We start from the raw sequence: 129843 nt of genomic DNA, 5'->3' as shown, positions 1-129843 counted from the left end.
GGCATCCCAACCCTCTATACCCACCTTGCCTCAGTGGTTACTGCCAGTCATCTAGCCCCCTTTCTCTGGGGCAGCCTGCAGTCCACAATGTCCACTCATCATTAGCAAAGGGGTTGGACCTACTGCCTTTCTAACCCTAGTACCATCCCTGGCCCTTAAGAAGGCCTCAGCCTGGGGACTTGCCAGGCCAGAGCTCCCCAGCTCTGCCTGCCCCGCCCCAGCCCTGCTCTGTGTAAGGTACCTTGTGCTCTGCTCCCAGGCAGCCCTGCAGTGAGACTCCTGCCTGCCTAGCTCCCAGCCCTTTGATCAGGGCCAGTTGTGGCCTAATTGGGTGTGGCCCCAGCTGCGGCTGCCTCCCCAGTCAGCCGACCTCAGCTGCTTTTCACCTTTTACCTCCTTTTATTCCAGGAATAGGATAACTGCCCTGTCCCTGTTCTTTTATTAGTTGTCCCCCGCAATTAGTGGGTTTCTGAGTCCCTGTGGAACGTCCCCTTAGGCTGGGGGGGGGGGGGGGGAGGATCCGTTAGCATGCCCGCCCCATTTCCCGGAATCCCAATAGATACACAAGTTACAGAGAATGCACCACTGACTCTAGTTTAAATCTGCAACTGACCCGTGCCCCAGGCTGCAGAGGAAGGAAGGAAAAAAATCCCCTTGCTCTCTGTCAATCTGACTTGGGGGGAAATCCCTTCCCCACCCCAGATATGGTGGTCAGTTGGATACCGAGCATTTTGGCAAGACCCAACAGCCAGACACGTGGCAAAGAACTCTCTACAGCTCAGAGCCCTCCCTGTCTACTGCCCCATCACCAGCCATGGGGCACATTTCTCAAAGGCGGATCCAGCCCATCACTGGGCTCTGGTCCCATTTGCAGCTAGTTTGGGCCAAATGGGCTGGAGGGAAGGAGAAAGCCCCTCCCCCACGGTCAGGGATCCCTCCAGCACAGGGGCCTCTTGTGCCTCCTCCCCAGCAGCTACAGGCACAAGGCGTGTTCCTGAGAGGGCTGGGAATGGGGTGGGGGTGGTGAGGGCGGGTGGAAGAGGGAGCAGGTGGACAAGGGACAGAGCGACATGGGCAGTGTAAAGCTGGGCCTCTGACACTCTGCACGCTGGGCAAGACACACGGGGGCCATTGTCACAGGGATGTCGCTCTGGCTGGTTCAGAATTTCCTCAGCCTGTGCCAAGGTCTGCACCAGCCCCTGCAGCCACTGAACAGCAGAGTCACAAATGGCCCCTCCCCACTCTCCTTTTCCCGGTACAGGGGAGAATTGAACCCTTTGAGCCAATCCTCCCCCACCTCAATTTCCACCTTGATAAAATAATTTTACTATCATTTCCATTTCTGCCTATGGAGGACGAGGTACCGTCATGCTGCTCTCTGTAGAGACGCTGAGTAAACAGACCCAACAGTTCACAATTAGAGCCAGGATTTCACAAACTCTGAACATCCAGTTAGTGTCAAAGGGACCCAAGTGGGTAAAGTTACTTTTATGCCAAAGTCTTTGCAGGCTCTGGGTCTAGGTTAGGACAAAAGGCAGCAAGTGAATGAGACAAACCAACTGGAGTCTGAAGGGAGGGAGGGGATGAGGAGGGAAAAGTAAATCTCTTACAGATTGTGTGTCCTGGGATAGTTGTGAGGCTGCTGGCTCCATTGCTGAGAGATGCCTGATTGAGAGGGGAAAATAGATTTCAGACCTTTTTATATTAAATACCTGAGTGTGTCTCTGGGCCTCTCTGTCTGTTTCTCTGTCATAATTATGAAACAGTTTCCGAGAGGGGATGCTCTTATGAATATGAAAGTCTGAAATCTCACCTCTCTTCTCCTTTCTCCTCCAAGACACTCTGCCGTCTGAACTGGAGAGAAAAAGGGGAGAATCATTTGGAGCACACAGACAGGGTGAGTCTGCAGGTGAAGATTGCCTTTAAATTATGAGAAAATTCCAGAGAAAACGTCTTCATGAGATTGTAGCTAAAGTTACCAACCAAACTGACAGCGACCATGACACACACAGCCCTAAAAATAACACATTAAACGGTAAGGAGATCCAGGGGCCCATGTCTCCCCCCACAACACACACACACTTTTAAAGGTGGGATGACCAGGACACTTTTCAGCATGGGCATAGTTTGGGGGAAGAAGGCCACGTTGCCCCCCCCCACACTGCAAGCCTTGGCAGGGGTGGAGCATGGCAGGCAGTGTCTGTGCTTTGGGCAGGGCAGCTGAGGAGCTCCTCTCTGTGTAGTGCAGCCCCTGCCCACAGCACCAATCTCTCCCTGGTGGTGGCTTCTCTCAATGGCCCCACCCCTGCTCCTCATTCCCTGAGGCCCTGGCCAGGCCAGAAGCCAGAACCAGGCTGCCATCCAGGGACTGCACTGGGAAGCCCTGGATCCTCCACCTGCCCAGGGTGGTGCATGGGCTGGGGACATGGGCTGGGAGTGGGGACATGGGCTGGGGACTGCTGCCAAAGGCCCATGGACCCATGTCCAGGGCAGGTGGAGTATCAGGGGCTCTCCACAGTGGGCAAGTCTCCCAGCCTGGCCAGGGGGCAGGGCCTCAGTCAGGGCCATGGAGGGGGCGGGGACACAAAAACAGTCCTGACACCAACCTTCATGCTGAGTTCATGCCCATTCTGATGAACAGAAACACTCTTAACTGAGTCACACGCGAACAGAGCTCCCTGCCACATCCCTCAGCTTCACCCCGGTGCAGAGGGTCCCCCATCGCTCTTCTCCCACATCCTGCCTTTCCTCTGGGCAGGGCTGGGCTCTCCCATTGGAGCCGCTCCCTGCTTCCTGGATTGGGGAGATGCTCTCCCTGTGAGACTGTCAGCTCCTCCTTTCTCTCTAGGCTGGAGATGGTGCTACCACACCCAGTGCCACCTCCTACTCTCTGGTCTTAAGTGGCTGTTCCCCATTACTGCACCTTCCTCTCTGTTCCCTGGCCTGGGAGTGGAGGCTGCATTAGGGGAGGGAGCTTCCCTCTGGGGTATAAAGCTGGTACCTGCCACTTCTGCTCCCTCAATAAAAACTTCTGACACCTTCCTGGCTGTGTCTGTGCTGCTGGGGATGGGGCAACACCAGCAGCGGGATGTGGGAGCTGAAGCCTGTGATAAATGAGAAACTAATAAAGTGGAACCCGTTACAAAGACTGAGGAGCTGCAGTGACATCTGTGCTCAGTCTCAGGGCTGGTCTACACTGGGGAGAGGGGGTTGATCTGAGATCACGTAGCTGAAGTTGCGTGAATAGCGTAGCTGAAGTCAAATTATCTTACATTGATTTACATCTCATCCTCATGGCGTGGGATCGACGTCCGCGGCTCCCCCTGTCGACTGCGCTACCACCGTTCATGCTGGTGGAGTTCCGGAGTCAACAGGAGCACTTTCGGGGATCGATATATTGTGTCTCAATCGATCGCTACCCGCCTATACGGCAGGTAGTCTAGACGTACCCTCAGGTGTCCAGGACAGAGGCAGTTCCCTGGGATCTGGGACTGTCCCAGCCTGAATGGGGCTGCTGGGGAGTGTGAGAAATGGCCCCAGACTCCCCCAGGGCTGAGCTCTGCCCCTAACGCTCTGATTCTCTCTCCAGGGAATGTGACTCTGGATCCAGACACGGCTCATCCCAACCTCGTCCTGTCTGAGGATCGGAAACGTGTGAGAGGGGGCGACACACGGCAGCGGCTGCCCTACACCCCTGAGAGATTTGACACTGCGCTGTGTGTGCTGGGCTGTGAGGGATTCACCTCGGGGAGACATTGCTGGGAGGTGGAGGTGGGGGGTCGGAGAGACTGGGCTGTGGGGGTGGCCAGCGAGTCTGTGGGGAGGAAGGGAAAGATCAGCCTTAGCCCTGAGGGGGGGATCTGGGCTGTGGAGCGGCACTGGCTGGGTCAGTTCCAGGCTCTCACCTACTGTGTGACCCCCCTGCCCCTGAGCCGGGCCTCCAGCAGGATCCGGGTTTGTCTGGACTGTGACCGGGGGCAGGTGACATTTATCGATGCTGGTGACGAGGCCCCGATCTTCACTTTCCCGCCAGACTCCGACTTTGGGGGGAGAATCCGACCCTGGTTCTTTGTGGGGCCAGGATCCCGGCTCTGCCTGTGTCCCTGAGACATGCAGCAGAGGGGGGAACTGGAAATCAGCCTCTCTAGCCACACACCTCCACAGTCTCTATGATCCTGAAGGACTTGGAGGACTCCTATCTACCCAGCGTCTGGCTCCTCATCTCTATGGCCCCTGGAAGCACCTCCCCCGCCCTCTCTGCAGCCTCAGGGATGGGGGAGGAGGGGGAAGACCCCTGGGGCTACATGAGGGGCCCTGAGGGGCAGAGGTGGGGGCTTGGCAGGGGGTGGCACTAACAGCCGGGCACGGGACAGGCGGAGGTGGGGGTGGCAGGGACACAGCATGAATCAATCAATCAGGGTTTGGGGGTTGGGGAGAAGCAGCAGCAGCAGGGAGCGTTTTGTACAGATCTGTGTCCTTAGATTTCACTGGGGGCTCCCAGCCCTGGATCAGCACGAGGGGGGAAGGGATAAGATCAGGGAAAGAAGAGAGCGGCCGAGGGGGATGATCTGTGACAGGGAGGAGAGACACAGGGAAATAAACAGGGATGGGAAGTGAGGCTAGAACAATGATGAATAGAAAAGGACAGTATGGAAGGAAAGGGAACATGAGCGGGACGGGGAGATTTATTACCTGTTACTGAAAGTGAGACTGTAACTCATTAATTCCCTATATTAATTCCTGGCCATTGGTGCAATTTTAGTGCCATAAAGAAAACTGTTCTCAGTAGCTGGGGATCTCCTGGCCATGCTGTGGTTATTAAAGCTCCTTCTTAGCTCCTTTTACTTTGCTACTTTCCAGCAACTTACTGTAAATAAAACATTACAAACAATAATTCTTGTTTGTTCCACTTTAATGTCCCAGCTGCAAGGAATATTGTGCCTCTGGGAAGAGAGTTTGGATTTTACTGTCTGATGTGTCACTAACCAGCCTGTGCTCTGCCTCTGTCCTGTGCACACCCATGTCAATCAGCTGTGCTCTGCAGAGAGGTGACTGTTTGCACAGAGTGCAATCCATGAAGGGACTCAGGTGTTGCAATGCTGAGAATCACAGTGAGTAATTTTTAGGCAGTGAGAAAATCACAGGGACAGCAGCACTGTGACCCTCAGAGCTGAGTCAGGGGTCTAAACTCCCTAGACAATGCCAGGGCGACACAGGCACCTTACAATGTGATTCACAAAAGCCACCTCAGTAGGCGGGCAGCCATGTCAGCTAGCCAATGGGAGATGCCGACAAGGGGGGAAGGGGTGTCCTAAGTCACACCCCTCTCACAGTTAGGTGCCTATATCTGGGCTGCAGAGGGGTGTGTCTCTCTGCTTAGCAACCCACAAACAGGAACCCACCGTCTGATGTCTGGGGCCTCCAGTTGCAGCAGCTGCCAATGCCTGGTAGTGATGGTGGCAGCAGCTGGGAGTCCCAGGATCTTTGAAATCGCCCCAGCAGGCTGCAGGGCTCCTAGGCGCACATGCTGGATGGGTGCAGTGGCACATTAGGGGAAGGAAAAGCACTGGACCTTGGCAGGAGCCGCACTGAGCAGGGGTGGGGAGAAGAAGCCCTGGACTTTGGTAGCTGGGTGGGGGGTTGGGCAGAGTGAGTAGGAGAAGTCCTGGACTCCAGCAGGAACCTTGCAGGGTGGGGTGGGGGGCAGAAGCTCTGACAGCTGAGTCCCTCTCTCTCCCATGCCCTCTGTGTGGAGCTGGCTCTCACTCTCCGGCTGTGGAGAAATTCAGCCCAAACTACTCACCTTGGTATCTCCAGTTCCCCCCTCACCACACAGCCATGAAGGGATTCAGCCTCGGAGGCAGGGTCAGCATTAGCCCCACGTGGCAGGTTGGATCTAGGGTACACAGAGGTGTTGGTGTCAGTAGGCCTAAGTAAACCAAAGTTCTTCCATGCTGTGAACTTTAACCAGCCTAAGATGCTAACAAACAGCAAGCAAAATGTGTAACTGTCAGCTGTCTCAGCTTGCAGCTGCAGGACAGTTTGAAACAGCAAAAAGCGGCAGGGAGGGGGGGGGGGAGGAAAATCTGCATGCGTCTGTGCTGTGAAGGCCATAGATAAATATGCGAATGGGAACTTTTCTAACACGCTGAAATGTAATGTTTAAAGTAACTGCTGTTGGGAAGGGAGGGGTGAGGGGGAATGTAACCGTCCGGTGTTGGGGCCGTGCCCTCTCAGGGGCCGTCGGGAGCCAGGCCGCCTCACTACACGGCCCAAATCAGTCCCCGGGTTCTGAAGGTCTTGGGGTTCTGCCCCTCAAGCAGGGGCTGAACAGAAGGCACACGGTCACTGCAATGATTCCCAGCCCTCAGTCAGGGCGGGGCAGCAGACACTAGGTCTAGGCTCAGATCCTTCCCGCAGGCTGAGCGCCCATACAGTCAATAAGCCACGGCCCTCATTCCGGGCGGGGCAACAAACCAGTTCTAAGCTCCGGTCTTGGCAGCCGGAGCTGAGCCGTTACAAAGTCAGTAAGCCCCAAGCCCTAGCAAGCCCCAAGCCCAAGCCCCAAGCCCAGCACACAAGAGTCCAGGGAGCTCAGATCCCCCTGCAGGCCGAGCAGTAACAAAGTTAACAAGCTAAGCCCAGGCCCTCAATCAGGGCGGGGCACCAACCACAGCAGTTCTAGGCTCAGCTCCTTACAGCAGGAGCTGAGCAATAATAAGAGTTCAGGGCTCCAGTCCTTGCCTCAGGAGCTGAACCACAGCAATAAGTCAGGAAGCCCAGGCCCTTAGTCAGGGCGGGGCAGTACACAATAGTTCAAGACTCAGGTCCTTATAGCAGGAGCTGAGCTGCAGCAATAGTCTCAGAAAGCCCAGGTAAGTGCAGGCTTCTCTGCCTGAGCGCTGGTTGGAGGGGGAGTCTGCCACCCGTGAGTGGGGTGGCAGGGGGGACACAGGCCCACCCACTCCACTGTGTCCCAGCCTGGGGCCCTAGCAGCGGCATGGATCCGCTGCAGTCAGTGGGGATCCTGGCCGCAACACACTGACATGGGCACGTCAGTGCCCTCAGCCGGACAGGGTTCGGCTACCCCCGGGCTACACTCCATCTCCCCCTCCTCAGGTACCTGCTCGTCGCTGGGCTCGGCAGCGGGGTCCCACACCATGGGTTCCTCGGCGTGCTGAAGGCGGTCTAGGTCGGGCTGCTCCTCCGGACTCGGGTCAGGGGGCCGCTCGGGCCGCTCCTCGGGGTACCGGGCTCGGGGCAGGCTTGGCCAGTCCACCTCGGGGTACCTGGCTCGAGGGAGGCTCGGTCGGTCCGCGTCAGGATACCTGGCTCGAGGGAGGCTTGGTCCGTCCACGTCCGGGTACCTGGCTTGGGGCAGGCTCGGTCCAGCAGGATCCCGGTCAGGAGCGTCTGTCCTCTCCGGCTGCTGGGCTCCAACTGAGTGCTGAGGCCGGGCTTTTATACTTCCTGTCCCGCCCCTTGACTTCCGGGGGGCGGGAACAGGTGGCAGTGGCTCCGCCCACTGGGGGGGTTGTTCCGGTTCCTCTCTCTCAGGGGCCGTCGGGAGCCAGGCCGCCTCACTACAGGGAAAAACCAAACAAAAGGCTTACACAAACAAGGGGGGTATAAATGCTGGGACCCCGCCTGCGCACGGGTGTGCAGGATTTGAGATGGCTTTTTCTCCCTGGCACCTTTTTTGAGCTCAAATAAACTTGGTTTGCTTCTCCACCCCCCTGGTGTGTTAATTAGTGCGACGCACACCGGGCAACGAACCCTGCTGTTGCTCCGCCTCGGGCCCTTTGAGCCGGCAACAGAGGTGAAGTGACTTTCCCAAGACTAAGCAGTGAGTCAGTGGCAGAGCAGAGAACCAACACAGCACACCTGAGCCCCAGGCCTGTGCCTGAACCACTAGGCCACCCTTCCTACCTGAGGGGGAACCTCCTCTGCGGGCACTAGACAGAGCCCCCAGGAGGTGGGGAGCAGAGAGAGATGAGAAAAAGGACACGGGTGGGAAGCAAGAAGGGGAAACATCAGGAAGGGGAGCAAGGACTTAGGAAAGAAACAAGAGGGAGGGAAAGGGGCAGGGAGTGGAGAAAAGAGGAAGGGAGCGGGGGAAAGACTCACCACAGCTTGTGAGTCCCATCCACCTTCTTCCCACAGCCAACAGTGGCCCTCAGCTCCCAAGCAGGTGCTAAGCCGGGGTGAGGCACAGAGTGAACACAGTGTCTTTACACAGGGGTGTCAGTGAAGGCAGCTTGTAGCTGAGTGTAATGATTTTAATACACTGTAATTCATGGGCATGTAATGCTGTAGTTCATTACCATTTTAATAATGACATTGCATGATACCAGTGATAGACACACATTCAATAACTAGAATATGAAGGAAGTTTGTGTATAAATATGCTGGAAATTGCCATTTCGGACGAGGCGACTGAGCCAAACACACACACCTCACCCTTCAAGCAGGAGGGGCAGAAAGGAGTTGGCAGTGGGCAGGAGGCGCTCAGGGGAGGGGATCTAGGGGGCAGAGCGGGGGAGGAAGAGGTGGAGTGGGGGCTTGGCCTTTGGGAAGGGGGTAGAGTCGAGAGGGGGCACCCACTGGCAAAACCAAAAATCAGCACCTATGGCGTGTGGCAGTGATGAGCTGCCAAAATCTTAACAACCGGTTCCCTATAAAAAGTTCTGATTTAAGGGGGGGGGGAGTAGGGGAGAGGCCAGGGCGGGGGAGACATACTCGTGGGGCCGGGCGCTCCTGCAGGGCCTGGGGCAAACTGCCCCAGTTGTCCCCCCCGCAGGCCTAGAGCTTTCAGCCCCCTCCCCCCTTACCTTGCTGGCAGCTCAAAGCAGCAGGACGACTCAGGAGCTCAGCTGAGCTGCCCAACTGCTGGCCATGCTGCAGCTCTGGAGGGAGACATCCTCATGGGACCATGGGCCCCACTTGCTCCCTCCCCTCTGGCCAGCCCTGGAGCTTGCAGCAGGACATCCCCCCACCTTGCCGGGCCTCTCAAAAAGTGGCAGCAAGACGACTCCGGAGCTCAGCTGAGCTGGTGCCAGCGGCTGGCCACGCTGCAGCTGGGGGGAAGCAGGGGAAGGGCCGGGGGAGCCTCAGCCTCCCCAGCTGGGAATCCTGGGAGCAACAGGATGGTCTGGCCCTCAGACCGGAGTTCTTTGCTCACCCCCTGGCCCTTTAACAACCGGTTCTCCACGGAGGTCTAATTTTAGCAACCGGTTTTTTGAGAACCTGTGGGATCTGGCGCCAGTCTTTTTCCTTCCTGTAACCCTGTACCAAAGCACTGAATCTGCTCCGCTCTGCAATGCTGAGTGAAGACCCAGTACCTGAGACAGCCACAGGAGAAAAGTGTTTGAACGATGCCTGCAAATCTCAAGCCCTAAGGAGACCAGCAAAAGATCAGCTCTTCCCTCTGCTGAGCTGCAACGTCTATTAACCATGTTGTTAAACTGCTGCAACGCTGGACCTGGGTAACTAGCTGCATCCGCAGCAGCATCTCCCCCACCACAGCTGAATTCCCTCTCCTTGTCCCTGGTGGTGACCTCCCAGACTGCCCCAGGCCTCCTCAGTCTGTCCCCACATCCCCTCCTGCGCCGGCGGCGGGGTGAGCTGAAGTTGCAGGGGATGGGGAACAGCCGGGGACTAGCCGGGAGTTCAGGGGCCGGGCAGGAGGGTCTCGTGGGCCACCATAGTGGGTGCCCACCCTGCCCCGCCCCAAAGAGCCAGAGGGACCTGCGGGGATGAGGTGGGGAGTCCCGGCAGTGCTTACCTGGAGCGGCTCCCGGGAAGAATCTGGCAGGTCCCTCTGGCTCCTAGGCAGAGGTGTAGCGAGCGCCCTCCGTACCCTCCGACCGGAGGGGGCCCCGCAAGGAAGGGGGCCCCTAAAAGTGGCAAAAAAATGTAAGGTATAACTAGGTAAGTGACATTTATTGACGCTATTGCACAATCCATGTCGGTTTTACTGACAAAACCATGAAGTCATTATGATACATCATAATGCTATTGGCTACATCAGTTGTCTGTCAGTCAGTTTCGAATTTTAGTTGGACCCATTCAAAGAATGTGTATTTGCATTCATAATGGCGGTCGGCGGATAAATGTTATTAATTTAGTTGTTTAGTTTTTTATTGTTTCCAATGCAGAAGCGTGCTTTGTGATGTCTAAGAGAACATATAAGAGCGGAGCTAGTAAACGAAAGGCAGCAAAAGATGCCGAGAAGGAACTTGAGAAAATTCCAAAGTTGTCAACGTATTTTGCGCTGCAATCCAATGTACGGGTACAGGCACATGAAACGGACAGCGCTAGCAGTGACGAATCGTATCCAGAAGTATCCAGAAGTGCTTCAAGTGAGGTCGAAGGTGAAGCCAGTTGTTCTACCAAACAAACTGTGACAGATATTCCAGCTGCTGCCGGGAAAGAAGTATCTGAATCTGAACCACTGACTGATGATCCAGGAGATTGGCCGTCTATAATATCGGACAGGCAAGTGTGTGACATTGTTGCACATGGCCCACCGCAGCAGAATGAAAGTTACCAATTTCCATTTAACGAGGAAAGACGGAGGTTCACAAATACTCATTTCTATCGAACCATGGCAAATGGCGAGAAAATAAGACGTTCATGGTTAATGTACTCAGTTCAGAAAGATGCCATTTTTTGTTTTTGTTGTAAATTATTTGGCACTGGCGACATACCTCTACGTCGTGGAACATCTGCTTGGAAAGCACTGTCAAAAAGACTTCAGCAGCATGAAACAGGCAAAGGTCATCAAGACTGTATGGTGAAATGGTTTGACCTTCGGTCAGGCATAGTAAACCGGACATCTATTGACCAACTCGAATTGCAGGCTTTTCTGAAAGAAAGAGATTTCTGGAGAAATGTTGTCAAACGCATGGTTAATGTCGTTATTTTCTTGTCCGAAAGAAACTTGGCATTTCGAGGAAGGAAGTAATGAAAAGCTCGGCGATCCTTCGAATGGCAACTTTTTGGGACTGTTTGAATTGCTTGCAAAGTATGATACTGTCCTCAGCGAACTTTTACAGAGGATTAAGAAGGCAGAGACACATGTTCAGTACCTCAGTCCACAGATCCAAAACGAGCTGATTCAACTTGTTGCCAGTAACATTCAAGAGGCCAACATAGCGCAGCTTAAAAAAGCAAAATATTATTCAGTTATTTTGGACTGTACTCCCGACGTGTCACATGAAGAACAGATGTCTGTGGTGTTACGCTTTGTTGAATGCAACGATGAAGATGGTGTCAATATTCGTGAAGCGTTTGTTGGTTTTCTTAATGTTCATGGTACAACTGGTGAGGGCTTATTGGAAGCGTTTCTTGAAAAGGCAAACAACTTAGGAATAGATATTGCTGACATGAGAGGCCAAGCTTATGATAATGGTGCAAATATGAGAGGAAAGAATAAAGGAGTTCAAGCCCGCATGGTAGAAATAAATGACCGTGCCTTGTATGTATCATGTGGAGCTCACACTTGGAATCTTGTGATCTCAGATGCGGCAAAGACATCGAAATATGCCATTGACTTTTTCGGTCTGATTAACAGAATATACGTTATCTTTTCTTCTTCACCTTCACGTTGGGATATACGTCAAGAACATATGCCAATATCTGTTAAAGGGTTATCGGACACTCGTTGGGAGTTGAGAATTGATGCTGTGAAGCCATTGCGTTATCACCTTGAAGAATTGTGCAATGCTTTGTCATCTTTGCGAGAATATGCGCTCGAAAAGAAAGATGGCAATACAGCAACAGAAGCAGGTGCGCTTTTAGACCATGTTACTACATGGCCTTTTGTTCTGACTGTGTACACGTGGTACGATATACTATTTCACGTCAATAAAACCAGCAAATTAATTCAGTCACCAGATGTGTCAATTGACGTACTGCAGGCAGAAGTCGGTGCTACAATGAAGTTTTTGGAAGACTATCGAAATACAGGATATAACTCTGTGGTCACAAATGCACGTGAAATAGCAGAGCATATGGGTATTGAGCAGGTGTTTCCAGAAACCAGGGTGCGACGTAAGAAGAGAATGTTTGATTACGAATGTGCTGATGATTCGAGTCGTCTTTCTGCCGAAGAAAAATTCAAATCGCAGTTCTTTCTTGTTCTCACTGATCAGGCCATATCTTCTGTTTCGTCGCGATTTGACCAACTCGTGGAGTGGTATAAGTTGTTTGGATTTCTGTACAACGCTAACAGCCTGAAGCAGTGTCACAGAGAAAATGAACTGGAGAATCACAGCAAAAATTTTGAAAGAAAAATGGGAGACATTGATGCCAACGAACTCATAATGGAATTGAATCGTTTTATTTATGTCATTGAGAAAGAGAGAGGATTTGTCACGGCAAACAATTTTTTAACGGACATATACAAGAACAGCCTTCAGGAGATATATCCGAATCTTTGCATTTGCATCAGAATTCTTCTGACCACACCACTTACTGTCGCCGGTGCTGAAAGGAGCTTCAGCAGAATGAAACTGATCAAGAATATCCTGCGCTCAACCATGACAGATGACAGGCTTTCTGCGCTTGCAGTTATCTCAATCGAAAACAAGATTGCCAGATCTCTGGACTATGACGCATTGATTAAACAATTTGCGGAGAACAAGGCTCGAAAGAAGCGCTTTGCGTAAATACGGAATACATGTACACTGTAGGCCTATGTATACATAATATGAACCCTGTATATTGTATAAAATAAATACCGCATTCCAGTTTCTGCATTGTAAGGGGCCCCAGACATATGTTCGCAGGGGGCCACGTTCTTTGTTGCTACGGCCCTGCCTGGGGGACAGGAGCTTGGTCTCCCCGCAGTCCCTGGTCTCTCTGCCTGGACTGACAAATGGAGAAAATGGGGGCAGGCCTTGCCGGGTGAGGTTGTGTTACAGGGGCACCTGCCCCACTAGGGCCCAGGCTGAGATCCCAGCACATTTCACAGGCCCCTGAGCTGCCATCAGATGGACTTTCAGCCTCGGTCCGTGTGGTGGTGGGGAGGCACTGGGTTACTGCCCTGGGGGAGCTGCTGGGGGAGGGAGGAGATTTACCTGCTCACAGACAATTTTAACAGTTTTAAAGCTTCAACTTTTTAAATCTCAGTGTCAAGTGTCATTAAATAGTTCTGGTCTGACCAAAATATTGTCTGATTCCCCCATAATTTCCCACAACCGTGAAAATTTTAATTGGAATGAAATGCTTAAAACCCAGATTGTTGTGCAGCTGTGAAAGTTTAAATCAATATATATAAAAATGGCTTAAAATAAACATTATCTGTCAAAATTAGATATTATAAACAAAATTCTGCCCAGCCTGACTATCACTCCTGACACACAGCTCCTGCTACTGCTCCTCACAGGGGGCTGCCTCAGTGACCTTCCACACCCCCACAGGGGCTGATTGCAGGACCGGAGCCCTAGTGGTACCTTTATTCAGTAAAGCCTCCAGGGGTGAAATTGGCTGGGTTCTTCCTGCTCTGCAAACAGCCTGAGTCATTTTCAGGCAAGGAAACACCCCTTTGCTGCTGCAGGCGGGGCAGAGTGTGAGTTCAGGAAATTGAAACTAACCCTGATCCACTGCCCAGAGGGAGCCATGGCTGCAGAGAACCCCGTGGAAAGTCTCCAGGGGGAAGCGACATGTCCCATCTGTCTGGAGTATTTCACAGAACCTGTCAGTCTGGAGTATGGGCACAATTTCTGCCGAGCCTGCATCAGCCAGTGCTGGGAGGGATCCGCTACAGCCGCCTCCTGCCCTCAGTGCAGAGAAACTGTGCCGCAGAGAAACCTCAGGCCCAACAGGCAGCTGGCAAATGTTGTAGAACTCGTCAAGCAGTTGAGTTTACAGGCAGCAAAGGGAGCAGGAGGGGACGGGGTGTGTGAGAGACACCAGGAGGCTCTGAAACTGTTCTGTGAAGAGAATCAAACCCCCATCTGTGTGATCTGCAGAGAGTCCCGGGCTCACCGCGCTCACACGGTGGTCCCCATCGAGGAGGCTGCCCAGGAGTACAAGGTAGGGAACTGCTGTCACATTTAATGGGTTAACTTTTGGGTTTTAATGACAGGCTAATTTCACTGAGAGTTCCCTGTCATGGGTGTGACTTGTCATTCAGTTCTGTAAAGTCTTCATTGTGCGGGATATGCTGTAACAAAATTAATGTCCTGGCAATGTGGCAACAGAGGCAAAATATCAAATCTTGAAAGCAGGATCCGCACCCCCGAGAAGCGCTGCTCACTCCATACCCCCCTCTCTCCATTGCTCTCCCCCACCCTCACTCAGGTTCACTGGTCTGTGGCAGGAGGTTGGGATTCAGGTGGGGGTGTGGGCTCTGGGCTGGGGCCGAGGGGTTTGCAGTCTGGGAGGGGGCTCTGGGCTGAGCCTGGGGCAGGGGGTTGGGGTGCAGGAGAGGGCTCCAGGCTGGGGCAGAGGGTTGGGGTGCAGGTGAGGGCACAGGGTGCTGGCTCTGGGAGGAGGGTCAGGGCTAGGACAGGGTATTAGGGTGCAGGAGGGAGTGTGGGAAGCTGGCTCCAGCTGGGCAGCACTGACTTACCTCAGGCAGCTCCTGGTCAGTAGTGCAGTGGGGCTAAGGGCGGCCCTCTGTTCTTCGCAGAGTTCCCAACCCTGCGCCACTCCTGGAAGGGGCCAATGTGCCCCTGTGGCCCCTGGAGGGGAGCATGTGGCTACACACGCTGCCCCTCTCTGCAGGAGCCACTCCCACAGCTCCCATTGGCCACAGTTCCCCATTTCTGGCCAATGGGAGCTGTGGGGGTGGCGCTTGCAGGCAGGAGCCCCGTGAAGAGAACCCTGCCATTACCCCAGGCTGTGGGGGCAAGCTGGCCCCTTCTGGGAGTGCCGCACAGCTGCCAGAGATTGCGATCGACTAGGAGAATCTCCAGGATCAACTAGTTGATCGCTATCGACTGGTAGCTGACCACTGGTCTAGCTAGACAAAAGGTGGAAAGGGAAACTGAGGCACAAAGCGGGGCAGCGAGTTACCCATAGTCACCGAGCATGTCAGTGACAGAGCTTAGCATAGAACCCAAATCTCCCCAGACCCAGTCCAAGACCCGAACCACTTTACCATGCTGACATCTTAGCATCAGCCCCACCCAGTGATGAAGTGTCTCCGTTAGGAGGGAGAGACACCTTGATAAAGGCCCCAGGCCCACCAGGGAGAGGAGGTTTCTCACTGGGATTCTGAACTCCAGTGTTTCTCCACGAGGGGTTAAACTCAGATGCTGCCGGCCTGCACTAGAGGAGATCACTGGGCTGAACGCTGTGTGGGACCCCGAGCACCTTCAGTCCGCACACAAAAGGGCTCCAGACAGCTCAGGTCCATGCCAAATACCGCTGGGATTACACTGGGTTGTAGCAAAACCAATCCCAGGCTGGAGCTGACCGGTGCCAGTCTGACCTGCTCTGTTGTGTACGTGGGCAAGGACCAGCCAGAGTGGTTCAATTAGTCCCACCAGGCAGCCTTTTGAAATCTCCCAGAATGCACTGCTTCCGGGATCTTTACCAGGCAATGGGACCGTGGGGTACCTGCCCAGGGGCCATTGCCATGGAGACAGGGCCGGCTCTAGGTTTTTTGCCGCCCCAAGCAAAAAAATTTTTGGCTGCCCCCCCGCCCCCAGACATGAGCCCCCCCCCGCCCACCAGTGCCCCCCACTCATACCCCCTGTTGCCCCAGCACTGGGCTCCCCCCAAAATGTGGGATCCGCTACCAGCACACTGCAGCTGAGCCCTGGCCCAGCTGCGACTCTGTCCCCATGCGGGTGGAGCTGCTGGGCAGCACGGAGCGGGAGTACTTCCAGGTGGTGGCGCAGCTACGGGGTGGCGCAAAGAGCACGGCCCCCTCCCTGGGCTTCGCAGCACTGCTGGTGGCCAAGGTGGATCAGTTCGCGCTCACCGCCCTCACCCCCGACATGCTGGCGGCCAAGGACCTGGAGAGCCCCCTGGACCTGCTGCTCTTCAGCCTCACGGTGCCCTGGCCCAGCCCCAGCAGGAGGGAAGGCAAGGATCTCCGGCTGTGGGGCTACCTGCTCAGCACCGACGAACCCAGCTGGCCGCTCACCTCCTCACACACTCCAGGAGCCCCTCGCCGCCATCGCAGCCCGGGCTCGGCTCCAGGAGACCCCGTTTCCCTCCCTCCCCGGCTCCTCACACACACTGGGTAGGTCCTAAATGTATTTCATGATGAAGTAGAAAGATCTCCAAAAATATCATGTCCAAGAATAATCTAGAGATCATGCAACCACAAAACCACTTCAAGCCAGGGGGTGCTGCATCCCCAGTACCCCTCGTTCCAGCACTTAAAACTTATTTTTACAGGCTCTGTATCTGACTGAAAATAGTTCTTAGACCAAGAGCCCTGGGCAGTGTTTGAAACCCAAATATTGGAGCCTCAGGACATTGAAAGTGAAATGAATTAAAACTGTAGAACTGATTATTTTTTCAGTGTGTACACTTAGATAAATGGAGAGAGTAAAGCACAGCCAGCCTGCAAGAGCCGTGCTGCAGAACAGAAAACCTGGAATTGTTCCCTGCTAGGAAGAAACAAGCAGGAGCTGCCACCGCTACAGATATTGCTTAAATTACACTAAACTTTCCAAATTTTTCCAACTCTCTAATTCTGTAGTGAAATGGCCACACTGGGCACTGCCATTATTCTACCATTTAGTCCCCCTTGTCTGTGGGAGCCTTTCCTTTGCCAGCAATGGGTTTTGGGTCAGGTCCATCGGCTGTGACTCAGAAACACCAATTCCCCTGGGAATGTCTGGATGTTACCAAATCTCCCCACAGTGGGGCTACATTTTTCTTGTCTAGGACCTTTTCCCCAGATACCTTTTGGGGAGCTGCCCCCACTTAGCCTTTTGCAGCTTTCTGCTGTATCTTCTCTTCCAGCTGGTAAATATTCATATCTCCTGTTGTACTCACTGTTTAACAGTTGTGAGGGTGGCAGAGGCTCACAAAGTTGAGTGCAATCAGTGAATTTCACGGAGGTGATGTTTACTCTCTCAAATCCTTACAGCAACACACCATTGTTTGTATTCATTAGAACTATTTGTATAAACCCTTCAGGGAACATAAACCTAAGCCAATCTGAACAATTTGTATGATTTGGCTGCTAAAATTTGTTATCGATCTATATGCTGCTACCATCCATCATTTATACTCTAGATAGATAATGATTCTTTTTACGGATATAGACTGTAGTGTTAATAAAAACAAAGTTTAAATAAATAGATTGGGCTACTTTTGGGCTATGTTTGAAGTGACTGTGGATTATTGATGCAGTAAAAAATAGCCCTGGGAATCATAGTTAAAGCTGCCCCTTCCACTCCCCCCACCCGCCAAATCTGAAATGGCGCCCCTGGCCCCAGCTCTTGAAATCATATGAATACATGAGACTCTCATTTAAAAATAAGTTTCTTGCCAGAAAAGCTTCACACTTTGAAGAGTTACTTTCTCTTGGTTGAGTAGAAAAACTTGAGAATATGATGAGAGTGAAACCTCGTCACTCAGAAACAAAAAAGTTTTAGAAAAGATCTCATGATTCCTTCCGCCAGTCTCATGAATGTTGAACACTTGGTGCTGTCAGTACTGCATGGCCATTGATCAGTTTATGTTTCCAGGCCTGGTATCTTCAGGTAAGACTCTAAGCTTCAGATCCTCCAAGGATGTAGACTGCTGTCAATGGGAGTTAGGAGCGTACAGACGTTGGAGGATCTGGGCCTAATGCTCTAAATATAAAAATGAACATTATCCTTTATCTTTTTAGCTCATCCCCCACTGAGGGAGCTGGGAACACACAAACCAATGAAAAAATATTTCAACGGATAAGTGAAAATTACAGATATGCAAAGTAAGAACAAGGCTGCTTTAGAACTTATTCAAGTTTGATTTAAGGAGAGAGACTTTGTCTATTTTGAGAGGTGATCTTAGCCATCTGTGTTTTAATGGTTATAAAGCTTTAACATTTTGAATCTCAATGTGTACTGTCATTAAATAATTGTGGTCTGACCCACTATTGTCGTATCCCCCCCCCCCCCCTAATTTCCCACAACTGTAAAAATGTAAGTTGATAAAAATTGGAAAGAAATGCTGAAACCCAGATTGTTGTGCAACTGAAACTTTATCTCAAGACATATGGAAAAAGTGCTTAAAAAGGAACATCAACATTTTCCAACAAAATTGATAGAAAGAATTCTGCCAAGTCTGAATATCCCTCCTTAATCACACAGGCCCTCACCCGGCAAACTCATTATGCCAGGGGATGCCCAATGTGAGTGGTGCCCAAGTGAAGCCCCACTGACCCCTCACACCAGCACAGGGGGCTGGTTGCAGGAGCAGAGCCATTCTTCACCAAAGCCTCCAGGCCTCTAATGTTACCAGTGGGCTGGTTCCTGCTCTGCAAACAGCCTGAGTCACTTCCAGGGAGGAAAACCCCCAATTACTGCTGCAGGTGGTGGGGCATATTCCTGATCTCCAGAAAGTGAAACTTACCCTGTTCCACTGCCCAGAGGGAGCCATGGCTGCACAGAACCCCATGGAAAGTCTCCAGGAGGAAGCGACATGTCCCGTCTGTCTGGAGTATTTCACAGAACCTGCCACTCTGGAGTGTGGGCACAATTTCTGCTGAGCCTGCATCAACCAGTGCTGGGAGGGATCCGCTACAGCCGCCTCCTGCCCTCAGTGCAGAGAAACTGTGAACAGAGAAACCTCAGGCCCAACAGGCAGCTGGCAAACATGGTAGAAATCACCAAGAGACTGAGTTTACAGGCAGCAAAGGGGTTGGGAGCAGGCAGGGTGTGTGGGGAACACCAGGAGACTCTGGAACTGTCTGTGAAGAGGATCAAACCCCCATCTGTGTGGTGTGTGACAGATCCCGGGCTCACGGCGCTCACACAGTGGTTCCCATAGAGGAAGCTGCCCAGGAGTGCAAGGTAGGGAATTGCTGTCAAGTTTAATGGGTAATAACTTAGCTTTGGATTTTAATTACAGGCTGATTTCACTGAAAGTTCCCTCTCATAGATGTAACTGCAGCATTCAGCTCTCTAAAGTCTTCACTGTTTGGGAGATGTTATAACAAAATAAATATTCTGGCAGTGTGGCAACGAAGGCAAAAAACGAAGTCTTCAAAGATATCTGATGTGGGAAACTTACCGGAGACGCTGAATGCTTTTCAAACCCAGCTTCCACTGGTGAAATAAGGGAACATTTTTTCTGAATGGAAGCTGTTAACACCAGTGACATTTAAATCACATGAACTGAGGACCAGTCGTGAGAGTGCTGCCTTCAGATTGCAGGAGAGGAAGCTACAAGTTGAGGTTTGTACTGGTTTGTTTTATAGAATTTATTATTACTTCTATTTGTATCACAACACCCTTTACAGACCACACATGAGATCTGAGCACTGCACAAAACCCAGCCAGGGGCAATCCCTGCCCTGAGCAGGTTACAGTCTAACTGGCGGGGGGGGGGGGGGGAAACTGAGGCACAGTTACTTGCCCAGGACAGATGGGACTGGAATCCCAAACTCCCCAGACCCACTCCACTGTGCCAAGCATTACGCCATGCTGCCACCTCAACATCAACCTCCCTGAAGAAGTGTGTCCGTTAGGAGGGAGAGATGCCTTGGTAAAGGTCCCAGGCCCAGCAAGGAGAGGACGTTTCCCACTGTGATTCTGATCTCCTGTGCTGCTCCACGAGGGGTTAAACTCAGCTGCCGCCAGCCTGCACTAGAGGAGATCACTGGGCTAAACGCTGTGTGGGACCCGAGCACCTTGAGTCCGCACACAACAGGGCTCTAGACAGCTCAGGTCCATGCCAAGACTAGATTGTAGCCAGGCTGGAGTTGACTGGCGCCGGTCTGACCTGTTCTGTTGTGTCCCACCAGGCAGCCTTTGAAATCTCCCAGCTAGAGAGCTGCAGAACCATGTAGCCTCCACAGCTGCAGGTGGAGTCAGTGGAGCTGCAGGTGCCCAACCCCTCTGAGAACCAGGCCCCAGGTGCCTAAAGGTTGGCACCCAAAATCTAGACCCTAAATTAAAGGGCATTTGTTAAAGCTGGATCCAGTCCATCACTGAGCTCTGGTCCTGTATGCAGCTCGTCTGGGCACATGGGCTGCAGGGAAGGATAAAGCCCATCCCCCACGGTGAGGGATCCCTCCAGCACAGGGGCCTCTTGTGCCTCCTCCCCAGCAGCTGCAGGCACAAGGCATATTCCTGAGAGGGCTGGGAATGGGGTGGGGGTGGTGAGAGTGGGTGGAAGAGGGAGGGGGGTGGACGAGGGACAGAGGGACGTAGGCAGTGTAAAGCCTTGCCTGGCTTTACTTACTATTTTTGTAATTCTAGATGATTATTTCCATAGGCAGGGTTTTAAGAGATGAGGGGGCGGGGGGGGGGGGCATTCTGTCTGGTCCCTCTCTGGCTCCAAGAGAAAACGTGAACAAAGAGCACAAACAAAGCCTTCCCCACCTCCCCACAGATTTGAAAGTATCCATAATCTAAGCATTTAGTGGGGGTCTCTTTCTTGTGTGGATTGCCTGATCTTTAGTAGGGCTGATCTGTTTCTGAAACCTTTCTGAGAGTCTTGTGGTCTCCCTATGGTATGGATTGCTTGATGTTTAACAAGGTGAGACTTCTGTATGAACAGTCTAATGGTATGAACAGTGGATTGCCTGATGTGCCATAAAATTTGATCTTTGTGTAAAACTTTCCCCATAGTCCAAACATTTATGGGATTTCTCTCCTGTGTGGATTATCTGATGTTTAGCAAGGTCTGACCTCCGCATGAAACTTCTCCCACAGATTAAGCACTTATGGGGTCTCTCTCTTGTGTGGATTGCCTGATGTCTAACATTCTAAGTAAAGCAACTCCATATTCTAACTGAAACTCTGTTTAATGTTAGGGCGGGGGGTTACCTTAAAAGTGTGACAGGACCCAGCTCCTGGACCACCTGGCCAGTGGACTAGGACGAGCAACTGAGGCTGGTAATTATATTCCATCTGTAGAACTGTGTGTGTCATGCCGCAACCACACTCACACTTCAAAGCGCTGCTGCGGGAGCGCTTTGGAGTTTCGAGTGTAGCCAAGCCTTTAGCTAGGAATAGAAGCTGAATTACTTATCTTTTACTCCTGTTAAGAATTCTCTGTAAACGTGGCATATTACCTTCTCCCTCAAACGGCACACAGGGGACAGGGCAGAAATGGGCAGGATTGTAGCCTTGATGGAAGGGGTGGAGCTGGGGGCAGAGACAGGAGTCAAGCCCCATTCTGCATAATGGAAGGCTCCCCACTGTGTGAGGTATTAGACTGAGAGCTCTTTTCTCTCTTCCCCCTCTAGGACATCAGAGGCACCAAGAACAGGCACGTGGCTCCTTCTCACCCCCCCCCCCCACACTTCTTGAGCCTGGGCAGGGGCTGGGCACCAGGTGAAGCCACGTCTCCCCAGGGCACCTCAGCACAGTGTGCGGCGCAGGGGTCCCATTTCCGCTACTTTCACTTTGTTCAAATTAACCTTGAGGTTCTCAGCCCATGAACAAAACAGTGGATTCACCCATCCCGTGGGAAAGATTATAAGAACATAAGAACGGCCACACTGGGTCAGACCAAAGGTCCATGTAGCCCAGTGTCCTGTCTGCTGACAATGGCCAGTGCCAGGTGCCCCAGAGGCAATGAACAGAACAGGCAATGGTCAAATGAACGGAACAGGTAATCGTCAATTATGAACTTGTTGTTCCATCCTGGGGGGACTGGCTGCCTGTAGACACTGGGGATGTAACATGGGCCTTTCACTGCCAGCTCTCTGCTTACCATAGGTGCAGACTTATTTTTCCCTCAGAGTGCTCCAACCCCGAGCCCCACCCTCTCTCCACCGCTTCCTACCCCTGATCCAACCCTTCCCCAGAAGACCCCCCGCCCCCCGAGGCTTGCTGCTCTCTGCCTTCACACAAGCACTTTCCCCAGCTACCAAACAGCTGATCAACGGCCCCATCAAACAACTGTAGCAGGTGGGTTCTGAGCACCTGCTATTTTTTTCTGTGGGGGTTTGAGCTCCAGAGCACCCCTGGAGTTGGTTCCTCTTCTGCTTAGAATAACGGGATTGAGCAGAGACCAAGTATAAACAGGGATATACAATGAGTCTTAGCCCACGTACTGCTGCTAATGGGTATAACAAGAAATGCTCTTGGGGGACACTACTGAGAGGATCAATTCAGGAAAGAGCAGGGCATTCACAGCCCAAGGCTACACCCAACCAGCCAAACAGAGAGGACTTCACTTTCATCCCAGTGGCTAACCAGAAGTCAAACAAGCAATTCCCTCCAGATTCCCAATATCACCACCAGCACCACTCTATATGGGGACAAACAGTTAAGAAAACCAATACTTCAGTAAAAGAAAAAAAAAGGTGACAAGCCCCATACCCAGGTCAATATACAAGTCAAACCTTACCCACAAATCACGCTGTTGCCAGTCCTTTAGAATCTAAATCTAAAGGGTTGTTCATAAAAAGAAAGAAATATAGATGAGAGTTAAAATTGGTTAACTGGAATCAAATACATACAACAATTGCAAAGCTCTTGGTTCAGGTTTATAGCAGTGGTGGAATAAAGTGCAAGCTCAAATCAAGTCTCTGGAGTACATTCAAAACAGCTTTGGATGGGTCGTTCAGTCCTTTCTTCAGAGCTTCAGTTTCTAGCAAAGTTCCTCCAGATGTTAGAAGCAGGACTGAAGATCAAAATATAGGGGTTTCCAGGGCCTTTCATATCCTCTGCCATGTGGACGGAAACCCCTTTGTTCTTACTGTGGAAAAATCACAGCAGCAAAATGGAGTTTGGAGTCACATGGGGGAGTCACAGGTCCATGCATGACTCAGTTTGCTGGTAGAGCAGCCATTGCTCACATGCTATCTTGAACGTTCCCAGGAAGGCTCCTCAGAAGTGGATGGAGTCTCCCAAGGTCCACTGTCAGTTAAGTGTTTCTTGATTTGGCACTTACTCAGAAGAGTCCTTTCTCAAGAAACTGACCAAATGCTTCACTGATGCTACTTAAAATCAAACACATTGAAAAACAAGCAGATAGCCACTATTCATAACTTCAAATACAAAAACGATACACACATACAGACAGCATAACCATAACCAGCAAATTACAACCTTTTCATGGACACCTTACTTGACCTTCTTTGTATAATATTTGGTGCAGCTCTAGGACCTTGGTTGCAACAATGATCTATACGGTCACAGTTCATTTCAATAACATCACAATGGGCAAATCGGTAAGGCCTAAATTTTAAACAATGGCCTAATTCTGTATGTCTTGAAATACCTCTTCAAAATACGGGACTCCAGGGCACATGTTCCAGCTGCATCCACAGCAGGAACTGGAGTCAGTGGGCGCTGCGGGTGCCCAGCCCCTTGGAGAACCAGCCCCTAGGCATTTAGGTCAGTACCCAAATTAGGACCCTAAATCAAAAGAAATTCTTGACATTTGGATCCAGCCCCTCAGTGTGCTCTGGCTCCTGGGCCGGCTAGAACGGCTGTTTGTGCCTCCTCCCCAGCAGCTGCAGGCACAGGGAGCACCCCTGGGAGGGGCGGGAGGGAGTGGGGTTGGGGCAGGGACAGGCTGGAGGAGGGAGGGGTGGAAAGGACTAAAGGGGTGTGGCCAGGATGAAGCTGCATCTCTTATATCCTGCACCCTGGCAAAGCCCCTTAGGACCATTAAAGCTTTGACGCAGCTCTGGCTGGAGCTCAGCACTTGCCTGGCGGCTGCTAAGGTCTGCACTGGCTCTTGCAGTCACTGAATAGGGGCCTACTGAACCACCCCTCTCTCTGCCTCAGTTTCCCCATCTCTACAATGCCTGTGTGTCTCTTCGCATTACAGTCTATGGAGGACGAGGGCCTCATGGTGCTGAGCTCTGAGCAGACGCTGAGCAAGTAGACCCAGAAAGCGAATGAGTCAGTGTCCTGATCCTGAAAAGTCTCAGTTTACTGAGAAAGGGGCAGAGCACAAAAATGCCACCCCAGCTGTCTGACTGAATGTCTCTCAGTAACCAGCTGCACACGGTACATCCCCAGGGCCCGGGCAGAGAAATGACAGGTACGATATGCACCATTCCAGTCTTTTTCCTTCCTGTAACCCTGTACCAAAGCACTGAATCTGCTCTGCTCTGCAATGCTGAGTGAAGACCCAGGTACCTGAGGGAGCCGCAGGAGAAAGGTGTTTGAACGATGCCTGCAAATCTCAAGCCCCGCGGAGACCAGCAAAAGATCAGCACTTTCCTCTGCTGAGCCGCAACGTCTATTAACCACGTTGTTAAACTGCTGCAACGCTGGACCCGGGTAACTAGCTGCATCCGCAGCAGCATCTCTGCCCAGCACGGCTCCCCCACCACAACTGAATTCCCTCTCCTTGTCCCTGATGGCGGCTTCCCAGACTGCCCCAGGCCTCCTCAGTCTGTCCCCACATCCCCTCCTGCAGCCGTAATGGGCAAGTGGCCTGAGAGGTCTCTGTTTATCCCACACCAGGTACCCTGCAGCCCCTAGTGCGAGCTCCCCGCACACCCACTGCCCTCGGCCATTGGGCCCCAGCCCTCACCTGGGGGACTGGAGCTTGGTCTCCCTGCAGTCCCTGGTCTCTCTGCCTGGACTGACAAACAGGGAGAAAATGGGGGCAGGGCCTTGCTGGGTGTGGTTGCGTTACAGGGGCACCTGCCCCACTAGGGCCTAGGCTGAGCTCCCAGCACATTCCACAGGCCCCTGAGCCACCATCAGATGGACTTTCAGCCTCCGTCCCTGTGGTGGTGGGGGAGGCTCTGGGTTACTGCCCTGGGGGAGCTGCTGGGGGAGGGAGGAGATTTACCTGCTCACAGACAATTTTTACAGTTCTAAAGCTTCAGCTTTTTGTATCTCAGTGTCTAGTGTCATTAAATAGTTCTGGTCTGACCAAAATATTGTCTGATCCCCCCGTAATTTCCCACAAGCGTGAAAATTTTAATTGGAATGAAATGCTTAAAACCCAGATTGTTGTGCAGCTGTGAAAGTTTAAATCAATATATATAAAAATTGCTTAAAATAAACATTATCTGTCAAAATTATATATTATAACAAAATTCTGCCCAGCCTGACTATCACTCCTCACACCCAGCTCCTGCTCCTGCAGGCTCATCCTCACAGAGGGATGCCTCAGTGACCCTCCCCACCAGCACAGGGGCTGATTGCAGGCAGGGGTGGCTCTACGAATTCCGCCGGTCCCACGCCTACAGTGGAGCTTCCACAGGCATGCCTGCGGGAGGTCCACTTGAGCCGCGGGACCAGCGAACCGACCGCAGTCATGCCTGCGGAAGGTCCGCCGGAGCTGCCTGCCGCCCTCCCCTGAAAATGCCGCCCCACGCGCGCGATTGGCGCGCTGCGGTCTGGAGCCGGCCCTGATTGCAGGACCGGAGCCCTAGTGGTACCTTTTTTCAGTAAAGCCTCCAGGGGTGAAATTGCCTGGGTTCTCCCTGCTCTGCAAACAGCCTGAGTCATTTTCAGGCAAGGAAACACCCCCTTGCTGCTGCAGGCGGGGCAGAGTGTGAATTCAGGAAATTGAAACTAACCCTGATCCACTGCCCAGAGGGAGCCATGGCTGCAGAGAACCCTGTGGAAAGTCTCCAGGAGGAAGCGACATGTCCCGTCTGTCTGGAATATTTCACAGAACCTGTCAGTGTGGAGTGTGGGCACAATTTCTGCCGAGCCTGCATCAGCCAGTGCTGGGAGGGATCCGCTACAGCCGCCTCCTGCCCTCAGTGCAGAGAAACTGTGCCGCAGAGAAACCTCAGGCCCAACAGGCAGCTGGCAAATGTCGTAGAACTCGTCAAGCGGTTGAGTTTACAAGCAGCAAAGGGAGCAGGAGGGGACGGGGTGTGTGGGGAACACCAGGAGGCTCTGAAACTGTTCTGTAAAGAGGATCAAACCCCCATCTGTGTGATCTGCAGAGAGTCCCGGACTCACCGGGTTCACAGGGTGGTTCCCATCCAGGAGGCTGCCCAGGAGTACAAGGTAGGGAATTGCTGTCAAATTTAATGGGTTAACTTTGGGGGTTTAATGACAGGCTAATTTCACTGAAAGTTCCCTGGCACCGGTGTGACTCATCATTGAGCTCTGTAAAGTCTTCGTTGTGTGGGGAGATGCTGTAACAAAATTAATGATCTGGCAATGTGGCAACAGAGGCAAAATATCAAATCTTGAAAGCAGGATCTGCACCCCCTGCCCGAAGCACCGCTCACTCCATACCCGCCCCCCCTCCATTGCTTGCTCTCCTCTACCCTCGCTCACGTTCACCGGTCTGTGGCAGGAGGTTGGGATTCAGGTGGGGGTGCGGGCTCTGGGCTGGGGCTGAGGGGTTTACAGTCTGGGAGGGGGCTCTGGGCTGAGCCTGGGGCAGGGGGTTGGGGTGCAGGTGAGGGCACAGAGTGCTGTCTCTGGGAGGGGGGTCAGGGCTGGAGTAGGGGGTTCGGGTGCAGGAGGGAGTATGGGAAGCTGGCTCCTGCTGGGCAGCACTGACTTACCTCAGGCAGCTCCTGGTCAGTAGAGCAGCGGGGCTAAGGGCGGCCCTCTGTTCTTTGCAGAGTTCCCAACCCTGCGCCACTCCTGGAAGGGGCCAATGTGCCCCTGTGGCCCCTGGAGGGGAGCATGTGGCTACACACACTGCCCCTCTCTGCAGGAACCACTCCCGCAGCTCCCATTGGCCACAGTTCCCCATTTCTGGCCATTAGGAGCTGCCGGGGCGGCGCTTGCAGGCAAGAGCCCCGTGAGGAGAACCCTGCCCTCACCCCAGGCTGCCAGAGTTTGCGATCGACTGGGAGAATCTCCAGGATCAACTCGTTGATCGCAATCGACTGGTAGGTGACCACCGGTCTAGCTAGACAAAAGGTGGGAAGGGAAACTGAGGCACAAAGCGGGGCAGTGAGTTGCACATAGTCACCAAGCATGTCAGTGACAGAGCTTAGCATAGAACCCAGATCTCCCCAGACCCAGTCCAAGACCGGGACCACTTTGCCATGCTGCTGTCTTAGCATCAGCCCCACCCAGTGATGAAGTGTCTCCGTGAGGAGGGAGAGACACCTTGATAAAGGTCCCAGGCCCTGCAGGGCGATGATGTTTCTCACTGGGATTCTGAACTCCGGTGCTGCTCCACGAGGGGTTAAACTCAGATGCTGCCGGCCTGCACTAGAGGAGATCACTGAGCTAAACACTGTGTGGGACCCCGAGCACCTTCAGTCCGCACACAAATGGGCTCCAGACAGCTCAGGTCCATGCCAAGTACCACTGGGATTACACTGGGTTGTAGCAAAACCAACCCCAGGCTGGAGCTGACCGGTGCCAGTCTGACCTGCTCTGTTGTGTACATGGGCAAGGACCAGCCAGAGCTGTTCCACTCGTCCCACCAGGCAGCCTTTTGAAATCTCCCAGAATGCACTGCTTCCGGGATCTTTACCAGGGAATGGGACCGTAGGGTACCTGCCCAGGGGGCATTGCCATGGAGCGGGGTTAGGACAGCACTGGGGCAACCCCCAACCCGTTCTTTATACAAATCTGCATCCTGTCTAATTAGGGGGGCCACTGAGGCATCCCCAGAACATCGGCTATACCCACGCCTGCCTGCATGGGCCCGTCCTCACCAGTATCAGTCACCCTGTGTGGACCCCACCACTGTTTTTTCCAGTGTGCCACCCGCCTGTATCATTCTGCATGAAGGTGCCACCCCAGCCCTGACCCCACCCTCACGGATGTCCTCCTGCAGCCTCAGTCTCCTCCTCTCCCTTTTGCACCAGACAAAGCCATGTCCAGTGCTGAGTCCCTGCCGGACAGGGACAGTGCTCCACAAAACTGGACTGTGCAGCTTCAAACCAGACGAATGGCCTCCCGACATCTCACGACTTTTGCCCTGGTGCTTAGACCAGCTCTGCCCAACCAGTGCAGCCCCAGGGCTTCAGGGCTGAAATCCCAGCCCATATTTAAACCTTGGTGGCTTCTGAGATTTGTATCACTTTGTTTGTTAAACCTTCAAAAAACAGATTTATTGATTCACCCCCATGTGACTCCAGTGCCTTGTTATGCTCTGTACCATTAATCAATTCACAAATACCAGTAAAGCTTGGGTATAATTGAGATCTCTTGCTAATTACTAAAAACACTGAACCAGAATTGGTAACGAGTCTGAATGTGACCCGCTCCTAGTTTCCATTAATGAGGTTTCATCACCTTGGTGGTCCTGATATCGCAAAGCGATTAGAACCACAGTCATCTTGGGTTTCGGGTGGAAAAACACCCACTTCCAAGCACCTCTCAACTATCCAGACATGGGCGCCAACTTATATGGGCTCATAGGGCTAAAGCCCCAGGAATATTCACAATCAGGGGCTCTGCTCCACCAATATTTGGAGCTAGGTTTCTCCCCTGCTTGGAGCGCAGGGGAGTCAGAAGGCTCTGGGCTGCCGGCAGCCGCGGGGAGCCCAGAGCCCTTTAAATCCCAGCCGAATCAGAGAGCTCTGCGCTACCCGCTGCGGCGGGGAGCCCAGAGCCCTTTAAATCTCAGCCGCGGATGGGAATCAGAGGGCTCTGCGCTGCCCGCTGTGGCTGGAAGCCCAGAGCCCTTTAAATCTCAGCCGTGACTGGGAATCAGAGGGCTCTGGGCTGCCTGCAACCGCGGGGAGCCCAGAGCCCTTTAAATCCCATCCGCGGCCAGGAGTCAGAGGGTTCTGCGCCGCCCGCTGCAACGGGGAGCCCAGAGCCCTTTAAATCTCAGCCGCGGCCGGGAGTCAGAGGGCTCTGGGCTGCCTGCAACCGCGGGAAGCCCAGAGCCTTTTAAATCCCAGCCGCGGCCGGGTGTCAGAGGGCTCTGCACTGCCCGCAGGGGCAGAGAGCCCAGAGCCCTTTGAATCCCAGCCGCGGCGGCGGCTGGGATTTAAAGGGCTCAGGGCTCCCCGCGGCTGCCAGCAGCCCAGAGCCCTTTGAATCCCAGCCCCTGGCCTCTGATTGCCCCCTCCCCAGACCCCTGCCCCAACTGCCTCCCAGGACCCCCACCCCCTATCTAAGCACCACTGGTCCTTGTCCCCCGATTATCCCCTCCTGAGACGACTGCCACTTGGGACCCCAGCCCCTATGGCCCTATCTAAGCCTCCCTTCTCCTTGTCCCCAACTGCCCCCTCCTGAGACCCCACCCAACTTCCCCCCAAGACCCCACCCCCTTCCTGTCCCCTGATAAACCCCCTGGACTCCCATGCTTATCCAATTGCTGCCTGTCCCCTGACTGCCCCTCCGAACCTCTGCCACATCCAAGCCCCCTGCTCCTTGTCCCTTGACTGCCCCCTGGAATCCCCTACCTCTTCTCCAACCCCCAAACCGCTTACTGTGCCACTCAGACCAGCGTGTCTGGCTCCGTGCAGCTCCAGACAGTTGCTGCCATGCTCCCCCGTGGAGCCCACAGCCCTCTCCCACTCCCAGCACCTGCCTTCCAGATTTGAACACCTCAAAATTCAGGAGTGCTCAAGCTCGGTTTGGGCAGTTTTTACTTCATTTCTCCCAAATCAAATATACTGATCCACTGTAACTTGCTGTAGAAAAAGTAGGATAAAATTGAGCAAGAAATGCTTATTAGGACTGGAATTGCTATTTTCAACAGCCATTGCCTTTTTGTTTGTTTGAAAGGAAGACAGTGATATTGCATTGGCAAATTCCCCATAGAACGAAAGAGTGGAACAAAAGAATAATAAAGGCACCTCAAATTTTCCTCATTTATGGAGAACAGTCTTATAATATGCATCCAGATATCCTCCAATCACACAAGCTGAAAATTGTTCCACTTTACTGCAGCTCTGTAACCATATGGGAACCAGTCCTGTCTGTGTTTTGTGCACCTCCAAAATTCCTGCTGAATGACCCACCCTGGGAGCGAGTTACCAGTGACCCAGAGCTGGGGCAGCAGGAGGTGTCATGGGGCACTGGTGGGGGGGAGCCCAGGGCTGGGGCAGCAGCAGGGTGGGGGGAGGGCACTGGTGGGGAGGAAAAGGGAAAGCCCAGCGCTGGGGTGGCAGGGGCGGTGTGTGGGTGGGGGGAGAGCCCAGGACTGGGGCAGCAGGAGGGTACGGGGGGAGCCCAGGGCTGGGAAGGGGGGCAGCCAAATTTTTTTTTGCTTGGGGCAGCAAAAACCATAGAGCCGGCCCTGCCCGGAGCTTCCCTGCCTGAACGTAAAGAGCGCGCAGCGCGCGTCTCTCTCCCTTGCTGCTGCTGCCGCCGCCGCCTAAGGGCTACAGCATAACAGCAGTGCAAGCTGCTGGTGCTGTAGCACCTCCGGAGTGGGAGGGGAGTGGAGGGGGCCGTGCCGTGCCCCCTCACCATAATCCCACCTAGGTTGTAATTAATTTTGAGTGAGTTGACCAGGACAATATCCCTAAGACCTGCAGACTTGTGGCTGCTGCTCTGTGACTTTTAAAGCAGATGAAGCCACTTTTGATTACAGCTTAAAACAAAACGATGCGGGTGAGAGGAGGAAGTGATTGATTGGTTTCACATAGGACCTGGAGTAAAATTGCTATAAAGGATTGTCTGAAACTGGTGTACAGACAAACTAGTGTGTGGCAAAGTCTTAAAATGACTGAGAATTGAAATATTTAATTGTAATGTGCTCTTAAATTAATCAGATTGCATCGACAATTGGGAACCATTTTTATACAGTGATGGTAAAATGTATATTGAAGTAGGCAAGTGCTGCTTCTGACTTTCCACTTTTAATTGACCTGTAGACGGGTCAGACTCACCCCTGCGGCGCCTCCTGCTGGTGACTTAGCTCGTTCCAGCGCTGGAGCGCCCTCTGCAGGCTGGTGATCCGCCTGTCCTCTGGCCCCTGTGTCCCTCCCTGGACCCAGTGCCCTTTTACATGGGGTGCTGCCCCCTGGTAGTAACCCCTTTCTCTCTTGGTTTCCCCTCCTTGGGGAACCCTCACCCTCTATCCCCACCTTGCCTCAGTATTGGCTACTGCCAGCCACTGTCTAGCCCCACGCCCTGGGGCAGACTGCAGTATCAGCCACTCATCACTGGCAAAGTTGGGTTTGGACCTGCTGCCTTGGCCTACACCTGGGCTGCCCTCTGTAACCCCCAGTACCGGTTACCCTATGCTAGGCTGGAGCTTACCCAGCTCCTCAGCCTTTCCCCAGCCCTGCTTCACCCTAGGTACCTTGCCTATAGCCCCTGCAGCCAGGCCCTTCTCCCTCTGAATGCAGAGACAGACTGTCTGGGCCTCTGGCCTCCCTGGCCTTTTATAGGGGCCAGCTGTGGCTCAGTTTGGGGCGTGGCCTCACCTGCAGCCACTCCCTCAATCAGCCCAGCTTTTAGAGCAGCAGCTCTCAAGCCCTGGCAGGCAGCTTTTCAAGCCCCTCCGGGCAGGAGCAGGGTCCACCCTGCTACAGGGAGCGCTCTGCCTGCTTGGGCTGCCTTGCTGGCTGGAGCTCCTTCTCCCTTCCTGGGCTGCTGCTGCTGGCTGGAGTGCTTCTTCCCAGGACTGCTGCTCCTGCTACAACTGCTGCTGAGTGGGTGAGTGAGGGGTGGGGGGGGCCTTGCTGGCCAGCCCCCACTCCCCCACCTCTGGAGGGAGAAGCCGGGACCCCACCACCACCACCACTACAGCTACCACCTGTGGGGGGTCCTTCCTGCCTGGCCACCAGGGCTGCTGGAGGAGGAGTTGCTGCTGCTGCTGCTGCTGCTGCTGGAGCTGTGTTTGTCCTGGGGAGCTGCTGGAGCCTGGAGGAGGACTGAGAAGACCACCGGCTGCTGGGGAGCACACAGGACTCTGAAGACCACTGTGGAGGGGGCCACCAAAGACTGAGTAACTCTCTAACTGTGCTCTAGTGGTGGGGGTTTAGACTGTGTTTGTGGGGGCACAGGGGGTGTGGCGTGGAGCCTGCCCCCTGGTCCATCTGTGTCCCCCCCCCAACCCCCACCACCACCGCTGCCCCCTCCACCACCCCTGCAGTCCCCTTACCATCTGCCTCGGTTCCTGCCTCTGGGACTCAGCTGCTCGCCTGGCCTGCCACGCCCTATTGCCACCGTTTGGGCCTCCAGCAGCAGCCAGCCAGCCATTGACTGTGCACAAGTGCTTGTGGCTGCACGCACCCCCCCTTCCCCTGGACTGGCCCCTTCCCCTCTGCAACGGGCCCCCTAGCTTTGCCCCTTGTTGCCTGCCCCGTTCGCCCCTCATAGCCTCCTCCCCCCGCCCAGCTTCAGTTTGTTTGCCTGCCCCGCCCATCTTCCTTTGCAGCTTTGTTTGTCCTGCCCCGGCCCTGAAGCCAGCCCCTTGGTCCCTCTGCCCCACTCCCAGCCCGGTTGCTCCCCTCCCTCCGCGGCCCCTTGCCCTGATTAGCCCCTCACCTCGTGCGCCCATAGCTCCATCAGTGCGCTTGTGCCTCTCCCCTGTTTAAGTTGCCCCTATTGCACTGCACCCCCCATTGCTCTTGTTTCCCCTCCCCTCCCCTAGTGCAGCTAGAGGAGCCGGATTTCAATCCTCTGTCGGTACCTGATACCCCCCCCAAGTCCTTGGTAGTCCCCGTATCTGCCCCCCCCCGCGTTTTGGCACCCTCCTCCCTGCCCACAGCCTAGCAGGGAGGAGTAGGTGACCTGTCCTTCCCCCCCACCCCCTTTCTCCGGTGTTCTCCCTCCCTCCCCGTTCAGCATGGCTGGAGGCGCGGCGGGTGGGATTCCCGGGACGACGCCTGCCCCCCTCCCTCATCTGCTCCCTCCAAAAAAACCCCAGTCTCGACCTCAACCGCCGCTGCCGGACCACCTGCCACCGCTCCCGCTGAGGCGCCGGCAGCGGCGACCGACGGGGTGCCCTCTGCTGCTGCCACGTCCCTCGCCCCTTCCGCCTCTGGGGGAGCCCCCCCGGCCGGCGGAAAGGGCCAGGGCAAAAAGAAGGGAAAGGGCCCCGCTAGGAAGACGAAGCCCTCCATGGCGGAGCCTGCCACCGCTGCGGCGTCCCTCCCCGCTGTTCCCTCCACCAGCTCTGCGGGTGTCCCTCCCTCGGCCCCCAGAGCATACACCCAGGTGGCGGCGGCCCCCCCGCCCGCCGCTACGTCATCTCCCCCGACCGCCGCCTCCGCTACCATCTACAGCAGCCGGGGCCCGTTCGCCACCTTGACCCGGAAGCACGGCGTCCGTTGCCTCCTGGTGCCCGCCTCGCCCCACGTGGAGACCTACGTGCGGGCGTTGGCGAGGGTGGTGGGGCCCACGGCCATCGTGGCGGCCTCCAAAATGTACGGCAAGGCGGTCTTCTTCCTTGCCTCGGAGGCCGCTGCCCAGGAGGCGGTGGAGAAGGGCCTGGCGGTGGGGGGTGTGTTCGTCCCCCTGGAACCGCTGGAGGACCTGGGTGTCCGAGTGGTCTTGACCTCCGTCCCTCCCTTCCTGCCCAATGTCACCCTGTTACCCGCCCTCTCTACTTTGGGGAAGCCCATCTCCGTGGTGAGCCCTCTCCCCTTGGGCTGCAAAGACCCCGCCCTCCGTCACGTCCTCTCGTTCCGCCGGCAGGTGCAGCTTCAACTGCCGCCGGCGGCGCGTGGCGGAGAGGCGCTCAAGGGGTCTTTCCTGGTCCCCTATCAGGGGGCCCAGTACCGGGTGCACTACTCCACAGGGGAGGCCCGGTGCTACCTCTGCCGGGCGACGGGGCACGTCCGGAGGGACTGCCCTTTGGCCCGGCACGGGGGAGCGCCTGGGACCCCCGAGCCCCGGCAGGTGCCGGCCCCGCCATCGCCGGTGCCCCTGACCGCCCGGTACCCGGAGCCGCCCCTCCTCCCCCTCGGTCCATCGCTGCTCCCGCTCGGGCCTCAGAGGTACGTTCTCCGGGGCGCCCAGATGGGCGGGAGAGCCCCGCCTCCGCTGCCTGTACTCTGGCGGGGCCTGTGGAGGAGGGTGCGGCAGGGGTACTGCCAGGTGTGGGAGAGGGCTCTCCCCAGGGGGATTCATCCCTCCCTCCTGTTGTTCCACCAGTGCCTCTCCCAGCCCCCAAACTGTCTTCTCTGCCCCCTGACCCAATTCTTGTTGACCAGCCCGCAGGCGATGCCATGGAGGGCTGGACCCGGGTGGAGGGTAAGCGGAAGGCTCGGGCTCCGCCCATGCCACCTGAGGCGGAAGCCCCCCGTAAGACCAGACGGGGGGCCGCAGGCACCGAGCCTTCCGCCATGCCCACGGGGACAACCCATCTGCCGATGACGGCTAGGGAAGACGTGGCGGCGCTGGAGGGTACCACCATCCCTCCTCCGCAGTCCCTCCCTGCGGAGGCCCCCGATGCAGCCCCTCCTGTTCCCTTGCCACCTGCGCCCCCCGCAATACCCGAGGTGAGCGTCGCCTCGGGCGCAAGTGGGGAGGACCCCAGGGTGGTGGAAGGTGAGCTCCCCTCCATCTTCGCGGAGATCGAGGCCCTGGGTCTGACCCCGGTCACCCCGGGGGAAGACGACCCTCTGCCAACGGGCCTCGACCTGGCCGACCTCACCCCAGCTCCCCCTTCCCCTTGCTCCACCATCCCTCCTGCTACGTCCGCTCCCGCCTCCGCGGGTCCCCTGGACTCCTCGACCTGCCCGGCTGTGGATGGCACCCCGCTGCTGGCCGCCGAGCCTGTTGAGGCGACGGCCGGTGCCTCGTGGCAGGGAGATGGGCTACCAGGGGTGTCCCTCGGTGGTGCGGAGCAATCGAGTCCCTTCCCGGGTGGGGGCCCCCCTGAGGGTTCCACATCTCCCCGTGCCGAGGCTGCTCTGCCTGCCATTGAGCCCGAGCCCGGTGTCACTGGGGACCCCCTCCCTACCCCTCAAACCCCCGTGCCTGGCCGCGAGGAGCCACTTACCGATGGTCCTGCTCCTGCGGCCCAGGGTCCCATCTCTGTCCCTCCCCCCAACACTGCTCCTGACCCCAGCCCTGCCCCCTCCACCTCCCATGATGTTATTGCCGCCCCTGGGGCTGTCTCCTTCCCTTTCCCGGAGGATGACTCCCAGGGAGCGGCCTTTGAATTTCACAGTCCCAACCCACTCGGGGCTGTACTCTTCCCTCCGCCGCCCCCCACTGAGCCAGGGCCCGCCCCTTGCTTGCCCGTCCCGGTGGGCCACGGGGCTGCGCCAGAGGTCCCACCGGTGGACCCCCGGAGGCCAGTGACCCCGCCCCCCCATACGCTGCGAGAGGAATTGCGGGAGTTCTTGGAGGACGTCCGGGGCTCCCGCAACAAGGTCGTGCTTGCTCTCCAGCGCTGGGGGGACTTCCACCGGATCCTCCTGGCCACGCGGGCCCTCATAGGGGAGGGCAAGGGGACCGGGAAGCAGAATGTCGCGGCTTACCACCGGGCGCGCGGCTTCCGTGACTCCCTGCTCGCCTTCGGGGTGGGCCACGGTTTGCTGCGCGGCCCAACGGGGGCCGTGAGCGCCCCTGCTGACGTGGATCCCCCCCAGCCCTCCTCATGGCAGTCATCACCTTTGCCACACTAAACACCCGGAGCTGTAGGGTGGGTTTCCGCAGGAGCCAGGTGCTCTCCTTCCTTCGGGAGGGGGGGTACTCCGTGGTTTTCCTGCAGGAGACCCACACGGATCCGGCCGCCGAAGCTAACTGGCGGCTGGAGTGGGGGGACGGGGTCTACTTCAGCCATCTCACCACCCATCAGGCTGGAGTGGCTACCCTGTTCTCCCCCGACCTACGGCCCGAGGTGCTGGGGGTCGCCGAGGCTGTGCCGGGCCGCCTGCTGCACCTCCGGGTCCGCATGGCGGGGCTTGTGGTCAACCTCATCAACGTCTATGCCCCAGCATCGGCCCCGGAGCGGTTGCGGTTCTATCGGCAGGCGTCCGCCTTCCTCGGCTCCCTGGATCCTCGCGAGTGCCTGGTCCTGGGCGGGGACTTTAACACCGTCCTCGAGGAGCGGGACCGCTCGGGGACCGAGCAGAGCCCGGCCACCGCGGACGTCCTCAGGGAGATCGTCGCCCATCACTCCCTGGTGGACGTCTGGCGCGACCACCACCCGGACGACGCCTCCACGTACACCTATGTCCGGGTGGAAGCCCATCGGTTGTGCCACTCCCGGTTGGACCGCATCTATCTGTCTCGGTTCCATCTCTCACGGGCCCAGTCCTCCGGCATCCGGCCGGCCCCTTTTTCGGACCACCACCTCGTCACCGTGACGGCCTCTCTCTGCGCGGAGAGGCCGGGGCCGGCCTATTGGCACTTCAACAACAGCTTGCTGGAGGATGGGGGCTTCGTGGCGTCCTTCCGGGAGTTCTGGCTGGCCTGGCGAGGGCAGCGGCGTGCCTTTCCCTCGGCGCGGCGGTGGTGGGATGTGGGGAAGGTGCGCGCCCGGCTCTTCTGCCGTGACTACATCCGGGGCGCCAGCCGACGGAGCGATGCGGCGATAGGGCGGTTGGAGCGGGAGGTCTTAGAGCTGGAGAGGCGTCTGGCCGCCAGCCCTGAGGATCCATCCCTTTGCGGAGCGTGCCGGGAGAAGCGGGAGGAGCTCCGGGTCCTCGAGGACCATCGGGCCCGGGGCGCCTTTGTTCGATCCCGCATCCGCCTCCTTCGGGAGATGGATCGCGGCTCCCGCTTCTTCTACGCCCTGGAGAAACGGAGGGGGGCCAAGAAGCACGTCACCTGCCTCCTGGCGGAGGACGGCTCCCCCCTCACGGATCCGGCGGAGATGTGCGAGAGGGCCCGGACCTTCTACGCGCGCCTTTTCTCCCCGGATCCGACCGATCCTGCCGCTTGCAAAGTGCTCTGGGACAGACTCCCGACGGTCAGCGCGGGCGACCGGGACCGGCTAGAGCTGCCTCTCACTCTGGCCGAGTTCTCGGAAGCCCTCCGTCGCATGCCCACCAATAAATCCCCGGGCATGGACGGGCTGACCGTGGAGTTCTACCGCGTGTTCTGGGACGTCCTCGGCCCAGACCTAGTCACCGTCTGGGCCGAGTCCTTGCGGGGCGGGGTCCTCCCTCTCTCGTGCAGGCGAGACGTGCTCGCTTTATTGCCGAAGAGGGGGAACCTCCGCGATTTACGGAATTGGCGTCCCATCTCGCTCCTCAGCATGGACTATAAAATCGTTGCGAAGGCCATTTCGATTCGGCTAGGGTCCGTGCTGGCGGACGTGGTCCACCCAGACCAGACCTACACCATCCCGGGCCGCACGATCTTTGATAACTTGTATCTGGTCCGGGACCTTCTGGAATTAGGGTGTAGGGATGGTCTGTCGTTCGCCCTCTTGTCCCTGGATCAGGAGAAGGCGTTCGACAGGGTGGACCACGGGTATCTCCTGGGCACTCTGCAGGCGTTAGGCTTCGGGTCCCAGTTTGTGGGTTTTCTCCAGGTGCTGTACGCTTCCGCAGAGTGTCTGGTCAGGCTCAACTGGACCCTGACCGAGCCGGTCAGCTTCGGGCGGGGAGTGCGGCATGGGTGCCCCCTCTCGGGCCAGCTGTACGCCCTGGCGATCGAGCCCTTCCTCTGTCTCCTCCGCAGGAGGTTGACGGGGTTGGTGCTTCGGGAGCCGGAGCTGCGGCTGGTCCTGTCGGCGTACGCCGACGATGTGCTCCTCGTGGTCCAGGACCCGGGCAACTTGGTGCGGGTGGAGGCCTGCCAGGCCGTGTACTCGGCGGCCTCCTCCGCCCGGGTCAGCTGGGTCAAGAGCTCTGGCTTGGTGGTAGGGGACGGGTGGCAGGCGAGCTCCCTCTCACCCGCGCTTCAGGCCATCCGGTGGAGCGCGGGTCCGCTGCTCTATCTCGGCGTTTACATTTCTGGCACGCATCCCTCTCCGCCGGAGAACTGGCACGGTTTGCAGGGCAGGGTGGCGGAGCGGCTCCGGAAATGGACAGGACCCCTCCGGTGCCTTTCCCTCCGAGGGAGGGCACTGGTGCTCAATCAACTGGTCCTGTCCATGCTCTGGTACCGGCTCAACACCCTGGTCCCGGCCCCGGTGTTCCTGACCGTCCTCCGGAGGGTGGTGCTGGAGTTCTTTTGGCCAGGACTGCACTGGGTCCCTGCAGGGGTGCTCCACCTGCCCCTGGAGGAGGGAGGGCAGGGCCTGAAGTGCCTCCGCACTCAGGTCCACGTCTTCCGCCTCCAGGCACTGCAGAGGCTCCTTTATGGTGCGGGTAGTCCGGCATGGAGAGCCCTGGCGCACGCCTTCCTGCGCCGCTTCCGAGGGCTCCGATACGACCGGCAGCTCCTTTATCTCGACCCGAGGGGCCTTCCGCGAGACCTCTCCGGGCTGCCGGTCTTCTACCAGGACCTCCTCCGGACCTGGAAGCTGTTCTCTGCGACCAGGTCCGTGGCGGCCACCGAGGGGGCAGACCTCCTCGCGGAGCCCCTGCTACTCAACCCTCAGCTCCGTGTGCAGGTGGCGGAGTCCCCCGCGGTGCGCCAGAGGTTGGTCCTGGCAGAAGCCACCAGGGTCGGAGACCTCCTGGACTACAACCGGGGAGACTGGCTGGATCCCCTGATGCTCGCTCGGCGGATGGGGCTCTCCAGACCTTGTACTCCCCGGCGCGTACTACTGGAGGTGAAGGCCGCTTTGCCACCCGCTGCTCGGGCTTACCTCGACCGGGTCCTGTGTGAGGGCATGCCCCGCTCACCCCCCACCCCGAGCCCTCCGGACCTCTTCATCGGGCCCCTGCCCCGTGGACCCGACCGGCCCCCCCGCCCCTTCTCCGCCAGCCGGCTGCACGATCTGCAGCCGGTCCGTTTCCAAACCGCGCCAAGGAAACAACTCTACGCGCTCGTGCTCCACACCGTTCACTTCCTCACCCTCGTGTCCCGCCCCGACACCAAGTGGCGGGACCTCTTGCCACCTGTGGAGAGTGAGGAGCCCCGGTGAGCCAGCCTGTACTCCACCCTGGTCCCGAGGCCCGCCGGGGATACCAGCTGGCGGCTCCTTCACGGGGCCGTGAGCACGGGCGTGTACTTGGCGCGGTTCACCCCTGTCCCGGACACCTGCCCCTTCTGCGGCGTGAGGGAGACCCTGGCGCATGTTTACCTAGAGTGCGCCAGGTTGCAGCCCCTATACCGGCTCCTCACCGACATTCTGTTACGTTTCTGGCTGCACTTTTCCCCTCACCTCCTTATCCATGCACTCCCTATCCGTGGCCCCAAAAAGTCACGGGACCTCCTGGTCAACCTCCTCCTCGCCCTGGCTAAAAAGGCCATCCACGCGACCAGGGAGAGGAGGTTGGCCGCCGGAGACTCCTGCGACTGTGGGGCTTGTTTCTGGTCCCTCGTCCGCTCACGTCTCCGGGCGGAGTTCCTCTGGGCGGCGTCCGCTGGCTCCCTTGACGCCTTCGAGGAGCAGTGGGCGCTGTCCGGGGTTCTCTGCTCGGTGTCCCCATCAGGCTCCCTCCTTATGACCCTTTGACCTCACTCCTGTCCCTGTTCTTTTATTAGTTGTCCCCCGCACTTAGTGGGTTTCCATGGCCCTGTGGATCCTCCCCTTAGGCTGGGGGGGGGGATCCGTTAGCATGGGGTGGGCTTCCGCCCGCCCCCTCTCCCGGATAACCCAATAGTACATGACCCTTGTAACCTTGTGGCACTGACGCGTTGTAGCTTCATTTTATATTGGCTTACAGGGCGGCAGCGGGGGGGCACCACCATTTGGGCACCACCAAAAATTATACAAACCTGCCGCCTATGTATCCAGATGAAACTTCCCAAATCATTTCTGTTTCTTCAGGAAAGACTCCAGGCCCATTTGAAAACTCTGAGGGAAGAGAGAGAAAAGCTGCTGGGATTGAAAGCGACTGGAGAGAGGAATTGCTGGGAATATCTGGTAGGTGCCTGTTGTTATGAACCAGCGGTGGGACTGGCAGTGGGAGGTCGACTGGAAGCAGACTCCTGTGTGGCCTACGTGAACATGGGCTTGTGTGTGTTTCTCCATCATCATGGATTGCTGGGCTTGATTCATGTGTAGACAAGCCCTAAGCTTTCATTTCAGTTGATGAGTAGCCCTTGTGGCTTGCCTGAATTCACACAAATGTCCCCGTGAAGTGCTTGTCCACTGGGTCTAGACATTTTGTGCATTTTTAAAACATTTGTTTCTTTTAACTCCCTTGACGTCTCTGTTAGTGTAGTGCTGAGTCCTGCCTCCTGCTGCTCTGGGTCTGAATTTCCACAGACCATAAATAACAGAAGATGCTGACCATGACTGACAGAGAAACATCCCTTTCACAGGGATACAGGGGCCAAAAGGGAAGGTGTGAGAGAATCCCCTGCCTAGTACCCACAGGGTAGAGTGAAATGTAAGAAATCTGAGGATTTTCACATAAATCACCCTCCTGCACACTCAGCTCTCCATGAAAGGACCCTGGGCTCCATCCATGTCCCTGACCATCCCTTGCCCTATTTCATACAGAAACAAACACAAACCGAGAGGCAGAAGATTGTGTCTGAATTTCACCAACTGCAGCAGTTCCTGGAGGAACAAGAGCGACTCCTGCTGGCCCAGCTGGAGAAGCTGGACAAGGAGATTGTGAGGATCCAGAATGAAAATGTCAGTAAATTCTCCAAGCAGATTTCCCATCTCAGTGAGCTGATCAATGAGATGGAGGGGAAGTGTCAGAAGCCAGCGAGTGAATTCCTACAGGTGAGACTGAATGAGAAACATAGGTGTGTGCTCCAGGACAGCCAGCTCTCCCCCTCAGTGCTACCCACCATCAGCCCTGCCGATCAACTCCTCCCCCTTCTTCCAGCACCATCTGCCTGCTGCAATCAGCTATTCCACTGTGTGCAGGAGATGCTGGGAGGGAACGGGAGGAGCGGGGAGGGAGTGTGCTCATGTTAGGATTCCCTCCCCGCTTTGAACTCTGGGGGACAGATGTGGGGACCCACATGAAAGACCCCCTAATCTTATATTCCATCAGCTTAGGTTAAAAACTTCCCCAAGGCACAAATTCCTTTCCTTGTCCTTGCTGCCACCACCAAGTGATTTAAACAAAAATTCAGAGATGGGTCACTTGGGGGGATATTTTGGGAGAATAGGGATTCCAAGTCCCTTCACCTCCTTTCCTGGGGAGGCTTGAGAATAATATACCAACCAATTGCCTTTAATGTAAGTACAGACCAGTCCCTTGTCTTTAGGACACTAAAATCAATCAGATGCATCCGAAGAAGTGAGCTTTAGCTCACGAAAGCTCATGCTACAATAAATTTGTTAGTCTTTAAGGTGCCACAAGTACTCCTGTTTTTTTTAAAATCAATCAGGTTCTTTAAAGAATAACTTTATTATAAAGAAAAAAGTACAAGAATCACACCTGCAAAATCAGGATGGAAGGTAACTTTACAGGGTAATAAAAAGATTTCAAACACAGAGGACTCCCCTCTGGACTCAGCTTCGCAGTTACAAAAACAGGAATAAAACTACCTCTTAGCATAGGGAAAATTCACAAGCTAAAACAAAAAAATAACCTAACGCATTTCCTTGCCTTAGTTAGAATTTTTGTAATCTTTGATGGATCATTTCAGGTAGGTTTTCAGGAGATGTTGTACCTGCTTGGTCTATCTCTCTATCAGGAGAGGGAACAAACAAACAGAGTCCAAACAAAACCTCCCCCAACCCACCAGATTTGAAAGTAGCTTCTTTCCTTATCAGTCCTTCTGGTCAGGAGCCAACCAGGTTATCTGAGCTTCTTAACCCCTTAGAGGTAAAGCGATTCAGTACAGCTGCAAGGAGGTATTTTATGTTACTCTTTCCTTTATATTTATGGCAGCTCACAAGAGGAGGCGAGGAAGAGACAGTGTGGAGGTTCAAGTGGGAGTGGGAAGAGTTGGGTTGGGGTGTGGCATTGGGGAAAGGTTTGGAATGGAGGTGAGGCATGGGGTTGAGCACCCCCAGGGACAATTGGAAACTGGCACTCATCATTAGAAACATGCCAGACCCCCACAGAGGGAGGAGCGGGCTGCTGAATCATAAGCACTGGAGTCCAGCAGTCGGAGATCTCAGTGTAACTCGGCATGTGCATTGCTGACTTCTGAGTGAGTATTATTCTTAGCAGAGTCACAGAGATATGAAAGATGGAAAAGCCCCATTAGCTGAGGGAATCAATGGCCCTGGGGCCAGGGCAGGGTCTCTTCCCCCATACTTCCTAAATCCCTTCCCTGGAATCCCCTGTGTGTGTGTGTCAGAGAGGACTGAAATTCTTTTGTCTCTCTCTCCTCTAGGACGTCAGAACCACCTTGAGCAGGTATGTGGCTCCCTCGCACTCCACAATGCTGGGAAAGAGCTTGATGATGAGGGTAGCACAGCATCTCCCCGGGGCTCTACAGCAAAATGTGTGGGGAGATCACATGTTGGATACAAATCTCTCTGATCAACTCCATCCTGGGGTGCTCACTCTTGTACAGAAGACTCTGGAATTCTCCAGTCAGTGAGAAAGACTGAGCTCAAGTATTTTGTAGAGATGTCACATCCCTGGGGGACTGGCTGCCTCAGGATTGTGGGGATGGAATATGGGCCTGTCACTGCTGGGTCCTGGTCACTATTCAGCCCAGGGCAGTAGTTTTCAAGAGCCGTTCCCCATCTGAGGGCTGTTTGGAGACCTGTGAGAAATGAGCTGGGGAAGGGGTAGTTGGTGTCTCAGTCTAGTTCCTAGAGGCAGATTTCTACAGCACTTCACCTGGGAACCTCCTGACCCTCAGAGCATGGAGGCCAAGGAGCGAATTGGCCACGGAGACTCAATTCCCCTTTTGTCCCCAGAGCTGGTCTCTCCAGACCAGAGTTGAAGAATATTAATGACCTTTGAAGAGAAGGTTACTTGGCCCTGGGTTGTGTTGCATCTGCTCTGAGGCTGGGAGAAGTCGAGGAATTCTAACTCCAGGCCCATTAGAGCAGCGACTCACTAGCCAGAACTTATAATGAGTCACACAGTAAAATACAATCATGTAAAATTGTTTCTCTCCAGGTGTGAGAAGGGGAAGTTCCAGCAGCCAGAGGAGATTTCTCCTGAACTGGAAGAGCGAGTCAGTGATTTCTTCCAGAAAACGATTGTGCTAATGGAGACTCTGGGGAAGTTCAAAGGTACCTAGAAGGGATCTAGGAATGGAAATTGGGATGAGCCTCTGAGAAGAGAATGGTGCTGATCAATTGGTTCATACTTAGATGATGCTGTTACAGTCTTTGAGTCATTTCTTAACTGAAGGCCAGAAGGGACCATCATGATCATCCAGTCTGACCAACTGCACATTGCAGGCCACAGAATCTCACCCACCCACTCCTGCAATCGACCCCTAACCTCTGGCCAAGTTACTGAAGTCCTTAAATCATGATTTTAAAACGTCAAGTGTAACTGGTTGAGCACTCAGCAGTGCGGCGCCTCCTGCTGGTCAGTCAGGGAATTAGCTTTCCCACTCCAGAGCGCCCACTGCTGGCCAGTGTCTCCCCTGCCTCAGGCCCCTCCATGCCCCTCCTGGACTCCAGTGCCCCTTACCTTGGGGTTCTGCCCACAGCAGTACCCCCACACTCTGGGTCTCCTCTCCCAGGGGCATCCCAACCCTCTATACCCACCTTGCCTCAGTGGTTACTGCCAGTCATCATCTAGCCCCCTTTCTCTGGGGCAGCCTGCAGTCCACAATGTCCACTCATCATTAACAAAGGGGTTGGACCTACTGCCTTTCTAACCCTAGTACCATCCCTGGCCCTTAACAAGGCCTCAGCCTGGGGACTTGCCAGGCCAGAGCTCCGCAGCTCTGCCTGCCCCGCCCCAGCCCTGCTCTGTGTAAGGTACCCTGTGCAGCCCTGCAGTGAGCCTCTTGCCTGCCTAGCTCCCAGCCCTTTGATCAGGGCCAGCTGTGACCTAATTGGGTGTGGCCCCAGCTGTGGCTGCCTCCCCAGTCAGCCGACCTCAGCTGCTTTTCACCTTTTACCTCCTTTTATCCCAGGAACAGGGTAACTGCCCCACTACACAACCCCCAGCTCCGTGTGCAGGTGGCGGAGTCCCCCGCGGTGCGCCAGAGGTTGGTCCTGGCGGAAGCTACCAGGGTCGGAGACCTCCTGGATTACGACCGGGGAGCCTGGCTGGATCCCCTGACGCTCGCTTGGCGTATGGGGCTCTCCAGCCCTTGTACTCCCCGGCTCGTACTACAGGAGGTGAAGGCCGCTTTGCCGCCCGCTGCTCGGGCCTACCTCGACTGGGCCCTGCGTGAGGGCACGCCCCGCCCACCCCCCACCCCGAGCCCACTGGACCTCTTCATCGGGCCCCTGCCCCGTGGACCCGACAGGCCCCCCCCGCCCCTTCTCCGCAAGCCCGCTGCACGATCTGCAGCCGGTCCGTTTCCAAACCGCGCCAAAGAAGCATCTCTACACGCTCGTGCTCCACACCCTTCACTTCCTCACCGTCGTGTCTCGCCCCAACGCCAAGTGTCGGGACCTCCTGCCACCTCTGGAGGGTGAGGAGCCCCGGTGGGCCAGCCTGTACTCCACCCTGGTCCCGAGGCCCGTTGGGGACATCAGTTGGCGGCTCCTCCATGGGGCCGTGAGCACGGGCGTGTACTTGGCGCGGTTTACCCCTGTCCCAGACACATGCCCCTTCTGCGGCATGAGGGAGACCCTGGCGCACATTTACATAGAGTGCGCCAGGCTGCAGCCCCTCTACCGGCTCCTCACCGACATCCTGTTACGTTTCTGGCTGCACTTTTCCCCCCACCTCCTTCTCCATGCACTCCCTATCCGTGGCCCCACGAAGTCGCGGGACCTCCTGGTCAACCTCCTCGCCCTGGCTAAGAAGGCCATCCACGTGACCAGGGAGAGGCGGTTGGCCAATGAAGACTCCTGCGACTGTGGGGCTTGTTTCCGATCCTTAGTCCGCTCACGTCTCCGGGCGGAGTTTCTCTGGGCGGCGTCCGCTGGCTCCCTTGACGCCTTCGAGGAGCAGTGGGCGCTGTCCGGGGTTCTCCACTCGGTGTCCCCGTCAGGCTCCCTTCTTATGACCCTTTGACCGCACTCCTGTCCCTGTTCTTTCATTAGTTGTCCCCTGAAATTAGTGGGTTTCTGAGGTTCTGTAGATCCTCCCCTTAGGCTGGGGGGGGGGGGGATTCGTTAGCATGGGGCGGGCTTCCGCCCACCCTGTTTCCCGGAAACCCAATAGATACACAAGTTACAGAGAATCCACCACTGACTCTAGTTTAAAACTGCAACTGATCCGTACCCCACACTGCAGAGGAAGGAAGGAAAAAAATCCCCAGGCTCTCTGTCAATCTGATGTGGGGGGAAATTACTTCCCCACCCCAGATATGATGGTCAGTTGGATACTGAGCATTTTGGCAAGACCCAACAGCCAGACACGTGGCAAATAACTCTTTATAGCTCAGAGCCCTCCCCGTCTACTGCCCCATCACCAGCCATGGGGCACATTTCTCAAAGGCGGATCCAGCCCATCACTGAGCTCTGGTCCCGTTTGCAGCTAGTCTGAGCCAAATGGGCTGGAGGGAAGGAGAAAGCCCCTCCCCCACGATCAAGGATCCCTCCAGCACAGGAGCCTCTGGTGCCTCCTCCCCAGCAGCTGCAGGCACAAGGCGTGTTCCTGAGAGGGCTGGGAATGGGGTGGGGGTGGTGAGGGCGGGTGGAAGAGGGAGGGGGTGGACGAGGGATAGAGGGCCATGGGCCATGTAAAGCTGGGCCTCAGACACTCTGCACAGTGGCCTAAACACATGGGGGCCATTGTCCTAGGGATGTAGCTCGGGCTGGCTTCAGAACTTCCTCAGCCTGTGCCAACGTCTGCACCGGCCCCTGCAGGCACTGAATAGTGGAGTCACAAATGGCCCCTCCCCTCTCTCCTTTTGTGGGTACAAGGGTGAATCTGGTCCATGGAGCCAACCTTCCTCCGCCTCAATGTCCACATGGATAAAATGATTTTATGATTCCAATTTCTGTCTATGGATGACGAGGCCCCATCATGCTCCTCTCTGTGGAGACACTGAGTAGACAGACCCAACAGCTCACAATTAGAGCCAGGATTTCACAAACTCTGAACATCCCGTTAGTGTCAAAGGGACCCAAGTGGGTAAAGTTACTTTTATGCCAAAGTCTTTGTATGATCTGGGTCTAGGTTAGGACAAAAGGCAGTAAGTGAATGAGACAAACCAACTGGAGTCTGAAGGGAGGGAGGGGATGAGGAGGGAAAAGTAAATCTCTTACAGATTGTGTGTCCTGGGATAGTTGTGAGGCTGTAAGGCTGCTGGCTCCATTGCTGAGAGATGCCTGATTGAGAGGGGAAAATAGATTTCAGACCTTTTTATATTAAATACCTGAGTGTGTCTCTGGGCCTCTCTGTCTGTTTCTCTGTCATAATTATGAAACAGTTTCCGAGTGGGGATGCTCTTATGAATATGAAAGTCTGAAATCTCACCTCTCTTCTCCTTTCTCCCCCAAGACACTCTGCCATCTGAACTGGAGAGAAAAAGGGGAGGATCATTTGGAGCACACAGACAGGGTGAGTCTGCAGGTTTAATTGCCTTTAAATTATGAGAAAATTCCAGAGAAAACGTCTTCATGAGATTGTAGCTGAAGTTACCAACCAAACTGTCAGCGACCATGACATACACAGCCCTAAAAATAACACATTAAATGGTAAGGAGATCCAGGGGCCCATGTCTCCCCCCACAACACACACACACACACTTTTAAAGGTGGGATGACCAGGACACTTCAGCATGGGCATAGTTTGGGGGAAGAGGGCCACGTTGCCCCCACACACTGCAAGCCTTGGCAGGGGTGGAGCATGGCAGGCAGTGTCTGTGCTTAGGGCAGGGCAACTGATCAGCTCCTCTCTGTGTAGTGCAGCCCCTGCCCGCAGCACCAATCTCTCCCTGGTGCTGGCTTCTCTCAGTGGCCCCACCCCTGCTCCTCATTCCCTGAGGCCCTGGCCAGGCCAGAAGCCAGAACCATGCTGCCATCCAGGGACTGCACTGGGAAGCCCTGGATCCTCCACCTGCCCAGGGTGGTGCACCCCGGGGAGTGGGGACATGGGCTGGGGACTGCTGCCACAGGCTCATGGACCCATGTCCAGGGCAGGTGGAGTGTCAGGGGCTCTCCATAGCGCGCAAGTCTCCCAGCCTGGCCAGGGGGCAGGGCCTCAGTCAGGGCCACGGAGGGGGCGGGGACACAAAGACAGTCCTAACACCACCCTTAGTGCTGAGTTCATGCCCATTCTGATGAACAGAAACACTCTTAACTGAGTCACACGCGAACAGAGCTCTCTGCCACATCCCTCTGCTTCACCCTAGTGCAGGGGGTCCCCCATCGCTCTTCTCCAACATCCTGCCTTTCCTCTGGGCAAGGCTGGGCTCTCCCATTGGAGCTGCTCCCTGCTTCCTGGATTGGGGAGATGCTCTTCCTGTGAGACTGTCAGCTCTTCCTTTCTCTCTAGGCTGGAGATGGTGCTACCCCACCCAGTGCCACCTCCTACTCTCTGGTCTTAAGTGGCTGTTCCCCATTGCTGCACCTTCCTCTCTGTTCCCTGGCCTGGGAGTGGAGGCTGCATTAGGGGAGGGAGCTTCCCTCTGGGGTTTAAAGCTGGTACCTGCCACTTCTGCTCCCTCAATAAAAGCTTCTGACGCCTTCCTGGCTGTGTCTGTGCTGCTGGGAATGGGGCAACACCAGCAGCGGGATGTGGGAGCTGAAGCCTGTGATAAATGAGAAACTAATGAAGTGGGACCTGTTACAAAGACTGAGGAGCTGCAGTGACATCTCTGCTCAGTCTCAGGGCTGGTCTTCACCGGGGGGTGGGGGGTGTCGATCTCAGATACGCAAGTTCAGCTACGTGAATAGCGTAGCTGAAGTCGAAGTATCTTAGATCGATTTACCTCTCGTCCTCACGGTGTGGGATCGACGTCCGAGGCTCCCCCTGTCGACTCCGCTACTGCTGTTCATGCTGGTGGAGTTCCAGAGTCAACAGGAGCGCGTTTGGGGATCAATATATCGTGTCTCAATCGATTACTACCCACCGATACGGCGGGTAGTCTAGACGTACCCTCAGGTGTCCAGGACAGAGGCAGTTCCCTGGGATCTGGGACTGTCCCACCCTGAATGGGGCTGCTGGGGAGTGTGAGAAATGGTCCCAGCCTCCCCCAGGGCTGAGCTTTGCCCCTAACACTCTGATTTTCTCTCCCCAGTGAATGTGACTCTGGATCCAGACACGGCTCATCCCAACCTCGTCCTGTCTGAGGATCGGAAACGTGTGAGATGTGGAGACACACGGCAGCGACTGCCCAACAAACCTGAGAGATTTGACACTGAGCTCTGTGTGCTGGGCTGTGAGGGATTCACCTCGGGGAGACATTGCTGGGAGGTGGAGGTGGGGGGTGGGCAATACTGGTCTGTGGGGGTGGCCAGAGAGTCTGTGGGGAGGAAGGGACAGATCAGCCTTAGCCCTGACGGGGGGATCTGGGCTGTGGAGCGGTTGGGGGGTCAGTTCCAGGCTCTCACCTCCCCTGCGACCCCCCTGCCCCTGAGCCGGGCCCCCAGCAGGATCCGGGTTTGTCTGGACTGTGACCGGGGGCAGGTGACATTTATCGATGCTGGTGACGAGGCCCCGATCTTCACTTTCCCGCCGGGCTCCGTCCCTGGGGGGAGAATCCGACCCTGGCTCTGGGTATGGGGGCCAGGATCCCGGCTTAGCCTGTGTCCCTGAGACATGCAGCAGAGTGGGGAACCGGAAATCAGCCTCTCTAGCCTCATGAACCCCAGTCTCTATGATCTTGGAGGACTCCTGTCTACCCAGAACCTGGCTCCGCATCTCTATGGCTGTTGGAAGCTCCTCCCACTCCCTCTCTGCAGCCTCAGGGATGGGGGGAGGAGGGAGAAGAACCCCTGGAGCTACAGGAGGGGCCCTGTGGGGCAGAGGTGGGGCTGGGCAGGGGGCAGAACTAACAGCCCGGCTGGGGACAAGAAGGGGTGGGCAGGGCCGGCTCTAACATTTCTGCTGCCCCAAGCAAAAAAAAAGAGCGCCGCCCGACCCCTCCCCGTGCGTCGCACCGCCCAAGTTCCCACCCCCCCCGAACGCCACGTCGCCCATGTCCCCGCCCCCTCCCCAGTGCCGCCCAAGTCCCTGCACCCCCCGCCCCCAGCGCCGCCTGGCCAAACCAAAAACAACAAAACCAAACCCCGATCGCCGCCCCCTCCCAAGGTGACGCCCCAAGCACGTGCTTGGTAGGCTGGTGCCTGGAGCTGGCTTTGGGGGTGGGGGTGGCAGGGTCACAGCGTGAATCAATCAGGGTTTGGGGGGTGGGGAGAAGCAGCAGCAGCAGGGAACGGTTTGTACAGATCTGTGTCCTTAGATCTCACTGGGGGCTCCCAGTCCGGGATCAGCACAGAGGGAAGGGATAAGATCAGGGAAGGAAGAGAGCAGCCAAGGGGGATGATCTGTGACAGGGAGGGGAGACACAGGGAAATAAAGAGGGATGGAAAGTGAGGCTAGAACAATAATGAATAGAAAAGGACAGTATGGAAGGAAAGGGAACATGAGCGGGACGGGGAGATTTATTACCTGTTACTGAAAGTGAGACTGTAACTCATTAATTCCCTATATTAATTCCTGGCCATTGGTGCAATCTTAGTTCCATAAAGAAAACTGTTCTCAGTAGCTGGGGATCTCCTGGCCATGCTGTGGTTATTAAAGCTCCTTCTTAGCTCCTTTTACTTTGCTACTTTCCAGCAACTTACTGTAAATAAAACATTACAAACAATAATTCTTGTTTGTTCCACTTTAATGTTCCAGCTGCAAGGAATATTGAGCCTCTGGGAAGAGAGTTTGGATTTTACTGTGTGATGTGTCACTAACCAGCCTGTGCTCTGCCTCTGTCCTGTGCACACCCATGTCAATCAGGAATTGCTCAGCTGTGCTCTGCGGAGAGGTGACTGTTTGCACAGGGTGTGATCGATGAAGGGACTCAGGTGTTGCAATGCTGAGAATCACAGTGAGTAATTTTTAGGCAGTGAGAAAATCACAGGGACAGCAGCACTGTGACCCTCAGAGCTGAGTCAGGGGTCTAAACTCCCTAGACAATGCCAGGGCGACACAGGCACCTTACAATGTGATTCACAAAAGCCACCTCAGTAGGCGGGGAGCCATGTCAGCTAGCCAATGGGAGATGCCGACAAGGGGGGAAGGGGTGTCCTAAGTCACACCCCTCTCATAGTTAGGTGCCTATATCTGGGCTGCAGAGGGGTGTGTCTCTTTGCTTAGCAACCCACAAACAGGAACCCACCGTCTGACATCGGGGCCTCCAGTCCTGGCAGCTGCCAGTGCCTGGTAGTGGTGGCAGCAGCTGGGAGCCCCAGGCCCTTTGAAATCGCCCCAGCAGTCTGCAGGGCTCCTAGGCGCACATGCTGGATGGGTGCAGTGGCACATTAGGGGAAGGAAAAGCACTGGACCTTGGCAGGAGCCGCACTGAGCAGGGGTGGGGAGAAGAAGCCCTGGACCGTGGTAGCTGGGTGGGGGGTTGGGCAGAGTGAGTAGGAGACGCCCTGGACTCCAGCAGGAACCATGCAGGGTGGGGTGGGGGGCAGAAGCTCTGACAGCTGAGTCCCTCTCTCTCCCGTGCCCTCTGTGTGGAGCTGGCTCTCACTCTCCGGCTGTGGAGAAATTCAGCCCAAACTACTCACCTTGGTATCTCCAGTTCCCCCCTCACCACACAGCCATGAAGGGATTCAGCCTCGGATGCAGGGTCAGCATTAGCCCCACGTGGCAGGTTGGATCTAGGGTACACAGAGGTGAAGTGACTTTCCCAAGGCCAAGCAGGGAGTCAGTGGCAGAGCAGAGAATCAAACCCAGCACACCTGACCCCAGGCCTGTGCTTGAACCACTAGGGCACCCTTCCTACCTGAGGAGGGGGAACCTCCTCTGCTGTTTTGAGTGGGTGGGTGGGAGTGGGCACTAGACAGAGCCCCCAGGAGATGGGGAGCAGAGAGACATGAGAAAATGGACATAGATGCATAGGCGGCAGGTTTATATAATTTTTGGTGGTGCCCAAAATGGTGGTCCCCCCGCTCTCGCCCTGTAAGCCGATATAAAATGAAGCTACAACGCGTCGGCACCACAAGATTACAAGGGTCAATTAAAAGTGGAAAGTCAGGAGCAGCACTTGCCTGCTTCAATATACGGTATTATATTTTGTTGCACCTGTTGTGACAAAGTGGGAATGTTCTTAATGTTTTCTCTGACTCCTGTGTGGTTGCCTCAGTTTCCCCTGCAAGGTACCAACTGAAGGTGTTGGGGGCAAAGAGATCACATGGTCTCCTTGCCCAGAAGAGAAACAAAGGCTAGAGGAGGGAGTGTCAGTTTGGAGCTGGCTGGGGAAATGGGGAAAGACCCAGAACTTGGGTCTGGGCTCCCCACCCTCCAAGATGGACCTGACTGAGGCGTCCTGTTTTCTGTACCTACAAGCTCTGTTTTAGACTGTGATCCTGTCGTCTAATAAACCTTCTGTTTCACCGGCTGGCTGAGAGTCACGTCTGACTGCAGAGTAGGGGTGCAGGGACCTCTGGTTGCCCCAGGACCTGCCTGGGCAGACTCGCTGCGGAAAGCGCACGGTGTGGAAGGGCATGCTGAATGCTCCGAGGTCAGACCCAGGAAGGTGTAAGCTTCTTGCCCCGGAGACAGTACGCTCAGAGAGAGGAGGCTCCCCCAAAGTCCTGACTGGCTTTGAAGGAGTGGTTCCAAAGCATCCCAGCATCCCCTTCCACACCATGTGCTTCCCGGAAGTTCACACAGGCACTGACACTCCCTCCTCTGACCTTTGTCTCTTTTCCAGGCATTAGGAGGCCACCTGATCTCTTTGTTCTCCAACACCTTCAGTTGGCAGCTTGCAGGAGTGCGGCCCAGGCCATCAGTTGCCCGGAGAAAGGGTTTCGGCCATTCTCTGTGCAGACGGCATCACACTGGCACTCTAGGGCTCTACAACAATCACACCCCCTTATCCCACCATCTAGATCCTTGAGAAATGCATAGGGGAAACTGAGGCACCAACAGTATTCAGAGAAACCATTAAGAACATTCCCACTTTGTAACACCTGTATATGACTATATACTTTAAAGGGGTGTAAAATAATCAAGTATTGTGCTAAACACAATGATACTCCAAACTGACCACCAAGTTTAAGTTGCACGTTTTTCCCCTCAGGTGAGGGCTCTGGGGTTGGGCTGGGGATGAGGGGTTCACAGTGCAGGAGGGTGCTCAGGGTTGGGGTGCTGGGGGGGCGCAGGCTCTGGGGTGAGGCAGGGCTGGGGATAAGGAACTTGGAATGCAGACAGGCTGCCCCAGGGCTAGGGCCAGAGAGGACTCCCCCCCCACCCCATTACCAGCAGCAGCAAGCTCCAGGGGAGGGACCCCTCCTCTCCCCCGTCCGCAGCACACTCACTCTGCAACACAGTCAAGGCACATGCTCCTAGGGACTCTCTTAGGTCCAGAAAGCCCACTTGCCTCCCCTATGGTGGGTACTGGGTGTCATGGAGTCCCCGGGTGATGCTCTGGAACTGCTCCCCACCAAGCCAGTCAGGACTTTGGGGAGCCTCCTCTCCCTCGGAGCAGACTTTTTCAGGGCAAGAAGCTCACACCTCTTCATCTCCTGGGTCTCTCCTTGGAGCATTCAGCATCCTCTGCCCCTCTGTGCGCTTCCCCCAGCGAGCCCGCCCCGGTGGGTTCCTGGGGAAGCCAAAGGGTCCTGCACCCCCACTTTGCAGTCAGACGTGACTCTCGGCCAGACAGCCAGTCAAACAGAGGTTTATTCGATGACAGGAACACAGTCTAACACAGAGCTTGTAGGTACAGGGTCCATTCTGGGCGCAGTGAGCCAGACCTGCCCTGTCTGCACTTCAGTCCTCGTCCCCAGCCAGCTCCAGACTCCCAAACACCCTCCAGCCCCTCCTCTCTGCTCAGTTTCTTTCCCGGGCCAGAAGATCACCTGACCTCTTTGTCTCCAACACCTTCAGCTGGCACCTTTGCTCTGTAGCAATCACACACCCTTATTCCACCACGTGGATACTTAAGAACTGCATAGGGGACACTGAGGCACCAACACAGTATTCAGAGAAAACATTAAGAACATTCCCAGTTCATCACACCGGGGTGGGGGGTTGCCATCATGGGTGGCCTCCCCACCCCTGCTGCTGCCTCTGGGTGCCGGGGCGGGGGAGAGAGCTCCCAAACACCTGTGTGCCTCCTTCCTCCTCCTCTCTCCCTCTTCCCCTCCCCCGGTGCTCCAAGAGGCTGCCGGCCACTGATCTTTATAGCCTTAGGCAGAAGCAGCACAAACAAAGGAGAGAGGCACTGGCTGTTTTCTTTCAGGCAGGGAAGCTCGGAGGTGGGGGCAGGAGAGAAACCCAGCTCCAAATATTGGTGGAGCAGAGCCCTCAGCCTTGCATATTCCTGGTGCTTAAGCACGTCGAGCCCATATAAGATGCCGCCCCTGCATGGGGGGTGGGAAGCAAGAAGGGGGAAACCTCAAGAAGGGGAGCAAGGACTTAGAAAAGAAACAAGAGCGAGAGAAAGGGGCAGGGAGAGCGATAGGAAAGGAGAGAGGGAAAACTCCCCACTGCTTGTGTCTCCCATCCACCTTCTTCCCACATCCATCAGTGGCCCTTAGCTCCCAATCAGGCACTAAGCCGGGGTGAGGCACAGAGTGAACACAGTGTCTTTACACAGGGGTGTCAGTGAACGCAGCTTGTAGCTGAGTGTAATGATTTTAATACACTGTAATTCATGGTAATGTAATGCTGTAGTTCACTGCTATTTTAATAATGACATTGCTGTGACACCAGTGATAGACACACATTCAATAACTAGAGTATGAAAGAAGTGTATAAATATGCTGAAAATTGTCAGTTCTGGGGACAGACTGAGCCCCCCCCCAGACACACACACCTCACCCTTAAGGCAGGAGGGGGCAGAAAGGAGTGAGCAGTGGGTAGAAGGAGGCTGTCAGGGGAGGGGCCCTGGGGGAGGGGGCAGAGCAGGGGCAGGAAGTGGTGGAGTGGGGTAAAGTGGGGGCTTGGCCTCGGGGAAGGAGGAGGAGCCGGGATGGGGCACCCACCGGCACAACTAAAAGTCAGCACCTCTGGCGCGCGGGGTGGTACTAGCGGCAGAAGCGAAGGCAGGCGGGGGGGCATGTGGAAGCCCTGGCCATGCTGGAAGAGCCCCCAGCAGCGCAGTTGACAGCTCACTGGACACCAGCCAGCACAGGCGCAGCACCGCCCAAATGTCAGGCAGACGGAGTCCACTTGGGCACAGCTTGTGCATGCGGGTACCAGTGGGGGCCCATTATCTGTTCTGCCCTGGGGCCCGGAATTGCTGTTGTTGGGCCTGTGGGGACTCTGCTCATGTCCTGCTTGGGGCCCACAGCCCAGCGCTGTGTCCGTTTCCCCTTTCTGTTCACTGTGCTGGTTTAGATCAACGATGACACTCATTTAGGGGATTCCCTTGGGTAACTGAGAGAAATGTATGGTCTGAATTCTCACTGGCACAGCGCTGCCAAACCCAGGCATTTAAAAAACTTAAATCAGGCCAGCCCCCCAAAATCATGAGATTTAATCATAATAAATAGTAAATATTAGTATTATTTTATTTGCCTTTTGGTTTCTCAGAGCTTTAGACTGCACTCAGGGGCTCCAAAATGGGCGGGGTGGAGAGAAGGATACACTTTACCAAGGCCGGAGACCCTGGGGGCCTAGCCCAGGCTGCAACCCCCATTACCACATGTGGGAGGGGGCCTGAGTTACAAGTTTGTACTGGGCCTGAAAAAATTATGCTTGAGCCCTGACTGCACTGGGGTGAAATTGTTATGTTTTTTCTGCAACAAAGAGAGCTAGATACTTCCTTTGCTTAGAAAACAAAAGCTGAGAGTCTCACCTCCTCACATGCTTTCAGGAGCTGGGGCTTCATCAAACACAACAAATATTGTAAAACTCATGATAAAATCATGAAGTTGGTGATGCTGCAGCTCCTTTCCACTAAGCCAAAGCAGCGTTAGTGTAAACGAGAATTGTGTCTTGAAAACACTGATTCCAACTTAATAAACTCGCAGGCTAAAAGCTTTGTTATCACCAGGCTTAGTAGAATTAGCTTTTATTCATAAATGTTGGCAAACGTTGCTTTTGCTGTCTACACACAGACCAATGAATAAAATATTTCAATTGATAATAAATGATAAATGGAGATACGCAAAGTAAGAACAAGGCTGCTTGAGAACTTATTTGTGTTTGATTGAAGGACAGTGACTCTGCATCTTTTGACAGGTAATGCGACCATCTGTGTTTTCATTGTTATAAAGCTTCAGCTTTTTGAATCTACTGACATTAAATCATGGGGGTCTGACTTGCTATTGACGTATCCCCCCATAATTTCCCGCAACTGTGAAAACTGAAATTGAGAACAATTGGAAGGAAATGCTAAACCCAGAGTTTTGTGCAATTGTGAACATTTAACTCAATAAAATCAGGAAAAAATGCTTAAAAGTGGCAGTGATATATAATTAATATATCAATGAATACTGGTTCTCTCTCCCCAGACACACAGACTCTGCTTCTTCAAGGGCATCACCTAGGGTGACCAGACAGTGAGTGTTGAAAAATCAGGATGGGGGTGGGGTGTAATAGGATCCTATATAAGAAAAACACCCAAAAATCGGGACTGTTCCTATAAAATGGGACATCTGGTCACCCCAGCATCACCATAGGCGGATGCCCCCCAGGCACAGGGCCCTGGGGCACATGTCACACAAACGCCTGCAGGCTGCAATGTTCCCGGGGGCTCCTCCCCGCCCAGCAGCAGCCGAGTCAGTCCCAGGAAGGGAAACACCCGGCGGCTGCTGCAGGAGCTGCCAAGGCAGAGCCCGGCCGGCCTCGCGCGGCTTCTCTCGTGCAGCGAATATTCCTAATTCTGGGGCCGCCCCTGGGGGCGGGGCTTCTGCCTTTTCTGTGGGTTGGTTTTTAATTTCTCTCCCGAGAGCGTGATTGGCTCCCGGTTACCCAATCGGCTTTAAAAAAAAGCTTTAAAGGCTTGTTACTGCGCCTGCGCGATTTTTGGTTTAGTTTTCGGGATGATCTGGCTGCTGCCGGTCCTGTTATTCGCTCCTCCTGCGGTGCCACGTGGCTGCTGCGGGCGCCTGGCTCGGGTGCGGGGACCTTGACTTGTTCTTAGATGGGGGCCGGGGGAGGGCTGCTGGCTGCCCCACGCCTGCACTCCCCCGCCCCTACGTGGCTGCGTCTGGCTCACTGCAGGGGGGTTGTTGGTTGGTGGGGGAACAGCAGTAGATTTACAGTAGATTTACCTGCCCTTGCCCTGCTCACCTGGGCAGTTTCAGTGCAGCTGCGGGGAGGGGAACTCCCAGGCTGTGTGGGGGAGGGGCTGGCAAAGGCTCCAGCAGGGTTTGAATTGAGAGAGTTATGGGGGATTGGCCTGGGTGGGATCGGGATGTGGGGGGTTGGCTCTGTGGGGTTGGTTTGGGGAGGGGTTGGTTGGGGGAGAGGAGTGGCACCCACTGTCCTGTGCTAATTCTTGGTCAGTCTTTGGTCAACTGGGGTGCACCAGCCGGGGGGTAGGGTCTACTGGGGGTCTGCTCTGGGTGTGTACTGGCGGTACCTCGGGTCGCCTCCCCACCATGCTTTAAAAAAATATTAAAAGTTCTGCTCTTTGTGTTGATTTGTCTTTCTCTTGGTTTTGGTTGGTGGGCACATTGGACTGGTGGTGTTGTGTGGAGGGGGGCTGAGAGAGGCAAGAGGGACATTGGCTGTGGGGATTTCTGGGGGGCACAAAGAGGTGTTGCATGAGGGGGACCCTGAGTGCATGGGGGAGAGGTATTTGAATGCAGAATGAGGAGGGGGCACTGCCATAGGTGGTGGAGGGCTTGGGCTGGGGTGTTGGGGGTGCATGGGGCCCTGACTGGGACAGAGTAGGGTGGAGGCATGAGAGTCTGGCTCTGGCAGTGTGGGGTGCATTCTGGTGGCCCTGGCTGGGGCAGTTGGGGGACAAAGCTTTTGATTTTTGTTTTTATTTAGATTTTTTTCACCATCAGTGCTGGTACATCATCCACATCACTAACCTGCCCCTACATTCCTGACATCAGGAAAGTGAAACTGTTCCTGTTCCACTGCCTAGAGGGAGCCATGGCTACAGAGAACCCTGTGGAAAGTCTCCAGGAGGAAGCGACATGTCCCGTCTGTCTGGAGTATTTCACAGAACCAGTCACTCTGGAGTGTGGGCACAATTTCTGCCGAGCCTGCATCAGCCAGTGCTGGGAGGGATCCGATACAGCCACCTCCTGCCCTCAGTGCAGAGAAACTGTGCAACAGAGAAACCTCAGGCCCAACAGGCAGCTGGAAAATGTCCTAGAAATCGCCAGGCAACTGAGTTTACAGGCAGCAAAGGGAGCAGGAGGGGACGGGGTGTGTGGGGAACACCAGGAGGCTCTGAAACTGTTCTGTGAAGAGGATCAAACCCCCATCTGTGTGGTGTGCAGCAGATCCTGGGCTCACCGCGCTCACACGGTGGTTCCCATATAGGAGGCTGCCCAGGAGTACAAGGTACCGAGTTGCTGTCCAGTCTAATGGGTGATAACTTTGGATGTTAATTACATGTTAATGGTGTAACTGTGTGTAGCCTTCATTGCATGAAAGCTGATAGGGGGAGTTACAAGCTGTGGCTGGTATTACTGGTTTTATCACAGTATTTATTGTTATTTGCATCCCCTACAGACCCCAGATGAGCTCTGACCTCGATTGTGGGAGGCCTTGCACAAAACCCAGTGAGGGACAATCTCTGCCCTGAGCCATTTACAGTCCAACTGGACAAGACAGACAAAGGGTGGGAGGGGAAACTGAGGCACAGTGAGGGGAAGTGACTTGTCCAAGGTGACTCAGCAGATCCTGGCAGAGCTGGATATAGAAATCTGGTTTTCCAAGGCCCAGTTCAGTGCCTTAACCACTAGCTACTCTGCCCCTTTCAGCAGCACTGAGCAGTGATGAAGTGCAGAGATTAGGAGGAAAAGACTCCTTGATAAAGGCCCCAGGCCCAGCAGGGAGATGAGGTTTCCCACTGGGATTGTGAACTCCTGTGCTGCTCCATCAGGGATTAAACTCTGATGCTGCAGGCCTGCACTAGAGGAGATCACTGGGCTAAACGTAGTGTGGGACTCCAAGCAACAAAAAATGTCCACCCCGTGACAGGTTCAGTCATAGAGACCCCTTTGAGACTGTCACTTGATGCGCTGGGATACCACTGAGAACAACCGTCCTGTCAGAACGGGCACGCCTCCGCCCTCCAGACATTCCAGTTATAAGAAACCTTTGGCATAAAGCACATTCCAGATTCATAAGCCTAATTTCATAAAGCATATGGAGTGCAACGTCACAACCCCTAGGAGAGACTTTTTTGTCTTTTCCCCTTCCTTTATTGTTGACAAAGAGCCAGTGTAGACACTGCTGATTGTTTTGTGGAAAGAACTGGCTTCCTTCAGTGTCCCACAATGCCTGCCCTGATTGCTCTGCTCAGTGTTTTGATCTCTGCTGCCCTGGAGGCATGCGCCCCTCCCCTCTCAAAGCTCCAGGAAGTCTCTGACAGCTGAGTGTGCTGCTCCCTTTGGGGAACAAACAAGAGCAAATCATTGGCATGCTCTTGTTCTGCTCTGCACTAGGAATATCACAGCAGGCAGTCTGCTGTGCTGCTTTGCCATTCCTCAGCATGCAGAGCTCACAGAGCTACTCCTGGTGCTGCTCTCAGGGGAAAACTCAGAGAATCCCAAGATGCGCAGTGATCAGCTCTTCCTTCCCACAACACTGCACTGTGGGATACATGCCTAGGATGCATTGCTCACCCATTTAATGATGGTGCCCCCAATATGGACATGATCCAGGGAACTAGCTGCATCTGCAGCAGCGTGTCTGCCCAGCATGGCTCCCCCACCACAGCCGAATTCCCTCTCCTTGTCCCCGATGGCAGCTTCCCAGACTGCCCCAGGCCTCCTCAGTCTGTCCCCTCATCCCCTCCTGCAGCTGCAAGGGGCAAGTGGCCTGAGAGGTCTCTGTTTATCCCACACCAGGTACCCTGCAGCCCCTAGTGCCAGCTCCCCGCACACCCGCTGCCCTCAGCCATTGGGCCCCAGCCCTCACCTGGGGACAGGAGCTTGGTCTCCCTGCAGTCCCTGGTCTCTCTGCCTGGACTGACAAACAGGGAGAAAATGGGGGCAGGGCCTTGCTGGGAGTGGTTGTGTTACAGGGGCACCTGCCCCACTAGGGCCCAGGCTGAGATCCCAGCACATTCCACAGGCCCCTGAGCTGCCATCAGATGGACTTTCAGCCTCGGGGCTTGGCTACACTTACAAGTTGCAGCGCTGGGAGTTACAGCGCTGGTCATGCAGCTGTGTAGGGCCAGCGCTGGAGTGTGGCCACACTGACAGCTACCAGTGCTGCAGTGTGGCCACACTTGCAGCACTTTCCAGCGCTGTATTGAGAGGTGCATTGTGGGCAGCTATCCCACAGAGCACCTCGTCCCATTTTGGCGCTGAGTATTGTGGGAAGGGGAAGGAAGTGTGCGGGTCATTCCGCTTCCTGTTTGCCAGCGCCCCGTGGTGCATCGCTTCACATCCCAGCATTCACTCTTTCCGGCAGCGTTTGGCGCCATTGTGAGTGTCTTTCTGTTTTACTCTCTGTGTGAATCGCGATTTCTGTGGCAAATGGAGCCCGAGCTGCTGAGGACTGTGCTGATGAGTGTCGCCAGCACAACACGTTTGGCAGTCGAGCTATTCCTTCAGCTCCAAAGTGACAGTGAGGAGTCTGACGATGATATCGATATCGATTCTCCTGCCGCGTGTGACACCAAAGTGCTTGTGGCATTCACAGAAATGCTCAGCACCGTTGAACGCCGCTTTTGGGCTCGGGAAACAAGCAGTGAGTGGTGGGATCACATCGTCATGGAAGTCTGGGATGACGAACAGTGGCTGCAGAACTTTCGTATGAGAAAAGCCACTTTCATGGGACTGTGTGCTGAGCTCGCCCCCACTCTGCGGCGCAAGGACACAAGATTGAGAGCTGCCCTGACGGTGGAAAAGCGGGTGGCTATTGCAATCTGGAAGCTGGCAACTCCAGACAGCTACCGGTCGGTCGGGAACCAGTTTGGAGTGGGAAAGTCGACCGTTGGAATTGTTTTGATGCAGGTTTGCAAGGCAATTAATCGCATCCTGCTAAGAAAGACCGTGACTCTGGGGAGCGTGCAGGACATTGTGGATGGCTTTGCACAAATGGGTTTCCCTAACTGTGGAGGGGCGATAGATGGGACGCATATTCCTATTCTGGCCCCCCCCCCCCCACCTGGCATCAGAGTACGTTAATCGTAAGGGGTATTTCTCTATGGTTCTCCAGGCGCTTGTGGATCACCACGGGCGTTTCATTGACATTTACACAGGCTGGCCTGGAAAGGTGCATGATGCACGCATCTTTCGGAACAGTGGCCTGTTCAGGAAGATGCAGGCAGGGACTTTTTTCCCAGACAGGAAGATCACAGTAGGGGACGTCGAAATGCCCATTGTGATCCTTGGAGACCCCGCTTACCCGTTACTGCCTTGGCTCATGAAACCCTATACAGGGAAGCTTGACAGGAGCAAGGACCGGTTCAACTACAGGCTGAGCCGGTGCAGAATGGCTGTGGAGTGTGCTTTTGGCCGTTTAAAAGCTCGCTGGAGATGTCTGTATGGGAAGCTAGACTTGGGGGAAAGCAGCATCCCCGCGGTTATATGCGCTTGCTGTACCCTCCATAATATTTGTGAAGGGAAGGGTGAAACATTCAGTCAGGCATGGACCACCGAGGTTCAAGTCCTGGAGGCTGAATATGCACAGCCAGAGAGCAGGGCTAATAGAGAGGCCCAGCACAGGGCTACAAGGATTAGGGATGCCTTGAGGGAAGAATTTGAGGCTGAAAGCCAACAGTAATGTTTGCTGCCTTGCATGGGAGGGAATTGCACTGTTTACACTGTTATTCTATTATCCCTAAAATGATTTGCAGTGCCTCTTTCTTTACTGGGCTAAGGTATCTTTCACTATCTGCTATAATAAAGACTGTTTTCAAAGCCAAGAATTGTTTTATTGAAAAGAAAAAAAATTCCTTGACAGACAGACAGACAGACACAACATTTCATGAAAACAAGAGAGCAGGAGTGTGGGTTGGTGAACTGTACAGTCACAAGTTTGCATATGTCCTGTCTTGAGTGCTGTTTAACGAATCCTGCACTTCAGGGTGCATATACTGCATGGTGATGGGTGTTGAGTGCAGAGGGTAAGGGTGGTGGTAGGTATCAGGGCTGGTTGGTGAACGTACAGGTGTTGGAGGCAGCTGGTGGTGGTAAGAACCTGAATGCTGGGGAAAGGTGGTTTGAGCTGACATTGGGGCACAAGGCAAAAAGCTTTGTGCCGGGGGGGGTGGGGGAGTAGCACGGTAGTGCTCTGCTTGCATGGCAACGAGTGACTCGATAGAGTCCGCTTGGCGCGACAGGATGCTTAGAAGCTGCTCTGTGCTTTTCCTTTTGGCCACTGCATTTCTCTGCCGGTTCCTGCTGTCCCTCTGGCGGATCTTGCTTTCCTTTTCTCTCCACTCCTTCAATTCTTTACTCTCTCTAGCAGACTGCTGAAGAACAGTTTTAATCATGTCCTCTTTGCTCTTTCGGGGATTTTTTCTCAAATTTTGAAGCCTCTGTGATGTGGAACATCTGGGCAGTCCAGTAGTCAAGGTCACTGTAGAAACACAGAAATAACAACATTTAACACGGGCAGCATTGTATCCACTATCTCCAGACATGAATTGTTACACTGAGGGAGTTCTCACTTTAGCATTCTTTTCCCACACGCATAACACAACAGAAGCCATGAAATGGTGAGTGAGGGGTGCTTATAGAGGGAGAAGTGGGGCTTGAGTGATAGAGGGGAGCTGGTTGCTTCGGGTAATCTGGAGTGCTAGAGGGGTTGAGTGAAGATGCAGCTGCAGGGGTGATCTTATCTCCCTATCTCTTCACTAAAGAGTCTCCCAACATTTTTCACAGGAGTTAATCCTGGAAGATGTCTCCCTGCTGCGAGTCACTAGGGAACAGCGGGAGGCTCTTTTAGAGCAATGTGGATTCCGCCCGGGACCCTATGTGGCTTGCCTGTGTTCAGAAATGGTCCCCCCACCACTGGCAGCACAGTGGCGCGGACGCGTCACCGTCACTGGGACAAGGGACATAGTGGCTCTGCCTATAAACCTGCGCAGGCATATTGCCCACGCTCTGGATGAAACTTTTGCTGAGATAACTGAAGCAGATTACCGCGACGTGATAGACCACATCAACGGGCTATTCCACATCTAGAGGCTGGCATGCATGCAGCCATAACCCCCCTTCCTCTCCAGAAACATTTCCACCCAGAAAATAAAAGCCGCTTACCGTTAACCCGCTCCTCTGCTTGTCCTTCTGCAACTGCTGGCTGCTGCAATTGGGTACTTTCCTCCTGGCTTGAGAAGAGCTCCTGGCTGCATGCCCACTCTGGGGTGTCTTCCCCCATCCCAGGAGCTTCACTCACGGTTTCCTCCCCCCCCGCCGCCGCCGCCACCTCCGCCTCCTCCTCCTGTCCCCCAGCCTGCTCAGAAGTGTCCATCGTTATCCTGGGATTGGCAGTGGGGTCACCCCCAAGTATCTCGTCCATCTCCCTGTAAAAACGGCAGGTCGTGGGGGCAGCTCCGGATCGGCGATTCCCCTCGCGGGCTTTGTAATAGGCACTCCGCAGCTCTTTAACTTTCACCCTGCATTGTAGTGCGTCCCGATCATGGCCCCTATCCAGCATGGCCCTTGATATCTGCTCAAAGATATCGTAATTCCTACGGCCGGAGCGCAGCTGTGCCTGCACAGATTCCTCCCCCCAAACACTGATGAGGTCCATCAGCTCGCCATTGCTCCATGCTGGGGCTCGTTTGCCACGTGGAGGCATGCTCACCTGGAAAGATTAACTGATTGCACTCCACACCTGGCTGCAGCAAACAGGAAGGAGATTTTTAAAATTCCCGGGGCATTTAAAGGGCGGGTCACCTGAGGCAAGAGCAGTAGAGTGCAAACTGATGAGCAGAGTGGCTGAACAGGAATTCTGGGATAACTCCTTATTCCCTGGAGGACAATTAAAGCGCTGGTGAGTGTCCACACCTGCTGAGCAGCGCTGGATCACCAGCGCTGCACTCCTTATACCCCTGCTGGGATGGGTTTTCAGCCAGCGCTGCAACCAGGGAGTTGCAGCGCTGGTTGTGCCCTGCAAGTGTGGATGGGGTGTAATTGCAGCGCTGGAAAGCCTCCACCAGCGCTGCAACTTGTAAGTGTAGCCAAGCCCTGGGTCTGTGTGGTGGTGGGGGGAGGCACTGGGTTACTGCCCTGGAGGAGCTGCTGGGGGAGGGAGGAGATTTACCTGCTCACAGACAATTGTAACAGTTCTAAAGCTTCAACTTTTGGACTCTCAGTGTCCAGTGTCATTAAATAGTTCTGGTCTGACCAAAATATTGTCTGATCCCCCCATAATTTCCCACAACCGTGAAAATTTTAATTGGAATGAAATGCTTAAAACCCAGATTGTCGTGCAGCTGGGAAAGTTTAAATCAATAAATATAGAAATTGCTTAAAACAAACATCATCTGTCAAAACTATATATTATTAAAAAAAATTCTGCCCAGCCTATCACTCCTGACACACAGCTCCTGCTCCTGCAGGTTCATCCTCACAGGCGGATGCCTCAGTGACCCTCCCCACCAGTCAGGGCCGGCTCTAGGTTTTTTGCCGCCCCAAGCAAAAACATTTTTGGCTGCCCCCCACCCCAGCACTGAGCTTCCCCCCGCCCACCAGTGTCCCCCTCGCCCTCTGCCACCCCAGCACTGGGCTCTCTCTTCACCCCCCTCCACCTGCACCCCCAGCACTGGGCTCCCCCCCCCCCCGAAGTGATCTCCTCATTCACCGCAGCAATCCCCGTTTACACTTGCAGTGGGGATCAAACCGTTTATCCTATTTTTATGTCACTTTCGTATAAATCTCACCCCCCCATCCCCATCTTTAGCGCTCCAAATGCACATGGAAGGCACAGGGACTAACCCTCAGACCTTGCACCCGGAAAGGGATGGGGATCTAGTAAAGAGGGTTCAGGCAGAAGAACGGGTGTGGGGGTGCTGGGGGCTCTACACTGGCAGAGAAGCAGGGTGCAAGGTACTCGGGGAGGAGGAGAGGGGGTATCGGGAGGGTTGCGGGAGAAGAAGAGCAGGGGAAGGGGGAGGTGCGGGAGGAGAGGGCTGGAGGAGGGTACAAGGGGAGAGGGGTGGGTGAAGGGAGAGTACAAGGAGCGATGGGGGAAGGTACAAGTGGAGGGGCTGTGAGCAGTATGGGGGGGTGTAAGGGCTGAGAGGGGCAGGCGCTGACAGCCGCTTCCCCTGCCCCGTGCAGGCAGAGAGGAGGGACACTGACCCCCCAGGTGCTCGAGCCGCGGGGGTCCCCAGGCGGGGCAGTATCCCCGGCTGCCCCGCTCGGCGCCAGGCTCCTCACCCAGGGCAGGCAGCGCTGGGCTGAGGTGGGGGAGGTGCGTGGCGGGCTGGGTCCAGGGGCAGGAGGAGGCAGCAGCAGCTCCCTGGGCTGCCCAGCCATTCACCCTGTCAGCGCGCGAGCCGGGATCCGCGCCCCCTGCCCAGCCCTGTGGGGAGGAGACCGACTGAGATCTGTGGGTGGTGCGGGGGATCCAGGGAGATACTCTGACTCGCTGCTACTCCAGCAGCAGCTCTGGCTCCATCCGATCCGCCGCCATCAGGGCTACTTTGGGAACCGCTCTCCCCTCGCTCTGGCGTGCCTGGCTCAGTCCTTCCCTTGGCCACACCCTTATTCCCGAGTGCGGAGGACGGGAGGAGGAGGCGGCGGCGGGCGTGGGGGTGTTGGAGGGGGGTGAGTTGTGGGAAGCAGCAGAGTCTGGGAGATTTCTCCTTTGCTTCTCTGCTATGAGCAAGAAGAAAAGGGAGCTGGGGAAAGTCACAGCGGGGGAGGGTGTTGGACGAGTCTCGGTGAGCCCTGTGGGGAGCCGCTTTCCATACACGGAATAGGAGGAACTCCCAAAGGCAGCGTCTGATCTCCCGAGCTTGGCGGGAGGGGGGGCAGATGGTGCCTAGTCCCAGCCACATGCTAGAAAGCCCTGCACAAGGCAGCCTCATAGGCCAGGCTCCGAACCGGTCCAGGTTTGCTCCGCAATGCACTTTGTGTTCTGTTTTATGGACTGGCCCTGTGCTGGAGCCGAGGCAGCCTGGGAACTGGAACGCAGAGACTCCGGCTCCCCGCCTGGTTCGAAAGCCTCTCCGGGCTTGTCGCTAGCGGCCCCTGGGCATGAGCGGCTGGGTCTCTGCATCTCTCAGGCGGCCCGCTGGGCATGAGCGGCTGGGTCTCTGCACCTCCCGGGCGGCTCCCTGGGTCTGATTCTCCCAGGCAGCTCCTGGAGCCGAGCCCAGGCTGAGGCGACGAGAGGGGCTCCCTGAGTGTGTGAGGAGCCAGGGAGGAAGAGAAGTGGGGTCCTGGATGCAGGGAAGGGAAGGGGTCCTGCTGCCGCTGCTGCTCTGAGTCTCCCCAGGGCGGTGCTGCGTTTCCTCACCAGAGTGGGCTGTTCAGGGGGCCGTCGGGCTGAGCAGGGGGCGCAGATCCCGGCTTGCGCGCTGACAGGGTGAGTGGCTGTGGCCAGGGCTGGCTCTGGCTTTTTGCCACCCCAACCAAAAAAAAAAAGAGGGGGGAGGGGGGCGCAAAGTGCCGCCCCAAGCACATGCTTGGAGGGCTGGTGCCTAGAGCCGGCCCTGATTATAGTCAATTCTTGTTAACTAAACTAAATTGTATTAAAAAAGAGAAAGTGTTGGTTAAAAGATCAATATACATACAGACTTGAATTCAATTCATGAGGTTCAAATACATAGCAGAGATCACAGGCACCAACTTTCCTTGGCACCAGTGGGTGCTCGCGCCCCCCCCCATTCCAATCCCTGCCCCCGGTCCCGCCCTGACTCCAGCCGCCTCCCTGTCCCAATTGGACCCCACCCCAAATCCCTGCCTTGGCACCCACCAATTTTTCCCTGTGGGTGCTCCATCCTCGGAGCACCCATGGAGTCGGCACCTATGGCAGAGATGAGTTTGTAGTTGCCAAAAGTCCTTTTAGAAATAGTCCTTGGGTTATAGTCCAATGTCCATGTTCTGGGTGACTCCAGTCAATGACTGGGGATCTCAATCCTTGTAGCTTAAGGTTTCCCCCACTTGAAACCAAAGCAGATCTGAGATGAAGAAGGAATAAGGATCATGTCCCAGGGTTTTTATACATTTCCAGCAGCCTTTTGGCCTGAGAAAACAAGAGGCTTAATTTTCCTTCTCCTAAATACTCCCTTTTTGATCTTTGAATCAAAGCTATAGCTATAGACATGTTTGCTTACGTCACAAGCCCTGAACAAGCATCTACTCTTCTATTTCTAACAATGCAGGCTTGCATTGCAAAGCTCTATTCATTTACATAACTTCCTAAGCAGTCTTTAAAGTTTGGCCAAGGGTCAGGTCAGCCTGTGAGTTAACTAACGCTTTCTGGCCCTGTGTCACCTTTCAATGAGATATTATATTACACTCACAACATCACAAAGTTACACTAAACTCAGAGGGTTATTATAAGCCAGGGTTCGAATTGCAACACCAAGACACATTTGAATGCAAAGAAATGTACCATTAAATGATCCCAAACAATGAACTCTCTCCCTGTTGCTCCACCCAAACTTTCCTGTTGCTTGGACCAAGCTTTTGGTTGCTGGGACAGGTTCCAAAAAACAAAACAAAGAAACAAAAAAACCAAAAAACACACCACAACCCTACCCCACAAAACTCTCTTGCGGGTGCTCCAACCAGCTGTGTGAGAAGTGGATGACTTGGCAGAAATCACAGTTATGGTCCATAGAAGGAATGTTGAGTTGTTTTTTTTGTCTCTTCATGCCAATAACATAATGTGATTTCTTGATATGCCCCTCCTTTTCCTCTAGCACTGAGCCTCAATCAGTGCACAGAGAGGGGGAAGGATTCAAACATTCATTAGAAGCCACTAGAATTACCCCGGATGCTCAGATGAAACAGTCTGAAACAAGATGAAACAAGAATAAACTACTTTATTAAGAAGGCTTCTGCTGGATTCAATGCAACTCAAAGGAAAGGGGTAGCCAGGAGATCCCCAGAGACCCTGGCACTGTGCTGATATTTGTTACATAGACACAAGGTAGGGGAATGATTTTTGTTTTATCCTTTGACCTGGGTGTATGCAAAGTGTGAATGAACTGTACCCTGACAGCTAGTGATGAGCTAGGTAGGGGGGTGTGTGTGGGTGAATCTTCAGGACCAGGCTGTATTTACATGAACACACCCACTCTGCCCAGGTATCTAGCAGACCGAGCTGTGTAATGTTGCCCAAGTGATCAATTTTGGCTGGTGTTGGGTTACAAATCACTTGAGTATTGAATGCAGGGGTCATGGGATGTTGTTATCCTGGTGTGTGAGAAAAGGGCAGCAGAACTGTGCTGAGCTGGTCCTGACTGAGGTAGGGTCACCCTTAACTCAACTGAACCCACTAAGCAAGGGGCTGAGGTGCCAAATCTATGTGGAGGGGGTGTTGGTTGGGTAGTGTGGGCTCTGTGTAAGAATTGTAGGCAGCTTCTTTTTCCTGCTTAGAGATAAAGCTCCTTAGCTCTATGGAGAGTTTTGTTAAGTGACCACTAGAGCTGGAATCACTGATAACCAGGTCTATAGGACAATGTCTCTGGTGAAAGATACTGTGCAGCCTGCACAAGCAGTGAGGCTCCCCTGCTAATAGCTGAAATCACTGAGAGCTCTGCTAAGTCCTGGGACCATAAGATATCCCAGTGGGTGCTATGGAGTGGCTGGAGGAATAAGTGAAATATTTTCTCTTTCCTGGGTGGGAGATGAACTCATGTGACTGCATCTATGACTTTTGGGTCTTCCCTGACCAAGGATATCAAGTGTGAGTGGGGTGCATTGGAGAGAGAAGAGAGGGGCATGTTAAAGGAACTTTTGGTTGTTGGACTTAAGCTCCTGAGGCAAAAGGACATTGGCCAACGTACTCAGGGGTGGGTGTTTTGATTGTTGTACTATGCTTACGAATCCTGCATGCGGCATTTTCCTGATTCAATGCCGGGTTACTTTCTGCCATTTTATTTGATTTTTCTTTTCTTACCCTGCCCCAGCCCCGTGCCTGTGAGGGGGGGAAGCACTGCCTCTAGAGGAAACTGGGGTGGTGTGTAATTGTCCCAGCTTACTGGGTGGGGACTTGGGCTGGTTCTATGCTGTATTGTTAAGAGGCACCCCTGGATATTGAACCTGGCCCTTCTTGCTGCCGACTCCACCTGGCAGAAGGGTTAAAATATAAAGTGGAAAAATCTTAGAAACAACCGAACAGACCATCCCTGCTTAGTTGGCTTCCTTCAGTTCCTGCAGAGGAAGTCTCCACTCTCCCTCAATGACATGGGAGGGGGAGGGGAAAGAGATGGGGGGAGGGGTTGATGGTGAATGACAGGAAGTTTGCACAGAAACAAACTTCCCCCAAATCTTTTTTGCTGAAGTTATTTAAAAACCCACCTATGGTTACCCTGAATCCGGTGATGTTTTTCACACACATCCTGGCATCCAGCTGGGTGCCCAAGTGCATCCCAGGCACAGGCTGCAGGGCAATGCTGGGGGGGGAGTCAGAAGCATAGGACAGTGATGTGGGATGAGGCTGAAAATGTCCCCAGCCGGGCTGGTACCAGAGTCCTGGCTGGGCTGGGTCTGTTCTCTGCAGTGGATGCATGCAGGTGATGGCTCCCGTGCACCCCCTGGCTCCCCCCTCGCTGCGCTCTGACTCTGTGGCTCCCAGGACTGTGAGCTGCCGCTGCCCCTCCCAGAGCAGGCTCAGGGCCCCGCACCTTGGCCGCTCACATGGCCGGCTCCCCTATTCCTACACTGTGGCTGTGCCTGGCTCACTGCAGGGGGTATGTTGGTGGAGAGGGGCGGAATAGCTGTAGCTGCAGCAGGGCACCATCAATTTACCTCCCCTTGCCCTGCTTGCCTGGCAGTTGCAGTGCACCAGTGGGGGGCAGCGGGGGGCAGTTGCAGGTGTGTGGGGGGAACACACAGGCTGTGTCGGGGAGGGGCAGGCGGAGGCTGCAGCATGGTTTGGGGGAGTTGAGTGGATTGGCCCTGCTGGGTTGGGGACACGGGGTGGCTCCATCTGACTGGTGGAGGGAGGGGAGTGGCACCCACTGTCCTGTGCTAATTATTGGTCAATCTCCGGGCATCTGGGGTGCACCAGCCAGGGGTGGGGTCTACTGGGGGTCTACTCCAGGTGTGTAGTGGCTGTACCTAGGGTCGGCCCAGTGCTGCTTTCTTCTTTTTATTATTATTATTATTATTTTATTTTATTAAAAGCTCAGCTCTGTGTGTGTTAGGTCAGCTGCCGTGGGGGGGGGGGCACCTCAGGGCGGGGGGTGGTGGTGCTGCTGTGAGGTGGGGGCTGCTTCAGGGCGGGGGCTTGGGGACGGGGGCTTGGGGACGGGGGCTTGGGGAAGGTGGAAATTTCGCCTAGGGCGCGAAACATCCTTGCACCGGCCCTGCCCCTCTCACAGTGCTCAGGAGGGGGGGGAGGCTGGGGGTGCAGGCTCCAGGGGGAGCCAGAAACAAGGGATTCAGGGGCAGGAGAGGCTCCAGGCTGAGGCAGGAGGACTCTGGGGTGGGGTGGGAGCTGAGAGGTTTGGGCTGTAGGAGGTGCCTCCGGGCTATGGCCGAGGGGTTTGAAGAGCAGGGTGGGAGGAGTTGCAGGCTCTGGGGCTGGAAATGACGGCTTAGGAAGGAGCACTGTGGAAAGGGATCTGGGGGTCATAGTAGATCACAAGCTAAATATGAGTCAACAGTGTAACACTGTTGCAAAAAAAGCAAACATCATGAGAAGTAATTCTTCCACTCTACTCCACACTGATTAGGCCTCAGCTGAAGTATTGTGTCCAGTTCTGGGTGCCACATTTCAGGAAAGATGAGAACAAATTGGAAAAAGTCCAGAGAAGAGCAACAAAAATGATTAAAGGTCTAGAAAACATGACCTATGAGGGAAGATTGTTTAGTCTGGAAAAGAGAAGACCGAGTGGGGACATGATCACAGTTTTCAAGTCCCTAAAAGGTTGTTACAAGGAGGAGGGAGGTAAATTGTTCTCATTAACCTCTGATGATAGGACAAGAAGCAATGGGCTTAAATTGCAGCAAGGGAGGTTTAGGTTGAACATTAGGAAAAACTGCCTAACTGTCAGGGTGGTTAAGCACTGGAATATATTGCCTAGGAAGGTTGTCGAATCTCCTTCAATGGAGATTTTTAAGAGCAGGTTAGACAAATACCTGTCAGGGATGGTCTAGGTCAGAGGTTTTCAACCTTTTTCTTTCTGAGGCTCCCCCGACGTGCTATAAAAACTCCATGGCTCACTTGTGCCACAATAACTGGTTTTCTGCATATAAAAGCTGGAGTCGGTGTTAGCGGGTAGCAAGTAGGGCAATTGCCTGGGGCCCTATGCCACAGGGACCCTCATGAAGCCGCATTGCCCCATGCAGTGGGGCTTCAGCTTTCCACCCTGGGCCCCAGCGAGTCTAATGCCCTGGGCCCTGCTTGGAGGCCCCCCCGGAACCTGCTTGAGGCCCCCAGGGGGCCCCGGACCCCTGGTAGGGAACCACTGGTCTAGATAATACCTAGTCCTGCCATGAGTAGCAGGGGACTGGCCTCGATGACCTCGCGAGGTCCCTTCCAGTCCTACGATTCTGTGAGGGGTTTGGGGTGCAGCAGGGGGCTCTGGTCTGGGGCACCGTGTATAAGTGCTAGGTATGAGAAAATCACTATGAACTTCAAAGCCCAAATTAGGTGCCTAAACTCCTATTTTTTTAAAAAAAAAAGAACGAGGAGAGAGAAGCCCCTGGCGTACGTCTACACAGTCCATGGCTCTGAGCCTCCCGCCTGGGTCGACAAACTGGCGCTTGCATTAGTGCTCTAAAACAGCTGTGTAGGCAGCATGTTGAAGTTGGGGGGACCTGAAGCATAGGGGTCCCACATCTCAGGGGAGTGCCCGAAATTCTGGGATAAAAGTTATGAGGGAGGCTCCTCCTCTCTTATCTTCCCCTGCCCCCAGGTGTTTTGTGTGAACTTGCCTGCAAGGCCTGATCCTTTAGGCATACTCACAGGAGGCTACCAGATGGGGCCCCACCCATTGGCACTGGGTAGGGGAGGCTGGGGGAGGCTGAGTTTCCCCAAATGGCCAGGCATGGCCCCACCCACACTCCACCTCCCAGGGCCCCGCTTCGGCAGAGTCGCTGGGCTCCAGGGCCTTAGGGTGGGGGCCGCAGCACTTCCGCCTGCCCCAGCGTATGGTGAGGGTGGTGCTGCGGGCACTAGCCAGCCTGGGATGGGTGTTGGCAGCTGGGGTGGGGGGAGGCTCCAGGCTCCCGGAAGTGGTGGCACTTTGGCCAGAAGGGGTGGGACTGGGGTCTAGCCTCCCCCAGCCACAGGGTCATGAGCTGCCCATGACCCCACGCATGACCTAGGCAGCCGAATGCCCGTCTTTCCGGAGTTTATGAATCACTCTGGGGCTTAGCCTGGATGCCAGGAGGGAGACAGCAGAGCAGGTGCCCAGAGCTGAAACCATAGCTGCTGAGGGAACTTTTTTTACAACAACAGAGGCACTCAGTCAGAAGTGCTGGAGTCTGTGCAGAAGTGGGGGCGCCACTGGCACCTGAACCCTGGTTCCATTCCCTGCTCCTCCTCCCACCACCGAGGTACTGCCCAGGCTGGAAGCCAGAGCTCAGCAGTGGTAAGAGCCACCTCGGGAGTCTGGGCTTCTGTGGGGAGCCCCAGACACTCTGTTACCCTCACAAAATTCTCTGTTACTCACACACTCTAGGGGCATCCACTCGTTCCTAGGGCTCAGGCGTAACCTTACACTCTGCAGGTGTGTGGGGTCTTTTACCAGTGAAAGAGCCTTACAGAGTAATATCCTACATAACCTCTATTTATTAACAATCACCAGAACAGGATACACACGCTAAGCATACAATGCTCCCCACTCCCACTAAGACAGATGAACTTTTCTTGGTGGCCAGTCAGGATCAGGTCCATCTGGGGGACTCCAGTTTCTGCACAGTGTCATTGGCAGGGTGTTGAGGTCTGGCAGCTCTGATCTTTGGGGCCGTGTCCTGGAGTTGGCTCCCCAAAGAACTTCCTTTTGAACCCCAGTTTATAGAGTGAAACCTGAGTCCTGCTTAGCTCTACCTTAACCAATCATTTTAGTAACATTTTACTAACCAATCCTAACATAGTGTAACAAAATTCTCTAACCAATCATACCCCACCACCTTAACTGATTTACAGCTAGCAAAATTAATTATACAACAAAAACTATCAAACAACCAGACAAAGACCCTCCAGACAAACAATAGGGAAGTGGGGACCATAAAGACAAAACAATAAAGAAATGAGGATTTCACAACTACAGCTGTTGATAGCATTCTGTCTGACAAGAAATTACTTATCAAACTAAGTTGTCTTTAACCATCTTAAGGTCTGTTTCCTTATCTGGTGACAGTGGGGGCCATTAGGACAGGGCCTCCTTCTTAACAGCCTGATATTATATTGTTTGAATGTCATTTAGATGGAATGTGAGGATGTGACTTCCTGCTTCTCAGCTAAGGGCTGCTGCTCTTCTAATCTGGCTGCAGAAGAAGACCTTCGGCTTTAGGCCTTACAATATGGCTACAGAAAAAGGCCTGATCCTTACAACTCCATTGTCCTGGGCAGCCGCCAAGATGCCTGAGAGCAGCCCTTGACCTTTGTCCCTGAACCTCGGGGCAGGTGGAGGATATGGGGCTTCCCACAGCAGCCCAGGCTCCCTGGGCAGCTCTTACCACAGCCAGGCTCTGGCTTCCAGCCTGGCCAGGGGACAGGACCTGGGTGGGGGGGGAAGAGGAGGAACAGTGGGCATGGCGTGATCAGCTCCTTCACTGCGAATCGCAGCCCCTGCCTCTGCTGCTTCGTGCCCATATTAAAAGGTGCAGAGACCATGGCCCCCCTGGACCCTCCTGGATCTGGCACCACTGCACTGAGTGAGTTTAGGCACCTATAGGATTCATTAGGTATTTTCTGCATTGAAGTGTTTCTGAAACTGACACTTAAGCATCTTAAACAGGGACTTTGGTACCGAACTGATTGTGTGTATCCAGGGTAACATTGTTATCCCATGGGCAAGTTCACGTTGCCTTGTATTTTTTGTGGCTGCAGAGCTATGGAGTAGAACAGGGGTAGGCAACCTATGGCACGTGTGCCAAAGGCGGCACGCAAGCTGATTTTCAGTGGCTCTCACACTGCCAGAGTCCTGGCCACCGGTCCGGGGGGCTCTGCATTTTAATTTAATTTTAAATGAAGCTTCTTAAACATTTAAAAAACCTTGTTTACTTTACATATAACAATAGTTTAGTTATATATTATAGACTTGTAGAGAGACCTTCTAAAAATGTTAAAATGTATTACTGGCACGTGAAACCTTAAATTAGAGTGAATAAATGAAGACTCGGCACAGCACTTCTGAAAGGTTGCTGACCCCTGGAATAGAGGATAGCAGGGGTGATTTATGGTTCTGTGTTTGGAGAAGGTCTGATGACATGCCTCTGAGAGAGGCAGTGTAACATATTGTGAGACAGATTGTTCTCTGCCCTGTGAAAATCCTCATTTTCCTGAGCAAATCTGCGGGCATGGTTAACCCATGGAAATTATTTTTCATCACTACTTTTGAACAAAATTATTTTTGTTTCACTTTTACAATTCTGTTTTTTAATGAATCAACTGAAAAGAATGTCTTTCATAAAACAAATGGAATGGAATAAAAACTAACATTTTATTTATTTATTTATATTTTTCCACTAGCTACATAACAATTTATGGTCCCGAGCAGAAGCAGAGAGAACAGAAGCCCAGAGATCCCAGCAGCCATGGCCTCAGGGACTCCTGTACGGGAAATCCAAGAGGAAACCAACTGTCCCATCTGCCTGGAATATCTGATGGACCCAGTCACCATACAGTGCGGGCACAACTTCTGCCGAAGCTGCATCTCTCAGTACTGTGAGACATGGGAAGAGCAGGACTCTGACCCCTTGTGCTGCCCCAGCTGCAGAGCCCGAATCCGGAAAGGGGCTTTCCAGAGTAATTATCAGCTAGCAAATATAGTGGAAAAAATCAAACAAATGGATTTCAAACGAGGAAAAGAGAATCTGTGTGAGAGACACGGCAAAGCCCTGGATCTGTTCTGTGAAGAGGACGGGAAAGCCATGTGTGTGGTTTGTGAGAGATCCCTGGAGCACAGATCTCACACGGTGCTGCTCATGGATGATGCTGCCCAGAAATACAAGGTAGGACACACTCTGGATCCGGGTTAATTCAATTCTTTCCTTTTCAGACTCAGTCTCTCAGAGTCACAGAATCTCCTAATTTCCCAGATTTTCTCCCTGATCTTTGGATCCTCCTAAATCTCTCCCCCGCAGGCTCCTTCCTCTGGGCAGGTGCAGGGAGCCTTGGCCACTGATAGCCGGCACCCAGCCTGTCATTAGGGAGACATGGGCACTAGAGCTCCATGTGAGGCACTTTCCTCACACACAGGACTGAAGCAAGATGTGTCCATGGTGCTGCCAGGCCAGGCATGGAAGGCATGAGCTGCGCTCACCACACCCCTGACAGCATGGGCGGCGGGTACGAGAGGCAGGGGAAGGCAATGCCTTCCCAAACTGCCAGGCGTAGCCCCACCCACACTCTGCCCCCAGGCACCTCCCCTGCTTCTGCCACTTCCTCAGGCTGCCTGGGCTTTAGGCTGGGGCAGGCTGGGGCCGGGCGCCATCCCTGTGCTCTGGGGCCATGGGGGGCTGGGGCCACATTCTGCCCACTTAGCGGGTGAGTGGGAGATTGGGGGTGCTCAGGGGCTGGGGTCCTGCCCCCATAGAAACAGCTGAGTTTAGAGGCTGCACAGGGGGCAGGAGGGAAGAGGGTGTGTGGGGAACATCAGGAAGAGGCTCTGAAACTGTTCTGTGTGAAGAGGATCTAAGTTCAATTTGTCGGGTTTCTCGTCTGTCCTGGGCTCACAGAGCTCACACGGTGGTTCCCATCAAGCAAGCTGTCCGGGAGCACAAGATACAGAGTTGCTGTTCACTCTCATGGGTAATAACTTTGGATTTTAATTACAGGTTAATGGCATCACAAGTTGCCTGACACCAGGGCTGCTGACAGACTTGCCAGGCCTCTGGGCAAGACTGGGGGAGGGAGGGGCAGCTCCAGGCCTCCAGAAGGGGCAGGGCCTCAGGGAGAAGGGGCAGGGTTGGGGCTAGCCTACCCCAGACAGCCCTTCAGCACTGCCCAGGCCACATCGCCTGGGGCTCCAGCAGCGATTTAAAGGGCCTGGGGCTCTGGCCACCACTGTTCTTGCAGGAGCAGCAGCGGCTGCCAGGAGCCCCGGGCCCTTTGAAATCACCGAACCCCAGGGCAGCAGCCCCTTTTGCCTCCCTTGTGGGTGGCCTTGCCTGACACAGGTGTGTAAGTGCATCGTTCAGCTGTGTGTAGCCTACATTGCGTGAAAATGGATATACACATAAACGATACTCCAGCCTCGCAAGGAAAGCAACAGAGGAAGATTTTAAATTTGTCTGATGGCAGGGGCGGGGGGAGTTTTTTATCTGAGCAGCTGAATCCTTTTCAAACCCAGCTCCCACCAGTGAACTATGGGACCTTCCTACAGCCCAGAAATTGTTAAATGATCAGTGAGGTTTGATTCTAGGTGGTGCTGGATTCACAAGAGCTGCAGGCCAGTCTGTGTGAGAGTGCTGCTTTCAGCTCGCAGAAGGGGGAGTTACAAGCTGGAACTGTTATTACTGATTGGATCACAGGGTTTAATATTGTTATTTGCATCCCAGCAGCCCCCAGATGAGATCTGACCTCGATTGTGGGGGGCCCTGCACAAAACTCTGAGCCATTTACAGTCTAACTGGACAAGACAGACAACGGGTGGGAGGGGAAACTCAGGCATAGTGAGGGGAAGTGACTTGTCCAAGGTCACTTAGTGGGTCAGTGGCAGAGCTGGGTATAACCCCCACTTTTCCAAGTGGAAGTGCAGTGTTCTATCCACTAAACTATGCTGCCTCCCCCTCCCCACCCCCAGCAGAAATGAGCAATGATGAAGTGTGGCCATTAGGAGGAAAAGACGCCTTGATAAAGGTCCCAGGCCCTGCAGGGCGATGACGTTTCCCACTGGGATTCTGAACTCCTGTGCTGCTCCACGAGGGGTTAAACTCAGATGCTGCCGGCCTGCACTAGAGGAGATCACTGGGCTAAACGCTGCGTGGGACCCCGAGCACCTTCAGTCCGCACACAAAAGGGCTCCAGACAGCTCAGGTCCATGCCAAGTACCACTGGGATTACACTGGGTTGTAGCAAAACCAACCCCAGGCTGGAGCTGACCAGTACCAGTCTGACCTGCTCTGTTGTGTACGTGGGCAGGGACCAGCCAGAGTGGTTCCGTTAGTCCCACCAGGCAGCCTTTTGTAATCTCCCAGGATGCACTGCTTCTGGGATCTTTACCGGGGAATGGGACCGTGGGGTACCTGCCCAGGGGACATTGCCATGGAGAGGGGTTAGGGCAGCACTGGGGCAACCCCCAACCCGTCCTTTATACAAATCTGCATCATGTCTAATTAGGGAGGTCACTGAGGCATCCCCAGAACATCGGCTATACCCACGTCTGCCTGCATGGGCCCATCCTCACCAGTGTCAGTCACCCTGTGTGGACCCCACCACCACTTTTTTCAGCGTGCCACCCACCTGCATCATTCTGCATGAAGGTGCCACCACAGCCCTGCCCCCACCCTCACGGGTGTCCTCCTGCAGCCTCAGTCTCCTCCTCTCCCTTTTGCACCAGACAAAGCCACATCCAGTGCTGAGTCCCTGCCGGACAGGGACAGTGCTCCACAAAACTGGGACTGTGCAGCTTCAAACCAGACGAATGGCCTCCCGACATCTCACGAGTTTTGCCCTGGTGCTTAGACCAGCTCTGCCCAACCAGTGCAGCCCCAGGGCTCAGGGCTGAAATCCCAGCCCATATTTAAACCCTGGTGGCTTCTGAGATTTGTATCACTTTGTTTGTTAAACCTTCAAAAAACAGGTTTATTGATTCACCCCCATGTGTCTCCAGTGCCCTGTTATGCTCTGTACCATTAATCAATTCACAAATACCAGTAAAGCGTGGGTATAATGGTGATCTCTTGCTAATTACTAAAAACACTGAACCAGAATTGGTAACGAGTCTGAATGTGACACGCTCCTAGTTTCCATTAATTAGGTTTCATCTCCTTGGTGGTCCTGATGTCACAAAGTGATTAGACCCACAGTCATCTTGGGTTTCGGGTGGAAAAACACCCACTTCCAAGCACCTCAAAACTATCCAGATGAAACCTCCCAAATCATTTCTGTTTCTTCAGGAAAGAATCCAGGCCCATTTGAAAACTCTGAGGGAAGAGAGAGAGAAGCTGCTGGGATTGAAAGCAACTGGAGAGGGGAATAGCCGGGAATATCTGGTAGGTGCCTGTTATGAATCAACTGTGGGACTGGCAGTGGGAGGTTTGTTTGGAGGCAGGCTCCTGTGTGGCCTACGTGAACATGGGCTTTGTGTGTGTTTCTCCATAATCACGGATTGCTGGATTTGATTCATGTATAGACAAGCCCTAAGCTTTCATTTCAGTTGATGAGTAGCCCTTGTGGCTTGCCTGAATTCATACAAATGTCCCTGTGAAGTGCTTGTCCACTGTGTCTAGACATTTTGTGCATTTTTCAAACATTTGTTTCTTTTAACTCCCCTGACGTCTCTGTTAGTGTAGTGCTGAGTCCTGCCTCCTGCTGCTCTGGGTCTGAATTTCCACAGACCATAAATAACAGAAGATGCTGACCATGACTGACAGAGAAACATCCCTTTCACAGGGATACAGGGGCCAAAAGGGAAGGTGTGAGAGAATCCCCTGCCTAGTACCCACAGGGTAGAATCAAATGTCAGAAATCCTGAGGATTTTCACAGAAAATCACCCTCCTGCACACTCAGCGCTCCATGAAAGGACCCCGGGCTCCATTCATGTCCCTGACCAGCCCTTGCCCTATTTCATACAGAAACAAACACAGACCGAGAGGCAGAAGATTGTGTCTGAATTTCAGCAAGTGCAGCAGTTCCTGGAGGAACAAGAGCGACTCCTGCTGGCCCAGCTGGAGAAGCTGGACAAGGAGATTGTGAGGATCCAGAATGAAAATGTCAGTAAACGCTCCGAGCAGATTTCCTGTCTCAGTGAGCTGATCAGTGAGGTGGAGGGGAAGTGTCAGAAGCCAGCGAGTGAATTCCTACAGGTGAGACTGAATGAGAAACATAGGTGGGTGCTCCAGGACAGCCAGCTCTCCCCCTCAGTGCTACCCACCGTCAGCTCTGCAGATCAACTCCTCCTCCTTCTTCCAGCACCATCTGCCTGCTGCAATCAGCTGTTCCACTATGTGCAGGAGATGCTGGGAGGGAGAGGGAGGAGCGGGGAGGGAGTGTGCTCATGTTAGGATTCCCTCCCCACTTTGAACTCTTGGGGACAGAGGTGGGGACCCACATGAAAGACCCCCTAATCTTATATTCCCATCATCTTAGGTTAAAAACTTCCCCAAGGCACAAATTCCTTTCCTTGTCCTTGTTGCCACCACCAAGTGATTTAAACAAAAATTCAGAGATGGATCACTTGGAATCCCTATTCCCCCAAAATATCCCACCAAGCCCGTTCACACCCTTTCCTGGGGAGGCTTGAGAATAATATACCAACCAATTGCCTTTAATGTAAGTAGAGACCAGATCCTTATCTTTGGGACACTAAAATCAATCAGGTTCATTAAAGAAGAACTTGATTATAAAGAAAGAAGTACAAGAATCACACCTGCAAAATCAGGATGGAAGGTAACTTTACAGGGTAATAAAGATTTAAAACACAGAGGACTCCCCTCTGGACTCAGCTTCACAGTTACAAAAACAGGAATAAAACTACCTCTTAGCATAGGGAAAATTCACAAGCTAAAACAAAAAAATAAGCTAACGCATTTCCTTGCCTTAGTAAGAATTTTTGTAATCCTAGATGGATCATTTCAGGTAGGTTTTCAGGAGCTGTTGTACCTGCTTGGTCTATCTCGCCGTCAGGAGAGGGAACAAACAAACAGAGCCCAAACAAAACCTCCCCCAACCCACCAGATTTGAAAGTAGCTTCTTTCCTTATCGGTCCTTCTGGTCAGGAGCCAACCAGGTTATCTGAGCTTCTTAACCCCTTAGAGGTAAAGCGATTCAGTACTGCTGCAAGGAGGTATTTTATGTTACTCTTTCCTTAATATTTATGGCAGCTCACAAGAGGAGACGAGGAAGAGACAGGGTGGAGGTTGAGTGGGAGTGGGAAGAGTTGGGCTGGGGTGTGGCATTGGGGAAAGGTTTGGAGTGGAGGTGGGGCATGGGGTTGAAGACCCCCAGGGACAATTGGAAACTGGCACTCATCATTAGAAACATGCCAGACTCCCACAGAGGGAGGAGCGGGCTGCTGAATCATAAGCACTGGAGTCCAGCAGTCGGAGATCTCAGTGTCACTCAGCATGTGCATTGCTGACATCTGAGTGAGTATTATTCTTAGCAGAGTCACAGAGATATGAAAGATGGAAAAGCCCCATTCGCTCAGGGAATCAATGGCCCTGGGGCCAGGGCAGGGGCTCTTCCCCCATACTACCTAAATCCCTTCCCTGGAATCCCCTGTGTGTGTGTGTGTGTGTGTGTGTGTCAGAGAGGACTGAAATTCTTTTGTCTCTCTCTCCCCTAGGATGTCAGAACCACCATGAGCAGGTATGTGTCTCCCTCGTACTCCACAATGCTGGGAAAGAGCTTGATGAGGGTAGCACCGCATCTCCCCGGGGCTCTACAGCAAAATGTGTGGGGAGATCACATGTTGGATACAAATCTCTCTGATCAACTCCATCCTGGGGTGCTAACTCTTGTACAGAAGACTCTGGAATTCTCCAGTCAGTGGGAAGGCCTGACCTCAAGTGTTTCCTAGAGATGTCACATCCCTGGGGGACTGGCTGCCTCAGGATAGTGGAGATGGACTATGGGCCTGTCACTGCTGGGTCCTGGTCACTATTCAGCCCAGGGCAGTAATTTTCAAGAGCCTTTCCCCATCTGAGGGCTGTTTGGAGACCGGAGAAATGAGCTGGGGAAGGGGGAGTTGGTGTCTCAGTCTAGTTCCTAGAGGCAGATTTCTACAGCACTTCACCTGGGAACCTCCTGTCCCTCAGAGCATGGAGGCCTAGGAGTGAATTGGCCATGGAGACTGAATTAGTCTTTTGTCCCCAGAGCTGGTCTCTCCAGACCAGAGTTGAAGAATATTAATGACCTTTGAAGGGAAGGTTGCTTGGCCCTGGGTTGTGTTGCACCTGCTCTGAGGTTGGGAGAAGTTGAGGAATTCTAACTCCAGGCCCATTAGAGCAGCGACTCACTAGCCAGAATTGATAACGAGTCACACAGTAAAATATAATCACATGAAATTGTTTCTCTCCAGGTGTGAGATGGGGAAGTTCCAGCAGCCAGAGGAGATTTCTACTGAACTGGAAGAGCGAGTCAGTGGTTTCTCCCAGAAAACGATTGTGCTATTGGAGATTCTGGGGAAGTTCAAAGGTACCTAGAAGGGATCTAGGAATTGAAATTGAGATGAGCCTCTGAGAAGAGAATGGTGCTGATCAATTGGTTCATACTTAGATGATGCTGTTAAAGTCTTTGAGTCATTTCTTAACTTAAGGCCAGAAGGGACCATCATGATCATCCAGTCTGACCAACTGCACATTGCAAGCCACAAAATCTCACCCACCCACTCCTGCAATTGACGCCTAACCTCTGGCCAAGTTACTGAAGTCCTTAAATCATGATTTTAAAACTTCAAGTGTAACAGGTTGAGCACTCAGAGGTGTGGCGTCTACTGTTGGTCAGTCAGGGAATTAGCTTTTCCGCTCCAGAGCACCCACTGCTGGCCAGTGTCTCTCCTGCCTCAGGCCCCCCTATGTCCCTCCTGGACCCCAGTGCCCCTTACCTTGGGGTTCTGCCCACAGCAGTACCTCCACAGTCTGGGTCTCCTCTCCCAGGGGAGCCCCAACCCTGTATACCCACCTTGCCTCAGTGGTTACTGCCAGTCATCATCTACCCCCCCTTTCTCTGGGGCAGCCTGCAGTGTGCAGTGACCACTCATCATTAGCAAGGGGGTTGGACCTGCTGCCTTTCTAGCCCCAGCTGCCTCCCTGCAGCCCTTGTACCATCCCTGGCCCTTAACAAGGCCTCAGCCTAGGAACTTGCCAGGCCAGAGTTCCCCAGCTCTGCCTGCCCTGCCCTGCGTTGCCCTCCCCCTCCCCAGCCCTGCTCTGTGTAAGGTACCTTGTGCTCTGCTGCCAGGCAGCCCTGCAGTGAGACTCTTGCCTGCCTAGCTCCCAGCCCTTTGATCAGGGCCAGTTGTGGCCTAATTGAGTGTGGCCCCAGCTGTGGCTGCCTCCCCAGTCAGCCGACCTCAGCTGCTTTTCACCTTTTACCTCCTTTTATCCCAGGAGGGTGATAACTGCCCCGCTACACAAGTTACAGAGAATCCACCATTGACTCTAGTTTAAATCTGCAACTGACCCGTGCCCCGCGCTGCAGAGGAAGGAAGGATTAAAAATCCCCAGGCTCTCTGTCAATCTGACTTGGGGGGAAATTCCTTCCCCACTCCAGACATGATGGTCGGTTGGGTACCGAGCATTTTGGCAAGACCCAACAGCCAGACACGTGGCAAAGAACTCTCTATAGCTCAGAGCCCTCCCCGTCTACTGTCCCATCACCAGCCATGGGGCACATTTCTCAAAACTGGACCCAGCCCATCACTGAGCTCTGGTCCCGCACAGCAGCTAGTCTGGGCACATGGGCCATAAGGAAGGTTAAAGCCCGTCCCCTATGGTCAGGGATCCCTCCAGCACTGGAGCCTCTTGTGCCTCCTCCCCAGCAGCTGCAGGCACAAGGCGTGTTCCTGAGAGAGCTGGGAATGGGGTGGGGGTGGTGAGGGCGGGTGGACGAGGGAGGGGAAGGACGTGGGCAGTGTAAAGCTGGGCCTCTGACACTCTGCATGCTGGGCAAGACCCATGGGGGCCATTGTCACAGGGATGTAGCTCTGGCTGGTTCAGAACTTCCTCAGCCTCTGCCAAGGTCTGCACCAGCCCCTGCAGCCACTGAACAGCACAGTCACAAATGGCCCCTCCCCTCTCTCCTTTTCCCGGTACAGGGGGGAATTAGACCCTTTGAGCCAACCCTCCCCCACCTCAATTTCCACCTTGATAAAATAATTTTACTATTATTTCCATTTCTGCCTATGGAGGACGAGGTCCCATTGTGCTGCTCTCTGTAGAGGCGCTGAGTAAACAGACCCAACAGTTCACAATTAGAGCCAGAATTTCACAAACTCTGAACATCCCGTTAGTGTCAAAGGGACCAAAGTGGGTAAAGTTACCTTTATGCCAAAGTCTTTGTATGATCTGGGTCTAGGTTAGGACAAAAGGCAGTAAGTGAATGAGACAAACCAACTGGAGTCTGAAGGGAGGGAGGGGATGAGGAGGGGAAAAGTAAATCTCTTACAGATTGTGTGTCCTGGGATAGTTGTGAGGCTGCAGGGATGCTGGCTCCATTGCTGAGAGATGCCTGATTGAGAGGGAAAATAGGTTTCAGACCTTTTTATATTAAATACCTGAGTGTGTCTCTGGGCCTCTCTGTCTGTTTCTCTGTCATAATTATAAAACAGTTTCAGAGTGGGGATGCTCTTATGAATATGAAAGTCTGAAATCTCACCTCTCTTCTCCTTTCTCCCCCAAGACACTCTGCCGTCTGAACTGGAGAGAAAAAGAGGAGAATCATTTGGAGCACACAGACAGGGTGAGTTTGCAGGTGGAGATTGCCTTTAAATTGTGAGAAAATTCCAGAGAAAACGTAGCTAAAGTTACCAACCAAACTGACAGTGACCATGACACACACACCCCGTAAAAATAAGACATTAAACGGTAAGGAGATCCAGGAGCCCATGTCTTTTCCCCCGCCCCCACCCACACTTTTAAAGGTGGGATGACCAGGACACTTTTCAGCATGGGCACAGTTTGGGGGAAGAGGGCCACGTTGCCCCCTCACACTGCAAGCCTTGGCAGGTGTGGAGCATCACAGGCAGTATCTATGCTTAGGGCAGGGCAGCTGATCAGCTCCTCTCTGTGTCGTGCAGCCCCTGCCCGCAGCACCAATCTCTCCCTGGTGCTGGCCTCTCTCAATGGCCCCACCCCTTCTCCTCTTTCCCTGAGGCCCTGGCCAGGCCAGAAGCCAGAACCAGGCTGCCATCCAGGGACTGCACTGGGGAGCCCTGGATCCTCCACCTGCCCAGTGTGCTGCACCCCGGGGAGTGGGGACATGGGCTGGGGACTGCTGCCAAAGGCCCATGGACCCATGTCCAGGGCAGGGCAGGTGGAGTGTCAGGGGCTCTCCATAGTGGGCAAGTCTCCCAGCCTGACACCGCTCTGATTCTCTCTCCAGCGAATGTGACTCTGGATCTAGACACGGCTCATCCCAACCTCGTCCTGTCTGAGGATCGGAAAAGTGTGAGATGGGGAGACACGCGGCAGCAACTGCCCAACAACCCTGAGAGATTTGACTATTGGTCCTGTGTGCTGGGCTGTGAGGGATTCACCTCGGGGAGACATTGCTGGGAGGTGGAGGTGGGGGGTGGGCGATACTGGGCTGTGGGGGTGGCCAGAGAGTCTGTGGGGAGGAAGGGACTGATCAACCTTGGCCCTGGGGGTGGGATCTGGGCTGTGGAGTGGGGGGGTCAGTTCCGGGCTCTCACCTCCCCTGAGACCCCCCTGCCCCTGAGCCGGTTCCCCAGCAGGATCTGGGTTTGTCTGGACTGTGACCGGGGGCAGGTAACCTTTATCGATGCTGGTGACGAGGCCCCGATCTTCACTTTCCCGCCGGGCTCCATCCCTGGGGAGAGAATCCGACCCTGGCTCTGGGTGTGGCCGGGATCCCAGTTCAGATTGTGTCCCTGAGACACACAGCAGAACTGGAAATCAGCCTGTCTAGCCACACACAGCCTAGTCTCTATGACCTTGGAGGACTCCCATCTATCCAGCCTCTGGCTCCTCATCTGTATGGCCCCTGGAAGCACTCCCCTGCCCTATCTGCAGCCCCAGGGATGGGAGGGGGAAGAACCCCTGGAGCTACAGGAGGGGCCCTGAGGGGTAGAGGTGGGGACTGGGCAGGGGGTGGCACTAACAGCCGGGCAGGAGGCAGGCGGAGGTGGGGGTGGCAGGGACACAGCATGAATCAATCAGGGTTTGGGGGTTGGGGAGAAGCAGCAGCAGCAGGGAGCGTTTTGTACAGATCTGTGTCCTTAGATCTCACTGGGGGCTCCCAGCCCGGGATCAGCACGAGGGGAAGGGATAAGATCAGGGAAAGAAGAGAGCAGCCAAGGGGGATGATCTGTGACAGGGAGGAGAGACACAGGGAAATAAACAGGGATGGGAAGTGAGGCTAGAACAATGATGAATAGAAAAGGACAGTATGGAAGGAAAGGGAACGTGAGCGGGACGGGGAGATTTATTACATGTTACTGAAAGTTAGACTGTGACTCATTAATTCCCTGTATTAATTCCTGGCCATTGGTGCTATCTTAGTGCCATAAAGAAAACTGTTCTCAGTAGTTGGGGATCTCCTGGCTGTGCTGTGGTTATTAAAGCTTCTTCTTAGCTCCTTTTACTTTGCTACTTTCCATCTACTTACTGTAAATAAAACATTACAAAGAATTCTTCTTCTTTGTTCCACTTTACTCTCAAAGCTGCAAGGAATATTGTGCCTCTGGGAAGAGAGTTTGGATTTTACTGTGTGATGTGTCACTTTCCAGCCTGTGCTCTGCCTCTGTCCTGTTCACACCCATGTCAATCGGGAATTGCTCAGCTGTGCTCTGCAGAGAGGTGACTGGTTGCACAGGGTGCGATCCATGCAGGGACTCGGTTTTGCAATGCTGAGTGTCACAGGCCTGGTCTACACTACGCGTTTAAACTGGTTTTAGGAGCGTTAAACCGATTTAACGTCACACCCATCCACACTAAGAGGCCCCTTATATCGATTTTAATGGCTCTTTAAATCGGTTTCTGTACTCCTCCCCGACGAGAGGAGTAGTGCTAATATCGGGATTAACATATCGGAATAGAGTTAGTGTGGCCGCAAATCGATGGTATTGGCCTCCGGGAGCTATCCCACAGTGCACCAGTGACCGCTCTGGACAGCAATGTGAACTTGGGTGCAGTGGCCAGGTAGACAGGAAAAGTCCCGCGAACTTTTGAAATTCATTTCCTGCTTCCCCAGCATGGAGAGCTCATCAGCCCAGGTGACCACGCACAGCTCATCTGCACAGGTAACAATGCAGTCTCCTGGGAATCGAAAAAGAATCCCAGCATGGACTGCACGGGAGGTACTGGATCTGATCGCTATCTGGGAAGAGGATTCAGTGCTAACAGAACTGCGTTCAAAAAGACGAAATGAAAAAGTATTTGAAAGAATTGCAAGGTCTATGACGGATAAAGGCCACAGCAGGCACTCCCTGCAGTGCAGAGTGAAAGTTAAGGAGCTCAGACAAGCCTACCAGAAAACCAAGGAAGCAAACGGAAGGTCTGGGGCAGGACCAAAAACATGCCGCTTCTACGCTGAGCTGCATGCAATTTTAGGGGGCTGCGCCACAAGTACACCACCCCTGTCCGTGGATTCCGAGGTGGGGGTTGTAATCTCTGCCATGGCTGAGGATTATGCGGACGGGGAAGATGAAGAAGAGGAGGACGAGCTAGCAGAGAGCACACAGCACTCCGTGAGCCCCACCAGCCAGGACCTTTTTCTCACCCTGACGGAAATACCCTCTCAAGCCACTACCCCAGATAATGACGCCATGGAAGGGACCTCTGGTGAGTGTACCTTTGCAAATATCAAACATTGTTTTTTAAGCAAGTGTTTTTTAATGATTGATTTGCCCTGAGGACTTGGGACGCTTTTGCAGACAGTATAGTCACTTAGAAAAGTTTGTTAACATGTCTGGGGATTGAGCGGAAATCCTCCAGGGACATCTCGATGAAGCGCTCCTGCAGGTACTCCAGAAGCCTTTGCAGAAGGTTTCTGGGTAAGGCAGCCTTGTTCCGTCCACCATGGTAGGACACTTTACCACACCATGCATGTAGCAAGTAATCAGGTATCATTGCATGGCAAAGCATAGCTGCGTATGGTCCCGGTGATTGCTGGCATTCAAGAAGCATCCGTTCTTTATCTCGCTGTGTTATCGTCAGCAAAGTGATATCGTTCAGGGTAACCTGGTTGAAAATCAGGAATTTAAGTAAGGGGGATGGCCATTTTCCTACTGGGTACGTGGACTGCAGCAGCTTAAAAAAATTCATGTCCTGCACGTAGGCAAGTCGGGGGAGGAGAGGAGTGAAATGCCGATGATCTTTTTCGCGTTTGGTCAGCAGGGAGCTTTCCAGCTACCAGCAACGCAGTGGGGGGGGAGGGGGAAGGGTGTTGATGAGCAGTGAGCTAGCATGGTATTAGCCATGCGTTGGGGGGAGGGGTAAATCACTGCAGAATCCGAAAGACAGTGGCTTATCATGGCCGCATGCAAGCTGAATTCTGATGCCCGGACCTGTCTGTGAGATCTGTAACCCCAGAGCTGCAGGCACTCAGTATTAAGACGAAAAATGCGACCTTGTAGGGAAATCACATGTGCTATGTAAGGTGAATAGTGCTGTTCACTGTGAAAGAGTATAACCATTGTTCTGTAAAATGTATCTTTTTAAATACTTCTCTCCCGCATGCAGCTGCAACTTTATCAAGCCTCCCTACTCCATCCCAAAGGCTAGCCCAGATAAGGCGGAGGAAAAAGAAGACACGAGATGAAATGTTCTCGGATATTATGGAAGTTACACTCAAGGAAAGAGCTCATCTGAATGAGTGGAAGGAGGTTGTATCAAATTACAGGAAAGATGCCAGTGAACGTGAGGACAGGAGAGACACCAGAGATGAGAGGTGGCGGCAGGAAGACCAGCAGGAAAATCAGAGGTGGCGGCAGGAAGATCAGCGGTGGCGGGATGCAACTCTGGGGCTGCTGCGTAATCAAACTGACATGCTCCGGCGTCTGGTGGACCTTCAGGAGCGGCAGCAGGATCACAGAGTGCCGCTGCAGCCCCTGTATAACCACCCTCAACCCTCACCATGTTCCACATCCTCCTCACCCAGATGTGTAAGAACGCGTGGGGGGAGGCTCCGTGCACCCGCCCACTCCACCCCCGTGGACAGCCCAACCAGAAGGCTGTCATTAATGTGAAATTTTTTTACTGCCCTTCTCCATCCCTCTTATCCTCCTCCCAAACCACACCCTTACTTCTCTCCCTCTTTTTATAATGAATTAATAAACAAATCATGATTTGTAAAGTATAGTGATTTTATTTGCATAAGTAAGCTGTAGTCGAAGGGGGAGGGTGAGTTGCTTACAGGGAATGAGTCAATCAAGGAGGGTGGGTGTGCATCAACAAACAGCAGTCACACTGTACCCTGGCCAGTGATGAAGCTCGTTTTCAAAGCGTCTCTGATGCGCACCGCTTCCTGGTGTGCTCTTCTAATCTCCCTGGTGTCTGGCTGCGTGTAATCAGCGGCCAGGTGATTTGCCTCTGCCTCCCACCCCACCATAAAGGTCTCCCCCTTACTCTCACAGAGATTGTGGAGAACACAGCAAGCAGCAATAACATAGGGGACATTGGTTTGGCTGAGGTCTGAGCGAGTCAGTAATGTGCGCCAGCGCGCCTTTAAACGGCCAAATGCACATTCCACCACCATTCTGCACTTGCTCAGCCTGTAATTGAACAGATCCTGACCACTGTCCAGGCTGCCTGTGTATGGCTGCGTGAGCCATGGCATCAAGGGGTAGGCTGGGTCCCCCAGGATAACGACAGGCATTTCAACATCCCCAACTGTTATTTTCTGGTCTGGGAAGTAATTCCCTTGCTGCAGCCGTTTAAACAGAGTAGTGCTTCTGAATACGCGAGCGTCATGAACCCTCCCTGGCCATCCCACGTGGATGTTGGTGAAACGTCCCTTGTGATCCACCAGTGCTTGCAGCACCATTGAAAAGTACCCCTTCCGGTTTACGTACTGGGTGCCCTGGTGCTCCGGTGCCAAGATAGGAATATGGGTTCCATCTATCGCCCCCCCACAGTTAGGGAATCCCAGTGCAGCAAAGCCATCCACGTTTCCCAGAGTCACAACCTTTCGTAGCAGCAGCTTAGTGATTGCTTTGGCTACTTGCATCACAGCAGCCCCCACAGTAGATTTTCCAACTCCAAACTGATTCCCGAATGACCGGTAGCTGTCTGGCGTTGCAAGCTTCCACAGGGCTATTGCCACTCGCTTCTCTACTGTGAGGGCTGCTCTCATCTTGGTATTATGGCGTTTCAGGGCAGGGGAAAGCAAGTCACAAAGTTCCATGAAAGTGCACTTACGCATGCAAAAGTTTCGCAGCCACTGGGAATCGTCCCACACCTGCAACACAATGCGGTCCCACCAGTCTGTGCTTGTTTCCCGGGCCCAAAATCGGCGTTCAAGGGATAGAATCTGCCCCATTACCAGTAGGATCTCCAGAGCGCAGGGGCCCGCGGTTTGAGAGAATTCTGTGTCTACGTCCTCATCACTGTCATCGCCGCGCTGCCGTATCCAACTCCTCCTCGCCTCGGTTTGAAGGTCCTGGTTCACCATATACTGCACAAGAGTGCACGAGGTGTTTAAAACATCCACGATTGCAGTATTGAGCTGAGCAGGGTCCATGCTTGCTGCGTTATGGCGTCTGCACAGTTCACGAAGCAAAAAAGGCGCGAAACGGTTGTCTGCTGCTTTCAGGGAGGGAGGGGTGAGGCTGTACCCAGAACCACCCGCGACAATGATTTTTGCCCCATCAGGCACTGGGAACTCAACCCAGAATTCAAAGGGGCGGGGGAGGCTGTGGGAACTATGGGATAGCAACGGAATACCTATCCACAGTGCAACGCTCCAGAAATCGATGATAGCCTCGGACCGTGGACGCACACCACCGAATTAATGTGCTTAGTGTGGCTGCATGCAATCGATTTTATACAATCTGTTTTTAAAAAACGGTGTATGTAAAATCGGAATAATCCTGTAGTGTAGACATACCCACAGTGAGTAATTTTCAGGGAGCAAGAAAATCACAGGAACAGCAGCACTGTGACCCTCAGAGCTGAGTCAGGGGCCTAAACTCCCTAGACAATGCCAGGGCTACACAGGCACCTTACAATGCGATTCACAAAAGCCACCTCAGTAGGCGGGGAGCCATGTAAGCTAGCCAATGGGAGATGCCAACAAGGGGGGAAGGGGTGTCCTAGGTCACACCCCTCTCATGGATAGGTGCTTAAATCTGGGCTGCAGAGGGGTGTGTGTCTCTGCTTAGCAACCCACAAACAGGAACCCACCACCTGATGTCCGGGGCCTCCAGTCATGGCAGCTGCCAGTGCCAGGTAGTGGTGGTGGCGGCGGCTGGAGCCCCAGGCCCTTTGAAATCGCCCCAGGAGGCTGCAGGGCTCCTAGTCGCATGCGCTGGATGGGTGCAGTGGCACATTAGGGGAAGGTGAAGCCCTGGACCCCGGCAGGAGCCGCACTGGCCAGGGGTGGGGAGAAGAAGCCCCGGACCGTGGTAGCTGGGCGGGGGGTTGGGCAGGGTGGGCAGGAGAAGCCCTGGACTCCGTCAGGAACTACACAGGGTGGAGTGGGGGGCAAGAAGATGTGGGGCTGAAGCCCCAACCCCCCTCTGTTCAGAGATGGCCTGAGTCCCTCCCTCTCCCGTGCCCCCCGCGCAGAGCTGGCTCTAACTCTCAGGCTGTGGAGAAATTCAGCCCAAATCTACTCACCTTGGTATCTCCGTTTCCCCCCTCACCACACAGCCATGAAGGGATTCAGCCTAGGAGGCAGGGTCAGCATTAGCCCCATGTGGCAGGTGGGATCTAAGGTACACAGAGGTGAAGTGACGTTCCCAACGCTAAGCAGAGAGTCAATGGCAGAGCAGAGAACCAAACCCAGCACACCTGAGCCTCAGGCCTGTGTCTTAACCACTGGGCCACCCTTCCTACTTGAGAAGGGGGAACCACCCTCTGCTGTTTTGAGTGGGTGGGTGGGAGCAGGCACTAGACAGAGACACCAGGAGATGGGGAGCAGAGAGACATGAGAAAATGGACATGGGTGGGTGGGAAGTAAGAAGGGGGAAACATCAGGAAGGGAAGCAAGGACTTAGAAAAGAAACGAGCGAGGGAAAGGGGCAGGGAGAGCGATAGGAAAGGAGAGAGGGAAAACTCCCCACTTCTTGTGTCTCCCATCCACCTTCTTCCCACAGCCATCAGTGGCCCTCAGCTCCCAAACAGGCCCTAAGCAGGGGTGAAGCACAGAGACTGGGGTGTTACTGAAGACAGCTTGTAGCTGAGTGCAATGATTTTAATACACTGTAATTCATGATAATGTAATGCTGTAGTTCACTGCTATTTTAATAATGACATTGCTGTGACACCAATGATAGACACATTCAATAACTAGAGTATGAAAGAAGTGTATAAATATGCTGAAAATTGTGAGCTTTGGGGACAGACTGAGCCCCCCCAGACACACACCCCTCACCCTTAAGGCAGGAGGGGGCAGAAAGGAGTGAGCAGTGGGTAGAAGGAGGCTGTCAGGGGAGGGGACTTGGGGGAGGGGGCAGAGCAGGGGCAGGGAGCAGTGGAGTGGGGTGAAGTGGGGGCTTGGCCTTGGGGAAGGAGGAGGAGCCGGGATGGAGCACCACCGGCACAACCAAATGTCAGCACCTCTGGCGCGAGGGGTGGTACTAGTGGCAGGAGCGAAGGCAGGCGGGTGGGCATGTGGAAGCCCTGGCCATGCCGGGAGAGCCCCCAGCAGCGTGGTTGAGTGGGGGCTCTGAGTGCAGTCTAGCGCAGGCGCAGCACCACACAAATGTCAGGCAGACGGAGTCCACTTGGGCGCAGCTTGTGCATGCGGGCACCAGTGGGGGCTCATTGACTGTTCTGCCCTGGGGCCCGGAATTGCTGTTGTTGGGCCTGTGGGGACTCTGCTCATGTCCTGGTTGGGGCCCACAGCCCAGTTCTGTGGCCGTTTCCCCTTTCTGTTCACAGTGCTGTGTTAGATGAACGATGACACTCATTTAGGGGATTCACAGCACTGCCAAACCCAGGCATTTAAAATCTTAAATCAGGCCAGCCCCCCAAAATCATGAGATTTAATAATAATAAATGGTAAATATTAGTATTATTTTATTTGCCTTTTGGTTTCTCAGAGCTTTAGACTGCACTCAGGGGCCCCAAAATGAGGAGGGGGGGAGAAGGGTACACTTTACCAAGGCCAGAGACCCTGGGAGCCCAGCCCAGGCTGCAACCCCCATTATCATGTGTGAGAGGGGGCCTGATTACAAGTTTGTACAGGGCCCAAAAATATTATGCTTGAGCCCTGACTGCACTGGGGTGAAATTTTTATGTTTTTTTTTCCTGCAACAAAGAGAGCTAGATACAAAAACAATAGCTAGAAAACAAAAGCTGAGAGTCTCACCTCCTCACATGCTTCCAGGAGCTGGGGCTTCATCAAACACACCAAATATCACAAGACTCATGATAAAATTATGATAGTTGGTGATGCTGCAGCCCCTTTCCACTGAGCCAAAGCAGCATTAGTGTAAATGACAATCGGGTCTTGAAAACACTGATTCCAGCTTAACCCAGCTTTTAGCCTGAGAGTTTATTATCACAAGGCTTGGAAGAATGAGCTTTTATTCATAAATGTTGGCAAATGTTGCTTTTGCTGTCTACACACAGACCAATGAAAAATATTTCAATTGATAATAAATGATAATTGGAGATACACAAAGTAAGAACAAGGCTGCTTGAGAACTTATTTGTGTTTGATTGAAGGACAGTGACTCTGCATCTTTTGACAGGTGATGTGACCATCTGTGTTTTCATGGTTATAAAGCTTCAACTTTTTGAATCTCGGTGTCTGCTGACATGAAATCGTTGTGGTCTGAGTCGCTATTGACATATCCCTACATAATTTCCTGCAACTGTGAAAACTGAAATTGAGAACAATTGGAAGGAAATGCTAAACCCAGAGTTTTGTGCAAGTGTGAAAATTTAACTCAATAAATATTGCAAAAATGCTTAAAACTAGCTGCAGTACTAGCTGTGTATATATATATATATATATATATATATATAATGAATTCTGCCAAGCCAGACTATTCTTCCTTAGACACACACACACACTCTGCTCCTTCAGGGGCACCGCGATAGGCGGATGCCCCCCAGCCACAGGGCCCTGGGGCACATGTCACACAGACGCCTGCAGGCTGCAATGTTCCCGGGGCTCCTCCCCGCCCAGCAGCAGCCGAGTCAGTCCCAGGCAGGGAAACACCCGGCGGCTGCTGCAGGAGCTGCCAAGGCAGAGCCCCGCCGGCCTCGCGCGGCTTCTCTCGTGCAGCGAATGTTGCCTGTTCTGGGGCCGCCCTTGGGGGCGGGGTTTCTGGCTTTTCTGTTGGTTGGTTTTTAATTTCCCTCCTGAGAACGTGATTGGCTCCCGGTTACCCAATCGGCTTTAAAAAAGCTTTAAAGGCTCGTTACTGCGCCTGCGCGATTTTTGGTTTCGCTTTCGGAATTCCGTGGGTGATGCTAGACTCGTTCCTCCGGCAGCGCCACGTGGTTGCTTCGGGCGCCTGGCTCGGGTGCAGGGACCTTGACTTACTCGTATGGGGGGGGGGGCTGCTGGCTGCTTCCCTCCTGCCCCCACCACCCCGTGGTTGGGTCTGGCTCATTGCAGGGGGTTCTGTTTTTTGGGGGGGGATGTGAATAGTTGTAGCTGCAACGGGGAAGCTTCGATTTACCTGCCCTTGCCCTGTTCGCCTGGCAGTTGCTGTGCACCAGTCGGGGGGCAGCTGCCGGGAGGGGAACACCCACACTGTGTGGGGGAGGGGCTGGCGAAGGTTGCAGCCGAGTTTGAGGGGGTTGCAGGGGATTGGCCTGGCTGGGATGGGGGAGGGGTGGCTCTACAGGGCTGGTTGGGGGAGAGGAGTGCCACCCACTGTCCTGTGCTAATTTTTGGTCAGTCTTTCGTTATCGGGGGTGCACCAGCCCAGGGATAGGGTCTACTGGGGGGTCTGCTACAGGTATGTAATGGCTGTACCTCGGGTTGGCCCTCCTGCTTCAAAAAAAATATAATTAAAAGTTCTGCTCTTTATGTTGGTCTGTCTTTCTCTTGGTGTTGGTTGGTGGGTCCTGATGGGCACATTGGACTGGGAGGGGGGGCTGAGAGAGGCAAGGTGGATGCTGGCTGTGGGGGCTTCTGGGGGGCACAGAAAGGTGTTGCTTGAGGGGAACCCCAGAGTGTATGAGGGGAGGTATTTGAATGCAGAATGAGGAGTGGGGGCTGGCACTAGCAGTGTGGGGCATGTATGGTGGGGGACTTGGTCCAGGGTGGTGAGGCTGCATGGGGCCCTGAGTGGGGTGGAGGCATGGTGGTCTGGCTCTGGCCGTGTGGGGTGCATTGTGGGGGCCCTGGCTGGGGCAATTGGTGCGCAAGGCTTTTGTTTTGGGTTTTTATTGGGATTTTTTTCACCATCAGTGCTGGTACATCACCCCCACCACTAACCTGCCCCTACATTCCTGACATCAGGAAAGTGAAACTACCCTGTTACGCTGCCCAGACGGACCTGGAAGTTGTTCTCTGCGACAAGGTCCGTGGCAGCCACCGAGGGGGCAGATCTCCTCACGGAGCCCCTGCTACACAATCCCCAGCTCTGTGTTCAGGTGGCGGAGTCCCCCGCGGTGCCCCAGAGGTTGGTCCTGGCAGAAGCTACCAGGGTCGGAGACCTCCTGGATTACGAGCGGGGAGACTGGCTGGATCCCCTGAAGCTTGCTCAGCATATGGGGCTCTCCAGACCTTGTATTCCCCGGCGCGTACTACAGGAGGTGAAGGCCACTTTGCCGCCCGCTGCTCGGGCCTACCTCAACCAGGTCCTGCGTAAGGGCACGCCCCGCCTACCCCCCACCCTGAGCCCTCCGGACCTTTTCATTGGGCCCCTGCCTCATGGACCCGACCGGCCCCTTCACCGCAAGCCGGCTGCCCAATCTGCAGCCGGTCCGTTTCCAAACCGCGCCAAGGAAGCATCTCTACGCACTCGTGCTCCACACCCTTCACTTCCTCACCCTTGTGTCTTGCCCCAACACCAAGTGGCAGGACCTCCTGCCACCTCTGGAGGGTGAGGAGCCCTGGTGGGCCAGCCTGTACTCCACCCTGGTCCCAAGGCCCGCCGGGGATATCAGTTGGTGGCTCCTCCATGGGGCCATGAGCACAGGCGTGTACTTGGCATGGTTTACCCCTGTCCCGGACACCTGCCCCTTCTGCGGCGTGAGGGAGACCCTGGCACACATTTACTTAGTTTTCTAGCTTGCAGCCCCTATGCCGGCTCCTTCCCAATATCCTGTTGCATTTCTAGCTAAGCTTTTCCCCTCACCTCTTTCTCCATGCACTCCCTATCCGTGGCCCCACACAACCAGGGAGAGGCCGTTGGCCAATGGAGACTCCTGTGACTGTGGGGCTTGTTTCCGATCCCTTGTCCGTTCACGTATCTGGGCAGAATTCCTCTGGGCGGCATCCACTGGCTCCCTTGATGCCTTCGAGGAGCAGTGGGCGCTGTCCGGGGTTCTCTGCTCGGTGTCCCCATCAGGCTCCCTCCTTTTGACCCTCTGACCGCACTCCTGTTCCTGTTCTTTTATTAGTGTCCCGTGAAATCAGTTGGGTTTTTGAGATCCTGTAGATCCTCCCCTTAGGCTGGGGGGGGGGGGGATCCTTTAGCAGTGGAAACCGGAAACCCAATAGGTACACTGCCCAGAGGGAGCCATGGCTGCAAAGAACCTCGGGGAAAGTCTCCAGGAGGAAGCGACATGTCCCGTCTGTCTGCAGTATTTCACAGAACCTGTCACTCTGGAGTGTGGGCACAATTTCTGAAAGACCTGCATCAGCCAGTGCTGGGAGGGATTTGAAACAGGCTCCTCCTGCCCTCAGTGCAGAGAAACTGTAACAGAGAAACCTCAGGCCCAACAGGCAGCTGGCAAATCTAGAAATAGCCAAATGGCTGAGTTTACAGGCAGCAAAAGGAGAAGGAGGGGACTCTGAAACTGCTCTGTGAAGAGGATCAAATCCCCCATCTGTCTGGTGTGTAACAGAGCTCACACAGTGGTTCCTATACAGAAAGCTACCCAGGAGTACAAGGTAAGGAATTGCTGTCAGATTTAATGGATAATAACTTTGGATTTTAGGTACAAGGTTAATTTCACTGAAAGTTGCCTGTTACTTGTGTATCTGCATCATTCAGCTCTCCAAAGCCTTCACTGAAGGGGAGATACTATTGAAAAATAAATGATCTGGCACAGTGGCAAGAAGGGCAAAAAATAGTCTTGAAAGGTACCTGACATGGGAGACTTTTATCTGAGAAGCTGAATCCTCGTCAAACCAGCTTCCACTGGTGAAACAAGGGAACCTTTTTACCATAGGTGCTGACCTCATGGGTCCTGCTGGCAGGCCCTGCTGAACAGTGCCTCCCTGTGCCTCCCAAGGCCTGTGGAGCTCAGCTGTGGGGACTGTGTGGGGGAGGAGTAAGGAGTGGTGCCTCGGGGGATGGGGCAGAATGGGATGAGTAGAGTTGCGGGGGGGGGGGCTTGGGGGAAGGGGTGGAGTGGGGGCAGAGCCAGCTGTCTAGCCCCTGGCACATTGGAAAGTTGGTACCTGTGCTTCTTACAGAACTGAAGCTGTTAAATGGCCAGTGAGGCTTGAATCACAAGAGCTGCAGGCTGGTCTAGCTGAGAGTGCCGCCTTCAGGCTGGAGATGGGGAAGTTACAAGTTGTTGATTGGAGGGAGGGATAGCTCAGTGGTCTGAGCATTGGCCTCCTTAAACCTAGGATTGTGAGTTTGATCCTTGAGGTAGCCACTTAGGGATCTGGGGAAAAAATCAGTCTAGGGATTGGTCCTACTTTGAGTAGGGGCTTGGACTAGATGACCACCTGATGTCCCTTCCAACCCTGATATTCTATGAAATCAAAAACTCTATGTTACTGATTTGTATCATAGAACTTATTAGTTTTATTTGGATCACAGTCCCCACATCCCCCAATCTGGGCCCTGCATAAAACACAAGGGACAATGTTGCAGACAAAGTAGACAAAACAAAGGGTGGGGAAGGGAAACTGAGGCACAGAGAGGCAGTGACTTGTCCAAGGTCATGCAGCAGGTCAGTGGCAGAACTGGGAATACAACCAAGGTATTTGTAGGCCCCGTCCAATGCCCAAACCGCTAAACCAAGCTGCCACCCCCACAACAGCACTGAGCAGTGATGAAGTGTGGCCATTAGGAAGGAAAGACTCCTTGATAAACACCCCAAGCCCAACAGGGAGATGAGGTTTCTCACTGGGATCTGAATTCCATTTTTGGTCCATGAAGGGTTAAACTCAGATGCCGGCCTGCACTAGAGGAGATCATTGGGCTAAATGCTGCATTGACCCTGAGCACCCTCAGTCTGCACACAATAGGGTTCCAGACAGCTCAGGTCCATGCCAAGTACCACTGGGATTACACTGGGTTGTAGCAAAACTAACCCCTGGGTGGTGCTGACCTGTTCCGTGTTGTATGTGGGCAAAGATCAGCCACAGTGGTTCTATGAGTCCCATAATGCAGCCTCTTCACATCTCTCAGGATCCGCAGCTTCTGTGATCTTTCCATGGACTGGGACGGTAGGTAGCTACCCAGAAGGCATTGCTGCTGCTGAGTGTGTTCAGGACAGCACTAGGGGAAAGCCCAACTGTTCTTACCACAAATCAGCCTGTCTCATGGGGCTTGGCCCTAATGCTTAGACCAGGTCTGTCCAACCAGTGCAATCCCCAGGGCTTCAGGGCAGGAATTCAATGGGGACTTTGCTCCTGAGAGAATCCCAGCCCATATTCTGAGCCTGGGTGGTCTCTGGGATTTCTGTCTCTTTGTTAATTTAGTCTTCTGAAAACCACATTAATTGAGTTACTACCACGTGACTCCAGTTTCATGTTATGAATTAATCAATACCAATCACCCTTGGATAATTGAGGTCTCTCTTTAATTACTAAAAAGACTGAACCTGAATTGGTAACAATTCAGAATATGATACGCTCCCAGTATCAGATTTCATTTCCCAGGTGGCTCTCATGTCATCAGCTGATTAGGACCAACAGTCACCTTGGGTTTGGGAGGAAAAAACATCCCCCTACACACCCTTCTGAACCCTCAGAATGAAACCTCCCAATCATCTCTTTTTCTATAGGAAAAAATCCAGGCCCAATTGAAGACTCTGAGGGAAGAGAGAGAAAAGCTCCTGGGATTTAAAGAGACTGGAGAGGGGAAAAGCCGGGAGTATTTGGTAGGTGCCTGTTGTTATTAACCTGTGAAGACTTGTGGTGAGAGGTCTGTTTGTGGTCAGATTCCTCTGTGGTCTTGGTGAATATGGGCATGTCTGTGTTTCTCCATGATCATGGATTTTCTGGGTTAGGTTCATGAGCAGAATCTAAGCTTTAATTTCAGTGAATGAGTTAAAATCTAGGCCTTGTGGCTTTCCCTGTGTCTGTGTCATTTCTTGCATTGTTGAATTATTTGATCCTTTTTTCTTGCCATGGAACTTCTCTCTGTGTAATGCTGAGTCCTGTCTCCTGCTGCTCAGGATCTCTGTGCTCAGAGACTATTGATAATGCAATGTCATAACCACATCAGTCATGGAAGCATCCCTGTTCAGAGACATTGGGGAGGAATGAGAAAGGGGTGAGAGAATCCTCTCCCAAGAGCCACAGGGTAGAGTCCAGTTTCAGAAATCTTAGGGTTTGCAAAGAAGTGCTCCCTCCTGCGCATTCAGTGAAAGGATCCCCCAGGCTGCCTCTATGTCCCTGACCAGCCCTTTCCCTGTTGCTTTACATAAACAGATAGAAAAGAAGAGGCAGTAAATGGTGGCTGATTTTCAGCAACTGCAGCAGTTCCTGGAGGAACAAGAGCGGCTCCTGCTGGCCCAGCTGGAAAAGCTGGAGAAGGAGATAACGAAGATACAGAATGAAAATGTCACCAAACTCTCCAAGGAGATTTCCCATCTCAATGAGCTGATCAGTGAGCTGGAGGGGAAGTGTTAGAAGCCACTGGGTGAATTCCTGTAGGTGAGACGGAGTTAGAAATACCCAGTATCCCAAGTCCAACACAGGGACAGGACAGCTCCTAAAATATGGGCACAGGAGTCCTGCAGTCAGAGACCCCAGTGTAAGTCTGTGTGTGCGTTCCAGAAATGTAAATGACAATTGCTCATTGCAGAGTCACAGACATATAGGTATTGAGAGACAAAAGCCCCATTAGCTCAGTGACTATAGCAATGTGGTCAGGGCAGGGCCTCTCTTCCTCATATTTGCAAAATCTTTTCGTGTGTGTGTGTGTGTGTGAGAGAGAGAGAGAGAGAGAGAGAGAGAGAGAATGGGATTGAAATTCTCTTCCTCTCCCCCCCCCCCATGGCTTCTAATGTTTGCTGGCAGACAGGGCCGGCTCTAGGTTTTTTGCTGCCCCAAGCAAAATAAATTTGGCTGCCCCCCTTCCCAGCCCTGGGCTCCCCCCGTACCCTCCTGCTGCCCCAGTCCTGGGCTCTCCCCACACCCACATACCGCCCCTGCCACCCCAGTGCTGGGCTTCCCCCTTTCCTCCCCACCAGTGCCCTCCCTCCACCCTGCTGCTGCCCCAGCCCTGGGCTCCCCCCCACGCACACCTCCTGCCGCCCCAGCCCTGGATCACTGGTAACTCGCTCCCAGGGCGGGTCATTCAGCCGGAAATTTGGATGTGCACAAAACACAGACAGGACTGGTTCCTATATGGTTACAGAGCTGCAGTAAAGTGGAACAATTTTCAGCTTGTGTGATTGGAGGATATCTGGATGCATATTATAAGACTGTCCTCCATAAATGAGGAAAAGTTGAGGTGCCTTTATTATTCTTTTGTTCCACTCTTTCTTTCTATGGGGAATTTGCCAATGCAATATCACTGTCTTCCTTTCAAACAAACAAAAAGGCAATGGCTGTTGAAAATAGCAATTCCAGTCCTAATAAGCATTTCTTGCTCAATTGTATCCTACTTTTTCTACAGCACGTTACAGTGGATCAGTATATTTGATTTGGGAGAAATGAAGTAAAAGCTGCCCAAACCAAGCTTGAGCACTCCTGAGTTTTGAGGTGTTCAAATCTGGAAGGCAGGTGCTGGGGGTGAGAGAGGGCTGTGGGCTCCATGGGGGAGCATGGCAGGAACTGTCTGGAGCTGTACGGAGCCAGACACACTGGTCTGAGTGGCACAGTAAGCGGTTTGGGGGTTGGAGAAGGGGTAGGGGGTTCCAGGGGGCAGTCAAGGGACAAGGAGCAGGGGGGATTGGATGGGGCAGAGGTTCGGAGGGGCAGTCAGGGGACAGGCAACAATTGGATAGGCATGGGAGTCCAGGAGGTTTATCAGGGGACAGGTAGGGGGTGGGGTCCTGGGGGGAACTTGGGTGGGGTCTCAGGAGGGGGCAGTTGGGGACAAGGAGAAGGGAGGCTTAGATAGGTGCTGGGGTCCCAAGGGGCAGTTAGGAGCAGGGGTCTCAGGAGGGGGTAATCGGGGGACAAGGACCAGTGGTGCTTAGATAGGGGGTGGGAGTCCTGGGGGGCAGTTGGGGCAGGAGTCTGGGGAGGGGGCAATCAGCGGCCAGGGGCTGGGATTCAGAGGGCTGTGGGCTCCCCGCGGCTGCCGGCAGCCCAGAGCCCTCTGACTCCTGGCCGCGGCTGGGATTTAAAGGGCTCTGGGCTCCCCGCGGCTGCCGGCAGCCCAGAGCCCTCTGATTCCTGGCCGCGGCTGGGATTTAAAGGGCTCTGGGCTCCCCGCAGCTGCCGGCAGCCCAGAGCCCTCTGAGTCCCGGCCGCAGCTGGGATTTAAAGGGCTCTGGGCTCCCCGCGGCTGCCGGCAGCCCAGAGCCCTCTGATTCCCGGCTGCGGCTGAGATTTAAAAGGCTCTGGGCTCCCCGCGGCTGCCAGCAGGGACGGCTCTAGGATTTGCGCCGGCGCGCTGCAGGGGTGCTTTGGCAGTCGCCGGTCTGCGGCTCCGGTGGACCTCCCGCTGGCATGCCTGCGGGAGGTCCACCAGGGCCGCCTGCCGCCTTCCCGCAGGACGCTGCCCCAAGCGCACGCTTGGCGCGCTGGGGTCTGGAGCCAGCCCTGCTAGCAGAAGAGTCCCGTGTGTATCTGTGAATGACTGTCTGCTTTTGAAGCAACAGAGAAGAAGCAACAGAAATCAGGGGAAATAGTGAATTTTCCACTAATCCAGTAACTTAGGAGCTCTGCTGTCCACATGGTGCTGATCTTCTTCCTTGCCAGCTGGGAACTTGTATTCAAAGGCAGTTATAGTGTGTGAAATACGTTGCCCATGTGGCACTGACAGACCAGCTCAGATCAGAGCAATAATTCACTTGTCTGAATATCAAAAGGTTAAGGGTATCAATATGTATTCAGGCCAATTCACTTGTGCAGATAGAGACCAAACCAGAGATGTTAAGTGTATTGGTTTTGCTTGTCTAAATCTTGTTGTTTATTATTACATTACTGTTCCATTCTGTAGGCCCTGGCAATTAGATAACTCTAAATTGAAGTGTTTATTAGTGTTAAGATGAGATGATGTCTGAGTGGAAACTTTATGAAAACTAATAAAGGGTTGTTTGTTATCTTACATTTAGATTGCATATACCCCTGTAATTATGTTTCATTGTATATTTCTTTGCAACGAAATAACCCATTAAACATAGATGAAACTTTGCGGGATGCAAATAAAGAAGTGGCCACCTTCCAGGCCAGGGGTGAAACATGCGGAGTCACGACCCAGACTTGAAAACCACTGATTTAAATCATGTCTCTTCAGAACCCCACCACACCACTTCAGCTCTGGGAATAATTGTTGGTCTGTGTCTGGGCCAGCTGCTGGAGGGAACATGACACATGCCGTGCTAATGGTTTACACAAGTAGTTGCCAGTCATCAGTAGAACATTTGCAATCAGGACTCTGGTCTCCTGTTGCTGGCTCTGATGTGGTGTAACTGTTAACAACAGGAGAACCAATGAACAGATACTTGACACTTTCAGCTGAGGCAGGAGGGTGAGTAGCTAAGACCTGGGGAATCCATTGGGAGACCCTGATTCTATTCCCCATTTTGATTTCAGTGACTTTGTGCAACTTCTGTTAACTTATTAGCAAAATGGGCTGCAAAGGCGTCCAATACGAGGTTACCTTCTAGGGCTGGGAATACGAAGTTATGGTCAGTCATAAGGGCTGGGAGGTGCCTGCACACACAAACAACACACAGTAGAAGTGAGATGATTTGTACACATGGCCTCTAGCTTTTCTCTCTTCCCCAGCCCTTGTTTTTGTCCTTGTTGTTGGAGAGCATCCCCACTCTCCCATTTGGGAACTGTCTCATTGGCACAGTCAGCTGCAAGTGACGTGGGATGAGGGATTCATGTCTCCAGCCTCCACCTCCGCCCCTGGAGGCCATTTCTGTTGGCCAAACATAACTGCATGTTGCATGTGTCTGACTGATGACTGCAATTCCCAGGCAATATGTTCACCAGCAACAAAACCCAGCAGCAGTGAGATCCTCTGCCTGAGCCCCTGAACCAGAGCTGACAGCATCTGGACACCATGAAGCAGCAAGTAACCAGTTTGTCTTGCATAAGGGTAACAAAAATGTGTCTCATCACCATGGGAGTCAGGATCTGTAACAATATTGTATCTGGTTGCTCTTGAAGTGACCAGCTGCTTTCCCAGCAGCATCTCCCTCCAGTATGTCTTTCCCATCTCAGTTGCAGCTTCTTTTCTAGTTCCAGAAGGCCACTCCCCAGATTCTCTATTGAATCTGGTCTCAGATCCACTCTGCCGCAACAGAGTCCTGGCTGCAGCGCCCAGCCACAGGAGACAGCAGCAGAATGAAGGTGTGTGACTGATGGCTACAGATCTCCAGCCATGCGTTCTCCAGCAAAACAAGGAGCAGTGCCAGCCTTGCCCTTAAGGAAAATAATTTCAGCTCACACCATCCAGCTGCAAGAACATACAAATTCCACAGTATAATGCATTAAATAGCTGCAACATTGTATCCAGCTTTATGGCAGCCCCTGTAACAAGCCACATCCCTGGCAAACACTCCTTTCTTACCACAGCTGTATTTCCATTTCTGGTCCCAAGTGGCTGATCCCCAGACTCTCCCATGCCCCCTCTCTCTGTCTCCAGATCCCCTCCTGCAGCCAGACTGGAGAAGTGGCCTAAGAGCCTTGGGGACAGGAGATCTCTGGTTAGCTCATCCCCTGTACAGCGCAGGAGCCCCAGTGCTCCAACACAATAGGCACTGATCAGCCTAGGGACTCAGTTGCAGAAAACCACAGCAGGGGGATTGCTCAACTCTGCGACTCAGCGAAGCCACCAGGACATGTCTGAGCAAGTGTGTTATAGGCACATGGGCTAAGGCTATAAAACGGGGGATGGTGGCATCATGCTTTTGCCTTTCTCCTCCCCCATCTATGCTGGAAGCAACAAAAATGCTGATAAGACAAAAACTTCAACTGAGGAGACTGGTCCAGGCTTAAAGGTGAAGCCTGTGTATTGAGACCTGTAACATCCAGTGGGGTGAGAAAATTGCTTGAGCTAAATATTGCCTAGTGTAATGAGGTTTAGGATTTAGATCATATGTTTATCTTTTCTTTTCCTTGCTAACTGTCTCTGTCCTTTTATGCCGACCACTTCTAATCAGTTCAAGTCTATCTTTCTGCAGTTAATAAACCTTTTTGTTTTATATTTTACCTACAACCGTGTGCTTTGGTTGAAGTGCTCGGGAAATCTCAGCTCAGGTACAAAGGCTGGTGCACGTCCTCTCCACACTGAGGGAGGGGCAGACTGGGCAATAAACGTACATTGGGGTGCAAGGCTGGGGAGCTGGGGGATATTTCCTGGCGCTTTTCTCTGTGTGATTTGTGAGTGGCTCTGGGAGCATTCAGGGAATCCAGCTGGGTGTGGGGCTCCACCTACTGCTGTGCTGAGTGATAACAGCTCTCAATGGGATTTACTGCTTCAAAGTATTGTGAGAGACAGCCCAGGCTGGAGACGTAAGGGGCCACAGTGGCACCCCGGATCCAATTTGTACCCCGGGGATCCTGTCACAAGGAGAGCACTGTGTCTGCTGACCAATCAGAACTTAGAACTAATAACTAACGTGGTTTGGTCCCTGTTTGATTTGTACCTGAAACAGATGAGTTGGGCTTTAACCTTCAACCTTACAGCAATAAAGACACTCACTTCACCATAAACTCCAGTGGAGCAGGACAAAGGCTGTTTATTACTGAAGTAATTAAAAGGGGAGTTTCCATTTGGAGCATGAGATGAAAAATATAATGGTTTTTTGCCTTCCTGGAGGTTTTTCGCCTTCCTCCGAAGCATGGGGCAGGGGTCGCTTGCTAAAGGAGTGGATCGGCTTATGTGGCCTGCATCTTGCAGGAGGTCAGACTAGATGATCATAATGGTCCCTTCTGATCTTGAATTCTATGATTATGACTGTATTAGACAGGGCCAAATTAACTTTTTGTGGGCCCGGCGCTCAACATATTTATGGGGTCCCCTGGGGAATGAAGGGGCCGGGGAAAGAGCACAGCAGGCAGGGTGGATTTGATTTAAATCACTCATCAGGAAGACTCGATTTAATCATGATTTTCTACATAAAAGTGCATTCTTGTTCATTGTTATAACCTTAATACATTTCTTCACAATGCAGAGAGAGTGTAGGTTTCATTTTTGGAAGGTACACACTATAAATCACTGTTTTTAACAGTGATTTATTTTGAAAACTTTTCATATGAGTTTTACAGCTGTATCAGAAAACGAATGATTGTTTGGTTATTTCATTTACCAAAGGTAATTGAAGCAGATATTTATGAAGTCACTGGGAGGTCACTATCGCCAATTCAACAGGTTAATCATTAATATTTGGAGGATTTTCTTGCCAGGCTGTATTAGGAGGAAAACATCACCAAACAGACATTTACATTGCTTTATTTAATTAAAAACAACATTAAGTATTCTGGATTTTTTCTTCAACAGCAAACATATAATATTTTAACAAAAAAAGCATATGTCCCTCACTTCTCACATTTATCTCCAGACTCCTCTTTGTCCAGATCTATTCCGCCCTCAACAATCTTTTATTCATTGAACTTTTTGAAACTTTGCACTTTTAGATAGAGGTACAAAGGGATTGACTCTATGTACACAAATTTGCAGCGGGACAGTAGAGGCGAGGTCTGTTATTTCTCACCTCTATGTATTAATTTATTTATTTAAAATATTTTTGCTGTTAACAAGCATGTTACCTCTGGGGAGACAAAGTCACAGTTTGAGAACTGCAAAACTAAGCAGCTCTGATGGTACCTTCTAGACTGAGCACTGAGTCCCAGTGAGTAGATAGAAACATTAACCTAAATAATCTATACAGAAGCCTGTGGATCCCCATAATATTGAGTCTCTAATCCATGAACTATTGGAACTCATTAACAAAACTTTTCTTAAACGTTACATGAATATATTGTGTCATACTATAGAATTAAAATTTATAATCCCTGTTCCATGATAAGATACCTTTGAGCTATAATGTATCTTAATTAAAACTATCTCTAGATAGATTTTGTCCTCAAAAAGCATTTTATCAAAAAAATCCAATTTAAATAAAAGAAAATCAAATTTTTAATTTTTTTTAATAATTGATTTTTATCCACCCTGACAGCAGGGCATGGTGGGAGGGAAGAATTGATCCCCAGCTGGAGCGAGGCAGGGGCCAGGGGCCAGGGGCAAGATGAGCACAGTGGGGCATGGGGTGGAGGATTAGTCCCTGCTGCCTGGAGCAAGACAGAGGATGGGGGGAAAAGCACAGTGGGGCAGGACCTTGGATTGGTCCCTGGAGAGAGGGAGGTGCCAGGGGTAAACTGCAAACACAGCAGGGCTGGGGAGGGGGTAAGCAGGATCCCCGCTGCCCATATAGAGCAGGTCTCCCTTCTCCCTGATCCCAGACCCCCCTTCCTCTGCTGCAGAGCAGCTGAGCGGCAGGCAGGGACTCTGTCCCCTCCACTCCACTCCTGGTGGCTGGTTGACAGTCCCTGGCTTCGGGCTTCCCAACCCCAGGGGATCCCAAAGTGGCACCATCCATCACCCGCAGCCCGGAGGAGCAGCACAGCAGTAGCTGAGGGCTCCTCTCTGCCCCTCCTCCCCCAGGCTACTTCCCAGTGACAGGGTGGGGTGGGAGATGAAAGAAGCCCTCAGCTGCAGGGGCGGCTCTAGGCATTTTGCCGCCCCAAGCACGGCAGGCAGGCTGCCTTCGTCGGCTTGCCTGCAGAGGGTCCGCTAGTCTCGCGGCTTCGGCAGACCTCCTGCCGGCGTGGGACCAGCCGCAGGACCAGCAGACCCTCCGCAGGCAAGCCACTGAAGGCAGCCTGCCTGCTGCCCTCATGGTGACCGGCAGAGCGCCCCCCGTGGCTTGCCACCCCAAGCACGCACTTGGCGTGCTGGGGCCTGGAGCCGCCCCTGCTCAGCTGGCCAGCTGAAAGAAGGAGCAGCTGTGGGTGGGGTGGGGGGGAGGAGGAGAAGCCCAGGGTCCCAGTTGTCAGGGAAGGGGCTGGAAAGGCTGGGAGGCAGCAGAAGTGGAGCGCTGGCCAAGGGGGCCCTTGCTGTGTGTGGGCCCAATGCCATTATACATCCAGTACTGCTCCTACAAGATTGGGCCCCACAGGCAAGAGAGGCTTTCCTCTGTCTGCCTTCTCCTTTGAGGATCCTTCTGGGGTTTACACATGAGGTAGGTGTTTGGACACCTACAGTTAGGCAGCAGCAGCGCTCAAACTCAGGAACAGAAAAATTTAGGAACCTTGGGAAATTTAACCATAGAAATGTTGACGCTGAGTGAGCTCAGGCGTCTGCAGAGTTAGAGGCTGCCAGGCAGAGGTTTTCTGGATTTCAGTGGGGTGTGAAGAGTTGGGGCCAGAGTGAGGCCTTAGGGGAAGGGGTGGAGTGGGGGCAGAGTGGGGGTTGAGCACCCCAAGGGAAATTCGAAAGCTGGCGCCTCTGGACATTGTTATTGGAGTGTCCACTAAGCAGTCTGGGGATTCTCATGGGCACAGCCAGCTGCACGTGACATGGGCTGAGGGATCCATCTCTCCAGCCGCCACCTCAAAACTCCTGGTGGCCACTTCTGTGGGCCAAAAATAACTGCATGTCACATGTGTCTGACTAATGCCTGCAATTCCCAGGCAATACGTTCACCAGTGAAAAACCCAGCAACAGTGAGATCCTCTGCCTGAGCCCATCTACCGTACTTGACAGACTATGGCTGCAAAGAAGCAGCAAGTCTTGTCAGAAGCAAGTTTACAACCATGTGAGCCGTTTCCCATACAGAACAGTAACATTAACTAGCTGCAAAATTGTATCCAGCTGTACAGTAGCCCATTTAACCAGCCACATCCCTGGAAGCTCTCCTTTCTCACCACAGCTGATTTCCATTTCTGGTCCCATGTGGCAGCTCCCCAGACACTCCCAGACCCCCTCTGTCTGTCTCCAGATCCCCTCCTGCAGCCAGGCTGGACAAGTGGCCTGAGAGCCTTGGGGACAGGAGAGCTCTGGTTAGCCCATCCCCTGTACAGCGCAGGAGCCCCAGCGCCAGCTCCCCTCACACCCGCTGCCATCTGCAGAGAGCCAGGAGTCCCTGAGAGCTGGGGAGACTGTGCAGGGAAACAGAAGCAGGAGCCGCCAGGCTAAGAACAGGGGTGACGGCTGCTCTCTTGGCCAGCGCACCCAGCACTGAACCAGGGACCCCTAGAGCTAAAAGCACAGGCTGCCCCAGCTCATGCTAAATATTCAACCCTTTGTCACTGTACCAGCTCCACACACACCCCAGTGGGTTACACAAGCACCAGAGAGACATGGGTCTTAAGGAGGCTGAAGGCCAGGGTAGGGAACAGGCAGTAGGAGTAAGCAGCTGTGATTCTCACCCACCTTCCCAGGCTGCCCCATCAGATCCTTATGTCAGGCAGTGAAACCCCCAAGTCCATAGTTACCCTTTTTGACCTACGTGACTAGTCCAAAGTTTGGGGCCTGGCACATGTTTTAGAGGAGTTAATGTCAATTTAGATTTATCACATTTCATTGAAAGGTTCTTTACAGTCCACAGAAAAGAAATCACAAGACTGCACCCAGAAAGGAATCAGCTAATGGTACAAAGTTCAATCAGCCCATTTCTGAGCAGAAGGAAGTGAAACTAAACTCCTCTTGTCTCTTTCCTGCACTAGACGCCATGGCTGCTGTGAATCCAGCAAAAATGCTCCAGGATGAACTGACCTGTCCCATCTGTCTGGAGTATTTTAAAGATCTGGTGCCTCTAGACTGTGATCACAGTATCTGCCGAGCCTGCTGTGACATTATATGATTATATCTCATGAAAATATGCCACATGGCCACAAAGGTTTAACTAACCCATAGGCTGACATGACCCATGGTCGACCTTTAAAGGCTTGCTAGGAAGCTGGGTAAATAAGAGTTGGGCTCTCCCAATCCCTTAGAATAGTACTTTGAAATGCAAACCTGCATTGGTAGAGCAGTAGAATGGCAGGTGTTTGCTCAGGTCTTGCGATGTAAACCAGGGGTTCTTAACCTTGGGCCTTGCCCCCAGCTTGTTCAGGGAAAGCCTGAGCGTCTGCAGGTTTGGCGGTTTGCCTTTCCCGGACAATGGGAGCTGCAAGTGAGCCTGAGCTAGAAACATCCCAGCCGCCAACACAGGGACAGGGGTGCAGGAGTCACAGATCACCGTGTAACTCAGTGTGTGTGTTGCTGACATGTGAATGACGATTGTTCTTTGCAGACTCACAGACACATTGATATTAGAGATGGAAAAGCCCCATTAGCTCAATGAAACCATGACCCTGGAATCCCAAGTGGGTGTCGGGTGGTCCTGAGATTTTTTTAAATCTCTCTCTCCTCTCTCTTTCCTCTAGGATGTCAGAAGCACCTTGACCAGGTGTGTGGCTCTCTATCAGTCCCCCTCACACTTGACAATGCCGGGAAAGAGCATTTCTGAGTAAGGAAATTGCTGGCAGTTGTTTGTTTCTACCATGTTCAGGGCACAGGAATGTGTGGACGTTGTTTGTAAATAATAAAGACTGCACCAAAGAAATAATCCATTTCTCCTGCCAATGGAGGAACCTAGAGTGCCCCAAACACTGGCTAACTGCTCAGGTCAAAGGATCAGTGGTACAACCTGAGTTAGAATCTAGATCTATGGTGGCGAATGCCTTGGTGGGAAACATTTGCGGGGAGATCCAGCAGCAAAGAGCCCGTGCAGAGGAGCAATTGCTGCTAACTGTGGACTTGAGCATGTCCGGCTTTGTGGGCCGAGCAGTCCCCATTGTCCCTTCTCTCCGGCCTGACACTCCTCTGCCCACAGTCAGACAAAACCCAAACGAGGATCCCTGGCTCGTATTTCCCCCCAGCGGAACCAGCCCAGACAGACAGTGATGATGGGCTCAGTATTGGCCCAAGGAGAAAAAAGGACAGGAAGAGCCTGGGGCAGCTGGAATGGGCTGGGGGGGGGGGGAGTGGGCAGGAATGTTACAGATTTTAAACCTGTAAATCTTCTTTCCAGCTCTTAGCTGGCGTTTTGAAGGGGCTGGGCTGTGACCTTTAGACTGCACAGTCATAAAGCTGAAATATTAGCCATAAAATCACCCTTCAGTTCAAGGGTTGCTCCTCCAGATTAATGAGCTGTTTACGGTTTCCTGCCTTGTCACTAGCACACACCAGCTGCCTCTGCCCTTAACCCAGGGAGCCCCTGTAGCCCAGCTGGTCCCAGGCGGGTGGTTAGATGTTCAGCAAGACACAGCTACACCAAGGCTCCTCTGCACACACATTGTCACTGAACTCACTCAAGGGGGTTCAGTTCCCATCTTGTGTTGTTCCAGTGCAAGTCTGTGAGTGACTGTGGACACCCTCACTGTGAATTAAGAATGGCCTGGTTCGACTGAGGGCACGTCTACACAGCACCTGGGAGGTGTGAGTCCCAGCTTGGGTACACGTACACATGCTGACTGCTGGTTCAACCACACCACCAAGAGCAATGTGGCCACAGCGCCAAGGGGGTGGCTTGGATTAGCTGCACGAGGACAGTCCTGCCTGACCCCCACCTGGACACGTGCTGTGTAGAAAGACCCTGAGTTTAAGTTTTTGTGATCTTGTTTGTATCCGTCCCACCTTTTCCTTTCCTTCCCTTTCTGCTCCTTTACCCCCTATTCCTTGCCTATGTCGTTCCTGCTTCTTTCTTTCCTTATCTTTCTCCTGCTCCACCTCCCGGCCTCTCCTTTCTCTTCACCTCATTCTGAACCGGTGCAGCTGATAAGAGGTGGGGCAGGCAGGGCCGGCTCCAGGCACCAGCCTACCAAGCATGTGCTTGGGGCAGCACCTTGGGAGGGGGCGGCGATCGGGGTTTGGTATGGTTGTTTTTGGTTTGGGCTGGCGGCACTGCGGAGGGAGGGGCGGGGACTTGGGCGGTGCGACGCGGCACTCGGGGGCGGGGACTTGGGCGCTGTGGGGGGGCGGGGACTTGGGCGGCACGACGCTCAGCGGGGCGGGGACTTGGGTGGCGCGATGCGACGGTCGGGGGGGCGGGGACTTGGGTGGAGCGATGCGACGCTGGGGGGGGTGGGGACTTGGGCGGTGCGACGTGGCTCTGGGGGGGCGGGGACTTAGGCGGCTCGAAGGGCAGGGACTTGGAAGGTGTGGCGTGACGCTCGGGGGGGCGGGGATTTGGGCGGTGCGACGCGACGCTCGGGGGGCGGGGTCTTGGGCGCTGCGACGCGGCGATGGGGGGCGGGCTCTTGGGCGCTGTGACGTGGTGCTTGCGGGGGCAGGGCGGCGCTCTTTTTTTTTGCTTGGGGTGGCAGAAATGTTAGAGCCGGTGTGACGGCACATTGCGAAACCCTCGCATTTTGCTACTAGTAGCAGTTTCTGCCGCACAACGTGACCATCTGGGCTCCTGCTCAGGACTTGCTGCCGTCTGATCCATGGGGTTGCGAATCAGGGTTTGTGGTTGAAAACACTCACATTCTGCTTCCTCTTGGCTAATGTGCCAAATTGACCTATTGCAGGGGTCTGGGGAGGTTCTGCGTTTTAATTTAATTTTAAATGAATCTTCTTAAGCATTTTAAAAACCTTATTTTCTTTATATACAACAATAGTTTAGTTATATATTATAGCCCAAAAAAGAGACCTTCTAAAAATATTAAAATGTATTACTGGCATGCGAAACCTTAAATCAGAGAGACTAAATGAAGACTCGGCACAGCTCTTCTGAAAGGTTGCCAAACCCTGATCTTTTGGGTGCTTGAGGTGCGCGCTTTCACTTTTTTTTGTGTGAATACGTGAAAAGGGAGGTAAGGTTTGGGGGTACAGAGCACACCCCTTACCCAAGGTGATAACCAGAGTGGCCCCATTCATTTTCTCCACTGGCTTGCTCCTTGATTATTTCCAATGACGTGGCTGCCTATGCACCTGTCAGTGGTCCGGGGATGGTTGTGCCCCTGTCACTGGTCCAGGGATGGTTGTGCCCCTGTCACTGGTCCAGGGATGGTTGCAAATCTTGATGGATGGGGTTTGCGGTCGAAAACGCTCATGATTTGCTTCCTCCTGGCTAATGTGCCAAATTGACCTATTGGATGATTGAGATGCGCTCTTTCACTTTTTTGTGTGTGAATATGTGAAAAGGGGAGGTAAGGTTTGGGGGTACAGAGCACTCCCCTGACCCCAAGGTGGTAACCAGAGTGGCCCCATTCATTTTTTCCACTGGCTTCCTCCTTGTTTATTTCCATTGACTTGGCTCCCTATGCACCTGTCACTGGTCCGGGGATGGTTGCAAATCTGGAGGGATGGGGTTTGCGGTCAAAAATGCTCACAATCTGCTTCCTCCTGGCTAATGTGCCAAATTGACCTATTAGATGAGTGAGGCGCGCGCTTTCCCTTGTTTGTGTGTGAATACGTGAAAAGGGAGGTAAGGTTTGGGAGTATGGAGAACGCCCAGGATGAGACCACTTTCTTTTTTTAAATTTATTTTTATAATTTTATAATTTGCATTATATATATGGACACAAAACCTAGGAAAAGTTTATTCTTTCTGCGTCTTATTTAAAGTTTTACAGTAATCTCTTGCTTCAGAATGCCTCATGGGTCACCCATACTGTTTGCAATAGGATTCAACATGTGGCTTGTCAGCTGACTCTTTACTGATTCCTGAACAGCTGGTAGCTCAATATTCATCTGAGATAGATACTATATGCAGAAGCACAACTCTGTATATATGGGGAGGGGGTGATTATTGACCTTTGTGCATATGTAATAGTTTTTGGTGTTTGTAAGACAAGGTATAATAATGAACTTTCGGAAAAGTTCCTGTTTGGTGTGAGAGATGTTACTTGTACCTAAATGCACTCCCCTTCCCCACTCCCAGCCCTACGCATGCTGGCTTGGGAATATCACTACTGTAGTGTCAGCTTTTAAGAGAGTTTCACATGCAGAGCCGTAAATAGGGATTTTTGCACACAAGGCAAGGAACAGAGGCAGCATGTCCGGCTCTTCCCTATTGGAAGGAAGGATCCACCAACGAATTACTGCAAAAGAGCCGCCCCTCTCCATTGCTGACAACCAGCGGCAATTCGGCAACAGGTCCCCCAGTCCCTCTCAGAGGGAAGGACTTGCTGCCGAATTGCCGTTGAAGGAGAGACTGTCTGAGCCCCTCACTTTCCGTGCCCGAGGCAAGTGCCTCACTCGCCTTGCCCTCGTTACGGCAATGTTCACATGCACCACTTCTAGTATTACGGTAAGTTAAAACAAGCTACAGTACATTGGGACATTAATGCTCTATTACAGTGTTTGCATTAGCATATTAAAAGCTATAACACTTAACAGACTAGTTAGGGTTGGCTTTAGGAAGTTTGGGGCCCACCCAATTCAAAAATTTTCAGCAGGGCCCCAGCAGGGATGACTTTTAAAAAAAGAAAAAAAAGGTTAAAAAAAAAGCCTTTCCTTTCTTAGCAACCGGTTCCCTATAAAAAGTTCTGATTTAAGGGATGTGCCAGAGTATGTATTTTTGGTACCAATAGGGTTACCATATGTCCATATTTAAAAATTCCTCCCGGACAGCACTTTAAGAACCAAAAAGTCTGACATGTCTGGGAAAATGCGGCTGTATGTTAACCCTACCTACAGTTATTTTTTAAAAAGATGGGACTGAACTAGAAATGAACTCCATTTCACATGTGTGGGTCCCCACCACTCCCAGGGAGTGTGCTAGGGTGACAACATGTCCCGATTTTATAGAGACAGTCCCAATTTTGAGGTCTTTTTCTTATATAGGATCCTATTAACCTCTACTCCCTCCTTTATTAAAAGAATTTTGCTACACTCGGACTCCTTGCTTGCGAGTGGGGAAGTATTGCCTCCTAGAGGCGCCCGGGGGGGTGGTATGTAATTGTCCCAGGTCACTGGGTGGGGGCTCGAGCCGGTTTTGCATTGTGTTATTGAAACGGAATCCCTGGATACTGAACCCGGCCCTTGTTGCTGCCAACTCAGAGGGGCAGAAGGGCTACACCCCATCCCGATTTTTCACACTTGCTGTCTGGTCACCCTAGGGTGTGCACATGTGTGGGTACCAGCTGCTCTCTTCTCCCATCATTGAAGCAGGTATGCAGGGTTACTGCCCAGGGAATTGCAGGGCAGCAGTGGACATGGGGCTGGCTGCAGGCAGGGCAAGGGGTGCAGCAATGGCTGGAGACAGGGGTGTGTGGGGTAGGGTGGGGTGGGCTGGCTGGCTTCAAGCAGGGCCATAGGGGGGTGCGGCAGGGGTTGGCTGGAGATAGGGCAGGGGGTGCAGGTACAGGGGGTACAGACCACCCGGTATGGTAAGTGCTCCCTCCTCCTCCTCCCTCCCCCACCAGGGTAGCAGCAGCCGCCTGGGGCTCCCCCACTTCCACGGCCCTGGCCATGTACATAGCTGCCGGAGCCCTGGGGAAGCGGCGGGGCTCCAGTGGCTATTTAAAGGGCTGGGACGATAGAAGCAACGGGAACCACGGACTTTGTAAGTAGCCCACAGATCCCCACAGTCCTACCCCAGGGCTCCAGCAGTGTGGCTGTGGTGGCAATTTAAAGGGCCCCCATGCCCTTTAAATTGTCCCCTGGAGAAGCCGGGCCACCCTGGTATAGTGCACCGACTCTTGCCAATACACCGAACCGGGGCTTGGGCGCGGGACCCTCTTAGGGGCAGGGCCCGATTCAGGGGAATTGGTTGAATTGGCCTAAAGCCGGCCCTGCCAGTATATCCAGGATATTACTAGCACACTTTTCCCCCACCAATACCTAGTAGTTGCACTGTCTTCTCCCATAGCTACTTACATTGCAGCTTTATTGTTAAAACTAAATTGGGAAGAAAGACGACTGATTCAGAACTTGTTTAATGGTTACTTTATTGCTAAAGGGCATAGTGGGGTGTAGACTTGGAGAGAGGAAGGTTTCTATAATGTAGGCAAGATCAAGTATTTTATCCAAAACCAGAATATGAATGGTGCTGGTCTTCTTAGTGTCTGACCTTGAGCTATTGTCAAAAGTTTGAGGGTGACTCTTCTCCTTCCTCATATTTTGGTGAGGATTCCATTGATAAAGGGATTGGCCTCAAATACCTGGTTGTAGGACTCTTCTACAGTGTAGTTTTCATCTTGGGTTGCCCGGTCCTAATTATATTAAAGCATGTACTTTAGTCTTTGTAATTATCTGTTAAAACTCTGTAGCTTTTTATGAAGGCAGGAGTAAAAGAAAAGTAGCTGCAATAGTTCCACAGTTAACTAACACTGAAAATGTACATAATTTAAATCAGACTCCTAATCTTAATTTTTGCTTAATAAATAAATCCATAAGAAAACTATGTTGGGAAACTGCTATAGGGAAGTGCACTTCTCCTATATAGGTCATAAGGATCCTATCTGTCTGAAACTGGCTGCTCTTTCTTTCTTTGATCTGCAGAGTGACTGATGCTTTTCAGACATCAGTTGTGGGTACAGAAGGGTTTCATTGCATCTTCTCTCTTGGCACCAGCTACTGTTCTCCCTTCTTGTTGTATTGATAGTGGGTGGGTGTGTCTCACCTTTCTTTAAAATCATATATGCTAGGGACAGTCTTGTCCTCTTCTCCTCTCCTGATGTCAGTGTAGATGCAGGCAGTGCAAAGTGTACTACAGTCATATAGTATCTCAAATGCAAAGCTGCATTTCAATGATCTGAGGTTTGAAGAACAATGTGGAACTAGCTGTTTTACGAGATGTCTCGATTTCATTCCTGTAGTAACAGAACTGGTGATAGGAAAGCAGGGAGAGAGAGAGGTGTGTGCTCTGCAAGGCTGCTGGCCACGGGGCCAATGGATGTGGGTGGGCTGGGTAGGATCTCGGGAGTCACGTCTCAGGGATCTGCCCACTTCCCAGCACTGCTCCAGCTCTGAGCTGTCTCCACTGCCTGGGACCTGTGTGGCCCCACCTGCCTCCCTGGGGGAAGAGCCACCTGGGACTGGTGCAGAGGCTGGGCCAGTCTCAGCCACTCACAGGGAACAGTCGGGGAGGGGGGAGGCTCAGCTGGGTCCTGAGAGAGCCTGGCCCGGGTAGGCTCTGCTCCTGCTCCAGCCTGGCTGCTTCCACCACTCCCAAGAGGCCAGAGTTATCCTGCCCCAGGACCAGCTCTGGCTGCGCTGCCACCTCAGCCTGGCAGCCTGACTGGGGGTTAGGGTGTAGGAGAGTAGGTCTCTAGTGGGTCTGGGTAGGTGCTGGGCACTGGGGGTGGGGAGATCTGTGTGTTGTGGGGCTGTTAGTGGGGAAGATGTGTGTGTGTGTGTGTGTGTGTGGGCGCTGGGAAGTGTGAGGGGTCTGTGCGGGGCACTGTGCAGTTGTGGTGGGGGGCACTGGGCAGTGAGGGGATCTGTAGGGGGGCTCTGGGTGGAAAGGGGCGGGGCACTGTGCAGTTGTGGGAGGGCTGTGGGGGGTCTTCAGCTGGGGGGCACTGGTCAGTGAGAGGATCTGTGGGGGGGTTCTGAGTGGGTGGGGGAGTGAACTGGGAGGGCACTGGGCAGGGGAGTTTGTGGGGGTCTCTGGATGGTGCAGCACTGGGCATAGCGAGTCAGAGGGGTGCTGGGCAGGGGGCTTGTGGAGGTCTCTGGGTGGTGTGGCACTGGGTGTAGGGAGCCAGGGGGGTGCTGGGCAGGGGGTAGCATGGTGCAGCATGGGCCCACCCACAAGGGGAAGAAGCACAATGGCAGTGCAGGGCTGGGCTGGACAGCGTGGGTCTGGCAGCTCCCGGTTTGTAAACAGTGCCCTTGTACTGGGCTGGGTGGAGTGGGGCTGTCCCTGCCGTGCCATGACTCATCTCCCATTGCCCCCGGCCAGCCCCTCGCTCTGAGGACTCTGCCCCCCTGCCCCATGTCCCCATTTCCCCCATGGGAACCCACAAATATGTTTAGCACCGGGCCCACAAAAGGTTAATCCAGCCCTGTTTGGGGTGCAGGCTCTAGGATGGAGTTGGTGGTGCAGGAGGGTTGCAGGCTATGGGGAGTTTGAGTGAGGGGTGCAGGCTCTGACCTGGGGCAGGGGATTCGGGTACAGGAGGGGGTACAGACATTTGGGCTCTGGGAGGGAGTTACCAAATCAGCACGTTGTATAAGAGAAAGGAGCTGCAGTGATTTCATATAGACATAGAAACTGACAGAAGACACTTTTCCATAGTCACAATGTGAGAGGCAGAGTTGGAGGAAGGGAGGGGGCGTCTGTACAATATTTCCCCGCATTCAGTCTCCTGGCTGGAGCAGTAACAGCCCCGCAGCACTTGTATAGGATCGAGAGGAGCTGCGGTGTCTGAGCTTTGACAGTCTGGGAATCGGGCTGCCTGTGCCTTTAAGACCCAGCCCCAGGAACCCGCCCCCTGCTCCGGGGCTGACACGCGGCAGAACTGAAAACAGCCTGTGCTCCCCCCCCCCAGCCCCGACACCCCCAGATCTGCGAGCGCAGCAGGTGGCTCATCCCGAGGGGCCACTGTCCCCCCCCCCCTCCTCCCTAATCGGGGGCTTTGTCCCCGCACAGGGTCTGGCAGCGTCTCCCCCCCCCCCCCCCGGCTTAACCGCGGCTCCCCCCCCGCCATTTTTCCCCTTCAGCCTCTCTCCTGCCGCTGCCGACAGCAGCTTGAACCCCTCTGGCCAGTAAATTTCTGTCCCCCGCTCAGACCCTGGCAGCCCCCCCGCTGCGATTTGCCCCCTTGAGCTTTTTAAACCCCCCCAAAGAGGAGGCAGCAAATCCTAAGTAGAAGTGAGGGCAGAGAGAGGGCAGCGGCGACAGCGAAGGTTACTGGGCATGCTCAGTTCGGGTGCGCATGCTCAGTGCAGCGGCGACAGCGAAGGTTACTGGGCATGCTCAGTTCGGGTGCCCATGCTCAGTGCAGCCAAAGTAGCGAATCTGGAGCGGTTCATGTTTCTGTCGTTACACCTGCCCTGGGGGCAGCTGCACGAGGACAGTCCTGCCTGACCCCCGCCTGGACACGTGCTGTGTAGAAAGACCCTGAGTTTGAGTTGTTGTGATCTTGTTTGTATCCGTCCCACCTTTTCCTTCCCTTCCCTTTCTGCTCCTTTACACCCCCCTCCTGGCCTGTGTAGTTCCTGCTTCCTTCTTTCCTTATCTTTCTCCTGCTCCACCTCCCGGCCTCTCCTTTCTCTTCACCTCATTCTGCACCGGTGCAGCTGATAAGAGGTGGGACAGGGTCTGCCCATGATCAGCAAAACCATTTCTGGTGCAGAGAGAACAGAAGCCCAGAGATCCCAGCAGCCATGGCCTCAGCGACTCCTGTACGGGAAATCCAAGAGGAAACCTACTGTCCCATCTGCCTGGAATATCTGACGGACCCAGTGATCACAGAGTGTGGGCACAACTTCTGCCGAGGCTGCATCACTCAGCGCTGTGAGACATGGACAGAGCTGGGCTCTGACCCTTTGTGCTGCCCCAGCTGCAGAGCCCAAATCTGGAAAGGGTCTCTCCGGAATAACTATCAGCTAGGAAATAGAGTGGAAAAAATCAAACAACTGGATTTCAAACCAGGAAAAGAGACTCTGTGTGAGAGACACGGCAAAGCCCTGGATCTGTTCTGTGAAGAGGACGGGGAAGCCGTGTGTGTGGTTTGTGAGAGATCCCCCCAGCACAGATCTCACACGGTGCTGCTCATGGATGATGATGCCGAGAAATACAAGGTAGGACACACTCTGGATCCAGGTTAATTCAATCCTTCCCTTTTCAGACTCAGTCACTCAGAGCCACAGAATCTCCCAGTTTCCCAGATTTTCTCCCCTGTTCTCTGGCTCCACCTAAATCTCTGCCCTGCAGGCTCCTTCCTCTGGGCAGGTGCAGGGAGCCCTGGCCACGGATGGCACCCAGCCTATCAACCCCACATTGTTCATTAGGGAGAGGTGGGCACTAGAGCTCTGTGTGAGGCACTTTAATCGCACACAGGACTGAAGCAAGATGCAGGGAGGCACTGCCAGCAGGGCATTCACATGAGTCATGAACAAATCACCCCCCACTCGGCTGCATGGAACAGACGGGCTCTGGAACAGAGAGGGCCAAGGGGTCATGGCTCTCCCACTTTTCCCCACAGCCCGGCTCCCTGCCTCTCCTCTTCCCCCTAAGGCCCCACCCAGGTTGGAAGCTGGAGCCCGGCCTGAGTAAGCCCAGGGAGCCCAGGCATCTGTGGGGAGCCGCAGACTCTCTACCTGCCCAGGGCAGGCTGAGGGTCCATGGCTCCCCAGAGGTGCCAGTGCAGCTCTTCTTCTGACCCAGCTCCAGCTTCCAGCTTAGCCCGGGTGGGGGATGGGACTCAGGAGCCAAAGAGCCACACCCAGGCCATGGGCTGCGGGCTGTTCTCGGATCCCCCGAACCCAGGGCAGATGGAGGGACCTGGGCTCCGCAACTCAGCTCCAGCTTCTGGGTTGGCCGGGTACAGGGCATTTGGGGAAGAGGCAGGCAGGGCAGGGCCACAGAGGGGGCAGGGCCTCGTGGCACCTCCAATTTTAGGAAGAATCTTTCACCCCTGATGGAACATGTCTACAGGAGTGGGTTTAAGCACTGGTACTATGGGTTCTTCCCTAGGGACCCACCTCTGGAGTCACATGATTAAAACAGAACTTCAGGTTTCATAATAAAAAAATCCACAACAAAAAGTAATTTTCTAGCCCATAGGATTGAAAAGAAAAGTTTGAGTGAGTTATAACATTCAAGCCTCACTGACAGAGTGCTGTGTGCCTGAGTCTGCAGAGAGCCTGAGCCAATAGCTCTGGGAAGAGGTAACTGCCCCACGGATCTCAATAGGGTGGTCACTCCAAGAACTACTGTTCTGGGGTCCTCAGCCACCTCGCCCCATGTGGTGGGGAAAGGGCTCAGCTGGCAGTGAGCCACTCTGCTGTTTTCTTCCTCCCTCCACGACCGACAGGGGCAGTGCTACTGCCAGGGGAAATGCTGCCTCCTTGCTGTTGGGTGTCCCTGTCACAGGCATCCCAATACATCTGGGGGCACATGCCTCCACCACATGTTGTCTCTTTAGCTTTGGGTAGGCACGGAGCAGCAGGGGCTGTGACATCAGTGCCTTCTCCTGGTGGGGGAGGGACTGAGGTGGGCCTTAGTCCCTCCATCACCATGGGACCCTGCCCCCGATCCTCATCTACCCACTCCCCCTCCCCCTCCAAGAAGGCACCTAAGAGCTACCCAGGGAGACCAGGCCCTCCAGATGCCCTGGGCAGCACATGGGCCAGAGGCTGCTCTCAGGCCCTCCAGTCCCCCACCCAGGGCAAATGAAGGGTCCGAGGCTCCCCACAGTTGCCTGGGCTCCCTGAGGGGCTCTCACTGTGGCCTGGCTCTCATTTCCAGCCTGGCTGGGGGGAGGGCCCTTGGGAGAAAAGGAAGAGCAGGGGACAGGGCCACAGATCTTGTGGTTGTTGCCCTCCCAGCTTCTACACAAGTTCCAACACTCCCAGGCAGGGCTGTCCCTAGCCATTTTGGTTCCCTACGCGGTCTTCCTGGGGTGGGGGTGGGGGCTGTGTGGGCCCCAGGCCTCCGTGGGAGGGGCTGGCTTTAGGGGTCAAGGGGGAAACACCCCCCAGCACGGCCAGTGGAGCGGGTTGGGGCCGGGGTGCTCCACTTCCTGCCGCTGGGTGAGTGCAGGCCGCCCCCTGCTGCAGTCCTCAGGGGAGCTGGGGCAGGAAGAGGCAGAGCAGGGGTGGGGGCTTTGGGGAATGGGTGGAGTGGGGCGGGGCTAGAGCAGAGCAGGGGTGGGAAGAGGCGGCGCTGTGGCAGGGCCATGCTGAACAGGCTGGGCAGGGGCTGGAGCACCACGCAGCGGTGTTGGGCACCAGGAAATGTGGTGCCCCAAATTTCCTGGTGCCCTACACAGCTGCGTCCTTTGCATGTGGGTACAGACAGCCCTGCCCTTGGGCCCAAGATTGGCCGGGACTCAGTGGCCCTGCGTGTTAATCTGCCACTGGCCCTTAGTAAAGAGAAATGGTGCAACATAGAAACCTCAGGCCAAACAGGCAGCTGGTGAAGGAGATAGAAACAGCTGGGATTAGAGGCAGTGAAGGGAGCAGGAAGGGAACGGGTGTGTGGGGAACACCAGGAGCCTCTGCAAATCTTCTGTGAAGAGGATCAAACTTCTTCATGCCTGGTTTGAGACAGAGCTCACATGTTTCAGAGTAGTAGCCGTGTTAGTCTGTATTCACAAAAAGAACGTGGAGTACTTGTGGCACCTTAGGGATGTCTACACTACCCACCGGATCAGCGTGTAGCGATCGGTTTATCGGGGATTGATATATCGCGTCTCATCTAGACGCAATATATCGATCCCCGAACGCGCTCCTGTCGACTCCGGAACTCCACCAGGGCGAGTGGCGGTAGCAGAGTCCACAGGGGGAACCGCGGCCATCGATCCCGCGCCGTGAGGATGGGAGGTAAATCAAAATAAGATACTTCGACTTCAGCTACGCTATTCCCGTAGCTGAAGTTGCATATCTTACATCAACCCCTCCCCCTGGTGTAGACCAGGCCTTAGAGACTAACACATTTATTTGGGCATAAGCTTTCAGGGGCTAGAACCCACTTCATCAGATGCATCGAGTGGAACATACAGTAGGAAGATTGTATATATAAGATTGTATATACATATACACACACAAAGAGAACATGAAAAGGTGGAGGTTGCCAGACCAACTCCAAGGCCTGGTCTACACTGGGGGGGAGGGAGTTTCGATCTAAGGTACGCAACTTCAGCTATGCGAATAGCGTAGCTGAAGTCGAAGTACCTTTGTTCGAAGTACTTACCCGTCCTCACGGCGCGGGATCGACGTCCGCGGCTCCCCTGTCGACTTCACCATCGCCGTTCGCGGTGGTGGAGTTCCGGAGTTGGGAATAGAACTTAGATCTCCCAAGTTGAGCAACCACACCACTAGGCCATGCTGCCACTCCAGCAGCAGCCCTGAGCAATGATGAAGTGAGGCCATTAAAAGGGACAGACGCCCTGATAAAACTCCCAGGCCAAGCAGGGAGACGAGGTTACTGGGATTTATCTCTTTGGTAGTTTGATCTTTTCAAAATTAAATGTAGTGATTCACCACCATGTGTTCCCATTTTCCTGTTCTGTTCTGTAATACGAATGAATTAATAAATACCAGGCAAGCTTGGATAATTCATGTCTTTCTCCAGTTACTAAAAAGACTGAACCTGAATTGATAACAAGCCAGAATATGACACATCCCCAGTCTTCATTCTTAGATTTCTTTTCCTTGGTGACTCTGATGTCATGAACCTATTAGGACCAACAGTTAAATTGGATTTGTGTGGGAAAATATCCCCCTACGCACCCCTCTCAAACTCGAAATAAAACGTCCCAAATCATATCTGTTTCTACAGGAAAAAATCCAGGCTCATTTGAAGACTCTGAGGGAGGAGAGAGAAAAGCTGCTGGGATCTAAAGTGACTAGAGAGGAGAAAAGCCCGAAGTATATGGTAGGTGCCTCTTGTTACTGATGTGCAAAGACTTGTGGTGAGAGGTCTGTTTGTAGGCAGATTCCTCTGTGGCATTGGTGAATGTGGGCATGTCTGTTTCTCCATGATCATGGATTTTTCTCTGTTAGATTCATGTGCAGAATCTAGACTTCCTTCCATTCCAGTGAATGAATTAATTTCTAGTGGCTTTGCCTGTGTCTGTGTCATTTCTTGCATTATTAAATCATTTTATTTTCCTCCCCCACCCCCTGGGAACTTCTATCAGTGTAATGCTGATTCCTGACTCCTGCTGCTCAGGATCTTCATGCTCAGGGTTCATTGATAATGCAAAGTTTTAACTAGGTCAGATGTGAAAACATTCCTTTTTAGAGACACGGGGAGAAATGGAAAAAGGTGTGAGGGAAACTTTTTCCTGGTAACTACAGGGTAGAGTCAAGTGTCAGAAACCTTAAGGGTTACAAAGAAGTTTTCCCTCCTGCACACTCAGCACTCAATGAAAGGATCCCCTCCTCCCGCTCTAGGCTGCCTCCATGTCCCTGACCAGCCCTTTCCCTGTTGCTTTACAGAAACAGATAGAAAAGAAGAGGCAGCAAATTGTAGCTGATTTTCAGCAACTGCACCAATTCCTGGAGAAACAAGAGGAGCTCCTGCTGGCCCAGCTGGAAAAGCTGGAGGAGGAGATAACGAAGATACAGAATGAAAATATCACCAAAGTCTCTGAGGAAATTTCCCATCTCAGTAACCTGATCAGTGAGCTGGAGGGGAAGTGTCAGAAGCCAGCAAGTGAATTCCTGCAGGTGAGACTGAGTTAGAAATACTCCAGATCCCAACACAGGGACAGGAGAGCTCCTAAAACATGGGTACAAGTGTCCAGCAGTCAGAGATCACAGAGTAACTCCATGTGTGCATTATTGAAATGTGAATGACTATTGTTCATGACAAAGTCGCAGACACATTGACACTAGAAATAGAAAAGACTCATTACCTTGGCTCTGGGACCAGGACAGAGCCTCTCTTCCCCATACTTGCAAAATCCCTTCTTTGGAATTTGAAGTGTGTGTCAGGTGGGCCTGAAATTCTCTCTCTTTCTCTCCAGGACATCAGAAGCACCTTGTCCAGGTATGTGTCTCTTTCTCACTCCCCCTTACACTTCACAATGCTGGGAAAGAGCTTGCACCACATCTCCACATGAATCTACAGCACAAGAATGGCCATACTGGGTCAGATCAAAGGTCCACGTAGCCCAGCAGCTTGTCTTCGGATGGTGCTCAGTGTCAGGTGCCCCAGAGGGAATGAACAGAACAGGGAATCATCAAGTGATCCATCCCCTGTTGCTTATTCCCAGCTTCTGGCAAACAGGCCAGGGACACCATCCCTGCCAAAATGTGTGGGGAAGGTCATGTGTTGGACACAACATTCTCAAATGAACTTTATCCTGATGTTTTCACCCTTTTATAGAAGACTCTGGAATTCTCCAGTCAGTGGGAAGGACTGACCTCAAGTATTTCCTTGAGATGTCACATCCCTGGGGGACTGGCTGCATCAGGATTGTGGGGATGGACTATGGGCCTGTCACTGCTGGGTCCTGGTCACTATTCAGCCCAGGGCAGTAGTTTTCAAGAGCCTTTCCCCATCTGAGGGCTGTTTGGAGACCTGTGTGGAATGAGCTGGGGAAGGGATAGTTGGTGTCTCAGTCTAGTTCCTAGAGGCAGATTTCTACAGCACTTCACCTGGGAACCTCCTGTCCCTCAGAGCATGGAGGCCAAGGAGCGAATTGGCCATGGAGACTCAATTCCCCTTTTATCCCCAGAGCTGGTCTCTCCAGGCCAGAGTTAAATGGGATCTTCAGAGTGAAGGTTTGACTGGCAGAGCGTGAACTACACCTGCTCTGAGGCTGGGAGAAGCAGAGGAATTCTAACTCCAGGCCCATTAGAGCAGCAACTTTCACTGACAACAAATTATAAAGTGTCACTAAGTAAAATGTAACCATGTGAAACTGTTTCTCTCCAGGTGTGAGAAGGGGAAGTTCCAGCAGCCAGAGGAGATTTCTCCTGAACTGGAAAAGAGACTCAGCGATTTGTCCCAGAAAACTCTTGCTCTCATGGAGCCTCTGAGGAAGTTCAAAGGTACCTAGAAGGGATCTAGAGAGGAAATTGGGAAAAGCTTTTGTGGCTGTGGGAGGAGAATGGCTCTTGGCAATTGGTTCATAGTTAGATGATGCTTCTCTTTAATTCTTGGGTGAGAATGTCACACACTTGGGGTCCAAGTCACCCTGATTGATTGATTCAAACCTTTGTTTCTACCAAAAGCCTGCCTTGCCATTACAGTTACTCTTAAAGTAAGAAATGACAGACATACAGAAAGAAGAACTAGCCAATTATCTTCTCCTGGGCCACAGGCAGGTCACAGTGAATTTCTCCTATGAAGCTCCGAGAACCCCTTACAATGTCTGACATATTATACGTGTCCAAATGATGTATGTATTAGTTCTTTTCCAATCATCTTTGAGTGTTATGAATATTAAATAGCGTATATAGCTCATACAATACACATACATGAACTTCCTAATTGGCAGGTCTTTGGATGTCCAAGCTATGTTCATGTTGTTGTTCTCTTTTCTGATTGAAATATTATTAAGATTCAGATTTCAGCTCAGATTTTTTTAGTAAAAATCACAGAAAGGTCCCGAGCAATAAACAAAACTTCACGGAAGCCTGTGACCTGTCCGTGATTTTTACTAAAAATATCCCTGACAAAATAGGGAAGAAGGAGGGTCCAGCACCCACAGTGACTGGGGACTCTGGGGTCCCCTACCCCTCCCCACCCCCCACAGCAGTTGGGAGCTCCGAGGCATCTGCTGCAGCTAGGAACTGCTGAGGGCCCGCTGCCAGCAGCAGCTGAGAGCTGCAAGGCTCCCTGCTGATCTCCATGACATAATAATCCTTATTTCTTACCACTGATTATGCCCAGGTCACTTTCAAGCTTGTCTCCATATCGCAGTTTTTGGAGTTTGCTAACTGCTCCTGGACAGTACATTTTGGGGGGGTGTTGTCTTTAACCTCTTCGTGTGATCAAAACATCTTTGTCCTACAGAGCAACTTATGAACACATCGCTTCATAACAAGGTCACTTAAGGCAACACTTCCCTTACATCCAGAAAACTGCTCACCAGGCCAAAGCCGAGTCAGTCAGTGCAAACACACAATCTTGGTCTGTCCAAACTGCTGCATAAGAAATGACCCTTGTAGCATTCTCAATACTTAGCATAACAAACAGTGGAAAGCAGACAAATGGAGCAGATGTAGCAGGGGCCCAGGAGTCGGGATGGCTCACATGAATTCATGATTTATTGAAGGTCAGAACATTCGGGCCCCAGTTAGCAAAATGGACTAATTTGGGGCAGCTACGTTTCTCTGTCCCATGTAGAGAGCTGCAGGTGGAGTCAATGCAGGTGCCCCACTCCTCTGAGAACCAGGCCCTAGGACCTAAAAGTCGCCATCCAAGATATAGACCAGAAATGAGAGGCTGTCTGTTAAAGCTGGACCCAGCCCATCACTCTGCTCTGGTACTGGATGGCAGCTGTGCTGAGCCAATGGGCTGTGGGGAAGGAGAAAGCTCCTCCCACACAGTGAGGAATCCTCCAGCCATGGGCGGCAGGTAACGAAGGCAGGGGAAGGCATCGCTTCCCCAAAAAGACATGGGTGGCCCCGCACACGCTCCAGCCCAGCTCAGGCCCCCTCCTAGCTATGTGCAGCAGGCTGCTCTTGGCCCTTCACTGGGCCTGGCGGCTGCAGAGGGAGGAGTGGCCGGGGTCGGGTCTGGCAGCGCGGCCCCTGCGTCCCGGCCCCCTGGTGCTCTGTGACTGGGAAGGCTGGAGCTGGCCGACACTCCATGGGCTGGGTGTGCTGGGCAGGAGCTAGCGGCTACAATGGGTCTGGGTGGGCTCCAGTGAGCATGGAAGTAGCTTCAGTAGAAAGGTCGGGACTTGGAGGGGACGACTGGCCTCCCCAAACCAGCCATTCACCCACCTGCCATGTCTCCAGCACAGGAGCCCCTTGTGCTTCCTCCCCAGCAGCTGCAGGCACAAGGCGTGTTCCTGAGAGGGCTGGGAATGGGGTGGGGGTGGTGAGGGCGGGTGGAAGAAGGAGCAGGTGGACGAGGGACAGAGCGACATGGGCCGTGTAAAGCTGGGCCTCTGACACTCTGCACGCTGGGCAAGACACACGGGGGCCATTGTCACAGGGATGTAGCTCTGGCTGGTTCAGAACTTCCTCTGCCTGTGCCAAGGTCTGCACCAGCCCCTGCAGCCACTGAACAGCAGAGTCACAAATGGCCCCTCCCCTCTCTCCTTTTGCCAGCATTGGGGTGAATCTGGCCCATAGAGTCAACCTTCCCCTGCCTCAGTTTCCACATTTATGAAATGAATTTATTATTATTCCTATATCTGCCTGTGGAGGATGGGGGCCCCTTCATGTTGCTCCCTGTAGTGTCAAAGGGACCCAAGTGGGTAAAGTTATTTTTATGCCAAAGTCTTTGTATGATCTGAGTCTACGTTATGACACAAGGCCGTAAGTGAATGAGACAAACCAACTGGAGTCTGAAGGGTGGGAGGGGATGAGGAGGGGAAAAGTAAATCTCAGTTGCAGATTGTCTGTCCTGGGATGGTTGTGAGGCTGCAAGGACGTTGGTTCCATTGCTGGGAGATGCCTGAATGAGAGAGGAAAGAGACGGTTTCAGACCTTTCTATATTAAATAACTGAGTGTCTCTGTCTGTTTCTCTGTCATAATTATAAAAGTTACAGAGTGGGGACGCTGTTATAAGTATGAAAGTCTGAAATCTCACCTCTCTTATCCTTTCCCCCTCCAGACACTCTGCCGTCTGCACTGGAGAGAAAAAGCGGGGAACCCCTAGGAGCCCCCAGACTGGGTGAGTTTGCAGGTGGAGATTGTCTTTAAATTATGAGAAAATTCCAGAGAAAACATCTTCATGAGATTGTAGCTAAAGTTACCAATCAAACTGACAGCGATCACGACACACACAGCCCTAAAAATAACAGATTCAGTGGATCCAGGAGCCCATGTCCCCCCCACCCCCCCACTCCCTGCCACACACACACTTTTAAAAGTGGGATGTTCAGGACACTTTTTGACATGGGCATAGTTTGAGGGCAGGGTGCCACGTTCCCCTTCCCCCTGCACTGCACTGCAAGCCTCGGGCAGGCATGGAGTGTCATGAACAGTGTCTGTGCTTTGGGCAGGGCAACTGATCAGCTCCTCCCTGTGTAGCGCAGCCCCTGCCCGCGGCGCCAGCCTCTTTCCAGTCCTGGCCCCTCTCAAAGGCCCCACCCCTGCTCCTCTTTCCCAGAGGCCCTGCCCCCTGGCCAGGCCTGAAGCCAGAACCGGGGCCACCACCCAGGTAGGCCAGGCTGCACTGGGGGGCCCTGTACCCTCCACCTCCCCAGGATGCCACATCCTGGAGAGCGGGCACATGGGCCGGAGGCTGCTCTCACAGCCCCCCGTACCCATGTCCAGGGCAGGCGGAGTGTCAGGGGCTCTCCATAGTGGGCAAGTCTCCCAGCCTGTCCAGGGGACACGGCCTCGGTCCGGGCCATGGAGGGGGCGGGGACACACAAACAGTCCTGACACCACCCTTAATGCTGAATTCATGCCCATTCTGATGACCAGAAACACTCTTAACAGAGTCGCCCCTGAACAGAGCTCTCTGCCACATCCCTCAGCTTCACCTGGTGCAGGGGTCTCCCCCATTGCTCTTCTCCAACATCCTGCCTTTCCTTTGGGCGGGGCTGGGCTCTCCCATTGGAGCTGCTCACTGCTTCCTGGATTGGGGAGATGCTCTTCCTGTGATGTTGGCAGCTCCTCCCTTCTCTCTGGGCTGGGGATGGGGTTACCCCAACCAATCCTTCCTCCTCCTCTCTGGTGATAAGTGGCACTTACGCAACACTGCACCTTCCTCTATGTTCCCTGGCCTGGGAGTGGAGGCTGCATTAGGGGAGGGAGTTTCTCGCTCAGTTTTTTAACTCCTCCATAAAAGCTTCCGACACCTTCCTGGCTGTGCCTCTGCCACTGGGAATGGAGCAGTCCCAAGAGGGGGAGCAGGGAGCTGAAGCTTTTGCAGGCAAAAGAGAAACTAATGAAGTTGGTTGTATTACATAGACTGAGGAACTGCAGTGACATCTCTGCTCAGTCTCAGGTACCCAGGACAGAGGCAGCTCCCTGGGATCCAGGCCTGTCCCAGCCAGGACAGGGCTGCTGGGGGGTGTGAAAAATGGTCCCAGCCTCCCCCAGGGCTGAGCCCTGCCCCTAATGCTCTGATTCTGTCTCCCCAGTGCATGTGACTCTGGATCCAGACACGGCTCATCCCATCCTCGTCCTGTCTGAGGATCGGAAAAGTGTGAGATGGAGAGACAGACGGCAGCGACTGCCTGACAACCCTGAGAGATTTGACACTGTGTTCTGTGTGCTGGGCTGTGAGGGATTCACCTCGGGGAGACATTGCTGGGAGGTGGAGGTGGGGGATGAGGAGTTCTGGGCCATGGGGGTGGCCAGAGAGTCTGTGGGGAGGAAGGGATGGATCAGCCCTAGCCCTGAGGGGGGGATCTGGGCTGTGGAGCAGTGCTGGGGTCGATTGCAGGCTTTCACCTCCCCTCGCACCCGCCTGCCCCTGATCTGGGTCCCCAGCAGGATCCGGGTTTGTCTGGACTGTGACCGGGGGCAGGTGACATTTATCGATGCTGGTGACGAGGCCCCGATCTTCACTTTCCCTCCGGGCTCCGTCCCTGGGGGGAGAATCCGACCCTGGTTCTGGGTGGGGCGGGGATCCCGGCTCAGCCTGTGTCCCTGAGACACACAGCAGAGGCAGGAACCGGAAATCAGCCTCTCTAGCCTGAGGGACCCCAGTCTCTATGACCTTGGAGGACTCCCATCTACCCAGCCCTCAGCACCTCATCTATGTCCCCTGCAAGATCCTCCCCCTCCCCCTCTGGGGCTGCAGGTTGGGCAGAGATGGGGGGCTGGGTAGAGGGCAAAACTAACAGCTGGGATGGGGGTGGCAGGAACACAGCGTGAATCAATCAGGGTTCGGGCGGTTGGGGAGAAGCAGCAGCAGGGGGGAGCGTTTTGTACAGATCTGTGGGATTAGATCTCACCAGGATCAGGGCCGGCTCTAACATTTTTGCCACCCCAAGCAAAAAAAAAATAGCACCGCCCGACCTCTCCCTGAGCGTCATACCACCCGAGTCCCCGCAGCCCCCAGCGCCACGTCGGGCCACCCAAATCCCCGCCCCCCCCCCCCGAGCATCGCATCGGGCCGCCCAAGTCCCCACCCCCCACCAGTGCCGCCTGGCCAAACCACAAACAACAAAAACAAACCCCGATTGCCACCCCCTTCCGAAGTGCCGCCCCAGGCACGTGCTTGGTAGGCTGGTGCCTGGAGCCGGCCCTGCCCAGGATCAGCACGAGGGGAAGGGGTAAGATCAGGGAAAGAAGAGAGCAGCCGAGGGGGATGATCTGTGACAGGGAGGAGAGACACAGGGAAATAAACACGGATGGAAAGTGAGGCTAGAACAATGATGACTAGAAAAGGACAGTACGAAAGGAAAGGGAATGTGAGCGGGACGGGGAGATTTATTACATTTTACTGAAAGTGAGACTGTAACTCATTAATTCCCTATATTAATTCCTGGCCATTGGTGCAATTTTAGTGCCATAAAGGAAACTGTTATCAGTAGCTGGGGATCTCCTGGCCGTGCTGCAGTTATTAAGGCTCCTTCTCAGCTCCTTTTACTTTGCTACTTTCCAGCTACTTACTGTAAATAAAACATTACAAACAATTCTTCTTCTTTGTTCCACTTTACTGTCCCAGCTGCAGGTGCTGGGGGCAGCATCATGGGATTTGCTTCCCGACTTGGTTGTGTCCCCCCAGCACCCACAGGGAATTGGCCACACCCTTATTCCCGAGTGCGGAGGACGGGAGGAGGAGGCGGCCGCGGTGGGCGTGGGGGTGTTGGAGGTGGGTGAGTTGTGGGAAGCAGCAGAGTCTGGGAGATTTCTCCTTTGCTTCTCTGCTATGAGCAAGAAGAAAAGGGAGCTGGGGAAGGTCACAGCGGGGGAGGGTGTAAGATGAGTCTCGGCGAGCCCTGTGGGGAGCCGCTTTCCATACACGGAATAGGAGGAACTCCCAAAGGCAGCATCTGATCTCCCGAGCTTGGGGGGAGGGGGGGCAGATGGTGCCTAGTCCCAGCCACATGCTAGAAAGCCCTGCACAAGGCAGCCTC

The 129843-nt window shown here is 53.7% G+C and overlaps 1 protein-coding gene and 1 pseudogene across 1 annotated transcript; both read left to right on the top strand.

The window, feature by feature from the left end:
* Positions 1–25640: 25640 nt before the first annotated feature.
* On the top strand, positions 25641–48685 carry LOC123346098 (annotated as a pseudogene).
* Positions 48686–67084: 18399 nt separating this feature from the next.
* LOC123346661 (tripartite motif-containing protein 10-like) lies at positions 67085–125210 on the top strand. Its single transcript, XM_044984136.1, has 7 exons — positions 67085–67300; positions 74021–74502; positions 121454–121549; positions 122116–122346; positions 122646–122668; positions 123560–123592; positions 124976–125210. Exons 2-7 carry the CDS (start codon positions 74035–74037, stop codon positions 125208–125210), a joined length of 1086 nt encoding a protein of 361 aa, XP_044840071.1. The 5' UTR covers positions 67085–67300; positions 74021–74034.
* The last annotated feature ends 4633 nt before the right edge of the window (positions 125211–129843 follow it).

Source organism: Mauremys mutica, chromosome 12 (genome assembly GCF_020497125.1).
Source record: "Mauremys mutica isolate MM-2020 ecotype Southern chromosome 12, ASM2049712v1, whole genome shotgun sequence".
In the NCBI taxonomy this organism is placed as follows: Eukaryota; Metazoa; Chordata; order Testudines; family Geoemydidae; genus Mauremys; species Mauremys mutica.
This window is presented reverse-complemented; position numbering and strand designations above follow the sequence as displayed.

Bases quoted from the DNA above. Each gene is read 5' to 3' on its own strand.
- LOC123346661 (XM_044984136.1), top strand. From the start codon at position 74,035: ATGGTCCCGAGCAGAAGCAGAGAGAACAGAAGCCCAGAGATCCCAGCA. The intron at 74,503-121,453 runs GTAGGACACACT...CTGTTTCTACAG, and splicing joins ATGCTGCCCAGAAATACAAG to GAAAAAATCCAGGCTCATTT. The intron at 123,593-124,975 runs GATTTCTCCTGA...TGTCCCATGTAG, and splicing joins AAGTTCCAGCAGCCAGAGGA to AGAGCTGCAGGTGGAGTCAA.